This window comes from Mesocricetus auratus, unplaced genomic scaffold, assembly GCF_017639785.1.
Source record: "Mesocricetus auratus isolate SY011 unplaced genomic scaffold, BCM_Maur_2.0 Super-Scaffold_100014, whole genome shotgun sequence".
Classification (NCBI taxonomy): domain Eukaryota; kingdom Metazoa; phylum Chordata; class Mammalia; order Rodentia; family Cricetidae; genus Mesocricetus; species Mesocricetus auratus.
Window position 1 is genome coordinate 13713034 of NW_024429197.1, and position 129127 is coordinate 13842160.

Below are 129127 nucleotides of genomic sequence, written 5' to 3' on the forward strand. Positions count from 1 at the left end.
ATAAAAAGGGGTGAATTGTGGGAACACCAGACCTTGAGCAGAGACCCACTTCCCCTTCTGCCTGGGAGTAGGCAGCTATAAGACAATGTTTAGTAAAAACATGTTTACTAAAAACGATACAATAAGTTCCTGGCCACTTCCCCTTCTGCCTGGGAGTAGGCAGCTGTAAGACAATGTTTAGTAAAAACATGTTTACTAAAAATGATACAATAAGTTCCTGGGAAAGGCCTTCCCACGGAAACCGCCCTGACCTCGACCTTGTCCAGAGACTAACCGCACCTTCAAAAAAAAACACACACATCCACCTCTGGTGTCAGAGCAGAACCAGCCAGGGTAGAGGAGAGAGCAGAAGCTTCTCTGGTGGGAGCCTTTCTTAGGAGGTTTTCTTGAACCTTTTTGGAGCCTGTTTAAAGTTCTCTTTATATCATTGAACGAGTCTCTGTGTTATCAATACCCGACACCCTCCGCACGTTCTCGGACACAGGCCGCGCAGCAGACGTGACAAGCCTGGCTTGGATTATCCCATCTACCTTTTGCTTTTGGGTTTTTACCTATTTCTGTTTCTGTACATCTTTACTTTTTACTCTGTGTCTGGCGTTGTGGCTGGGTGGCTGGCCCTGGTGTTCTCCTCTTGCTCACCTATCTGTCCCAGATTGCTCCTCCTGTTTATTCTCTCTGCCTGCCAGCCCTGCCTATCTTTTCTCCTGCCTAGCTATTGGTTGTTCAGCTCTTTATTGGACCAATCAGGTGTCTTAGACAGGCAAAATAACAGCTTCTCAGAGTTAAACAAATGCAACATTAAAGAGTGCAACACATCTTTGCATCTTTGAACAAATTCTCCACAGCATAAACAAATGTGACACATCTTTAACTAATAATCTACAGCATCCAGGTTTTTACTGTTTTTATTGTATTGTGTGCATGTATGTAGTATGGGATGTCAGAGTCAGAGGACAATCCAAGGGAGTCAGTCTCTCCCTCCACCAGCTGGGGCTCCAGGATTAAACTCAGGTCTCCGGAAATGGTGTTTGGTGTCTTTGGCCACTGAGCCACCCTGCTGGCTCCGGTTTTGTTGCTGCTTTCGTTTGTTTTGCTTTTTGTTTTTTGAGACAGGGTCTCACTGTGTGGTCCTGGCTCACCTGAACTTTTCTATGTAGACCAGTCTGGCTTCAAACTCACAAAGATCCCCCTGCTTCTGCCTCCTGAGTCCTGGGAATGAAGCCTCCTAGTTTTTGTTTTTTGGTTTTTTTTTTTTTTGGTTTTTTTTTTTTTTTTGGTTTTTCGAGACAGGGTTTCTCTGTAGCTTTGGAGGCTGTCCTGGAACTCACTCTGTAGACCAGGCTGGCCTCGAACTCACAGAGATCCGCCTGCCTCTGCCTCCCGAGTGCTGGGATTAAAGGCGTGCTCCTCCAACGCCCGGCTCCTAGTTTTTGTTTTTGATGACACAGTTCATGAAGGCCAGGGTGGCCGTGAATTTGATGTGTAACTGAGGATGACCTTGAAATATTTATATGTATGTATATACTATGCACATATGTATGTATATAGTATGCATGTTTGTATGTGTGTATCTATGTATGTATATCCTCCTCCATCCAGGACCTAAGTGACAAGGAAGGAAAGAACTGACCACCACAGATTGTCTTCTGATCTTCACATGTGCTCTGTGTACAATACATTAAATAATACTTTTAAATGTACTAATTTTTTGATGGGTATTGGTGGTGCACGCCTTTAATCCCAGCACTCGGAGGCAGAGGCAGGCAGATCTCTGTGAGTGTTGCACCCTTCCTCCACGGGGGTCTGTTGACTGCTTGTTACTAGGGGCTTTTACCAAAACACTTCTCATCCCCTCCTCCCAGTAAAGCCTGCATGCAAGTTCCTGTTTACTGTCTAAATGCTAATTCCTGTTTTTGCCCACATTTTGCTGGAGGGCCCTGGGAATGTAGGCTTCTGACTTAGTGTTTTTCCACCATACCTGACTTTGGTATATAAGGCTCCACTCTTGAAATAATAAATGTCATTCTCCTTGTAAGAATGAGCCGCTGTCTTTGTCTTTATTTTCATCCTTAGCCCTTAGCCTGGGATCGTTGTGAAGTATGGTAGCACTGTAGCTGTGAACACACTGGCAGCTTGCTACAGATGGAGGTCCCACCGAGATCCAAAAAGAAGAAAAACTGCCACACTTGAATGCTGGCCAGCAAGTAAGGTAGGAGGGTGTATTTGGATAGGGGTACTGAGTTTAGGGTACTGAGTTAGGCCCCAGATGGTGGGTCAGCCCCCATAGAGGTGTGATTTAAAAAGGTAGGCCCTAGAAGGTGAGTCAGCCCCCATAGAGGGGTGATTTAAAAGGTTAGGCCCCAGTTGGTGGGTCAGCCCCGGTAGAGGGGTGGACCGACAGCCTCCAAAACAATACAGAGAAACCCTGTCTCGTAAAAACCAAAAAAAAAAAAAAAAAAAAACCTATACATAAAGTCAGCCCTTGGTTTTTGGTCTCTGGTGATCTTAATTCCCTTGATTGGAACCAGGTTAGAATGGACCTACAAAGAACTTTACATAAAGACGGGCCAAATGCCATACCAATTGTTATCTTTTCTCTGTGGTGTCTTGTTATGGTGCGTTTATTAGTGATAATACGGTAATGAAGGAACAGGTGGGAAAAACTAGGGCTACCTTCAGAGAGGCTCAAGACCTTTGAGTCTACTAGATTAATTCAAGCTTCCAATGTTTACAAATTTAAAAAATGCTCCCTTGATCCGCATCCCTCTGCCTGTAATCCTGAACATTCCAATTCTCTCCGTCTTCCTTCAGCCCCTCCTGAAATGCAGAAGGGAGGAGTGATGTCTCCAGTTATAGGGACAGTTAATCGTAAAGGCCAGAGTCAGAGAGAATATTACCCTCTCAACTTTAAGGATGTAAAACAGTTGAAGGAGGCGGTTCTGGCATATGGGCCTCATGCCCCTTTCACTCTGGCCATCTTTGAATCCTTTTCAGCCTTAAATTGTATCCCCAGCGATTGGCAACAATTATGTCGTGCTACGTTGTCTGGGGGAGATTATCTGATCTGGAGGGATGCATACCAAGAACTGTGTAACCAGACAGCACAGCAACACCGCTGCCGGTTTTCCTGATAGGAATTTAGAAATGCTTACTGGCACAGGAGCCTAAACTCTAGGCCGGCAAATTCTTTATGATCCAGCTGTTTATGCACAGATCTCAGCAGCTCCTGGCCGTGCATGGAAAGCCTTGCCTCATAAGGCCACAGGAGACCAACTTTCTAAGATCCTACAGGGACTATCTGAATCCTATTCCGAGTTTGTGGACCGGCTCCTACAACTTGCAGGTCGTATATTTGGGGATGCTGATAATGCTATGCCTTTAGTAAGACAATTAGCTTTTGAAAATGCTAATACTGTAAGGAGGCTTTACAGCCTCACAAAACCAGGAGCCTCAATGATTATATTCGCATTCGTAGAGATCTAGATAAATATCACATTATGGGACAAGTCATCGCAGCTGCTATACAAGGAAATAGAAAGATCAGTGAGGGGGCCAGACCTAAGACATGCTTCAGATGCAAACAAACAGGCCACTTTCAGAAAAATCGTCCTGCTAAGGACTCTGTTGCACCCCCTCATTCAGAACCAGGTCTTTGCCCCCTCTGTAAAAGAGGATATCATTGGGCCAGAAATTGTCGATCTAAAACTGTTGTACAGGGCTACCCTCTGCCACCTTCAGGAAACGGGCCAGACCCCTTACTCCCAGGTGTACAGAGTCCTGGATACACCTGTTCCCCACCCTATCCAGGACCTTGTCAGAGGTACCCCACGTAACACAGGACTGGAACTCTGTTCCTCCACCAGAGCAGTTTTGACTCCTCAGATGGGACCCCAAGCTTTGCACACGGGAGTCAAGTGCCCTTTATCACCGGGCTCAATTGGGTTGATTTTAGGAAGGAGTAGTGCTCTACTTAAGGGAGTCAGAGTCATTCCGGTAGTTATTGATAAAGATACAGAAAAAGAGATCAAAATAATGGTAAAAGCTGACAAGGGAGTCATTGTTATACCCCAAGAAGCTAGAATTGCTCAATTAATTTTGTTCCCTAAGTTTACAACTAATAATCCCTTCCTGAAGCATGCAAGAGGAGAAGGAAGATTTGGATCCACAGGACCTATGGCTTGTTGGGTGTCCACTATGGAGTCCAGACCAATGATGACCCTAACTATTGAGGGACAGACCTTTCAGGGACTCGTGGATTCTGGTTCAGACACATCCATCATTTCTCTTAACCATTGGCCCCAGGCTTGGCCGCTACAAGAATCAGATAGCAGCTTACAGGGCATAGGCATAGCAAAGTCACCTAATAAAAGTTCCCATTTATTTACTTGGAAAGATGACGAGGGACACTCTGGTATATTTCAGACCTTCATCTTGCCTCACATCCTGATCAATATCTGGGGCAGAGATAGCCTAAAGTTCATGGGGCCCATACTGACCACATACAACATATGCTTAGGGAGCAAGGTTATTGCCCAGGCAAAGATACTGGAAAAGGTATACAGGGCGATCCCCTGCCTGTGTCTGAAACCCCCAGTGCAGAGATCTCCTGCAGACTGGAGAGGATTGGGACATTTTTAGTGGGTGCCATTGTTCCACAGCTTCAAATACCTCCAATTCCTGTCACTTGGAGACAAGATCTGAGAACGGTTAATAAGAGCATGATGTTCATGGGTGCCACCCAGCCAGGGCTGCCAACCCCTGTGGCCATCCCTAAAGACTGGCACCTGACTGTGATAGATTTAAAGTATTGTTTTTTTAATATTCCTTTACACCCTGCTGATTGTCAGTGTTTTGCTTTCAGTGTTCCATCTTTAAACTTAAGAGAACCTTATAATAGATATCAGTGGGTAGTTTTGCGCCAAGGCATGGCTAACAGCCCTACCATGTGCCAAATGTGTATGGATGATTTACTGTTGGCTGCACCAAAAGAAAAGCTATTACTATCTGCCTTTGGGAATCTTCAGACCACCTTGGAATTGGCTGGTTTACGGGTGACACTGGAGAAGGTACAAACTACTCATGCTCCTATGGGAGTTTTTTGGCAAGAGAGTCCCAATCTTTGGGTTCATTCTCGGGCCTCCCCTTCTAAATCTGTGGTGTCCTACTCCCAGGCTATAGTTGTGCTCCTGTTTGGAGCACGGAGGATTGCCTCCGGAGCCTATGGTGGGGAGCCAGATAGGGTTGTTGCACCTTTGTCGTGTCAACAAATAAAATGGCTACAAAATAATAATTATAACTCGGCCATTTTTCTCTCTGCTACGCAGAGTTATTTTGTTAATCACTACCCATCCAATAATTTGATTTCCTTTTTTAAAATGCATCCTTTAATTTTCCCAAAAATTGTAGTCTCTCAGCCTATTTCTAAGGGGCAAGTGGTTTTCACAGATAGTTCCTCTAAAGGTACAGCTGTAGTCATGTCTTATCTGATCATTAAGACAGCCAGAATTCCTACAACTTCTGCCCAAATGGCCGAAGTTTCAGCCCTGGCCTTAGTTCTACAACTCTTCCCCATGGATATCTCTTCCATCTCTAGAATACAAGAAAGTTTATTACAGGTGAAAGGTCTGCTATGGCAACGCAGCAAACCTATATCTGTGGGACATCTTAGGGCCCACACCCCTTTGCCAGGGCCCCTCATCAAAGGAAATCGCATGGCTGACAGGTATGCTCAAATTGGTAGTTTTACAAGGACTCACTAAAGCACTATCCTTACATGAGCGCTTTTATCTCAGTGCAGGGTCTTTGAGCTTTCATACTGGGATTACCTAAGAACAGTCTGTTCTAATAGTCAAGGATTGCCCTCTTTGTGTAGAATTTCTTCCTGTGCCTCACTTGGGGGTCAATCCTCGAGGACTTTTACCTAATCACATTTGGCAAATAGATGTAACACATGTGCCATCCTTTGGTAAATTACAATTTGTCCATGTTTCTGTAGATACTTTTTCCCACCTGATATTTGCCTCTGCCCACTCTGGTGATGTTAAGAGCCACTGTTTACATGGGGGTCCCAAAACAAATTAAGACCGATAATGGCCCCTCCTATGTCAGCAGAGGTTTCAATCACTTTTGTCTAGATTTTTTTTTTTTTTTTGGTTTTTCGAGACAGGGTTTCTCTGTGGCTTTGGAGGCTGTCATGGAACTCGCTCTGTAGACCAGGCTGGCCTCGAACTCACAGAGATCCACCTGCCTCTGCCTCCCGAGTGCTGGGATTAAAGGCGTGCGCCACCAACGCCTGGCGGGCAACACAGTCTTTAGCCCTAGTTTACCATATGGAAAGGCCACAAGCCCAGTGCCATTTTCTTAAAAAGCAGATCATGCTTTCCTTGTCAACAGAGAACCCCCTCAATGCAGGCCTGATTGAGCCAGCAAGACAAATAAGTTATCAATGACAGGTACGTTCCGGGGGACCTCTATCAACCTAAGACGGAGGGTTTGTGAGGCCTGGACAAATTTCTCATTGACCTGTAAGATAGATGTTAACATCCCAGGCAACTTAAGCTGTGGGAACACCAGACCTTGAGCAGAGACCCACTTCCCCTTCTGCCTGGGAGTAGGCAGCTGTATGACAATGTTTAGTAAAAACATGTTTACTGGGGGCTGGAGAGATGGCTCAGAGATTAAGAGCACTGTCTGTTTGTTCTTCCAGAGGTCCTGAGTTCAATTCCAGCAACCACATGGTGGCTCACAACCATCCCTAATGAGATCTGGTGACATCTTCTGATGTGTAGATGTACATGGAGACAGGATGCTGTATTCATAATAAACAAATAAATCTTTAAAAAAAAAACATGTTTACTAAAAAAACGATACAATGCCCGGGGCAATAAGTTCCTGGAAAAGGCCTTCCCACAGAAACTGCCCTGACCTCGACCTTGTCCAAAGACTAACCGTACCTTCAAACCCACACACATCCACCTCTGGTGTCAGAGCAGAACCAGCCAGGGGAGAGGAGAGAGCAGAAGCTTCTCTGGTGGGAGCCTTTCTTAGGAAGTTTTCTTGAACCTTTTTGGAGCCTGTTTAAAGTTTTCTTTACATCGTTGAATGAGTCTCTGTGTTGTCAATCCCCGACACCCTCCGCACGTTCTCGGACACAGGCCGAGAAGCAGACGTGACATTAAGCCAGATGCTCATTTTTTAATTATATATAAAAGGGGGATTTGTTGCACCCTTCCTCCATGGGGGTCTGTTGACTGCTTGTTACTAGGGGCTTTTAGCAAAACACTTCTCATCCCCTCCTCCCAGTAAGGCCTGCATGCAAGTTCCTGTTTATTGTCTAAATGCTGATTCCTGTTTTGCCCCATGCTTTCCTGGAGGGCCCTGGGAATGTAGGCTTCTGACCTTGGTGTTTTCCCACCATACCTGACTTTAGTATATAAGGCTCTACCCTTGTAAAAATAAATGCCATTCCTCTTGTAAGAGTGAGTTGCTGCCTTTGTCTTTACTTTCATCCTTAGCCCTTAGCCTGGGATCGTTGTGAAGTATGGTAGCACTGTAGCTGCGAACACACCGGCAGCTCGCTACATGTGAGTTCGAGGCCAGCCTGGTCAACAGAGGGAGTTCCAGGTCAGCCTCCAAAACAATACAGAGAAATCCTGACTCGAAAACCCCCCAAAAATATTTCTATAAATGTACTAATTTTTAAAATGATTTAAGTGGGGGATGGAGAGATGGCTCAGTGCCAGCAGGAGGATCAGAGTTTAGACCTCAGTGGCCATATAAAAGCACTGAGGGAACACAATGAGGATTTCTGAAGCTAGCTGGGATTACCTGCATGGACTGCTTTGCCTGGCAAGCCCAACTTAATGGTTTAATCACCAAGCATTAGGCTGGTTGTGTAGCTCTTTGGGAGAACACTTTCTTAGAATGTATGAGACTTAATACTTAATTTTGAAAAATCCCCTCTTTGTAAGACTGTGAAGACCAACAGTCCAGTGCTCAGCTGTACTCAGGCGATTCTAGGGTCTCTCTTGAAATGGTTACAAGCTATTATCTGGGGCTACAGTCAGTTGAAGATGGGTGGGAAGATAAGGATGTGTCTCACGATGGTGGCCCATCAGTCCCCACTCACATGCTGTCAGCAGAGGCCTCAGTTCATCTCTTCAGGGCTTCTGCAGGATTCTCTCAGAGTAACTTATTCAAGACAGAAACGAACAAACAGGAAGCTGTTATATCCTGGTGACCACGTTTCTGAAACCACACATCTCCATTTCTACTTTATTTTAAGAAGCAAGTCACTAGGTTTAGCCCACATTCAAGTCACCAGTCTTCAGTAGATCTCATCTTCCCTTCAGGGGAGCATATCAAACTATTTATGGGCATTAGATATTATCACACCCATCTCTGCTCTTGCCTTGACCCTCCAGATTGGAGGTGGGGGTAGTAGATGGAGTTAACATGTTTTCCTCTGAGCCATTCTTAGAAATTCTTAGAAATCCAACTACTATGGACTATTTCTTCTGTATACTATCGATGTCTCTGAACATTTAAAAGCCTTTTGTTTGCTTGTTTTTTGTTTTTTCAAGACAGGGTTTCTTTGTGTAGCCCTGGCTGTCCAGGAACTCACTTTGTAGACCAGGCTGGCCTCGAACTCTGAGATTCCCCTGCCTCTGCCTCCCATTGCTAGGATTAAAGGTGTGTGCCACCATCTCCAGCTGTTGTCCCAGTCTTAGTCCTAAATTTGGAAGTGAGGAAATCTCCAGATTCCAGTTTCCATCATTCCGAGTCTTCTCCCAGCCACTGGGTCTTCTCAGAGGAGACAGTAGACATCATGGAATGGGGGACAAGCCCACCTGCTGTCACATTCCAAACCACAGGACCCACCCACAAGATAAACTAGATTTAAGTTCATAGCAGTAAATGTCAGTCGGTTGATTACAGTGAGAAGAAACACCTCATCTTCTTTCCAGGCAGATCTCTCCGAGTAACCTGTTCTCACCTCTGTGTCTGCCTCCATCTCTCTCTGGCAGGGTCTCAAATTGATCTGGGTACAAAGGGACTCTGGGAAGGACTGCCTGCAGGTGAGAGTCAGAGATCTCTGGTGGGCTAGAAACACAGTCCTGAGGGGCAAAGGAAGCCACAGGAGAAACAAAAACCTCCGCTGTTCTGAGGAGGCTCCACTTTTTGACAGCTAAGGGCTGAGTAACACCAGGCTGGGAAAGCTGCAGGAGGCAGTCTGCAAAGAAGGCCATAGCAACCAGAACTAAATGTAGCCCCTCCCTCCCCCATGTATCAGCCATGGCTGTCCTGGCACTTGTTCTGTAGACCAGGTTGGCCTGGAATTCACAGAGATCTGCCTGCCTTTGCCTCCTGGGTGCTGGGATTAAAGGTGTGAGTCATCACCTCCCAGTTTGAATGTAACTTTTGACATTCTCTGGCTGGCTGGGCGTTGGTGGTCTACAGAGTGAGTTCCAGGACAGCCTCCAAAGCCACAGAGAAACCTTGTCTCGAAAAACAAAGCAAAACAAAACAAAAAACAAGACAGTCTCTGGCTGGTCCCATTTCTAATTTTATCAGCATACATTCACCAAGCCAATAAGGATGCAACCCCCATTGGGGTGCGACAATACCCTATGAGCAAGGAAGCCGAGAGGGCATCAGACCTCACATCCAAAGACTCCTGCAACTAGGTATTCTGGTTCCTTGCCAGTCTCCCTGGAATACTCTGTTGCTGCCAGTTAGGAAGCCAGGCACCAATGATTACCGGCCAGTACAAGATCTAAGAGAAGTTAACAAAAGGGTACAAGATATCCATCCTACTGTCCCTAACCCTTACAACCTGCTCAGTTCTCCCTCCTGACAGATGATGGTACACGGTTCTGGACTTGAAAGACGCGTTCTTTTGCCTGAGACTACATCCTACAAGCCAGGTGATCTTTGAATGGAGAGACCCAGATTGGGGACAGGCAACTTGGACAGCTGACTTGGACATGTCTGCCTTAGGGATTCAAAAACTCCCCTATTCTCTTTGACGAAGTCCTCCATCGAGATTTGGCTCCATTCAGGTCAGAAAATCCTCAAGTTACCCTGCTTCAATATGTTGATGATTTGCTCCTAGCTGCTGTCACCGAGCAAGAGTGCAGACTGGGGACTGAGAGATTACTGACTGAGCTGGGTGAGTTGGGGTACAGGGCTTCAGTAAAGAAAGCCCAGATTTGTCAGACAGAAGTAACCTATTTGGGCTACACTCTTGAAGGGGAAGCAACGGCTGACCGAAGCTAGGAAAAAGACCATGACACAAATCCCTACTCCTGCAACCCCAAAGCAAGTGAGAGAATTTCTAGGTACTACAGGGTTTTGTAGACTCTGGATTCCAGGTTTTGCCACCCTGGCAGCCCCACTCTACCCCCTCACTAAGTAGACTGGGACTTTCTCATGGACCCTCGACCATCAGAAAGCCTTTGAAGAGATCAAAAGGGCTTTACTCAGTGCACCAGCCCTAGCCCTGCCAGACCTGACAAAGCCGTTCACTCTCTATGTAGATGAAAAAGCAGGAATAGCACGAGGAGTCCTCACTCAGACCTTGGGACCATGGAAGCAACCTGTGGCCTACCTGTCAAAGAAATTAGATCCTGTAGCCAGTGGATGGCCATCTTGCCTAAAAGCCATCGCTGCAGTGGCTTCTCAAAGATGCCAACAAACTAACTTTAGGTCAACAGACTGTAGTGATAGGCCCACACGCCTTGGAAAGCATCATCAGACAACCGCCTGACCACAGGGTGACCAACACCCGCATGGCTCACTATCAGAGCCTTTTGGGGTTTTTTTTGTTTTTTGTTTTTTCTTTCTTTCTTTTTCTTTTTCTTTTCTTTTCTTTTTTTTTTGGTTTTTTCTTTCTTTCTTTTTCTTTTTCTTTTCTTTTCTTTTCTTTTTTTTTTTTTTTTTGGTTTTTATGAGACAGGGTTTCTCTGTATTGTTTTGGAGGCTGTTGGACCAGCCCGGCCTCAAACTCACAGAGATCCGCCTGCCTCTGCCTCCTGAGTGCTGGGATTAAAGGTGTGCGCCACCAACGCCTGGCTCAGAGCCTTTTGTTAACTGAGAGAATGCAGCTTGCTCCCCCGGCTATCCTAAATCCCGCCTCCTTGCTGCCAGAGACAGATGACTCATTACCAGTACACCAATGTATGGACATCCTGGCAGAAGAAACCGGAACCAGGAAAGACCTCACTGATCAACCATGGCCAGGGTGTCCTAATTGGTACATGGACAGTAGCAGCTTCATGGTTGAAGGTAAGCGGAGAGCTGGGGCAGCGGTAGTAGACAGGAAGCAGACCATCTGGGCCAGCAGCTTACCCGAGGGAACATTGGCCCAAAAAGCTGAGCAGATCGCACTCACACAAGCCTTGCAGCTGGCAGAAGAAAAGGCTATCAACATCTACACTGACAGCAGGTATGCTTTCGCCACTGCTCACATACATGGGGCAATTTATAAACAGAGGGGGTTACTCATGTTGGCTGGAAAGGACATTAAAAATAAAGAAGAAATCTTGAGCTCGTTAGAGGCCATACATTTGCCAAAGAAACTGGCCATTATACATTGTCCCAGCCACCAAAAGGGCCAAGACATCATAGCCAAGGGAAATCAAATGGCTGACACGGCTGCCAAGCAGGCAGCTCAAGGAGCTATGATCCTCGCAGCTGAACAAAAAACTAAGGAACCTAAAGACTATTATGACATTAGAGAAACTAGCTTAGGTATACCCCTGAAGATCATAAGCAGATGGAGAAACTAAAAATTGTGCATGGCTACTCCCCCCATGGAGTAGCCGAGACAGAAGAAGGCAAACCCATACTACCCCAAGAGGGGGGACGACACTATGTCCCCACGATTCGGCATCCCTAAGGTAATTGGATCAGACAATGGCCCTGCCTTCGTTGCCCAGGTAAATCAGGGACTGGCCACCCAACTGGAGATTAATTGGAAATTACATTGTGCTTATAGACCCCAGAGCTCAGGACAGATAGAAAGAATAAATAGAACATTAAAAGAGACCTTGACAAAATTAACCTTAGAGACTGGTGGAAATGACTGGACAGCCCTCCTGCCCTTCGCCTTGTTCCGAGTACGGAACACCCCAGGGAAATTTAAACTTACACCATTCAAGCTCCTCCATGGGGGACTGCCCCCCTTGCCAGAAGCAGGAGGGGTACTTGATCCTGATGCCTCTTTCTCCCAACCCCTGTTAGCTCGTTTAAAGGCTCTTGAACTGGTCAGAAAGGACGCCTGGGAACAGCTAAAAGGAGCATATGAACCGGGAACCACAGGTGTACCACATAAGTTCCAAATGGGAGACTCCTTCCTGGTCTGGCGTCATTGATCCGGCAATCTCGAACCCAGATGGAAGGGACCCTACCTGGTGCTCTTGACAAGTCCCACCACCATCAAGGTTGACAGCATCCCAGCTTGGATCCATGCATCCCATGTCAAAGCGGCCCCTCCTGCAACCCAGATGACTTCTGGAAGCTGAAACGGACTGGTGATCCTCTTATGCTGCATTTACGTCACCTGCTCACCACAGATGAATAGAAATCCCCATGCTCCTCAAGCATTAACCTGGCAGGTACTATCACAAACTGGGGATGTAGTCTGGTCCACCTCTAAAGTCGCTCCCCCTGGTACTTGGTGGCCCTCTTTGTTTCCTGAAATCTGTGCCCTGATGGCAGGGTTAGACTTATGGGACATTCCTGGGTTGACTCAGAAGAGGTGCATTTACAAAAACGGTCCCTTCATCAAGGAACAGTTTCACAGGGCCAGCATCTTGCTGATTCCCGGGGATGTAAAGGTAGACCTATGCAGAGAAGACTGCAGCAGACCTCCTTTTATGTTTGCCCTAGAGACGGCAGATCTAGGTGGAGACACACAGATGTAGAGGACTGGGACATTTCTATTGCAAACTATGGGGACATGAAACTACCTACCGGAGATGCCCACTGGCGTCCCACATCCCTATGGGACTTGATTACTATCGCTAGAAAAAATAAGGGCCTAGACTCCCTCAATATCACCTTCACAAATCCAGGGAAGCAGTTTACTGCCTGGCCCAAGGGGCAAACCTGGGGTCTGAGGTTCTATATGTCAGGATGGGATAACGGGTTTCCGTTCCAGATTAGGCTCAAGATTGAGAGCTGTAAAGAGAAGCTTTTTCCTTGAGAGAAGCCTTCTCGCCAGCCTGGTTCTAGAGCTGCATGAGTCCCAAATAAACACACAGGAGCTATATTAATTATGAAGCTGTTGGCCTTGCTTGTTTCTTACTGGCTAGCTCTGACTTAAGTATTTACCCCATAATTGTTAATCTAAGTATTTCTCTTACCGGAGAATAGTTCCGGGCTTCCTACCCCCATGGCGTTACATCTCAACTCTGTTTTTCTCCTTCCCAGAGTCCTCCTGGACTCCTAGTCCCACCTATCTAGATTCCTATTGGCCAGCAGTGCTTTACTGACAAATGCACAGGACTTTCCCCCAACAGAGAGCCCTCCATCGGTTCCCATAGGACCTGATAAGGTACTCCCAGAGCAAAGACCTCCCCAACGGGTGTTACCACTGCCTCCTCCCCCCATAAGTCCTGATTACCCCGTTTCTGAGTCCCAACCCCATGGGACGATAATTCCCACTGCAGAAATCTTCACTCTGCCCCCTACCACTGGTGATAGACTCTTTAACCTGATTCAAAGGGCTTTTCTAGCTTTAAATACTACCAATCCCGATGCTACCTCGTCTTGCTGGCTTTGTCTTGCTGCTGGTCCTCCTTATTATGAGGGAACTGCCATCTCTGGTACCGTTGACAGATCCAAATCAATGTTCCTGGGGCTCCCGAACTAAGCTCACCTTTACTGAAGTCTCAGGCTCAGGATTATGCCAAGGGACAGTACCTCGCTCCCACCAGCACCTCTGAAACAGCTCCTCAACAGTTATGGTAACAGAGACCAACCCTTATCTGTTACCAAGTAACAATAGCTGGTGGGCGTGTATGCCTGGGCTTACCCCCTGTGTCTCTACTGTTGTGTTTAACCAATCAAGAGACTTTTGTGTTATGGTTCAGCTGGTTCCACCCAAAGGAGACAGTCATAGATGCCTATGATTATAACCAAAGGATGGACAAGAGGGAACTGGTATCTCTCACCTTAGCAGTAATGTTGGGTTTGAGCACAGCAGCAGGAATTGGTACCGGGACTATAGCACTCGTTAAGGGACCCCAAGACCTCCAACATGGCCTGAATACTCTGCAGGATATCAAAGCCCTAGAAAGCTCTGTCACTAAGTTAGAAGAATCTCTCACCTCCCTGTCTGAGGTAATTTTGCAGAATAGAAGAGGCTTAGACCTGCTGTTCCTTCAGGAAGGGGGACTATGTGCTGCCCTTAAAGAAGAGTGATGTTTTTACATCGATCACTCTGGAGCTATTCCATGAGCAAGCTCAGAGAAAGATTAGAAAAACGCAAACGAGACCGGGAGGCCACACAAAACTGGTACGAGGGCTGGTTCAGCAGATCGCCATGGATGACGACTTTGCTTTCTGCCCTGATGGGTCCCTTACTGATCTTGCTTCTTCTACTGACTATAGGACCTAGCATAATTAATAGATTAATTGCTTTTATTAGACAAAGAGTTAGTGCTGTGCAGATTCTTATGCTATGCCAACAGCATCAGAGATTAGAACAGGACAATGCAGATTATATAGAGTCAGAAATTTAGTTCTGCAGTTCTATGATTAGAACTGCTTACTAAAAGAAGTGGGGAATGAGAGATCCCAACTCAACATTTTTAGACCCCTAGCAACTAGCCCATCACAGAGTAACTTGTCCTGCCTTCTCCTGAGAAACCGGAGACCTCAAGATAAACTTAAAAGACAACACTCCCTAATCCAGGAACTAGCTCACCACATTCCTGCTCAATGTTTAACTGTACAATGCCCAAAGAATGCTTGCTTGAGATAACTATAACCTTCCTGTTAAGACATAAGCTATTGCCGGGCGGTGGTGGCGCACACCATTAATCCCAGCACTCGGGAGGCAGAGACAGGTGGATCTCTGTGAGTTCGAGGCCAGCGCGCGGTCTACAGAGCGAGTTCCAGGACAGCCTCTAAAACAATACAGAGAAAAACCCTGTCTCGAAAAACCAAAAAAAAAAAAAAAAGACATAAGCTATCATTTAACTTCCTCATCCTTTATGTTTATGATGTTTACCTAACTCCCCCATTCTTTATGGTTTTTCCCTTTAAAAAACCCCCGACTACAGCTACTGGGGGTCAAACTCCTCTGCCCCTGTGAGGGTTATGAGCTCGGCCCCAGTGCACTGGTTCCCCGAATAAACCTCATGTGCTTGCATCAAGAATGGTCTCTCTTGAATTATTGGGGAATCGGCTTATCCCGAGACTTGAGTGAGGGTCTCCCCACTCTGGGGGTCTTTCAATAACAAAAAAAAGTGAACAAAAATGAACAAACAGCTGGGTGTTGGTGGCGCACGCCTTTAATCCCAGCACTTGGGAGGCAGAGGCAGGTGGATCTCTGTGAGTTCGAGAACAGCCTGGTCTACAAAGTGAGTTCCAGGACAGCCTCCAAAGCCACAGAGAAACCCTGTCTCGAAAAACCAAAAAAAAAAAAAAAAAAAAATGAACAACAAACCCCAACTTGATCCCTGTAGAGGGCAAAAAGTCCTTGTGCATGAAGATAAGCACTGGAAAAATCCAGGAAAATTAAACATGCAGGCTTTCTAAAAAGCAAGATGTTTAACTTGTTCCTCCTGTGTGTTACAACAGCCTAAATGACTTCTGTTTTCTTAGGACCAGGCATTATATTTACCTCAGTCATTCCCCCTAGACCTTCAGACTGAACATTAAACAAACTAGTGTCAGACTCTGGAAGCCATGGCCCAGCACTGGTTGCCTACATGGGTTGAACTGAGCTCCATTCTTCCCTCACCCGGATGCTTTTCCTGCTGGCTGTGCAGCCTGCAGAGACCTCCCCAGTTCCCAAGCCCTCGTCCCTGGCTTCATAGTCACCCTCTCCCCGTAGGCATGTGTTCCCTCCACCACTCCCAAACCTCCTTTCCTCTCTTCATAGTCTCTTTCTACCCATATGCTTGATTTTCACCATGGTCAGCATGACGCGGATGACAAGCTGTGTTTCGTGAGACAGGCTCTTGTGTAACCCAGGCTAGCCTTGCTCTCCTGGGCCTCCCTCAGTAAGTAGGAACAGACAGTGAGTATTATTCTTCTGGGCCTCTGCCTCAGTTGCTGCCTCCAGGTTACTGCCTTGCTTGACTGAGTTCCTGTCCTGTACTTCAAAGATGGACTATGATTGGAACTTGTAAGTAAAAAAAACCCTTTTGTCCCTACATTGCTTTTAGGATACCTCCCAAGTAGTAAGATGATTGGCTGGCAATGACTAATATTTATCTCAAACAATTTACTTATTAAGCTTCTAATTTAAGCAGAAATGAATTTACACTAGAAGTTCACAAAATTGCAGGAAGAGGTGGGACACAGGGATAGAAGGCGTCCGGAAACAGTAGCTAAAGTCCTATCTCAGGACTGGCCTGGTGAGGACACCAGCCCTGTTCTCAGCAAATAGGGACAGCCAGCTAGCACCACAGCCCTGGAGGGAGGCAATGGGTGTGGCCACTGGAAGCACTGGCCCTGGAGCTACTGCTGCCACTGTCACTACTGTTGAAAAAAGATTATCTGTTGTTCTTTTGGTTTTTTGTTTGTTTGCTTGTTTTTGTTTTCTTTCTTTCTTTCTTTCTTTTTTTTTTTTTTTTTTTTTGGTTTTTTTCAAGACAGGGTTTCTCTGTGGCTTTCTTTGGAGGCTGTCCTGGAACTCACTTTGTAGACCAGGCTGGCCTCGAACTCACAGAGATCCACCTGCCTCTGCCTCCCAAGTGCTGGGATTAAAGGTGTGTGCCACCAATGCCCGGTTTGTTTTTGTTTTTTCAAGACAGGGTTTCTCTGTATTGTTTTGGAGGCTGTTATGGAACTCACTCAGTAAACCAGGCTGGCCTCGAACTCACAGAGATCCGCCTGCCTCTGCCTCCCAAGTGCTGGGATTAAAGGCGTGGCCACCAACACCTGGCTTGCCTCTGTTGTTCTTGTGCGTTGCTGTTGTACTTCCCTTTTCAACAGGGTACATCCTATTGTCAAAGTATAAACAGTGTCCATTGGAGCTGCAAGGAATTCTGGGAAAGTAAGTCAGGGTAGACATCAAAGCCACACAGAGGGTAGTTTCTACTTCCATCAATTAACCACAAAGGAAGGAATTCTCCATACAATGGTTTTCAGATGACATGCATACGAAAAGCCTGAAAATGTATGACATACATACAGAAAGGATGAACACATCAACCTGTGTCACAGAGACACCTCATTCTCAACATGTCCAAGCTGGTTTTATGATCTTTGTGACTCTGCTATTCCACTAAACAAAACAGATGACAAAAACTGGTCTTCTTCCAGGCTCCTCCCTTTCTTTCTCTCTCTCTCTCTCTCTTTCATTCTTTCTTTTTTGACAGCCCCGGATTAGCTGGTACTATCTTTGTAGACCAGGCTGTCCTGAACTCACAGTGATCCACCTGTCTCTGCCTCCCAGGTTCTGGGATGAAAGGTGTGGGCCACTGTTGTGTGACAAAACTTTTCCTGGGAGTAGAAACATACTCATCTTCTCACCCCAGATAGGGTTCCCATGACAGGCTAAAGTACAGACACCACCAAAGTTCAGCCTGGAGAACCAATGAGTTTTATTGGAATTATGGGTGAGGGGCTACTTACAGGAGCACAAATGACTCAAAGACAGCTGCATCCCCAAGGTCCACCCCAGCATGACTGACAGCTCACAAAGCTGGGAACCTGGAGCACACTGCAAAGCCTGCAGGCAGCTCAGCAGGTTGGAGAGTGTCCTTTCCAGATCCTTAGGTTGCATTAAACCTCTTCCAGGCAGCTCAGATGGCCTGAGAGTCTTCCTTACAACTGGGCTCTGCAGTCTCTCACAGGAAGGGCCCTAGGGAATCTGCCCAGTTCCAGGGCGTTTCTTGTTTTTTGGCTCTTTGCTTAAAGAGCGCCTACAAGATGGAAAGTTTTAATCGCAGACAGTTACACAACAACCATCAGGCTTGACTCTGCCTCCCTCCTTCCCTCCCTCCCTCCCTCCCTCCCTCCCTCCCTCCCTCCCTCCCTCCCTCCCTCCCTCTACTCTCCCTCCCTCCCTCCCTCCCTCCCTCCCTCTCTCTCTCTCTTTCTTTCTTTCCAGGGTTTCTCTGTGTAGCCCTGGCTGTCCTGGAACTCTATGCTGGGCCAAGAGTTTTTGTTTTGTTTTTTTGTTTTTTTCTTTCTCTGTATATCTTTGGAGTCTATCTTCGCTCTGTAGGCCAGGCTGGTCTCAAACTCACAGAAATCTGCCTGCCTCTGCCTCCACCTCCCAAGTGCTGGGATCAAAGGCATGTACTAACACCGCCCAGCTGGGCCAAGAGTTTTTTATTCACTATTGTATTTCAAGAGTCAGCAGCAAACACCTTGCTCATAGTAGGTGTTGTAAAATTCCTGTAAAATTGGCAGGAGATGCTAGAGAGATGGCTGAGTGGAAAGAGCACTGGAGACTCACAGAGGACCTGGGTTTGAGTCCCAGAACTCATGTGGTGTCCCACAACCATCCCAACTCCAGTTCCAGGTGGTCTGGTGCCCTCTACTGGTTTCTACCACCAGCACCAGGCACATAAATGGTAAGGGGCTCCTGTAAGTAACCCCTCATCCATATTCCTGTAAGTAACCTCAATATATACATACAGACAAAACATTCATAAACATAAAAAATTTAAAAAATTGGGATGAATTCTCCTCTGTAAGAATATGAACTAGGGGGCTGGAGAGATGGCTCAGAGGTTAAGAGCACTGGCTGCTCTTCCAGAGGTCCTGAGTTCAATTCCCAGCAACCACATGGTGGCTCACAACCATCTGTAATGAGATCTGGTGCCCTCTTCTGGCATGCAGGCAAAACAGTATACATAATAAATAAATTAATAAAAAAAAAAGAATATGAACTAGTTCAAGTGGTGGTGGCACACACCTTTAAACCCAGCACTCAGGAGGCAGAGACAGGTGAATCTGTGAGATTGACACCATCATGGTCTACAGAGTGAGTTCCCAGACAGCCAGGGCTACACAGGGAAACACTATCTTGAAAAATAAAACAAACTGGCTGGGCGTTGGTGGCGCACGCCTTTAATCCCAGCACTCGGGAGGCAGAGGCAGGCAGATCTCTGTGAGTTCGAGACCAGCCTGGTCTACAAAGTGAGTTCCAGGACAGCCTCCAAAGCTACAGAGAAACCCTGTCTCGAAAAAAAAAAACAAAAAACAAAAAAAACAAAAAAAAGAAAAATAAAACAAACTGGATGGTGGTGGCACATTCCTTTAATCCCAGCACTTGGGAGGCAGAGACGGGTGGATCTCTGTGAGTTAGAATTCCAGGACAGGCTCTAAAGCTACACAGAGAAGTCCTGGCTCATCCCCCCCCAACCCCCAAAAAAAACATAAGGAAAGCAATAAAACAAAACAAGCAAGCTAGGAAGAATAAGTATTGTTAATAGGAGGCGACACACAAGCATTGAGAATTGCGAATTACTGAAGTCGGGAGGATGAGGATAAAAGGTAAACTATCATTTCTTTTTCCTTGGAATACAATGCATCAGCAGCCTTACGTGGTCTCTCTAGAAGCATGCTTACAGACTTGTTCTACTTTATGTGTTCACTTGTTTTTGAAGAAAGGTCCAGGCATATAGCCCAGGCTGGCTTACATTGGCCAGTTGCTGGCCTCACAGCACACCTGGCTGTGTTGGCTGTTTGAATTCACTCACACAAAAATAAAACCTTTGGCCAGATGCAGAGGCACACACCTCGCTTCCCAGCTGCTTGGGTGGTTGAAACAACACAGTGATGATAGCCTGAGCCCAGGAGTTCAGGGTGGCAGTTGTAGGAACTCTGGCATTACGCTAACCCTTAACTAGTGACATGTATTACTGCATATGACTTGCTGGGGTACAGGAGAACACAGTGATGATAGCCTGAGCCCAGTTCAGGGTGGCAGTTGTAGGAACTCTGGCATTACGCTAACCCTTAACTAGTGACATTTATTACTGCATATGATTTGGTGGGGTACAGGAGAACACAGTGAATGTCCTCAGGAATGCCTGCCACTTGTCCAGGGGACCACAGTTGGGGACATATTTGACCCCACAGCCATCTGAATGAGCTGCTTCTCAGCAACCATGACTTCAAATTCACCTGCATTCCATTTGGTGGGGCCCCTCTACTCTGAGATGTGGAATCTGGCGGCCAGGAACTTGAACTTGGCTCCAGATAAGGTCTCAATCACGTGATCCTTATCCGGCAGCTTGGTTGGAACAGCCAGGATGACCTGGCCTAAATTAACCATGGCCACTGTGCCCTGGGGCTTCCCAGAGGCACCCTACAGACCTGTCTAGAGTCTAGATTAGGGATAGCTTCCAGATTAGAGATATGAACAGCTGCTAGAGAATTGTTTCCAACTTCCTTTTGGACAACCACATGGGCAAAGGCTGCTATTTGCAACCATTGCATGCCAGGTCCCCTAGGGTGCAAAGGGACCTTCCTGGTTGGCTTAATTGGCTGCAGAATGTTTGTTTTGTTTTGAGACAGGGTGGAACTCTCTTTGTAAACCAGGATGGCCTTGAATACAGAGAGACCTGCTTGCCTCTGCTTTCCCAGGGCTGCAATAAGCTTTCGGTACTATAATGTCCAGCTTTTCTGGGATAAATCTTCAATGGGGGTGTTAGCAGAACAGTGTGAGCATATTCAGCAATGCTGACTGCTAATGGTTTTCTTTTTCAGGACAGGGTCTCACTATGTGGCTCTGGCAGTCCTGGGGTGGCTTCTGACTCAAGAGATCTGCCTGCCTCTCTGCCTCTGCCTCCTGGAGTGCTGGATTAAAGGTGTGGTAATGATTTTCACACAAGTTTCCTGGCTACCTTTCCTTCCTTTACCTCAAAAGCCAAGGAAATACATCTAAATCACAAAGCAACTCTGGAGTAAACAGGTGTGACATTCAGGGAAGACCAAATGTTTTGTTCTAACTAATCGGTGAGGACACCATAGAAACAAGAGCCTAAAAGGCACAACTAAGACTTGGGAGAGGGCCGGGCGTTGGTGGCACATGCCTTTAATCCCAGCACTCGGGAGGCAGAGGCATGCGGATCACTGTGAGTTCGAGACCAGCCTGGTCTGCCGAGCGAGTTCCAGGACAGCCTCCAAAGCCACAGAGAAACCCTGTCTCGAAAAACCAAAAAAAAAAAAAAAAAAAAAGACTTGGGAGAGGAACCCCTAAAAAGTTAAATGCATGCTTTGAAGTTTTGAGTAACCCCCATTTCATCATGATATACTATTTCACAGTAATTGACAACCAGTATGAGGAAATATAAAATTAATTTAGTTTATAGAATTTATGCTTATGTAGAGTGAAAATTGAGCAATCTACTATTTTACCTGATGTTTGCAGTCTAAATATTAGGGACATGTCAGGAGAAAAGCTTGATATATGATCAATTTTTGTATTTGAAAACACAAATCCTTTTATTTTTATTAGTTTTATACCAAGAATCATGTTCTCAATATCTCGGCCTCTCTGGGCTTGCCTTTTCAAATGGTCTGAAGGGGACCTAAAGGGCTATCCCTGACTAGAATAAGTGCTTAGATAAAGTGGAAAATTTTGTGGAAATTTCTTCCATCTGATGTTGCTAAACTTAAGTACATTAATGTCATATATACTTATACAGTAATTGTGGGCACGCCTAAGTCCCTCCCTCTCTCCTTAAACCAATATCCCCACATCTTAGAAATCCAGCCCTTCTGCCCTCCGGAGGCGCCTTTACCAACGTAAAGTACAATTTTAAAATTTAAGCTCGCGACTAAAAGAATGACCCGCAGTCAACTGCTGGGGAATCTGGGCGCCCCAGTGCCTGCGGAGTGTGCAGCCGGGTGTGGGCACGGACAGAGGGAGTGGGCGAAGCCGCTGGTTGGTGCCTGAAATCTGTGCGTTGCCCCTTTAATTGTGTCCTCAGCCCTCGGGCGTTTCTGTCCAACGCCCACGTCAGCAAATACCTTTTGTTTCTCCCACGTTGGGGCTACTTGTTTTAGGGCGTACAGCCTCGGCTTCGGAAGGGGGTGCTTCCCCAACCGGGAACCGGGAATTACTCCGCAGCGCGCACGAGCGGCCAGAGCCCCGCGGTAAGTGGCTGCGAGGGCGCGGGCGGGCAGAGGGCGGCCGGGGCGTCGGGGCTGCGGGCCCGGCCGAGAGCCTGGCGGAGGGCGGCGAGGCCGCCGGGGTGCGCCCCAGTGATGCAACCGTGGCCCTTGCGCGGGGCAGCGTTGGGGCGGCCGGGCGCCATTTGCAGCCGGGGCGCACAGCGGCGGTTCCGAGGGCCGGCGACGGCCACAAAGGAGGCACGGGCGGCGGCAGCCCCGGGCGCGGCTGCGGGACAATGGCTGCGTCGTCGCCGCCCGCGCCCGCCCCGGCCGGGACCCGGGAAAGGCGGAAAGGCGCCGGAGCCTCCCGGCAGCGGCGGTGGTAGGGAGGCGGCGCCACGGAGTCGGGCGTGTCTGCAGCCGTCGGGCGCCGTGGCGGGGGAAGGGCGCGGGGCGCGGGGCGCTGCAGCCCAGCGTTCTCACTCCACCCTCTCGCTGTGATCACGACGCGACGGTTCCGAGCTTAGAACCGAGGACAGAAGTATGGAGCCCCAGCTGGTTCCCGGGAGAATGTCCCTGGCATCTCCCACCTGGCGACACTGTCTGGTTTGGTCCCTTCGCGCTCTGGCGCGCTTACTCGCCCTTGACCGTGCGGTTAGCAGTATTCCACGTCTTTCTGAGACGTGTTTGGAATGGGATTCACACCTAGCGGGCACCCAAGCGCACACACCGCTAACACCTAGAAGTCTTTATGTTTGCAGGGCTTTAGTAAATGGAGTGGTTTCACTTTCATGAAATAGTTCACTGAATTTCTTATAAGACAGCTACCTGTCCAGGCCGTTTATTCTCCCTTGCAAAGGAAAGACTCTAAGCACGGAATTTCATCCATAGGCAGGGAGTGGGGACAACTTCTCAAGCCCTCCTTTTCTTGCAGCCTCCAAGAACCAAAAACCTTCACTGAATTTATCACTTAAATCTTACTTCCATTTACCTATTTTTCTCAATATATGTTTTTATTTAAATTAGAAACGTGAATGTTTCACATGTCAGTCCCAGCTCCCTCTCCCACCCCTCCTCCCTTGTCCCTCCCCCAGCCCTCCAGCCCCCCCACATCATTCCCCAGAGAGGGTGAGGCACTCCTTGGGGGGGATCTCTAAAGTCTGTCATTTCATCCTGGGCAGGACCTAGGCCCTCCCTCATGTGTCCAGGCTGAGAGAGCATCCCTCTATTTGGAATGGGCTCCCAAAGCTCATTCATAAACCATGGTAAACACTGATCTACTACCCAAGGTACCTTTTTTTTTTTTAAACTAGACTCAGGCTAACCTTGAAATTTTGATCCTATCTCCACCTTGGGTGTATTGGGATGAACTAGTCGAATTTCAGTCTGTATTAAATCTTTTAATGGCATAATTATATTCTTTAATATTAAAAAAGGTTGATATAAAGTTTTTTTTTAATTCTCCCAGATTTTTAAAGAAATGTTTTCTCTTTTTGAAGACAAGGTCCCCATGTAGCCTAGGCTGACCCAAAATCTAAGTAGTTTATGATGACCTTGGACTCCTGTTTCTCCTACAGCCACCGGCCAAGTGCTGGGGTTGCAGGCATGGATCTGTGCTCGAATTGAACCCAAGGCTGCATACATGTTACATAGGCACCCTACTAATGAACCATATGCCCAGCCCTCTCCAAGTCTTAATGGCACCCCCATATCTTACCAAAAAAAGCCAAAGGCTCAGAAGACCTATAAGTCTTCAAGGCCTTATTGGAACTGGGCTCACTTTGTGTGTGTGTGTATGTGTGTGTGTGTGTGTGTGTGTGTTGCTGGGTTGAACCCCGGGCCTTGCATATGCTGTGCAAATATTTTACTGTTGGAATACATTCCCAGACCACTTACTTTTTTTTTTTTTTTGGTTTTTCGAGACAGGGTTTCTCTGTATTGTTTTGGAAGCTGTCCAGGAACTCACTCTGTAGACCAGGCTGGCCTCGAACTCACAGAGATCCGCCTGCCTCTGCCTCCCGAGTGCTGGGATTAAAGGCGTGCGCCACCAATGCCCGGCTTGACCCCTTACTTTTTTTTTTTTCCAGACAGAGTTTCTCTGTAGCCCTGGCTGTCCTGGAACTCCTCACTCTGTAGACCAGGCTGGCCTCGAACTCACAGAGATCCACCTGCTTCTGCCTCCTGAGTGCTGGGATCCTGAGTGCCTGGCAATCCCCAGCCACATTTTTTTAAAGTAAATTTATTTTGAGATGAGGGTTTTCTGAATGGCCTAGGGCTGCCTTGGGCTTGCTTCTCCCTGCCTCAGCCGCCGAGCAGCATTCTAGATGTGCTACACAGCGGCTTGCTCTCTTGGCTTGCTCTCCCAACTTTCTCCATGCTGGTTCCACCTCAGGGCCTATGCATCTGCTGTTCCCTTTGCCTGGAGTACTCTTCTTTCAGATACAAATGACTGTTTTCACTTTGGACATTACTCAAACGAAGTTCATCTTCTAACTGAGGCTTTTTCAGCTATAGTTTGGGTTTTTTTTTGTTTGTTTGTTTGTTTTTGTTGTTGTTTTTAAGCTTTAAATGGGTGTTTTGCCTATAAGTGTGCCTGTGTACCAAGTGCATGCCTAGTGCCAGGCGATGGTGTTGGATCCCCTCAGATAGGAATTACAGATGGCTATAAGCCTCCATGTTGGTGCTGGGGAGCAAACCCAAGTCCTCTGGAGAAACAGTGTTCTTTTTTTTTTAAGATTTATTTGGCCGGGCGGTGGTAGCGCACGCCTTTAATCCCAGCACTCGGGAGGCAGAGGCAGGCAGATCTCTGTGAGTTCGAGGCCAGGCTGGACCGACAGCCTCCAAAACAATACAGAGAAACCCTGTCTCGTAAAAAAAAAAAAAAAGATTTATTTATTTATTTATTATGAATACAACATCCTGCCTCCATGAGTGGATGTCAGAAGAGGCACCAGATCTCATTACAGATGGCTGTGAGCCACCATGTGGTTGCTGGGAATTGAACTCAGGACCTCTGGAAGAGCAGTCAGTGCTCTTAACCTCTGAGCCATCTCTCCAGCCCGAGAAACAGTGTTCTTTTTTTTTTTTTGGTTTTTACGAGACAGGGTTTCTCTGTATTGTTTTGGAGGCTGTCGGTCGAGCCCGGCCTCAAACTCACAGAGATCCGCCTGCCTCGAGTGCTGGGATTAAAGGTGTGCACCCCTATGTCCAGCAATTGTTCTTATATTTAGTCCTAAAGATCTCCTTTCTTAGATCCTGTAGCTCATATGTGCTCCTGAAACCAATTATCTGAGGTTAGATAACACAAAAAGAAGAAATATTGCTGGGTGGTGGTCTTACATTCCTTTAATCCCAGCAGAGGTAGGTGGATCTCTGAGTTTGAGGTCAGCCTGGTCTATAGAGTAAGTTCCAGGACAGCCAGAGCTACAGAGGCAAACCCTGTGTTCAAGGAACAAAACAAGAACAGATATTTATTTTTCACAGTTGTAGATGGAAGTCCAAGATTAGGGTGTTGGTGGTGCCCTGACAGGTAAAGGCTGCTTTCTGCTCCAGGATGGAACCTTGTTGCTATATTCACCAGGGGGCAACTGTGTCCTCATTAGTAAAATGGATAGAAAGGATGAAGAGGAGCCACACCCACTTCTCCAAATCCCTTTATTAGGATGCTAATCCCATCCATGAGGGCACCCTCCCTGGCCTGATAACCCCCTAAAAGCTCCTCTTAATACTCCTCTCCTGAGAATTAACTTTCAGTTTGAATTTTGAAGGAGACAGCCTTTTACAGCACAGCTCTTAAGATGGACTTAATTCTAAATCTTCCCAGAATTACAAGACCTTCATCTTCCAGAGAATATAACCACTGCTCAAAGAACACAATTACCCTCCAAAGCCACAGAGAAACCTTGTCTCGAAAAACCAAAAAAAAAAAAAAAGAACACAATTACCCTTCCAGTTAGCTCAAATTTAGGAGCTAGGGATTTTTGCTAAGACCAACACACTAAGGTCTAGATAAGTGGTTCTCAACCTGGGGTCAAGACCTTCACAGGAGTCGAATATTAGGCATCCTGCATATCAGATATTTAATTATAACTTGCAACCGCAGCAAAACTGCAGTTATGAAGTAGCATCGAAAATAATTTTATGGTGGGGGCACCACAATATGAGGAACTGTACTAAAGGATGGCAGCATTGGAAGGTTGAGACCCACTGTCCTGGGTCAAGCCTGTGAGTAGTATCAAGCTTTACTTGTTACCCAAATCTACATGACTCTTTTTCTCTTCCAAAGACCTTCAAACTTAATGGTTCCTAAAATATGTAATTGTCTTTTCCCGCCACCTTTTAAAAGATCACTGACCTTAATGGGAATTTTGGATTCTGTAATCTTCTTAAGGACTATTACAAACTCAGATATTGTAAAAGTTCCACTTGATTTTTGGATGACTCGCCTGAGATAGTCTAACTGTACTTGCTAATACAACTTGTAAGATCAGTCTACTGAAAAAAGAAAATCTGGAAGGCATTACCCATGCCTGTGGCATAGTCCTGTAAGCAGAAAATAAGCCCTTTGATGCAGGATACTGTTTGCTATTGTAAAGTATGCTAAATGTTATCAAGTTGTGAGGGAGCCAGTTACTGAGCACTTCCTGAGGGGATCCACCCACAACGGATCCTCCTTCCCAGACCCCAGACTAGGCACAGACCACACACCTATCTCTTTTTTCTTTTTTAATGATTTATTTGTACTTTATGTGCATTGGTGTCTTGCCTGCATGTATGTCTGTGTGAGGCTGTCAGATCTTGGAGTTACAGACAGTTGTGAGCTGCGTGTGGGTGGTCTTCATCCACTGAGTGAAGCCATCTCTCCAGTCCCCATTCCATCCTCCACACACCATTTTCATCTTTATTAAGCAGGAAGAAAAGTGGCTGCTTTCTGACTCAGTCAGAAAATGACCTTGCAGGTGTAATTTTATGAGACGAAAAGGAAAGGTCTGAGCCGGGCGTTGGTGGGGCACGCCTTTAATCCCAGCACTCGGGAGGCAGAGGCAGGCAGATCTCTGTGAGTTCGAGACCAGCCTGGTCTACAGAGCGAGTTCCAGGACTGCCTCCAAAGCCTCAGAGAAACCCTGTCTCGAAAAACCAAAAAAAAAAAAAAAAAAAGCAAAGGTCTGTGTTGGAGTGGGCCAGGATGCCATGGTATGTTTTGACTGGGCAAGTTAATTAAGATAGCCAAAAGAGGCTTTTTGCTTGGTTTTGGTTTTGGCTTTTCGAGACAGGGTATATCTCTGAGTAGCCTTGGCTGTCCTGGAACTCTCTCTGTAGTCCAAGCTGGCTTCCAACTCACAGAAATCCGCCTGAGTCCTGTGATTAAAGGCATGCACCATCAAGGACCTTGGTGGCTAGCTTTAGGCATGTAATCTGTGGTTTACCAGGGTAAGGCCTGACAGCACCATGTTTGCCATGCTCATGCCTGCTAGATTCCTTCACTTCCTGTTGCTGTGCTATCCCGGAAAAACTTTCTCATGAAAATGTTGACTATTTACTTTTTTTTTTTTCGAGACAGGGTTTCCCTGTGGCTTTGGAGGCTGTCCTGGAACTCTCTTTGTAGACCAGGATGGCCTCGAACTCACAGAGATCCACCTACCTCTGCCTCCCGAGTGCTGGGATTAAAGGCGTGCGCCACCACCGCCCAGTGACTATTTACTTTATTGAGACATGGTCTTATGTAGCCGAGGTTGGCCTCAAGCTTGCTATGTGGGCAGGGATGGCCTTGAACTCAAAATCCTTCTGCCTTCATTTCCTCAGTACTGTGATTATAGGTGTCCACAACAGACTCCAAACTTTATGTGGTGCTTGGGTCAACTCTGGCTTTGTGTGAGCTAAACAGCAGTTTACCAACCAGTTATATCCTCCTAGTGTAAGGATTCAGGAATTATACTGGCCTGTCCCCGTCACCTGGCAGAATGCACTCAGGCAGTATCCTGGTCAGCCTCCACTCAGGTACAAAGGACCCCTTTAAAAGAAAGACTCCGCCCCTTCCGCTCTCTTTCCTACTGTGTGTGTGTGTGTGTGTGTGTGTGTGTGTGTGTGTCTGTCTGTCTGTCTGTCTTTACTTTATTTACTTATCCCCCTTAATAAAACTTTGAATTTGAGTCACCTCTGTAGGTCTCTGTTTCCCATGTCCGCGTCCATCACCTCCGGTGGCGGTCCTAAGCCATGCCGCATTATTATAACACCTAGCCCTCTTTTATTTCATTTTGGTTTTTGAGGCAGAATGTCATTTTTGGCCAGGGTGACCTGGAACTGTCTGTAAACACAGGTTCGTCACCAATGCAAAATCTTCTGCCCCAGGCTCTTGAGTACTGGGGTTACTGGCTGAGCACCACACTGGAATTAAACTTTAAATGGGTTTTCCTGTTCCTTCCTGCTCAGGCAGTGGTAATTGTCCCCAAAAAATGACATTTCATGTAAAACCTGTGTGGAACACAGACATGGCTTAGAAATCCATTCTCCCTGGGAGCTTGGAATTCACTTTTGCTGGCTACGGCATAGACTGTGATTGTGCCTGTAAGCCTCCCTGGTGAACCGGAAAGTTGTCAGAGTAACCACACCACCAACCACACCACCCAAGTCCTCCTAGCTCCTTAGGACTGGCTGATGAATGAGCTTTTACTATGGCAAGAATCTTTACTCCCTGAGACTCCTCGTTTTCCTGTGCTTGGGAGCGTGTGTCTGTAATTCTAATACTGTGGAGATTGAGGCAGGGGAATCAAAAGTTTGAAGTCCGATGGGTGGTGGCGCATACCTTTAATCCCAGCACTCAGGAGGCAGAGATAGGCACATCTCTGTAAATTCTCGATAAACAAAACAAAACAAAAATTATGTAGTGTTCTAATATCTGCATGTAAGCCTACATGACAGAAGAGGGCATCAAATCTCATTACAGATGGTTGTGAGCCACCATGTAGTTGTTGGGAATTGAACTCAGAACCTCTGGAAGAGCAGCCAGTGCTCTTTATCGATGAGCCATCTCTCCAGCCCCCTAAACTTGTGTGTGTGTGTGTGTGTGTGTGTGTATTTTTTGAGACAGGATTTTTCTATAGCTTTGCAGCCTGTGCTAGAACTCACTCTGTAGACCAGGCTGTCCTCGAACTCACAGAGATCCTCCTGCCTCTGCCTCTCAAGTGCTAGGATTAAAGGAGTGTGCCACCAACGACCAGCTTCCCTAAACTTACGTAGCCAGTTTATTATTTTCTTGAGGCAGGGTCTGGGGCAGACTGTCTTCAGACTCACTAAATAACCAAGGTTAGCCTTGTACCCCTGATCCTCCTGTTACTACATCCCAAGTGCTAGGATTCGGGCATGTTCTACTGTACCCTACAAATGTCAATGTATTCAGAAAGGAATCCAAAACATCAAAGCAATTTTTTTTTTTGAGACAGGGTTTCTCTGTGTAATAGTCCTGGCTGTCCTGGAATTTGTTTGTTTGTTTGTTTTGGTTTTTCAAGGCAGGGTTTCTCTGTATTGTTTTGGAGGCTTTCCTGGAACTCTCTTTGTAGACCAGGATGGCCTTGAACTCACAGAGATCCACCTGCTTCTGCCTCCCGAGTGCTGGGATTAAAGGCGTGTGCCACCAACGCCCGGCCTGGAATTTATCTTATAGATAAGACTGGCCTTCAACTCATGGAGATCTGTCCCTGTCTGTCTCTGCCTCTAAATGCTGGAATTAAAGGAGGCATGGGCCACCATCCCCACTTGCTAAAGATATTTTTTAAAACTAATGATCTATACCAAATTATCTATTTTTGCATGCTGAACACTGATGCCTAATATAAAAATAAATAATTAAGAACCCCACCAGATACTTCTCTTATTACAAAAGTCCACCCCTGTATCTGTCCTTTCTCTCCACAGACACAACTCCTTTTGGGAACTCACTGACTTGGAGTCTTTCCTCCTTGCCTTCCACCAGTCTTCAGGTTCTTAGCATCTGTACGTTTCCAGGTATGAGGAAACCATTGTTTGTTGCTGGAAGTGGGCCTGAGTGGTCTGCCACTGAGTTCTACCCCAGCTACATGTGAAAAGTAATTCACCACCCGGCAGCATCAGGCTTTTCTGTAAACTTTTTTTTTTGGTTTTTACGAGACAGGGTTTCTCTGTATTGTTTTGGAGGCTGTCGGTCCAGTCCGGCCTCGAACTCACAGAGATCCGCCTGCCTCTGCCTCCTGAGTGCTGGGATTAGAGGCGTGCTCCACCACCGCCCGACTTTCTGTAAACTTTTTAATCTCCTTGAGACTTGGTTTAGCTTCATTACACTTCCTGAAGCTCTTTTTCTCCTCAGACTGCACATTTTGTATTTCTCTTTGTCCAGCTTGCTCCTTTTCATTACAGATCTGCGTAAGTGTGATACTAATAACCACATGACACAGTCAGTACTATACTGTCTTGAAATCTCTTCCATAATCCAAAACTCTCTAATTTAGCCTCAGACAGATTTTTAGGACAAGGGCAAAAGTAGTCAAATTCTTTTCCAAAATATCACAAAAATGGTCTCTAGGACACTGACTAATAGAGTCTCCCCTCTCAAACTTCTTGAGCTAACCAAAATAATTTATATCGCTGTCTTTACCACTGTCTTCCATGTTCTTACTAGTCTGTCCCTTTAAGCTCTGCTTAAAGCATTCATCTGCTTTGCTAACCCAAAGTCTCAAAGTCCACATTCCTTGGACAAGTAGCCTAGTCAGGGTGTCACAGCAATACCCCACTCCTGGTACCAATTTCTGCCTTTCACTGTTTCTATTGCTGTGAGGAGACACTCTGACTAAGGCCACTCCTATAAGGGAAAGTATTTAATTGGGGTCTTACAGTTTCAGAGGTTTAGTCCCTTATTATGGTGGTAGGGAGCATGAGAACATTCAGTGTTGGAGCGGTAATTGAGAGCTATATCCTGATTTCACATGCAGACAGAGAGACAGACATACTGGGCCTGATGTAGGCTCTTGAAACCTTAGAACACACCCCTTGTGACACACTTCCTCCAACAAGGCCACACCTAATCTTTCTGATTGTTTTCAAATAGTGCTACTCCCTGGTGGCTAAACATTAAAATATATGGGCCTATGGGGACCATTCTTATTCAAATCACCACACCTCTATATCTCAGAAAAAGAGAAGAACTAGAAATCATGATACTTTCTTATAGTCTAGCACTTGGGAGCTGAGGCGGAAGGATGCTGAGTTTGAGGCCAGCCTGTGTTCTCTAGACCAAAGGTGGAGGGGCGGGGAGAGGAATGGAAAGTGGAGGAAGGTAACAATCTCAATGAGGAGAGAGGCTACTTTCTGGGTATGTGGGCAACTCCAGGGACTTTAGAGTTACAAGGTTCTCAGATGGCTTGACTCTCATTCCAAGTGTCAGAGGTCTTTCTCCTTCCTAGTTAACTGATGCTCGTTGCAGAAGAAATTTGGTCAAGGTGTGAAATAACTTTCATGGTTATTTTGCAATCCATGTGTACTTGGTGTCTGGTTTTTTGCTGTTTCCACCTCAGGCTGTATGAAGAGACTTCCTTAGGATGATCAGTAGTTCTCTGCTTCCCTGCTAGTCAGCTGGGCTGAGAGTCGAAGGCCTGCATGTAGAGTGTAGTCTTCCTTACCAGTCGCCTGGGCCCTGCCGCACTGTCTGAACCCCCAAGTAACACACAAGACACTATATTAATTATAAAGCTGTTGGCCTTTTGCTTGGTCTCTTGCTGGCTAGCTCTGACTTAAGTATTTAACCCATAATTATTAATCTAAGTATTTCTCTTATTGGAGAAAAGGGTCCGGACCTCTTACTCCTCTGGCTGCCTATATGGTGTCTCCCTGTCTCTTTCCCAAAATCCTCCTTAACTCCTAGTCCCACCTATCTTGCTTCCCTATTAGCCAACAGTGCTTTATTCAATAACCAATAAGAGACAGATTTACAGAATGACATCTCCCATCACCTGCAGCCTGTCCTTTCCCTTCCTCGGCACTCCCGGGCAGTAGGAGTAGCTAGCATCCCAGAATCCCTTTCTTCATCATCATGGCTGCAGGGAGCAGCCTCGACTTCAGTATGCAGATGCAGCTAATGAGCCAGGCAGTGACACTCATCTCCATATTTCACCTTTTCATTGGCCCCGATATCATAAATCTATTCAAGCTCTAACTGTGTTCAATGAACCCCCAAATTCTTTTGTTGAGGGTTTGCTTCCTGGGCTCTCAAATGAAACAACATATTAAGAATCCTATGCTAAACAAAACAAAAACCAAACCAACAGGAGCTATTCTGTATATTCCAGACAGATAATATACTACAGGGACATAAGACAGTGTGTGGACCCCCATTATTCCATCTAGCATCAGACATTTCTTTTGGTTTTTCAAGACAGGGTTTCTCTGTGTAACAGCCCTGACTGTCCTGAAACTCAGTCTGTAGACCAGGCTGGCCTCGAACTCACAAAAATCCTCCTGCCTCTGCCTCTGCCTCCGGAATGCTGGGACTAAAGGTGTGTGTCACTACCCCCCAGCCCACTTTACTTTTAATGTTTTAACGATTCTCCTGCTCCCCAATAGCCCCTAGTTAGAGCCTGTTTACTTAACTTGCACATAGTGACCAGTGACAACCCTTACCAGCACAGATACCCACTTTCAACTTTTACAAACTGCCTGCAAAGCAATTTTTACTGAAACTTAAACAAACAAACCAAAATTTCCCTGATGGGAAAATTAACTTAAAAATGTTTATTTTAATTTTTTGTGGATGCAAGTGTTTGCTTGCATGCCTGTATGGCCATGCACCATGTGTGTGCAGTACCTGGGGAGGCCAGGAGACAGCATCAGATTTTCTGGAATTGAGTTATGACAGCTATGACACCCTCTGTGGGCGTGAGGTACTGAACCTCCGTCCTGTGCAAGAGCGTCAAGTGCACTTAACTAACTTTAAACCTTCACTCTGGCCCAATATTAGCTTCTTGTTTGTTTTTTAAAGACAGGGTTTCTCTGTAGCTTTGGAGGCTGTCCTGGAACTCAATCAGTAGACCAGGCTGGCCTTGAATTCACAGAGATCCACCTGTCCCAGAGAGCTGGGATTAAAGACATGCACCACCACTACCCAACCCAATATTAGCTTTTTAAAAGTAGAATTAGGGGCTGGAAAGATGGCTCGGAGATCAAGGGCACTTGCTTCCATTGTTGAGGTCCCAGGTTCAGTTTCCAGCACTTCCAGGGTATCTTACAACTATGTATAAATTCAGGAGATCCAACACCCTATGTGGCCTCAACGGGCACACATGGTGCACAGATAGAAATGCAAGCAAGACGCCCACACATGGGGGGGATAAAGAGGGGGAGGAGAATGGGAATGAGCGTGTTTGTGCAGGGTTGTCTTAAGCCATCTTTCATGTAGTGAGGAGGGACAGACTCAAACCACATTCAAGCCATAGTACACATAAAAACATTTACATTTTAACATGACTAAAATGCAGAAACTGGCCAGGTGGTGGCAGCTCACGCCTTTATTCCCAGCACTTGGGAGGCAGAGGCAGATGGATCTTTGTGAGTTCAAGGCCAACCTGGTCTACTGGGTGAGTTCCAGGACAGCCAGAGCTGTTATACAGAGAAACCCTGTCTCAAAAAAACAAGTCTTGGGCTGGAGAGATGGCTCAGAGGTTAAGAGCACTGACTGTTCTTCCAGAGGTCCTGAGTTCAATTCCCGGCAAACACATGGTGGCTCACAACCATCTGTAATGAGATTCGGTGTCCTCTTCTGACTAGCATGCAGGCAGAACACTGTATTCACAATAATAAATAAAATCTTTAAAAACAAAACAAAAAAACAAACAAGTCTCATAGCCATTGTCTAGTCTGTCAACTCAACACAAACTAGAGTCCCGAGGAAGAGGGACCTCATCTGAGGAATCACTACCATGAAGCTGGACTGAGAGCATGTCTGTGGGGTGTTTTCCTTCTTTTTAATTATTTATTTATTATGCATACAGTTTTTTTATCTGTGTACATGCATGTATCCCAGGAGAAGGCATCAGACCTCATTATAGATGGCTGTGAGCCACCATGTGGTTGCTGGGACTTGAACTCAGGACCTCTGGAAGAACATGCAGTGCTCTTAACCTCTGAGCCATCTCTCCAGCCCGGGATATTTTCTTGATTAATGATTGATGTGGGAGGCACAAGCCTGCTGTGGGCAGTGCCATGCCTGGGCAGATGGTCCTGGGTTGTAACTGGGCAAGCCGTGGGAAGCAGACTAGTGGGAAGTGTTCCTTCATGACCTCTGCTTGAGTTCTTGAGTTCCTGCCGTTTCCCTCAGGAATGCACTGATTGAGACTTGTGAACACTTTCCTTCCCTAACAGAAAGCGATGTTCCTGTTAATAGAAACTGAATGTGATGTTAATGAGCACTGACAGATAGGGCTAGCCTGGACTCTCCGCCTTCTGTCTTCTTTCAACTAAGAACCTTCTGGTCCTGTGTCCTCTCCTGATTTTTCCATAATTTTATTGTTTCATCACTGATAGTAAAGTTCACAGCATTTTTTTCTGGAGGAAACAGTTGTTAATCATGTATTTCTCAACCTGTGAAGTAGAAAATTCTAGTCGTGCCTCTGGTATTTTCTTGTGTTTATCTTTTAGAGACACGGTCTCGCTGTGTAGCCCAAGGTAGCCTGGAGTACTCTCCTGCCAGTTTTTTGTTTGTTTGTTGATGTTTGTTTTGGTCTGGTGTTTTGTTTTCTTCACTTTTTACTTTGAGACAGAGTCTTGCAAGTTTTGAACCCTCTGTGTAACTCAAGCAGACCTTGAGCTTGTGACCCTCCTGCCTCAGCCTTCTGAGTAGCCGGGACTAGAGAACAGCAGCAGCCCCCACTACCGTCTGCGTCTTGGGGCCTGTGTTCCTAAGAAGGAAGAGGTTCATGGGAAGCGAGCCTGATTCGTGTTTTCACCAACTCACCCTAGGCTTGTTTGTTCGTTCCTCTCTGGTAACCACGCGTCGTTCCCCAGCGGAATGGAGATCTCCTCTCACCAGTATCACCTCCTGCAGCAGCTGAACGAGCAGCGCAGGCAAGGCGTGTTTTGTGACTGCAGCATCCTAGTGGAAGGGAAAGTCTTCAAAGCGCATCGGAATGTGTTGTTTGCTAGCAGCGGCTACTTTAAAATGCTGCTTTCTCAGAACTCAAAGGAGACGAGTCAGCCAGCCACAGCCACGTTTCAGGCCTTCTCCCCTGACACCTTCACGGTCATCCTGGACTTTGTCTACTCCGGCAAACTCTCTCTCACTGGACAGAATGTTATAGAGGTGATGTCCGCCGCGAGCTTCCTTCAGATGACTGATGTCATTAGTGTGTGTAAGACTTTCATTAAATCTTCCTTGGACATTAGTGAGAAAGAAAAAGATCGCTACTTCAGCCTCTCAGATAAGGACACCAGCTCAAATGGTGTAGAGCGCCCCTCTTTTTATAGTAGCGGCTGGCAGGAGGAAAGCGCGTCTCCCCGTTCTCACCTGAGCCCAGACCAAGGACCGAGTACAGCAACTGGGAAGTTGTGGAACAAGTACAGTTACCATGCAGCTTCCCAAAGGACCTCCCAGCAACCGTTGGCCAGTGAGCCCAGGAAGGATGACGGTAAAAAGACCAAGCATTTGAGATTGTCACAGCCTTCTGAAGTTGTTCATCCTAAATCTGGAAAAGGAGAGGCACGAACATGCGATTCCTCCAACCACACTTCTCAGCCTGAAGAGCAAGTACAGATTGATGCTGAAGTAGATTCTGCTCCTCCTGCTGGCTACCAGTACGGCCAAGGATCTGATGTCACATCCAGGAGCTTTCCAGGTACCCAAAAGAGCTTAGGTCCCTCCCCAGACCCAAATGCCCTTAATTTTAGGTGCATAGCAGTTGAACCAAGTGATCTTTTTTCTTTTTAGAGATTTATTTTTATTTTTACATTTATTTGTGTGTGTGTGTGTGTGTGTGTGTGTGTGTGTGTGTGTGTGTGTGTGTTTGAGCATGTGTATGTATAGGTGATGTCCACAGAGGCATTTTAGATGCACTGAACCTGGGATTCCAGATTGTTGTGAACCACCTGATATGGGTGCTGCGAACCAAACTCAGGTCCACTGGAAAAGCAGCAGGTGCTAAGAGCACTTGATGTTTTTTTAAGTCATACTTTTTGTTTGTTTGTTTGTTTTTCAAGACAGGGTTTCTCTGTAGCTTTGGAGGCTGTCCTGGAACCCACTCTGTAGTCTAGGCTGGCCTCCAACTCCCAGAGATCTGCCTGCCTCTGCCTCCCGAGTGCTGGGATTAAAGGTGTGGACCACCACTGCCTGGCTAAGTCATACTTTTTACTCAAATTTATTTCATAGGACATGAATTTTAAATGTTTAATTCAAAATATAATACTGAGAACATTTAATGACAGTCATAAGAATAGCATACTCAGTACACACACACATACACACACACACACACAAACACACACAAGAAAAAGAATGCCTGAGGGTATCTTATAGCATGACTTAGCCCTGGATTCTGTCCCCAGCCTCACAGCAAAAAAGCATTAACAAGTATATAAAAAGAAGGCAAGGATATAAAAAATATGAATCAATTAAAAATTAATTGCTTTATTTTTGGCTTGTGTGTGGTTTTACAGTCTGGCTCCGCCTTTTACATTTAAAATCTACTGTGAAGTAAAATGATGAGGGTGGTGGTCTAGTTTACCCGGCCTTTGTGCTCCAGTTACACTTCTGCGCCCAGGGCTACTTGACAGCGTGGTTAATTCAAGTTGTTCCCCTCTTTACCGTCACGGTATCGGGCTCACTGGCTCCTTTGGCTTCCTTAAACTCCTGGAAGCGTTTCTGTGATCTCTGCAGTGCTTTAATCCCACTGTCTCTTGGCAGATGATCTGCCCAGGCTTCGATTCAAGTGCCCATACTGCACACATGTGGTGAAGCGGAAAGCGGACCTCAAACGGCACCTGCGCTGCCACACAGGAGAAAGGCCCTACCCGTGCCAAGCTTGTGGGAAACGGTTTAGCAGGCTAGACCATCTGAGCAGCCATTTCCGAACAGTATGTATATGAGTTTTCATCATTTTGCTTCTTGTAACGTATGTGTATTATCTGCATTTTTACTCTCCCTCCTTCCCTCCCTCCCTCCCTCCCTCCCTCCCTCCCTCCCTCTCTCCCTCCCTCTTTCCCCCTGCTTCTGGTATTAGTTGGGGGGAGGTTGGTTGGATTGAACCCTGCATCACACATGCTAAGCAAGCTCTCTACCACTGAGTTACATCCCCAGCCTTTCATTTGTCTACTTAAATAATCTAAATTGGGGGTGGGGAGGTGATTCAGTTACCACACAAAAGTGATAACTTGACTGAGGATCCCTAGCACCGATATATAGAATAATCCAGGTGTGGTTGTGTGCACCTATAATTCCTGCACTGGAGAAGCAGAGACCCAAGGCTCCTTGGAACTCCCTGATCAGCTGGTCTTGCAAAATCAGTGAGTTCCAATTTGAGTTAAAGACTCTTAAAAAAGGGGGGGGGGGGTGGCTCAGAGACTCTTCCAGCATCCAGAGGTCTTGGGTTTGGTTCCCAACACCCATGTGGCAATAAACAATTCATCTATCACTCCAATTATAGAGGGTCTGACACCCTTTTCCTTTTCTGTACTCCATGGGCTCCGGGTACACATGCCACACATGCATGTGTGCAGGTAAAACCTTCATGTACATAAGTAAATAATTGGTTTTTTGAGATAGGGTTTCTCTGTGTAACAGCCCTGGCTGTCCTGGAACTCGCTCTGTAGACCAGGCTGTCCTTGAACTCACAGAGATCTATATGCCTCTGCCTCCCAACTGCTGGGATTGAAGGCGTGCGCCACCACCACCTGGCTGTGCCACCACTGCCCAGCAACACATCTTTTAAAAAATAAGGTAAAGAGCAGTAGGCGGCATGCTGACTATCAACCTCCACATGTATGCAATACACAAACAGGTACATATATGTATAATACACAACCTCAAATCTAAATTCCTGGGAGAAAATCTCTTCCAGCAACTCCACCATATTTATAACTCTTGGCCAATGGCTCAGCGGGTAAAAACACTTGCTAGCAAATGATCTAAGCTTCATGATGTAAATTTGATTCCCAGAACCTAGAGTGTTTAAGAAAAGCAGCTTGTGAGAGAATGGCTCCATGCAACAGGGTTCAAGCAGAGGGGTTTTTAGTTAGGGAAAGGGATATAAAAAGGAAAAGGGGAGGGGGGAGACTGGTCTGGGGGGGGACAGGAGCAGCAGGAGAAAGGAAAGGGGGAAAGGGGATAGGAGGGGGAGAGGGAGGGAGAGAGAGACAGAGAGAGAGAGAGAAGGGACATAGTGAATGTGCACAGGTGGTGCTCTTAGTGGCAGCAGCTGAGGACATATCCTGTTAGAACCCCAAGAACAGGCCAGTAAAAATGCCTGAATACTACACAGAGGAACTCCACAGTTATCCCTGGTCTTCATGCATGTACCGTGACATACATTCACATACATATACACACACTCACCCCACACACACACAAATAATAATAAGATTTTTAAAAAATTATTATTCCATTATCTATTTTTTAATAGATACATAGATTTATATAAAGTTTTATAAAAATTTGTATTCTGTGGCTCAACAGGTAAGAAACTTCTACCACACCTTTCAAATGACTTCAGTTGCAGGAACTCACATAGTGGAAAGAGAGAACCAATTCCTGAAAGTTGTCCTCTGACCCTTACATGTGCTCTGTGACACACAGGTGCGCACTAAATAATGTATAAATACATTCACTGGTCTCTAAGTCACCAAGGTCCACCTGTCCCTGCCTCCAGGGTTAAAGGTGTACACCATCACACCATGCACATATATATATATATTTATATTCTTTTGAGACCTTGTTGTGGGTGATATTCTTTTGGTGCTAAATCTTTTTATATTTCCATTTTAATTCATATAAATCTCATCTTCTGGGAGACAAAGATTATCCTGGACAAATGTTCTAAGTGTTAGGTCACTGTCTATCCAGATCCTTAGCACCTACTATTGATAATTGAAACCCGCTGCGGCCTCTATTGGGGGCTGAGCCTGACCTGTCTCCACCACATCTCTCTAGTCTGGATCAGCTTCTCCAGCCTCCCTAAGGCACGTGAGAAGGGCAATAGACTCCCAGTTGGGACTCTCAGGAAGGCGCTGTTCAGTGCTCAGTGCCTGGTGGTTTCATAAGGTATAGCGGTGGACTGCGTGTAGCTCATGCCTCTTAAGTCCAGCGCTCATGAGGCTAAGGCAGGACGATCACCATGAGTTTGAGGCCAGCTTGGTCTACAGAGTAAATTCCAGACTGTGCTACAGTGTAAGACCCTGCCTCAAGAAAAAAAAATCTACAGTAGGGCCAGGGAGGTGACTGAGTTGTAAAAGAGCTTGCTGTTGGAGCATAGAACCTGAGTTCAGATCCTAGGACCTCTTAGAGGCAGCTGTAGTGCCACAGCAACCAGGAGAGACCCTGCCTCAAGCTAGACGGAAGGGAAGGCCTGACACTGGAGGTGGTCTTCTGACATCCACACACTGTGACACACAAACGTGCTCACACACAATAAATAATAAAAGGAGGTGGCTCGGTGTTAAGAGCACATACTACTAGCTGAGCATGGTGGCACGTGCTTTGTCCCAACAGAGGCAGGCGGATCTCTGAGTTACAGGCCAAGCTGGTCTACAGAGCAAGTACATAGTACTCTTACTGAGGAAAGGACAGTTCACAACCATCTATAATTCTTTTGGGGGTGGCTGGAGAGATGGCTCAGTGGTTAAGAGCACCGGCTGCTCTTCCAGAGGACACGGGTTCAATTCCCAGTTTCCACATGGCAGCTCACACCTGTCTGTAACTCCAGTTCTAGGGATCTGGTATCCTCACACCAATGCACATAAAATAGAAGTTGAATATAATTCTTTTTTTTAAAGATTTATTTATTTACTATGTATACAGTGTTCTGCCTGCATGTGTCCCTGCAGGCCAGAAGAGGGCACCAGATCTCATTACAGATGGTTACTGGGAATTGAATTCAGGTCCTGTGGAAGAGCAGCCAGTTCTCTTCATTGCTGAGCCATCTCTCCAGCCCCACAACCATCTATAATTCTATCTCAAGGGATCCAACACCCTCTTCTGGCTTCGTGGATACCCACACATGTGTCATACACACCCACAAAAACACACGTGCACATAAATAAAAACAAATCTTTTATTTATATATGCAAATATATATTAAAATATATGCTAAACATGCATTCCAGCTCCCCAAAGAACCAGCCATCAAAACTTCTCCTTTGATTCCCCACATGCCTCCTGTGGCACTCATGCAACCACACAGTCACATATACATCATGTTGACAACAACACCAACAGCCTTTTAAGATGGGCACAGAGGAACGTGCCTGTAGTCAATGTATTTATTTATTATATAGTCTCCCAAAATTTTCTTCTATGCATTTCTTTTACATGTTGTTTTGTCACCCGTGTTCCTTAGTTAATATCTACCTTTCTGTTGCAGTACAATTTTATTTAGCACTCAGTGCAGTTCCGATTTCCCCATAGTCCCCACCAAATACCTTCTATAGCTGTATTTTCTGAGCCAGAGTCAAGTCTAGCTCATTGTTAAATCCCATAAGTATATTTTTAATCTAGCATGATTACCCCCAGGCACGCACACCTTCCTGCCTCATAACACTGGATGGATTTTTGAAGATACTAAGCCATTTATTTTACAAAATATCCTACCTCTGAATTTGCTTGCTTCTACATAGAGATTTAGCTCATTCCTTTATCCACCCTGCATTTCTTGTACTGCAGTTTCATCTATATCCTTAACAGATTCAAATAAAACACTTTTGGCCAGGACATATCAAGGCCAATGTTGTGTATTTCACATGTCACACTAGGAAGCACTTACTAACTGGAGGACTGGTTGTCCATGACGACACATTAATCACTTTGTTGGGATACTGGGATCATACTCCCAACCATCTATAATGAGATGTGGTGCCCTCTTCTGGCGTGCAGGCATATGTGCAGGCAGAACACTGTATGCAACTATATACATAATAAATACAACTTTTTAAAAACTTATTTTAGCTTTTTCTCTCTCCCTCTCCTCCTCTCCCTCTTTAATTTATACACATGGGTGCAGTGTTCATGGAGGCCAGAAAAGGGAGTCAGATTTCCTAGAGTTGGAGTTTTAGGTAGCTGGGAGTTGTCCAATGTGGGTGCTGGGAACTGAACTCAGGTCCTTTGGAAGAATCACTGAGCCAATCTCTTCAATCCTCATATTTGAAAAAACAAATCTGTTAAAAAGCATTTCTTTTAGCCTAGACTACCAAGCGAGTTCCAGGACAGCCTCCAAAGCCACAGAGAAACCCTGTCTCGAAAAACCAAAAAAAAAAAAAAGCATTTCTTTTTTAATTTTTATGTGTGTGAGTGTTTTGTCTGCATATATGTAAGTTCATTGCATACTTATGCCTGATGCCCTCAGAAACCAGAGAAGAGTACTGGGTCTCCTGAAACTGAATGTTTAAGTGGTTGTGAGTCACCATGTGGATGCTGAGAATTGACCCCAGGTCTTCTGAAAGAGCAGCCAGTGTTTTAACTGCTGAGCCATCTCTTCGGCCTCCATCTAACTTTTTTTTCTTCAAGACAGACTTTATTCGTGTAGTCCTAGTTGTCCTGGAACTCACTCTGTAGACCATCCTGGCCTCAAATTCACAGAGATCCGCCTGTCTCTGCCTCCTAAGGGCTGGGATCAAAGGCGTGCACTACCACCGCCTGTCTAACTTGTTGACCAAAGCATCTCATGACCATTAACTCGCTTTGTCCTCACTTTCAGCCCTGTGAGTAACACCCCGATCAATGGTAAAGAAGCAGGCAGGGATAGCAACTGTCTGGCGTTCAAACTGCCTATGATATTGAATTTTAAATCAGCATCCACCCAGGCTAGTCACTCTTGTCTGCTCAGTATTTTGACTGACGGCTTGAAAACTAGTTTATCATGTTAAATTTGTTCCGAGATGTTTGGTTAATAAATAACAAAGCTACTACAGAACCAGGATCAGGACCGGATCCTTCTAACCCCCAGTATGGTCAGCCATTGATCACTGCAAAAAATGTTGATAAACTTATTTTTGGGGTTATATTTTTCTTCCTTAGTTAAAAAAAATCACATGAAGTAAATTTTGGGTTTTTTATATGTTTGTTTGATCTTTAAGTTAAACTATACGGAGTCCTTAGAACAGGACCAGTGAGGTGACTCAACAGTTAGAGGCGCTTGCCCCCCAAAACCCTGGTCTCCTGAGTTCAACCCCCAGATCCCACATCAAGGAGGAAGGAGAGAACTGACTTGGCAGAGTTTGTTCTCTGATTTCCATATGTTCATCCTGGGATGCGTGTGCCCCTCTTATACACTCAACAACAGCAGTTCTTTTGCTGGGCATTGGTGGCGCATGTCTTTAATCCCAGCACTAAGAAGGCAGAAAGGCTGATCTCTGTGAGTTTGAGGCCAGCTAGCCTACAGATTGAGTTCCAGGACCGTGAGCTATTACTCAAGGAAACCTTGTCTCAATAAAAAAAAGAAAAGAAAGAAGGAAGGAGGAAAGAAAGACAGACAGACAGACAGATAATAACAACAAAAGTTTTTTTAAAGTCCTTAGTACATGGCGTATAGTGTTTGCAACTTTTACTGAGGGAAGGAACCCCCTCCTTGCCTTATATTTTTGGGTTACTGGATGTGTGCAATTATTAAGTATTCAGTGGAAATAAGGAAGCCAGGGCTGGAGATGACTCAGTGGTTAGGAACACTAGTTGGTCTTCCAGAGGATCCAGGTTCAATTCCCAGCAACCACAAGATGGCTCACAACCATCTTGTAATGAGATCTGGACCTCTTCTGGCCTGCAGGGATACATTTGGACAGAACTCTGTATACATAATAATTTAAAGAAAAGCATTACAGTCATTATTTAGAGAAAGCTGATATGTGATGTGTCCATGGTGATCTTGGGGTCTTTTCTGATAATTAGATGTTAATTTGAACTTAATCAATAGTTTTGAGCATCTGAAGTGTATGAACTGGTCCCTAAAATAGCAAACTGACCCACTTTTGAAAATGTACTTTAATCACTTCTTAAATCTCTACACAGATCCACCAGGCATGCAAACTAATCTGCAGGAAATGCAAACGTCATGTGACTGACCTCACAGGCCAGGTGGTACAGGAAGGAACCAGGCGCTACAGACTGTGTAACGAGTGCCTTGCTGAAGCTGGCATGGACAACCTCCCTGTTGATCTGGAAGCTGAGCAACACTGCATGTCCCCCACAGACGGAGATAAGGATTCGAGGTGGCATCTGAGTGAGGAAGAGAATAGGTCCTACGTGGAGATTGTAGAGGACGGGTCTGCCGATCTGGTCATAAAGCAGGTTGAAGACAGTGAGGAAGAAGAAGAAAGGGAAGTCAAACCCAACATTAGGTAGCCTGAAGTGGGACTCCTCAGAGCTACCTGCCCGCAGGTTACTTGGACATCCTGTATCTCTCCATGGGCAGAACCCGGGTAATGGGTTTCTCCTGCTGGCTTAGAAGTGACCTGATGTAACTTGCATGCTTTTCGAGTAGGCCATTGTATCCACTCTGAACTTTGTTGCCCTGAAATATGTTGCTGCTCTGGGAAGACCTTGCTTGCATTGGCATGATGGATGATCAGTTATCCTTTCTGTTATTACACAGATGGCATTTTCTTTAAATGTTGGAAAAATCTATTTAGCAAACTTTTTTGAGTAAAATATTTTAAATAAATCTATCACAAAACTTTAAGACAGTCTTTTTTTTTTTTTTTTTTCAAATAGACAGGGTTTCTCTCTATTGTTTTGGAGGCTGGAACTCACTCTGTAGACCAGGCTGGCCTCGAACTCACAGAGATCCACCTGCCTCTGCCTCCCGAGTGCTGGGATTAAAGGCGTGCGCCACCTATGCCCGGCTGACAGTCTTTTCTATTACATTTTTTAAAAAAGATTTATTTATTATGTATATCATGTTCTGCCTGGTGTATGTCTGCATGCCAGTAGAAGGCACCAGATGTCATTACAGATGGTCGTGAGCCACCATGTGGTTGGTGGGAGTTGAACTCAGGACCTCTGGAAGATCAGCTAGTGCTCCTAACCTCTGAGCCATCTCTCCAGCCCCTCTATTACATTTTTATTGATTCATTTTGTTTGAAGGAGGAGGCATGCCAGTGCTAGGACACATGTGGAAGCCAGAAGTAAATTTTAGGAGTTGGCTCTCTTCTACCATGTGGGATGGGATTCAGGTTATCAGGCTTGGTGGCAGGACCCCTTACCTTCCTTCCCCCACCAATAAACCCGCCTACAAAATGTTAACATATTTTAAAAGCATATGTGTTATAATACTGAGTCTCACAGGGAACCAGACAAGACTGAATTTGGGAGTCTGGAATACCCAGTTGCAGGATCCAGCAAATAAAAATTCCAAGTCCAGGGGCTTGGAGAGATGGCTCAGCTGTTAAGAGCACTGGCTCTTTATAGGACACATGTTCGAGTCCCAGCACCTACACGGCAGCTCACAACCATCTGTAGCTCCAGGTGCAGGTAAAACAGAAAATTAAAAGTTAAAAATTTTTACCCTGGGCTACAGATGGACTTATAAGACAGCCATGGCTACACAAAGGAACCCTGTCTCATAATCCCAGCACTCAGGAGGCAGAGACAGGCAGATCTCTGAGTTCAAGGCCAGCCTGGTCCACAGAGCAAGTTCTAGGACAACCAGGGCTACACAGGGAAACCCTGTGTTGAAAAGCAAAAACAAAAAAAACAAACAAACAAACAAACAAAAAACATTACTCTTATGTGGTTGGAAAGATAGCTCAACACAAGAGTATTAGGTGCTCCTTTAGAGGACCTGGATTGCTAACTCCAATTCAGTGGACCCAAGTTTTCAACTGGTGTTCCTGGGCACTGCCTGTATGTGGTACACAGACACATATGTATGCAAAAAACCATGCATATAAAAATAAATCTTACTAAAATGTCTCTCTTGTGAGCTCATATTGTGGGGTTAAGTAGAGAGGGGATGGGGGTGGTTCAGTAGAAAAGTGCTTGCCATGCAGGCATAAGCACCTGAGTCTGGTCCTCAGAACCCATGTGAAAACCCATACATGGCGAGTGCCGTTTGCAACCTGTGTTCATTGGGCACATGGGAGTGATCCAGAAGTGACATTGACCTCTGGCCTCTACACAGACATCATGTATGCACATGTATGCATCTATGTATATGCAAGTGTACACACAGGTTATGGCTCAGTAATAGTACTTGTTCTCTAAGTATGAAGACCTGAGTCTGAATTCCTAGAGCCCATGTGGAAAAGCCAAGCATGTGTGTGGATGAATACAGCGTGCTGAGAGCTTACGGGCTGGTCAGTCACGATAAGACGCTCTGCTTCCAGCCCGTGGAGACCGTGGAGACCGTGGCCCAAGGCAACAAGGCCGAGGAAGACTGGACACCCTGTGCTGGCCCCACTCCTCCACACCACATACCTGTACCGCATGATAAATAACAATAAAACCAGGAAGCAGGTGCTCTAACAGTCATGGGAGTTTATGAAGATCCTTATTAAAAAGAAACTGGGGGCAGGGAGGTGGTTGGTGGGCACACTTTTAATCCCAGCACTTGGGAGGCAGAGGCAGGAGGATCTCTGTGAATTTGGGGCCAGCCTGGTCTAGGACAGCCAGGACTGTTACACAGAGAAACCCTGTCTCAAAAAACTAAATAAAACCAAGACCTCAGCATATGTGTTCTCCTTTCCCTACACCTTTCTTGAGACAGGACCCTATTAGGTTGCCCAGGCTAGTTTCAGACTCATTCTATAGCCAAAGCAAGCCTCGAACTCAAGATCCTGAGTGTTGTGCATATATCATCTATCATACTCATCTCAAAGTATTTTGTTTGAAATTGGATTCAGTCCCAGCAGCTGCTTACACCAGGGGGTCCCCCTTCTGAGACCATGCGAGCTCTTGCATTCCACTGGATGGTGTAAGGCACCTGCTCCTGCTGCTGCTGGAAATGACCAAGTACAAGACTGTTCCCAAAAATGCAGCAAAGTCACTATAGAAAATCAATCATTGCATCTTGTCAAAAGGAAGAGAACAAATCAGTTCTTCATAAAAGTCTTTTTTAAAAATAATTTATTTTTATGTACACTGGTGCTTTGCTTACATCAATGTCTGTATGAGGGCGTTGGATCCCTTGGAACAGGAGTTAGACGGTTGTGGGCTGTCAAGTAGTTGCTGGGAATTGACCCAAGTTCCCCCCAGCCCCCAAGTGTCCCTTCCTTCCTTCCTTCCTTCCTTCCTTCCTTCCTTCCTTCCTTCCTTCCTTCCTTCCTTCCTCCCTTCCTTAAATGTCGATGATCACAAACACTTCTGGCTTCTCTTCATTGTAGACTTGCATTGCCGAATATGTTATTGCTTTGACTTCTGTTCCCTAAAGTTGGCGTTAAAGGAAAAAAGAAAGACACTGGATTTAGAATCTTTAACTCTAGCAGGGACTGGCAGAAAGTCAAACTGTAACTCTGACATAAACTGGTGGTTATCAAGTTAGTGCAGAGGCGTATGCTGCTATGAGAAAACGAGAAGAAGCGAGGACAACGGAAAGAGCCCCGAGACTTGGAGGAGCCAGCGCTAACGCAGGCAAGGCCGGCTGGGCAATAGTCTGGGTTTGTTTGTTTGCTTGTTTTTTGCTTTTTTTGAGACAGTAGATATGGAGCCAATTCTGGAACTCGCTCTGTGGACCAGGCTGGCCTTGAGCTCACAGAGATCTGCCTGTCTCTGCCTCCAAAGTATTAGAATTAAAGGCATGTCTTTTTTTTTTTTTTTAGTTATAAAGTGAGTCAGACCAAACAACACAAGCTTCTCTACCCTAGGCCAGGCCTCCTCTGGTCCCTACCTACTCCTTTACACCCTGACTGCAGCCCCAGCACTCAGCCTATTCTCTTTGAGATTCTTTTCAGTGCAGGTCTGGCTGGAGAGAGACACAGAGAGAATAACAAAGGTCAGAGTTGTCCCAAGATTCTGATACATGATAGTATCCCATACCCTGTTCCAGTTTAGAACAAAAGGACTGATGTCCTCAAGTCCCTTCCAACTCCAGAAAGGATCTGTAATAATAATGAACCAGGTAAGAGGTAAATGTCACAAGCTAGCTCTAAAGGACACAGATGTGAAGATGGCACAGGGGCTGAGTTTCCTCTCTGTCACCACTCATCAGATTCTACTTTCTGCCTGAGGCACTGCCTTGTATGCACATCCACATCTCCAACAGTTGTTTGTAGCTGTCATTTTCTAGTCCTGCCAGGCCCATCACCCTGGAGCCCCAAATTAGCACATAGAGATGCTATATTAATTATGAACTGTTAGTTGATGGCTAGGGCTTCTTATTGGCTAGCTCTCTTAATTATTAACCCATAACTACTAGTCCATATATTTCACATGGTCTTGGCTTACTGGAGAATGCCCGGACCTGTTACTCCTTTGTGGTCTACACGGTGACTGTTTTGGTGGACTCCCTCTGCCTACCTTTTCCTCATCTCCTATTGGCCAGACAGTGTTTTATTCATCAACCAATAATAGAAACATATAATATATATATATATATATATATATATATATATACACACACACACAAGAACATCCCCCATCGGTTGTTTACTGACCAGCAATCTAATGGACAGCTTTTCTCCCCTCAAGTACGAATCCCATTTTTTCCTCAGGCATCTTCCCTTCACTGTTACTCTCAGTCAACAATGCTTCTAGAGAAAGTAAGAGCTATCAATAAGAAGTAACTCATATACCCACAGTCAATCTGTCACGCACTCTGACTGTCCTCATCTGTACCATTCCTGCAGTAATGAATGGCCTGTTCCAGGTCTACCAGAAGGCCAACTCCATACCTACGAACTGATTCCACACCATCACTAAGCAACGCTCCACACCCTCTCCCTCTCCAGTGTGTCCCTCCCTCCTTACTCATCCACTTTGCATATAAATATGGTACAAAACCTCCTAGTTAAAGCTTGGTGAAATAAAGCCCTTCTGTTTTATTGACCAGTCCCCCACACTCCCAGTCACTACTGTGTTACCCATCTGTCTCCTTTTCTGCAGTCATTTCCAAATGAATTTGCTTGTTTGTTTGATTGATTGAGACAAGGTCTCCATGTAGTCCTGGCTGTCCTGAAGCTTGCTATGTAGACCAGGCTGGCCTCAAACTCAGAGATCTGCCTGCTTCTTCCTCCTCTGAGTGCTGGGATTAAAGGTGTGTACCACCATACCTGGCTTTCCAAATGAAAATTTTTTTTAAGAAAAGAGGGCTAGAGATATAGCATAGTAGTAGAGCATTTGTATAGCATGCACAAGGCCCTACATTCAATTCCCAGAGAGACAGAGAGAAAATATCTATCCCAGCATCTTCATTGAGGAGGAAACTCAGCCTTTGGTGGTCCATGCCTGTAATTTCAATCCTCCAGAGGCAGAAAGAGACAAGATCTCTGTGAGTTCCAGTCCAACCAAAGGTACACAGTGAGCTTTTGTTTCAAAAACAAGCAAAAAGTCTAACCAAAGAGAAGACCAGACTTTAAAACCCCTTCCCAATCTATAACAAACTCCATCCTGGACCCAAAGCTAACTCCTAACTGGCCAAACAGATGGGTGAAATCAGTGTCTTAACATACACAGTTGGGTAAGAGACACTTGAGCAAACTTGTCGTCACTTCATACTAATTAAAATTGACATTGAGTTTCACATACGCAGATTTTATGTAAGAAAGGAGGAAATGCTTTCAACAGCTAGACCTCTGAACATACCTGAGGATGCTTGGACAATGAAAATTCTTCTCCCCACCTTGAGAAGGAAAGTAAAAACATGATTATTATTTCTATGATTCTCTATTTTATTCTCTACATTTTAAAGTAAGCCTTATAAATGTGATCCCAAACTGGAGAATCAGAAAGAGATGGAGGAACTGGGAAGGAAACTGCATTGCATAGGTCTAGTGGAGAACAAAGTACATGACCACAAGCTCTAGATTATGATGTTTTAGCTGTTCCTAACAAAATAGGGATCATGCTGAGTGTGATAGTACACATTTAATCTCAGCACTGGGAAGCAAAGGAGGGCAGATCTGAGTTTAAGGGCAGCCAGGGTTATACAGAGAAACCTTGTCTTGAAAAAAACAAAAAATAGTTGCTGGGATCATCTAAACTGAGGCCAGCTGCAATTATAAATACACTTTTTTGTTTGTTTGTTTTTTGGTTTTTTCAAGACAGGATTTCTCTATGGATTTGGAGGCTGTCCTGGAACTAGTTCTTGTAGACCAGGCTGGTCTCGAACTCACAGATTTCACCAACCTCTGCCCTGAGTGCTGGGATTAAAGGTGTGTGCCAGCCCCCCTCACTCCCCCACCTCCCCGGCTAATACACTTTAAAAAAAAAACATAAAAATAATTGAGAACTGGAGAGATGGCTCAGTGGTTAAGAGCACTGGCTGCTCTTCCAGAGGATCCAGGTTCAGTTCTCAGCACTCACACAGCAGCTCTCAAATGCCTGTAACTGTAGTTATAGGAGATCTGGCGCCCTCTTCTGGCCTCTGCAGGCACCTGGCACAGATGTGGTAAACAAACATATGCAGGCAAATACCATTTTTAAAACTGGGAATTGAGCTTTACAATCAGAAAGAACTTTATTTTCACAAGTTCCCAAGTCTCCACAGTTGAGGTGAGCTCACACTCTAGGGGTCTCCCTCAGCTCAACCTCCAAGGTCTAGCCAAGTACAGGTCTCCAGACTCACCATTTGTATCTGTCGTTTTGTGCAATGGAGTTGATGGAGAAAATATTTTAACATCTTTCATGACCCACTACTTAACTAGTTTCAAAACTTACCCAATTGACCGTAACTTGAAATTTTTTTGATCAATATTAAGCACTTTCACTTCCTAAAGATAAAAAAATTAACATTTAACTTAATTATTAACTAGTTAATTAACTAACTTTATTTTAAAATATTTTTGAGATAAGGTCTTCCATTAACTCATGTGAACCTCAAAATATAGGCAGGGATAATCATGCATTCTGGACCCTTCCGCCTTCATCTCTGCAGTGTGGGATCATAAGCATGTGCACTATGATCGATTTTATGGAGGGCTAGAGACTGAACCCAGGGCTTTGGGAATGCTAAGATAGCATTCTTCCAACCAAGCTACAATAATTACTTAGAGACAGAAGGGGTCAGCCAATTAAATCAGCAAATGCTTTATAACTCAATACTTGAACTCAGTTGAGGGGCCAGGGGCCAGGGCCGCTTGGGATAAGGAGCAGACCCTGTCTGAAAACAAACCAAAAATGGGTGGTGGTGGCATCGGTGGTGCTCGCCTTTAATCTCAGCACACAGGAGGCAGAGGCAGGCGGATCTCTGTGAGTTCCAGGTCAGCCTGGTCTACAGAGCAAGTTGCAGGACAGGCTCCAAAGCAATACAGAGAAACCCTGTCTCAAAAAAAGAAATAAATAAATGAATAAATAAATAAAAATTAAAAAGCTAAAAATAAACAAAAGATCTTTTTAAAAAGATCTATACTTGGGAGGCAGAGGCAGGCAGATCTCTGTGAGTTCAAGACCAACCTGGTCTACAAGAGTTAGTTCCAGGACAGCCTCCAAAGCCCCAGAGAAACCCTGTCTCTAAAAAAAAAAATCTATAACTTATACAAATCAACATTACCTCACATATCTATATGGATTAGTTTTTGAATCATAAACCTTATCTTCAATTATTAGTTCAGCTTTACAATATGAACAAAGAGCCTACCTGTTCAGCAAAGAAAGAAAGCCTTGTGCTTACCCGGGGTATGAAATATTCATCAGCACTGAACTTGTAAAGCCACTCATCCAAAAAGTGAAACAGTAGAGACTGCAAGTCATCTCCTACACAGGGTCAAAGATGATGTTTAGTGACTCTGGTCTCTAAAAGTTTGGTTAAAGTACAATGAAGTTCTTCGGCTCATTTAAAGATTCATAATTCAACGTGTTCTTACTGTGACAATATGTTCAGATCATGCAGAACATTATATACCCACATATTAATTTTTCCTTGAGAATAAATCAGTTACCCTGAGTTTCTACTTCTACTGTTTGGAGGGGTTCCACAGTTCCAGTATCTGTCATGTAACCAAACATGGCCATGGCACACTGTTCAAATGCTTCCTCAAGAGTATCCCCCCATGCATGTAACCTAAAAAATAAAAACAAAAGAGTTAAAATTAAGACAAACAATAATAAAAGGGGCCACAGTATATGCAACAATATGATTCACTACAAGAGAGAAAATTCCACACAAAGTCAAAAGAAAATCAGTTTGATAATATAAGACTAAATGTCTAATTTAAAGGCACCCAAATTGGATGCTTTTACACCATCATTTTACATTTAGAACACATCAAAATAAAAAGAGAAAGAAATACACTTGGGCCAGGAACTCGGCTCGATAAGTAAGGGTGCTTGCCACCCAGCCTGACACTGTGACAGAAGGGAAGAACATACTCCCCCAATTTGTCCTCTGACCTCCACACATACACTGTAGCACTTACGTCTTCTCCACACCTGTCTGTCTGTCTGTCTGTCTGTCTGTCTGTCTGTCTGTCTCTCTCTCTCTCACACACACACACACACACACACACCAAAAAATTACATAGGAGCACACCTTTAAGCCCAACACTCAGGAGGCAGAGGAGGGTGGATCTCTGTGAGTTTGAGGCCAGCCTGATCTACATATCTATATAACAAATTCCAGTCCAGTAAGGGCTACATAGTGAAAGCCTATCTCAAAAAAAGTAAAGATAGAGGTGGAGAGTTGGCTCAGAGGTTAAGAGTAGTCATTGCTCTTGCAGAGGACCCGGGTTCTAGTCCCAGTACCCACATGGTGGCTCACAACCATCTCTATCTTCAGTCCCATCTGACCACCTCTTCTGCCCTCCTCGGGATCCAGGAACACATATAGTGCACATATATACATTCAGGTAGTATATCCTTACACATAATAAATATTTTGTTTGTTCTCCTGAGACAGTGTTCCTCAGTGTAGCCCTGGCTGTCCTGGAACTCACTCTGTGGACCAGGCTGGCTTCAAAACTCATAGAGATTTGCCTGTCTCTTTCTCCTAAGTGTTGGGATTAATGGTGTGTGCCACCATGGCCTGGCAATAAAATAAATCTTTAAAAAGTAAATGTAGTTAAGCATTTTTATTTTAAAAAAATTAAGACATGGGGGGTGGAGAGACGGCTCAGTGGTTAAGAGAACTGACTGATCTTCCACAGGACCCCGATCAACTCCAGCTCCTACATGGCAGCTCACAACTGTCTGTAACTCCAGTTCCAGGGGACCCAATGTTAGTATCCAGGCATCTGTACTGGCCTGCCTTTGGGGTTCTGACAGGCTACATCCTCAGCTGCAGCCACTAAGAGCACCACCTGTGCACAGTCACTATGTTCCCTTTTAAAAGAGCCCTGCCCACCTCCCATTCCTCTCTCTCTCTCTCTCTCTCTCTCTCTCTCTCTCTCTCTCTCTCTCTCTCTCTCTCTCTCTGTTCCTCTCTCTTTATCTCTGTTCCTTCCTCTCTCTCTCTCTCTCTGTTCCTCTCTCTCTCTGCTCCTTGGACTGTCTCTGTTCCCCCCTTCTCCTCTGTTGCTCCTGTCTCCAGAGGTCAGTGTCCCCCCTCCCCTCCCTTTTTCCCATTCCCTTTCCCCTAATTAAAAAAAAAACCTTCAGGTAAGCTCTGTCACACTTCAGGTAAACTCTGTCACACTTCAGGTAAGCTCTGTCACACTTCAGGTAAGCTCTGTCACATGGCATCTTTTTCTCTTGTCCCACTTTTTTTTTTTAAATTACAACACTCAACACCCATGGCAAAACACCAATGCACATAAAATAAAAATAAGTACAAAAAATTAAAGACAGAGTTTCCAGGAATAACTCTTGCTGTACTCACTGAACATCAGCCGTATGATCCAAATCTGAGGGAGAAAGAAAAAAATGTGTAAGCCACTGACCTTGACTCTTAAAACATACAAAAATACTCTAGGGTGTTGACAGGCCGCAAGCAGAAACAGCGGTTAAAGAAGACCTCTAGTTCATTGCTACTCATTAAGAACATCATCCCAGCGGGATATTAGGCTCACACCTGTAATCCTAGTACTTCAGTGGCTAAGGTAGGTAGATCACAATTCTCAGTCCTGCCCTGGACAATCTGGGTATACAGTAACACTCCATCTTAAAAAAAAAAAAAAAAAGGCAAGGGGGATGGCTCAGTGGCTAAAGACACTTACTGTACTGGACCACCTAGTGGAAGGAGAAAACTGATTCCTGAAAATTGTCCTTTGACCTCCATACTTATACTGTGACACATAAATACATGCATCCTTCTCTCTCCTTTCTGGAGAAATGGCTTAGTAGGTAAAAGCACATGATGGACAAGGCTGTGACAAGAGTTCTGATGTCCAGAGCCCATGAAAGTCGGAAAAGGCAACACAAGCCTCTATTATCCTAGCATGTTTACAGGAAACAAGACTCTACATCAGTGGTTCACAGGGCTGCCTAAGACCATCAGAAAACACACATATTTACATTATGATTCATAACAGTAGCAAAATTACAGTTATGAAGTAGCAATAATTTTATGGTTAGGGTCACCACAACATGAGGAATATACTAAAGGGTCACAGCATTAGGAAGATTGAGAACTACTGATGTAGATAATCCTGGACCAGCTAGCTTGGCTTACCAGTGGCCAAGAAATCCTGTCTCAAAGAAGGCAGAAAAGTAAGAACTGACCTCAAGGTGGTCCTAACTTCTATGCACATGTGCACTCTCACCGTGAACATGCATACATACACTGACATATCACATACATATAGTAAAGTTAAAGCAAACAAAAAAGACGGTATAGGAGCGATAGTTCATCAAATATGAGCGCTTGCTGGTCTGGCAGAGGACATGGATTTGCAGCATCAAATGGGGGTTCACAATCACTTGTAACTCCAGTTCCAGGGATCTGGTGCCTTACTTGGTACTAAGTATGTGTGTGGTGTACATATATACATCCCTCAAAACACTCATACACATGAAAAATAAACATGTTCAAAGAATTCTTGAAAGTAGGAAAACATGAGGTAGACTTTTTGCTATGTAGTTACTCAATAAAGTTAACTCTTTCCTGGTATTATTTTATAAACAAACAACCTACCCATTTGGTTTATATTTAAATGAATGATAGATTCTGGAAAGTACCAAGGCAGAGTCTTCCAGTTGTATTGTTTCATTTTGCTTTAGTTTTAGACACAGGGTCTCCCAATGCAATCCGGGCTGGTCTGATCCTCCTGCCTCAGCCTCCACCTGGAGTGCTGGGATTGCAAGCATGCACCACCACCTTCTTCTGGGTATCTTAAAATGTCTAAGTTGGGTGCAGCAATGGGTTCCTGCAGTCCCAGCTGCTCGAGTTGGAAGCTGGAAGATTACTTGAACCCAGTTCAAGGCTACCCTGGTGACACAGCAAGACCTCCCGTGTGTTCTGTGTCTTATATGCTGGCTTTGGCATCAGTTACTTTTCCTGACTAGCTAGTCTAACCTGAATGGGAAGGCCAATTCCACAAGATGTACAATGAATGTTCCCTGCTGTTCCCACAGTGAAGACTGGACCACAACAGCGCTTCTGCATGCTCTGCTGTGACTGACGTCTCCTCCTATTCAGTATGTTCTTCGCTTATCCCATGGTTTTCAATTCGTTCTACGTGTTTTACTTTGAGATGGGGTCTAACTTTGTAATCCTGGAATTCACTACACAGACCAGGCTGGCAGTCCCTTGCCGGTGTCCCAAGTGCTGTGATTAAGGATGTATGCCACTTCCACCAGCAATTCTTCCCACTAGCAGGCATTCTTGGAGGTCGTTTAATATAACCCCTTGACTCGTAAACAGAAGGGGCTAGGATGTGGCTCAGTGGTAGAGTACTTGCCTAACATGTGCAATGTTCTACATTTAATATTGAACATGAACAGAAGATGAAGCAGAGAAGGAAAGGATGAAGAGAGAGGCCTGAAATCCATAGAGAACATATGACTAATGAGAGACCACAATGTTATTTGCAAGTAGTACTGATACTACAGTTGAGGTTTCTGGAGGCTTAGGCAGGAAGGTCAGCTTGAGGCCAGTCTAGTACATGTATCGAGCTCAAGTATGAAGGTACACAGAACATGTTTCAAAAGATCACAGACCCCAATGAAATTAATTTTAAAAGGATGGGGGGTTAGGAACAGAGGTCAGTAGAGGGGTAGAGAATTACCCCAAATTCAATATCTGCTACAACAAAATAAATAAGCATTAACACAGATCTTTAAAATATTGTTGGGAACTGCAGAACTCTCAGTACATAACAGCATTTGACCAGATTCTAGCATGGCCTCTAGCAGCATAAGGCCGCATCCCAAGATAAAGAAGTCTTAGTTACAATGCTTGCCCGAGAAAAGCCTAATGAAGGTTGGAGAATTCCCTCCTTGTTCTAGCCCTCGCTTTTTAGAAGGCCCCTAATCTCCCTATCTTACAGTAAGTACCAAAGAAGCCTTAAAATTGTGAATATGTGCCGGGCGTTGGTGGCGCACGCCTTTAATCCCAGCACTCGGGAGGCAGAGACAGGCGGATCACTGTGAGTTCGAGACCAGCCTGGTTCTACTGAGTGAGTTCCAGGACAGGCTCCAAAACAATACAGAGAAACCCTGTCTCGAAAAACCAAAAAAAAAAAAAAAAAAAAAAAAGAAAATTGTGAATATGTATCCTTTCCAGCTCCAATCTTTCTCAAGGACCTGGTTCTTTGAAATGTTATCATTCCCACAGCCAGGCCTCTTGTCTCAAGTCTGTGGGAGGCTAGAACTCAAACTTCCAAAACTGCCAGGGAACAGACAAAACTGGCCTTGGCCTTGCTGCCTCTACAGCAATGGTAATGACTAATCTTTTGTTCTTTGTTACTTCTCTGACTTTAGGAGCCCTTGCTCTGCCCTCCTCATTCTCCTTGAAAATTTACAATCTCTGTGTGAACTGGAATGAATCTCAGCTTTCACCATCAGTAGTTAATTTACTCCAATTTGTGTCTGCCTGTGGTACCTTTGATGGGGTGAAGAAGCTCCCATCAACTGTAAAAGACAGCGTGAGTCTACTCATAAGAGCCTCTAACACAGAAAATTGCATTCTGTGTTACACTAGAAAATGGATTCAAGGATAAGAGGCTAGAAAGGAACTGAGAGAACATTCTAAGACGACAGGACCGTTCATCTCAAAACTAGGGCTGCTCACACAGGTGTATCTGTTTAGCAGCTATAATAATCCAGGCTAGTCACAGTACTTGGGAGGCAGAGGCAGGCAGATCTGTGAGTTTGAGGCCAGCCTGGTCTACAAAGCGAGTTCCAGGACAGCCAGAGCTGTTACACGTAGAAACCCTGCCTCAGAAAAAAACCAAAGAAAACAAAAAACCCGGGCCAGGTGTGGTGACTCCAGTCTGTGACTCCAGCACCAGGGGAGCAGACACAGGAAGAATCGTTCTAAGTTTGGTCCACATAGTGGGATCCAGGCCAGTGAAAAATGACTATTGTCAAAATTTAGAGTGTATTTTTTATTTCAAATATTTTTTAACATGAAATATATTAAGTACACAATAAAATCCAACCTTGGGCTGTGGAGACAAACACACATCTCTCGATTACTCCCCCAGTGCTCTAACGTGGTCACCTAGTCCACTACTGGGAAAAACTCCAGGACAACCCAGAAAACGAAATACAACTGGAGCGCTAGTATAATTTAGAAAAATGAGGGTCGGGCAAGCGCTGTACCACTGAGCTATATCCCCGAGAAGAAAATAAACGTGATTTAGGCACACGTAGACCTTTAGGGGAATTTAAGGGTTTCATTCTCGAGTAAAGTGATCTTTTTCTTCACCGGCCCCCTATATTCGGAACAAAACGACCTAAAATGCGGGCACACTGAGATTATACCAGGAGCACCTGTGGGGCAAAGAAATGGGTGAGACAGGAAGCTGCAGGTAAACCGCCGAGGTTGCCGGTATTCAAGAGATGTGAGCCACCTACTCACATTCATACTTTCGATTGACTGGAGGATACTTGTCCTTGATCGCCTTCTGTTCCTCTGTCAAATTGTAATCTCTAACATCTTCCTCTTCTTGAGCCATGATTGCAGATTTCGGGACTCTACTTCCGCCCTTCGGCGGCTAGACTTCGGCCCTGCGCCATAACTTCCGCCCTACACCCCACCCCCTGGAGGACGGTCTAAAACGACCAGGACTCCACTCTCGGAAGGATATTATCGCTGGCTACTTCCAGCCTAGGTCCTGCCTCTTCCATAGCATGTTTTAAATACAAGTGGTAATATGTGCCCTGTTATCTGCACTTATCACTACTAGTTCTTTCTGAAAACTAAGGGAATAAGTTAAAAGGCACCTTGAGCTAGGCACCTGTTAAGTCTAAACGGTGATGCATTTTCTTCTCGGAGTTGCTAACCAGACCCGGAAACACTTCAAATTTCTTTCGGTACCCTGATCCCTTAGCATAACGGCCCTCTGAGAAAATGGCTGCGCGTGAGCGTGTGAAGGCTAAACCCGTCACGTGACCCGGACGGGACTCATGCCAGCAGGCGGTGCGCGCGCGCAATCGGTGGAAGCGAGCTCCGGGCTGCGGTGGGGGGAAGGGGCGGAGCGCGCGCCTCGGGCCCGCGAAAAGCGGCTGTGCGCGTCTTCATTGGCCGCGGCCGCGGATGCTCCGCCCACCCCGCCGGCCAGCGCTTTCCCATTGGCCAATGTTGGCGCGAAGGCACGCGAGCCGGCCCCCCACGCACGGGCCGCAGGAAACAATAGAGGCCGCGCGCGCCGAGCAAGCGCCCGTAGCCTCCCCGCCCCTCCTGCAACGCACGACCCCGGGATCCCCCAACCCCTCCCGGCTCGCCTGCCGCCATGGCTGACAAGGAAGGTAAGTGTGCCGAGGCGGGCTCGGGAAGGAGGCGCCGGGTGGCGGGGCTGTGTCGTGGCTTGTTACGCGGCCTAATACGGAGAGCAGGCCCGACTCTGGCGAGCCCAATCCCGACAACTCCGGCTTGAGAAGGGAGCTCCCCGCGGGGCGGGATAACGGCGCGCTGGCTCCTCGGCGGCGGCGGATCCGGGCCGACGCCAGCGCCCGGGCCCGGTTGAGTGCGACGCTCCCCGTCGGTCCCTCTGCCTGCGGGGACTCGGGACGCCGCTCCCCACCTCCAGGCCCGATGCGCAGGCCTCCTTTTGGGTTCTGTGGACTTGGCGCGCCAGTGTGCTTCGAAGCTGGGCAGCATCGCCCCAGAGGAGTAACGGAGTGTCTGGCTGGGGTGGCCCGAGCACTTCCGGCCCTCCGCGGCCGAGAGTAGCTTTGGTGCCTGCGACCTAGGAGATTAAGACGAATCTCCATTTCAGTAGCAGAACCGGGTCGCTGCGCTGGCGGCTACAAGAGGTTTATTCGTGTTCCGTTTCTGTTCGCTAACTTGCTTTTTAAAAACATTTCAGCTGCCTTTGACGACGCGGTGGAAGAACGTGTGATCAATGAAGAGTACAAAATATGGAAGAAGAATACCCCTTTTCTTTATGATTTGGTGATGACCCATGCCCTGGAGTGGCCCAGTTTAACTGCCCAGTGGCTTCCAGATGTAACCAGGTGACACCAGTCTCTCTCTTGGATATTACTTGGTAGTTCATGTCTTGAATTGGTTTTCCGTGTTTTTTTTTCCTCCAGTCAGTCAGACGCAGCAATATGATCAGAGTCTATGAGTAATGTTTATTTTCCTCGACTAATAAGTTAAAAAACAAAATAATTTTGTAATTTATCTTGCAATAGAAAGCGTGTAAATGTGAAAACTTGACAGATTTAGAAGAAAGACATTGTCTGGTTGGTAGATGTCTGAGGCTTTAGATAAGTCGTGAACTAACACCTGAAGAGGGCTGGGGGTGTGTAATGTTTAGTGTATGCTGGCTGGGACTTTGACCCTTAGGCCTTAGAGTGAAATTGCATACGCAGAATGTTCTAACCAGGGGAAACATCTGTCAACTTGAAATACCAGGACTAGCTTGCAGAAGGAAGCGGTGGGTGGCAATACAAAGATAAAGGTGAGTTAGGTTATTGTTGATGTAAACTTGGCAAAACTCAGTATTCTTTTGAAACTCAGTAAGGTATGTACAGAATCTGTTATGAGAGTCGTTAGGTTCAACAAGTCTCAGAAATTTGGAGTAAAGAGTTGTTTTGCTTGAAGTGCTAGGAATTGAACCTTGTCCACGGAATGCAGGCCTCTGAGCTACATCTGTTTTGTGTGTGTTTCACTAAAATAAAGAAGAAGGCTGCTGCCTCTGCAACACTCTGGAGGAAAATGGAGACCTTTATTTGGAAGGGTGCTGTGCAAATCCTTGGCAGAATCTAGAAGTTTGGAGTTGCAACTTTTGAAAACGTAATCGGGTTCAAAACTAGTTGGGCACTCAAGCTTAGTGGAGTCGCTTCTATCTGTCCTCAGTAGTTAAACCATTTGTGTGGCAGTACACAACTGTAAGCCCAGCACTTAGGAGGTAGAGTAGGAAAATCGGGAGTTCTGAGTCTATAGATGTGAGAATTTTCTTTCCTTGTTGACTTTATCCAATGGGGTTGTCTTAGAACTACACTCCAGAAGCTCTGCTTTACAGTGCTTTAATCCTTCCAGAACACTAGAATGGTATTCTGTCCCTTCTTTGAAACTTAATATTCCTTGTTTCTTACAGTATAAAATTCAGACTGCCTTGAACTGGCATTCAAGAAATTAGGCAGTGATTTTTATCATCTTTCTAGGTTTTCCGTTTCCAAAACTAGAGTTGGGCTTTAGTCTCAGTTCTGTTGCTTAGTACCTGTGTGATCTCAGCCACATTGTCTAATTTTCCTAAATAACAAATATTTTTCAATTCAAATTGGAATACTTCTTTATAGCATTGTGGTGTTTAAATCTAGCTCAGCCCAGTATTAATTTTTTGTTTTACTGAATTAAACATAGGACCTCGTGCATACTAGTTTAACACTCTACCCCTGAACTATAGCCTCTTAGCCATTCAATTCCAATTATTTTGTGTCTTTCATGTGACACATACTGCCTAGTATTTATGTACATGACTAATTACTCTTACTTTAGAAAAATTGATTTTACTTATATGGGTGGTGTTTTAGTTTGCTTTCTATTGCTGAGATAAAACACATAATCAGAAGCAGCTTGGGGGGGTGTTATTTCAGCTTATAGTTTATAGTCTGTCATGGATCCCTGGAAGCTAGACTGAAGCAGAGGCCATGGAGGAACAATGCTTCCTGGCTTGTTCGGTTTGCTTTCTTAACATAGCTCAGACCCACCTGCCTGCCCGGGGATGGTGCTGGCCGTGGTGGGTTAGGCCCTACGTAAGTCAGTAAATCAAGAAAATAACCCCACAGAGTTGCTACAGGCCAGTCTGATGGAGGTAATCAGTTGACTTTTTTTTTTTTTTTTTTTTTTTTTTTTTGCCAAATGACTCAAGTGTGTGTCAGGTTCATAGAAAGACTAACCAACACAGCGTTTTTATTTCCTGTATGTATGAGTACCTGGTGTCTGGGGAGACCAGAAGAGGGTGTCAGATCCCCTGGAGCTCCATTTCCAGACAGTTGTGAGCCATCATGTGGGTGCTGGAAACGGAACCCAGGTCCTCTGCAAGAGCATCGAGTGCTCTTAGCCCCAAGCCATTGCTCCATCACCTGCCCTTGGTTCTTTAAGGAGTTGTATCTGTTTTTTTATTTATTTTAAATGTATGTGTTTGCATGTTTTGTCTGTGCATGTGTGTGCAGTATGCTCGGGTTTACCGAAGCCAGAAGATAGCATTGGATCCCCTGGGTCTGGATTACAGACAGTTGTGTGCCTCTATGTGGGCATTGAACCAGGGTTCTCTGGAAGAGCAGCCTGTGTTCTTAACTGCTGAGCTATCTCCAGCCCTAGGGAATCGTGTGTGATCTCAGTATTTTCTGGTAGGAGCATATGTAGCTCAGTGGTAGGGTGTTTACCTGCATGTATAAAGCATTAGTTTGTGCAGATGGTACAGTAAATAAAAAAGCGATTGTGAGGACCACATTTCAAACCCCAGCACTGGTGTACAATGCCAGGTAGGCATGGCGGCACACCTGTAATTCCAGGACGTAAAGACAGGATCTCTGAAATAAACTAGCTATACTAGCAGAAGCGGTGAGTTCTGGGTTCAAGGTAGGTTTGTCTGAAGGAAAGGGATCAAGAAACCCATTGTTAAGTTCTGGCCTCTGTGTACAAGCACACATGCATATGTACATACTAGAAGGAAAGAAAGAAAGCCAACTCTAGGTTCTGAGGGGGTCCCAGCAGGTATCATGGCAGGGAAGTGAACCCAGCAGAGAGAGAGATAAGAGTAAAAACTCTGTGCAGATTGATTTGCCAATCTGGATCAGACTTCAAGGAGTTTATTGCCAGGCAGTTCATTATCATCATATTTAAAACAATACAGTCAGGGGGAAAGGTTCTAGGCAACAGTCACTCCAGTTACATGTGCACAATAAGGCATAAAGTATAACTTCATAGAAATTCTTTTACAAAGTGCATGTGAACATGAAGGTAGATTCTTTTGGATTTTTTTTTCGAGATGGGGTTTCCCTGTGACTTTGGAGGTTGTCCTGGAACTAGCTCTTGTAAACCAGGCTAGCCTTGAACTCAAAGAGATCTGCCTGCCTCAGCCTCCCCAGTGCTGGGGCTAAAGGCGTGCGCCTCCACCGCCTGGCTACAAAGGTAATTCTTATAGCTAAACAAAAAGACCTAGAATCTAGTGTGGTCTCTGACTGGTAGTATAAAGGTCAGCGGGCCACAAAATACTGGTGACCCTAAGCATGGGTCTAGGGAGGGAAGAGTTTGCAATAATCATTCTGGGGAATTAGGGTGAGGTGTGTCCCCACAGATAGCAAAAGGCTCATTAGGTCATTAACCTCCACTCTCAGCTTTCTGGATGCAGGTGTTGGATTTGTATCTCCTCCATTGAGGAGACACCCTTGTGAGATTAACATTCCTGGTTCTCATAGTGGCTTCTCTGTGCTCCCAAAAAGGTTCTAGGGAGAACTACAAAACAAGGATCATCTCTACTTCCAAAATGATTGAAGCAGTGTATTCAGTAACTAGCTCTGTAGACCAGGCTGTCTTTGAACTTACAGAGATCTGCCTGCCTCTGCCTTCCAAATGCTGGGATCAAAGGTGGGTGCCACTACCACCTAGCTAATATTGTTTTTCTTTTGGGGAATATAAGAACTCTTGCACGTGACCAGGCACAAACTCTGCTGTTGGGTTTTATGCCCTAGTTTCTCATCTCTTTTTGTCTCTTTCATCTTTTAACCAAGTTCTTGATAAACAATGATATATATCAACCAATTGTTTTCTTCTCATCCATTGTAAAGTGTATTATTGTTAACTTTTTTATTTCAATAAACTGGGAGAAAAGTAAATTTCACTATAGTGTTTTAATTCTTTGGCCATGTTAAATAAAAATTAAATACTGGGTTTGTGCTCTGTCTGGCCTTAATAGAGGGCCATTAAAAGTAGGAAATAGAGCCGGGCGGTGGTGGCTCACGCCTTTAAACCCAGCACTCAGGGGGCAGAGGCAGGGGGATCTCTGTGAGTTGGAGGCCGGGCTGGACCGACAGCCTCCAAAACAATACAGAGAAACCCTGTCTCCTTAAAAAAAAAAAATAGGAAATAGAGGCTAGCAAGTTGACTTGGTGCATGAAAGTGCCGATTGACAGTTTAAGTCTGGTCACCTGGGTCCATATGATGGAAAGAGAGAACAGATCCACAAAAGTTGTAATTTGTTTTATTTCTATTGGGCGGAGGAGGTGTGCATTCCTAAGTGTGTGAGTGGGTGAGTGTTCAGGGTCTCCTGGAGCTAGAATTTCAGGTGGTTGTGGATCACTTGGCATGGGAGCTGGGAACTGAACTCAAGTCCTCTGTAAGAGCAGCAAGCACTATTAATTACTGAACCATCTTTCTGGTCCTACTTTTTCAAAAGAAAACAGGATCTTGGGTAATGACTCAGTGAAGTGCTTGGAACATGCAGTCAGTCCACAAGACAAGCAAACAAAAAAAAACGAGGATGGTATAAGCTTGAAGTCTCAGTGATGGGGATATGGGAAATAGGATGATCCCTCAGACTCAACAGACAGCCACGCTTACTTAGTTGGTGAGCTCCAGGCCAATAAAACAGGTCTTATATTAATGGAGGTGAATAGCCTCTTTTGTTTTTGCTTTTTCGGGACAGGGTTTCTCTGTGTAATAGCCATGGCTGTGCTGGAACTCATGTAGAACCTCCTGCTTCCTGAGTTCTGGGACTTAAAAACCTGCGCCACCACAACCAGCCATGAATAGCATCTTTTTTTTTTTCTTCTTCTTCTTCTTCTTCTTTTTTTTTTTTTTTTTTTTTTTTTTTTTTTTTGGTTTTTCGAGACAGGGTTTCTCTGTATTGTTTTGGAGGCTGTCCTGGAACTAGCTCTTGTAGACCAGGCTGGCCTCGAACTCACAGAGATCCGCCTGCCTCTGCCTCCCCAAGTGCTGGGATTAAAGGCGTGCGCCACCAACGCCCGACCCATGAATAGCATCTTAAGAGTGAGTGACACTTAATATCCTCCACTGTCCATATAAAGTAGGAACTAATTCTCATTATCTCATTTGAATTTGCTTGGGGTTTTTTGTTACGTGTACATTGCTTGACTTTATGATTTCTTGGGTTACAAACATGATTTTTCCATTTTGGTTACGCTGCCCCCCCCCCCCCAAGGTTTCTCTATGTTGCTTTGGAGCCTGTCCTGACCAGGCTGGCCTTCAACTCACAGAGATTCACCTGTCTGCCTTAACACCCGGCATGTTACCATCTTGAATAGTGACAATTTCTTGTTATTACAGGCCTGAAGGAAAAGATTTCAGCATTCACCGGCTTGTCCTGGGAACACATACATCAGATGAACAAAACCACCTGGTGATAGCCAGTGTCCAGCTTCCTAACGATGATGCTCAGTTTGATGCATCACACTATGACAGTGAAAAAGGAGGTAGGACTGACTCTTCAGAATAGGATAGAAGAAGTAATGGTGTATAACTTTCATGTCTGAATTGTCATTAAGGAGGTACATAATTTGGTTGGGCACAACTTGTGTGCCTGGTGCCCATATAGGCCAGAAAAGGGTGTTCCTCTGCAAATGGAGTTATAAGCATTTGTGAGCCACTAGGAATAGAACCTGAGTACTCTGCAAGGTGCTCCTGACTACTAAGGCATCTCTCCAGCCCCACATCCTAAATGTTTACAAGCATGGGTGGCAGGAGGATCACAAGTTACAGGCCAGTTTGGGGCTAGTTAGTGATTTCCCTGGTTGAAAATAGAAGCGATAGTCTGCACAGTCCCTAAAGCATACAGTGTATCTGTGCTACTGCAGTTTCATTGGGGATACAGAGGTAGAAAGTCTTAATAAAAACTTAGAGGGGTAACCAGTAGCAGGGGTGGGGTGGGGGTGAGAAACACTAAATTATCCTTGTTTGTTTGCTTGTTTTGATTTTGGGGACAGGGTTTCTCTATGTAATCCTAACTGTCCTGGAACTTGAACTGTAGACCACCAGGCTGTTTTCACCTCAGAGATCCTCCTGCCTCTGCCTCCCAAGTGCTGAGATTAAAGGCTGTACCACCACTGCCCAACCGCTAAATTGTTCTTAAAGGTTTAAGACATAAGAAATGACGTGGTACCCATTATATTCATAAAAGATTTTAACAACCTAATTTTTATGAGATACCCTAAGAGTTTAACTGCTCATGAATACTTTTTTTCAGGATCGCATTTATTTGGTCAATTCCCTTTATGGCCTTCATACCAAAACATCAAAAAAAAGTAGGGTCAGTAGGAAAGTTTCCTTGAATAAAACCCTGTCTCAGACAAAACAACAAAAAATAGATAGTGGGCTTCCTTTATTAACATTTATGCTCCTTATAATCAGTGCTTAATATTTCTCGAGATTAGCAGAAAGAACCCTTCATTATGTGTAAGTTTATTTGGGATACCCCTGCTGGCCAGGATTACAATTGTGTTATTTAGCTCCTGGTCATTTGATCTTCAGTGGTACAGAGTGCAAAATAGGTTATTGGGGTAATAGTCAACTACAATTTTGTGTAATTTGACCAAGTAAATAGTTTTTGGAGAGTTAGTCTCTGGATACCTGCATATGGCTTGGTTGGAGAAGGAAAACGCTGGCTTTTTTATTATTATTAACAAGCTTGCTTCACATGTCAATCCCAGCCTCACTCTCCCCACCTCCCCCAGCCCCCCACCCAATTCCCACTCTGTTCCCCAAGGAGACTGAGGCCCTCCATGGGGGATCTCCGGAGTCTGTCATTTCATTCAGGGCAGGGCCTAGGCCCTCCCCGGCAAACACTGGCTTTAAGAGTGAGGATGGGTGGAGATCTGATTTGCCACTATCTTAGCTCAGTTTTTGGTTTCCAAAACAGGGTTTCTCTGTGTAGCCATGACTGTCCTAGAACTTGCTTTGAAGGCTGGTCTCAAATTCACAGAGATCTGCCTGCTTCTGCCTCCCAGGTGCTGTGATTAAAGGTGTACACCACCAAACCCAGCCTAGCTATGTGCTTTTAGGATTAATCGTCTAACCTGAGTCCAGTTCCTATCTGTTAAATGAAATGACTTGTCTTTTTTTTATGATTTCCTGGGTAATTGAACCCAGTGTTGTATGTTTAAGGCTAAATGTTCTTTCTACCACTGAGCTACATCCTCAGATCTAAATGAGATAAATGATGTTTGCATTGTATTTGGGGGCTGGAGTTATAATTCCATTGGTAGAATGCTTGCTTTAGCATGTCCGAAGCCCTGGATTCAGTTATTCATACAACAAAATAAATGGGGTTTTGTTATAGGCATGAACAATTCTGATTACTATTATTTCATGTATGTATTAATATATTATGTTATATAGAAGACATGCTTTCCCCTGGGGCTGGAGAGATGGCTCAGCGGTTAAGAGCACTGACTTCTTCCAGAGGTCTTGAGTTAAGTTCCCATCAATCACATGGTGGCTCACAACCACCTTGAGTGCTTGAATGAGATCTGGTACCCTGCTCTGGCATGCAGGCAGAAGACTGTATACACAATAAATAAATAAAATATTAAAAAAAAAATCCCCTGAAAAGTAGTGCTAATACTTTGCTTTCTTGAAGGAGTTCACACGTTAAATCCCACATTCAGTAAATGATGTGAGTGGCATGGTTGCACGCACTTGTGATATGACATAGCCTTCCAGGCTGAGATAGAATGGTCAGATTCAAGACCAATCTGGGCACACCATAACTGACTCCTGGTCAAAAACAAAAACAAACAAACCAGTGAACCAGCTGGAGAGTGAAGTCATTGGAATCCATGGTAGGAGAAAACTCCCAAAAGTTGTTCTCACCTCTGCATGTGCCGTAGCATGTACACACCCACCTACAAAAGAGGTTAGGGAGATAGCTCAATTGGTAGAATAGTTAGTTGCCTTGCATGCACAAGGCCCTGGTTTATAAACCACATATGGTGATATATAAACACTTGTTTTTGAATAAGCTTTCATGTAACCCATAACCCAGGCTGGCTTGAACTTGTAACCATCCCTGCCTTCTGCTATTGTTAAGAAAAAGTGTACAGTTATGAATTGCTATCTTTTCCTCTGATGCCCTCCCAACTTTTTTGTCCTTTGAAATGCCTTATTCCAAGATTTCGAAATATCTGTTGTTTATTTCTAGTACTTTAACTGATACATTTTGGTCTTTCTGTTTATTTTGCTGCTGGTCGAGTATGTGACTAGAATTGAGTCCTAGCCAGGTGTTGATGGTGCACCCAGCACTCGGAGGCAGAGGCAGGTGGATCTCTGTGAGTTTGAAGTCAGCCTGGTCTACAGAGCGAGTTCCAGGACAGCCTCCAAAGCAATACAGAGAAACCCTGTCTCAAAAAACAAAACAAAAAAAGAAAAGAATTGACTTCTATTCCCTGAATGTTTCTCTTGCTTTGGGGAGTTGGGACAGTATGCTGTCTACGACTGAGCTGCTTCCTCTCACTACAGCTTGGTTTTGTGTGTGGCGTAGGTGTGTGCCATAGTGACAGATGGGGAAGGAGTATCACAGGTTCAAGGCCACTGTGGTCTGCATATTGAGATTCTGACTGAACTGTCTCACAATGGCTTCTCTTCCCCAGAAATAGTAACAAAAAAACAGTAATTTGAGTAACAGCTATGGATTTTTGAATTTGGTTATCACACTATTCCAGGGTTACACACCTTTTCCCCTTTACCTATAAGTGGATAGGCCGGGTAAATGTTGGAGAGTAGTGATTTTAGTTTATCTCATCAATGATGGGTACAGTTATGTCTAAATGTATGAGTTTCTTGGGTATTGACTTGTATCTCAGTGATAGAACACTTGTCTAGCATCTGCAAGACTCTGGGCGCCAGAATTTGTTTGTTTTGAGAGATTACTAATCAAGTAAATTACTTCTTACCTTAAAAAATGAAATGAGGGCCAAGTGGTGGTGCACACCTTTAACTCCAACCCTCGGGAGGCAAAGGCTGGTGGATTGCTTGAGTTCAAGGCCAGCTGATTATAGAGCTAGTTCCAGGACAGCCAGAGCTACACAAAGAAACACACACACTCAAAAAATATGAAATGAATTATAAAAATTTGGTTATTGGGACTGGAGAGATGGCTCAGTGGTTAAGAGCGCTAGCTGCTGTTCCAAAGGACCCAGGTTTGATTCCCAGCACCCACATGGTGGCTCACAACTGTCTGTAACTCAAGTTCCAAGGGATCTGACACCTTCACTCACACCAATGCACATATAAAATAAATTTAAGGTTTTTTGCTTTGTTTATTTTGTTATTAGGTTTATTATGTATATAAGTGTTCTTTCTGCATGCACACCTTTATGCCAGAAGAGGGCACCAGATCCATTATATAGGTGGTTGTAAGCCATTGTGTGGTTGCTGGGAATTAAACTCGTGACCTGGAAGAGCAGCCAGTGCTTTTAACTGCTGAGTTATTTTTAGATCAAAGGAGATTTGAAAACTGCCAAGAACAAGCTTTTAGCAAGGAATGGTGATCATCAAACTTGTAATCTTGGCACTTGGTCAGGAGAGTTGCCTCGGCTAGGCTATAGAATGAGATTCTGTGGAGGAGTGGGGGGAGGGAGAGGTGAGCCTCTACATAGTGAATTGAAGGCCTGTCTGAGATGTATGGTCACAACCTGCCTGAAGAACAAACAAAAAGAATGACTCACAAGGTGTGCACCATCACACCAGGCTTGGAATTCGTACCATCTTAATTAATTTCAGTTGGCAATGTAGTACTTACTGCTAATCTAGCTGTAGTTACAGATGTAAAAAAGCACTTTAGTTCTCTAAAGGGGTCTATTTTATACCACTTGGTTCATTAAGTACTTTTTGCTTATATATACAGAATTTGGAGGTTTTGGCTCTGTCAGTGGGAAAATTGAAATAGAAATCAAGATCAACCATGAAGGAGAAGTAAACAGGGCTCGATACATGCCCCAGAACCCTTGCATCATTGCAACAAAGACTCCATCCAGTGATGTGCTTGTTTTTGACTATACAAAGCATCCTTCTAAACCAGGTACCTCTACCTTTTAATCAGATACAGATTCTATTTACTAAGAAATATTTTTATAATTTAACATCTTATGATTTGTATTGATATGTGTGGGTATTTGATTCTTGAGCGAAAATGCTTTTTGTTGTTGTTGTTTTGGTTTTGTTTTTCGAGACAGGGTTTTGGAGGGTGTCCTGGAACAATGCTTTTATGTAGAGGAAAATCATGATTTTGCAACTTCAGCATTATATAGTTGGTCGTACTGGGTCTATATTTTATATAATAGGCATTTATGACATTTTGCTTAATAAGCACAGAGAGACAATAGACTGGATATTCTAGATGTGTCTGTTACTTTGCAGACCCTTCTGGAGAGTGCAACCCAGATTTGCGTCTCCGTGGACATCAGAAGGAAGGTTATGGTCTTTCTTGGAATCCAAACCTCAGTGGGCACTTACTTAGTGCTTCAGATGACCATGTGCGTATCCTCGCAGTTTTGATCCTAATCTGGGATGGTTGCCAATTGATTTCTTTTTGGGGGGAGATGTGGGAAAGTGAGAATCTTTATATAATGGTTAATTTTACATTTAAGACCATCTGCCTCTGGGACATCAGTGCAGTTCCAAAAGAAGGGAAAGTGGTGGATGCAAAGACCATCTTCACAGGGCATACAGCAGTAGTAGAGGACGTCTCCTGGCATCTGCTCCACGAGTCTCTGTTTGGGTCTGTTGCTGACGATCAGAAACTTATGATGTGAGTGGACCCCGTTGTTTATTTTTTAATACATACATTTTCAGAGTTTTGTATTAGTCACCATTTCAAGCTTCCTTTCCTATTCTCTCTTTAAATGAAGTTGGGATACTCGTTCAAACAATACTTCCAAGCCAAGCCACTCGGTCGATGCTCACACTGCTGAAGTGAACTGCCTGTCTTTCAATCCTTATAGCGAGTTCATTCTTGCCACAGGGTCAGCTGACAAGGTCAGTTTGCTTTGTTTGGGTTTGTTGTTGCTGTTGAATTGTTCAAGTCTTATATTTTATGGGTAAAGGAACTTCATCTACATGTATGTCTTGAGTGTGGTGTGCATGCCTGGTGCCTGTTGAGACCAGAAGAGGGTGTTGGATTCCCTGGAATTGGAGTTAGAAATGTTTGTGAGACATCAAGCGGGTCTGAGCTGATCCTCTGGACTCTTAATTACTGAGCCATCTTCAGCATCTGTTAAGTGTGTAGAGATATTTTAGTTAATGTTTTAAAGGTATTCTGTCTTAAATTTTTTTAAAGAGTTTTACCAGGCTGCCAAGCCTGAAGATCTGAATTCAATCCCCACGACCTAAACGACTAAAGGAGATTACCAACTCCTCTCCTACAAGTTGACCTCTGATCTCTGCACAGTTGTCATGGTACATGTGTGTGTGTGTATATATATATACACACACAGACTTAATTATTTGTTTGGCAGGGATGGGGGTACATATACCATGATGTGTGTGGGGGCTTAAAAGACGACTTGCCAGAGTTTATTTACTCCTTCCACTTTGGATTCTGGGATCGAACTCATGTTTGGCAGCAAGTGCCTTTATCCACTGAACCATCTTGCTGGCCCTAGGCTTTCCTTAATAAATTGATCTTGATTTCTTTTTCATTTGTACATAGACTGTTGCCTTGTGGGATCTGAGAAACCTGAAACTCAAGTTGCATTCCTTTGAGTCACATAAGGATGAAATATTCCAAGTAAGAGAAACCTAGGTTGCCTGCCCTCTTCCCTTCCCTCCCTTCTTTTCCTCTTTACAGAAAATTCTGTATGCACATATAATCCCAGCACTTGGGAAGCTGCAGTAGAAAGATGGCCATTAAAGAGGTCCTCTCACAGATCAGAGGTAACCAGGAAATAAAGCCTAACCCTCTGACGCAGAAGTAATTGCTGTTAAAACATACTGCTGTAAGACATTTTGAAGACTCCTTTGCAGTTTTTTTTCTCTCAAGCTTAAGTTTATAGTGATGCCAGACATGTCCATGCATGCCTCTAATCCCAGCATAAGGGTATCTGAAGCAAGACAGGCACAACTTTTGAGTTCACCCTGAGGTGACCACCCTAGTCTAGTAGGAGACCACCCTACAGTCATAAAAGCTACTAGTAATCTCAGCATCCAAAGGGAAGAGGGAGAATCACAATTTAACAGTCATCTTCATCTAAATAACCTAAGTGATGACCTGTTTTGTCATTGCCCTAGCTCCTTTCTCTTGGTTGTAGTGGTGGTCTTGCTTGAAGAATTATCTGAATTCTTCCCTAGCCATTAGTCAGTAATGCCATAAACTAACGTTTTCTTTCTCTCTTTATTTCATTTTTCTTCTTCAAGACAGGGTTTCTCTGTTTAACAGTCCTAGTTGTCCTGCAACTCACTCTGTAGTTCAGGGTGACCTTGAACTCACAGTGAGCCGCCTGCGTCTACTTTCCAAGTGCTGGGATTAAAGACGTGTGCCACCAGCATTTTCTTAATAGCCACATAATTTGTGTGGTTATGTTTTACCTAACATCATTTTAAGGAATGTTTGGGGGATAAAAGTATAGAAGTAGCTGGAGCCGGGCGTTGATGGCCCACGCCTTTAATCCCAGCACTCGGGAGACAGAGGCAGGCGGATCTCTGTGAGTTTGAGGCCAGGCTAGACCGACAGCCTCCGAAACAGAGAAACCCTGTCTCGTAAAACCAAAAAAAAAGAGAGAAGTAGCTGGAACTTGAACTCCACAGAGTGGTTTCTTGTGCCTATGGTTTTAGTGTGGGAGGTGGAGCTTAAGCAGGTGGATCACAGTTTGAAGTCAGCTTGACCCATATGCTCTGAAGCCCTGTTGAGAGACAAGGTGGGTGGGGTATCAAGTGACAACAAAAGCTAGCATCCTGTCTCTAGTAAAGAGCTGGGTCTTTTGTTGATTTGGGTGGTTGATTTTTCGAGACAGGTTTTCTTTGTGTAACAGTTCTGGCTGCCTTGGAACTCACTTTGTGGACCGGGCTCGCCTTGAACTTAAAAATATCTGTCAGTTTAGCCAGGCACTGGTGGCGCACACCTTTAATCCCAGCACTCGGGAGGCAGAGGCAGGCAGATCTCTGTGAGTTCGAGACCAGCCTGGTCTACAGAGCTAGTTTTCCAGGACAGCCTCCAAAACAATACAGAGAAACCCTGTCTTGAAACCCCCCCCCAAAAAAAACTGTCAATTTTAACAGTATTCACTGCCTTTTATTTACAAAGTTTTGTAGGATATAATTTGAGATATTTTCCCCTTCTATTTTTCTCATTTGTTGCGTTTTTCTTCACTCTTGGATATAGGTTCAGTGGTCACCTCACAATGAGACTATTTTGGCTTCTAGTGGTACTGATCGTAGACTGAATGTCTGGGATTTAAGGTGAGTTTTGTGTTGATTACCCTATTGGTGAAGTTACTGGTTTGTTTGCTTGCTTGTTTGGGTTTTTGTTTTTGTTTTTATGAGACAGTTTTTCTCCATGTAGCCCTGACTGTCCTAGAAATGGCTCTGTAGGTTAGACTAATCTCAAACTTCACTTCTCTGCCTCCAAGCCTGGCAAAATTAGTGTCTTTACATTTTTCAAAGATAGGTGCTCAGCTGTCTTAGAGTTTCTTTTTCTGTGAAGAAACAATTATGACCATAGCAACTCTTAAGATTTATTTATTATGTATACAGTGTTCTGCATGTATCCCTTGCAGGTCAGAAGAGGGCACCAGATCTCATTACAGATGGTTGTAAGCCACCATATGGTTGCTGGGAATTGAACTCAGGACCTCTGGAAGAGCAGCCAGTGCTCTTAACCTCTGAGCCATCTCTGCAACCCAACCATAGCAACTCTTTTAATTGGGGCTGCGGGAGTGGAAACAGAGTTCTACATTTTGTGTAGGCAACAGGAAGTTAACTGAGAAACTGGGCATGTCTTAAGGATATATGAGACCTCAAGGCCACACCTCCTAATAGTGCCTGTGAGCTTATGGGGGCCTGATTGTATTCAAACTACCACACAGGGTGATGTTTTCTGACTTAAAATTCTTTTTTGTTAAGTAAAATTGGAGAAGAACAGTCCCCAGAAGATGCAGAAGATGGCCCACCAGAGTTGCTGGTATGTTACAAACCTTCAGGCACTTTGGGATCTTTTTGTTGTTGTTGTTGTTGTTGTTGTCTTGTTTTGTTTTTTTGGTGGCAGGGGCTTTTGAGGCAAGGTTTTCTCTGTGACTTTGGAGCCTGTCCTGGAACTAGCTCTTGTAGACTAGACTGGTCTCAAACTCACAGAGATCCCCCTGCCTCTGCCTCCTGAGTGCTGGGATCAAAGGTGTGTGCCACCACTGCCCAGCTTGTCTTCTGTGTTTGTTTGAGCTGTGATTTAATGTTGTCTATGTTTCAATATCTTTGTTTTCATCCCTCTTCAGTTTATTCATGGTGGTCACACTGCCAAGATATCTGATTTCTCCTGGAATCCCAATGAGCCTTGGGTGATTTGCTCTGTATCAGAAGACAATATCATGCAAGTGTGGCAGATGGTAAGTGTGCAGCCATTTATTTAGGGGACATTAGATACATGAGGCCATCATTACACACACACACACTTTGGGTACAACTGCCATCTCTGCCCTGCTTTCCTCAGCTGTGTTTTTATGTGTAATTTTCTCTGGTAGTTTGTTTTGTGTTTTTTGGGTTTTTTTGTTTGTTTGTTTGTTTTTTGTTCTTTTTGAACAGTTTCTCTGGGTAGTCTTGGCTCTCTTGGAACTCTGTAGACCAGGATGGCCTCAAACTCAGAGATCTGCCTGCTGAGTGCTGGGATTAAAGGCAATGCGCCACCACTGTCTGGCTGACTTCTTTTCCTTCATCTGATTGTGCCACTGCTTGTTTTTAGTTTAGCTAATAAAAACTGTTGTGATGCTGCAGCACTAGTGTGCCTTTACTTACCTCTTAGATTTCAAAGATACTACCTGTAATCCAGCACTCATGAAGCTAAGGCAGGAAGGATGTTGCGAAAATAAGACCCTGTCTATATAACCCAGAAAAAAAAGAGACAGGAAAATAGTATTAGAAATAGAGACAATTACTGGAAAACTCACTTCTCAGAATGGAAATGGGTCCCGGTCATTTACACAGTGTAGTTTCCATCTAGTCCACATCCCAGAGCTTTTGGGATTTCTCTTGCACAGCTCTTGTTTTGTTCCATATAAGACAAGGATGGGATTCTAGTCATTCTGCTAACAGGCTGCTTTTGTGTGTTAATCTTGATGTCTTTCTCAATACATTTTGCTGCCCCAAATCCCACTTTTGAGGGCTGTGTTGTCAGAAATTGTAACTTGGCTGAAGATGCAACAGTTTATTAGTGCCCTTGTATGTTTATTTTGAAGTTGTCATAGCGTAGACACGATTTCTTTTACAAGATTAAAAATACAAGGTTTAGGTGGGTCATGGTGGCAGATGCCTTGAAACTCAGAAGACAGGTAGGCAGATCTGAGTTTGAGGCCAGCCGGATCCACAGGGTGAGTTCCAGGACAGCCTAGACTACGCAGAGAAACCTCATCTGGAAAAACAAAATAAAAGATTTAATAGGAATAACATGGTTGTTCCAACTCATACCTCTGAAAGCATAAGAGCCAAGAAAGTCTGGCCTTGCTTGTCTCTGGAGAGCATTCTCATGTAGCTTGCTCCTGGGTTGTGACTCCTTGAACTGTTTAAGTATTATATGTGTTCTGATGGTTATATGCTGAGGGTGTGGTGAAATACAAAAGAACAAGGTTGTAACTGGTAAAAGAAAAAATAGTGAACATCAAACCATAAAGCGTTGTTTTTAAGATAGTGTTGAGGCTGTGGAGACTTCAGGGATTTTTTTCTTGTACTGTTGCCTTCATTTATCTGTATGCGTGTGCACTCTGTGCATGAAGTGCCTCTGGAGGGCAGAAGAATGCATCAGATCCCTGGAAACTGGAGACTGATGGTAGTAAATACCATGTGGGTGTTAAGAACTGAACCTGGGGCCTTTCACTGCTGAGTTGTCTCTCTAGTCTCCGGTTAAGGGTTGTGTTGCTGCTGTATTTGTTTAAGAAAGGATCTCACTGTGTGGAATCTCTACTTCATAGCAGTCTACCTGCCTAGTTTTAGTTAGAGGGCAGCCAGGACTACCCAGAGAAACCTTGCCCTTGGTTGTGGGGATGGGTGGAAAAAGGAAAGGTTGCAGAGGGTGAACCAGATCCCCTCCAGGGTCACTGCCTCTATTGTGGGTTATGTCCATATAATAAGAGGTAGTGCATCTTGGACCTTGTCCTTTTTTGGCATAGAACTGCTAACAAACCATTGGAATTTCCAGCTCAGTTGCCATTGATTATGTGGCCCCTTTGGGCCACACTGGAGTCTGTTAACTACGGTTTTAGTTGAAGCTCCTAGATAGTCTCATAACTGAGCTAGTCAGCATAAGTGCTAAAATTTGACCACTTGGAACTCTCAACCTCCCCAGTGGGGAAGGAGGATTAAGCTCTTGGCTTGCCCTGTAATCTTAGCACAACCAAAAATTGGTAGTTTGAGCGTCCAGATTCTGGTTACTAGGAGAGAAGTAATGTGAATTCTATGCTCACTCCTGTGTTTCTCTCTTCCATTTTGTGTGTGTGTGTGTGTGTACACTCAAGGCAAGAGACTGCATACACGCAATACATAAACATCAAAATCTCTGTTCTGTGTAATCAGCAAATTTTTAAATCAGGCGAAGGTGTTACAAAACCTCCAAATTTCGTAGCAGTGTTGCATAAGAGTGATAAGATAAGCTTATAGATTTGGGGTTACAGCGATCCTCTGAGATGATGCCTGTTAAGTCTGGTGTTAATGAGAATTGATGTGACTAGGTTCTAGGTTACCCAGTTGGTATTCAGAGGGGGGAGAAATATCACACATTTGCTGTTGGATTTAATGTATTTCATCAACTAGTGTGGGGGATTGTGTTAATGTGAAAGTAGTTTTCTAAAACATAGCTTGGATGGTTTTATTTAAACTTACTATTACTGTTCAGGGTTTTGTTTTGTTTTTTTACGAGACAGGGTTTCTCTGTATTGTTTTGGAGGCTGTTGGTCCAGCCCGGCCGAGTTTTTTTTTTTTTTTTTTTTTTTAATACTCCAGTTATATATCACAAGAAATTTTGAAACACTTTTATCATTGCTAAAAATTCTGTACTTATAAGTATCACTGTTTGTATCTCGTAGAAACCCCTGGCTTATATTTTAGGTATTTCCAATGATTGTAATATCTGGTTAGAAGGTTCAGGAATGATGATCCTCCATACCTGGTGAAAATGCCCTGTACTGGGAGCTGTGGCCTGCTCCTTTTCTCTGAAACACACATGTCCCCGCTTAGAGTTCATGTTGTTTGTGCATTATCTATTGCTATTTTAGTTCAGCTGTAGCATGGAGTGCCTAGAACTGTATGGCCCTGTTTGAAATGTTATTCAGGGATGTTATTACCAGGCACTTTTGCATAATATATTATGGAAACTTCAAAAAAAATAACTGTCTTCATACTAAATACCCTTTCTTCTCACTTTGGCAGGCAGAGAACATTTATAATGATGAAGACCCTGAAGGAAGTGTGGATCCAGAAGGACAAGGATCCTAGACAAGTCTGCACTTGTGATTTAGACTCCCCTTGTTTTCTTCTGAGCTGGATTTAACACTGGTTTGAGACACAGACTTTGTTCAGCTATATGACTACAATAGGTGCCACCAACAGTACTATTATCCCAAACCATGGGTGTTTTCTAAATCTTAACTGGGGGACTTAATTCAACAAAGCCACAGACTTATATTTCAATTTTCTTCAGGAATTTTCTAGTAACAAACCCAGCCAGGTCTAAAGTAGCTTCAGAAATGGGGCATATTATGTGTTATTTTTCTTCTTAAGCTATATCCCCAAGTTTTTCAGATTCTCAAGTAAGAGGACAGAATGGATAAGGAATTAGAGCCAAGTGAAGTAGGTGTCTGAGCCATGAGTATAAATATTGCAAGAGTCATTTTTATTCAGGAATTAGGGGAGATTCAAGTCATAGATTTTAAGGTCCTCTCATCTGGCTTTCCAGGATGCACATTTTCCTATGTAAACCAGACTCTTGGTTTCTTTAGTTAAGACCACGCGTTCCTCCTTCCCCTCATATTTTTGCTCATTAGTATATTTCTTGAGCTGTTTCCATATTATTCTTTTCCTTTCTGTGAAATGGTTTTGTTGTGCAGTTTTTTGTTTTGTTTTATGAACTTGGGACCACCAAGTTGTAAGATGTATGTTTTTAACTGACAGTAATACCACTGGTGACTGTCAAGTTGAGAAAGAGTGTATTGCTAGTTTGTATTTGTTTTTAAAATTAAATTAATCCTTGATAAGAGTTGCTTTTTTAGGAGTTAGTCCTTGACCACTATAGTTTGATGCCATCTCCAGTTTGGTTGACCTGTCTCACCATCAGGCCTGTTACTCTCCATGACTAACTGTGTAAGTGCTTATAGGAATAAATTGCTTTTCTATGAAGCCCTGTGCTGCTGAGTTTTATTTAATATCTATCAAACACCAGTCTCTGGCCTCCCAGAGTTTTTCAGATGACAATTGTTTTCCATGGTCTTGACCATCAAGATTAAAATAAACATAATAGACCCAGAACCATAAAAAGAGGAGAACTTTACTCCCGCCAGAGAAAGTGAAGGCATTACCAAACAGTACACAAGCTAGTCTTGGTAAAATTACATAGTTTTGAAGTCTTCCCTAGAGAGTTACACAAGTTTCCAAGATGTCAAAGGCAGTGTGATAGAGAACTTAAGGCAGAGTGTAGCCGGGCGTTGGTGGTGCACGCCTTTAATCCCAGCACTCGGGAGGCAGAGGCAGGCGGATCACTGTGAGTTCCAGACCAGCCTGGTCTACCGAGCGAGTTCCAGGACAGCCTCCAAAGCCACAGAGAAACCCTGTCTCGAAAAACCAAAAAAAAAAAAGGCAGAGTGTAAATTTGAAGGAGGTTGAACTGTTACAGACGTTACAGAAAGCTTGTTTGTCCAGTGTTTCTCACTGGGACCCCTATTTTGCTTTTTCTCCCCACCCCCAAAGGCAGGGTTTCTCTGGCTTTGGAAGCTGTCCTGGAACCAGCTCTCGTAGACCAGGCCAGTCTCGAACTCACAGAGATCCACCTGCCTCTGCTTCCCAAGTGCTGGGACTAAAGGTATATGCGCCACCACCAACACCTAGCACCCCTGCTTTTTTTTTTAAGAGTAGTAATTAAGAGTCTGAGCGCCTTTATCACATTTGATAACCCGATAAAATGACTGACTTTGCTTGAACTGACTAGATAACTCTCCAAAACCATTTGATTGTCTGGAAAGTCTAAATAATGAAGTGTTGGATCCAAATCCAAAGTGATTCTTGTTCTCATTGTTTTAGTGTAGTAAAAATTATCAAGCCGGGTATAATATACTTAATCCCAGTACTTGGAGGCAAAGGCAGGTGGACTTCAGTGAGTTTCAGGTCCTCTAAGACATCAGATCATTACATGGTGATACCCTGGGTGTAGGGGGGGGGAGGGTGTTTGGGTCACTCTTGGTGACTACACCTGTAGTCCCAGTAGATGGGGGGTTAGAGGCAAGATCAGGAATTCAAGGTCATCCTGACCTACATCAATTAGAAACCACCTAGACTACTTGAGACCTTGTCTCAAAAAAATAAAAATAACAAGCCTTTAATCTCAGCACTGTGATTTCAGGGCCATGTATGTGAGGCCCTGTGTCAAAAAAAAAAAATAGAAGTGACTATGTTGCCACTTTTAAGAGTAAATTATGTATGTGCAGGTGTTAAGGAAAAACAGCTTTGTGAAAGGGGTTATTTAAAATCTAATACTGATAGTACAAAGGAATTCAAGTTGTGACTCCACATAGCAAAGATTGGCTGCCTTTTGACCCCAACTGTTTTCCCTTAAATAATCTTGGTTTGGGTCAGCACAAAGCAATAAATAATCTTCACATATTGCAACATGTGGTGATACATCATTTACCCAGTGTTCAATGAAGGCTGAGAGACGTATTTCCCATTCCACAGTGCACTGAAATCAGTACCAGCAGCCCACAAAGAACCCAGATAAAATTGGCTGGTTTCTGTTTCCAGCCAACCAGTGTGTAATTTTCACAGGGTGAATTGCTTGGCCATCTGCTGGCACTCTTTGCTGTTCAAGGAAAAGTCCATCTAGTAGTGCTTTGTTATAAATACTTTGGTTCTGGGTCACAGATCCGGCCATACATTGCTAAACAGTCCCTGTAAGATTGAAAGAAATAGTTAAGTTTGCACTTTCTTTTTTTTTTTTGTTTGTTTGTTTGTTTTGTTTTTGCTTTTTTTGCTTTTTGAGACCGGGTTTCTCTGTATTGTTTTAGAGGCTGTCCTGGAACTAGCTCTTGTAGACCAGGCTGGCCTCAAACTCAGAGAGATCCGCCTGCCTCTGCCTCCCAAGTGCTGGGACTAAAGGCGTGTGCCACCAACTTCTGACTTAAGTTTGCACTTCCTACAATCCAAAATCATACACCAGAAAATTATATAACAATGAGCTTCCACCACGCGTTGGTGGCGCACGCCTTTAGTCCCAGCACCGGAGAGGCAGAGGCAGGCGGATCTCTCTGAGTTTGAGGCCAGCTTGGTCTACAAGAGCTAGTTCCAGGACAGCCTCTAAAACAATACAGAGAAACCCTGTCTCAAAACAAACAAAAAACAATGAGCTTCCAAGATTTTCTTAGGGTAGGCTGGGGAAAGATTTCTACAGTGAGGCTTATTTTTTGTTTTTGCCATGTAGCCTTGCCTGGCCTGAAGTTGATTATGTCGACCAGGTTGGCCATTAACTCAGAGATCCACCTGCCTCCTGAGTGTTGAGGTTAAAGTCGTATTCCACCATTCTTAGCTAAAATGTGACAACAGAATAGATAGTAACCTGTGTGACAGTGGGATGAGGGAGTAAAACAGACATGTGGCAGACTGCTACAGGCTTAGCACTCAGGAGACTGAGGCAGGACCGCACGTTCAAGACCAGTACGTTGTGATAGCTTAACCAAAAATGTCTTTATCCAGCTTAATTTCATACAGGTATTATAGTGCCTAGTATTCCTTGGTTTTTAGATTTTTTTTTGTTGGGGTGTGTGTAAGTGGGGGGAGCCCATGGAGGCCAGAAAGGGACATTGGATCCCTTAGAACTAGCGTTTTGAGCTGTCATATGGGTGTGGGGAACTTAGCTGCAGTCCTGCATGACCAGCAAGTGCTGGTAACCACTGAGCCATCTCTCCAGTCCTCAGTTTTGTTTCTGTGTGTACCGGGTCTGTCTTTGGAGGCTAGAGGCTCTGTATTCCCTAGAGCTGGAGTCACAGGAGTTGGAAACTGGTTAATGAAAATGATGGAAACTGAACTATGGTTCCTTTACAAAAGCAACAAATGGGGCTGGAAAAATGACTGGGCAGTTAAGAGCATTGGCTGTTCTTCCAGAAGACCTGGGTTTAATTCCCAGCACCCACATGGAGCTCATGACTGTCTAACCCTGAGTTCTGACACCCACACACACACATACACACAGGCAAAATACCACTGCAGATGAAATAAAAATGATAACAAAAGCAACAAGTTCTTTTTGTTCTTTTTCTTGGGGGGAGGCGGCTTTTCAAGACAGGGTTTTATTGTGTAGCCTTGGCTGTCCTGGAACTTGCTCTGTAGACCAGACTGGTCTGGAACGCTGAGATCTGCCTGATTAAAGGCAGACTGAAGAGATTCAAGGTGAAGCCAGGCATTGGCACATGTGCCTGTGCCTGAGGAGGCCAGAAAAGGGTGTCAGATGCCCCAGAACTAGAATTGCGGGTGGTTGTGAGCCTCCCTGTGGGATTTGGGGATCAAATCTGGGTCCGCTGCAAGAACAAGTGCTCTAAAGTGCTGAGTCATCTCTAACTTCAATCTTCTGGAAGTCCATTAGTCAGGCTATCCTGGAACTTTTTTTTTTTTTTTTTTTTTTGGTTTTTCGAGACAGGGTTTCTCTGTATTGTTTTGGAGGCTATCGGTCCAGCCCAGCCTTGAACTCACAGAGATCTGCCTGTCTCTGCCTCCCGAGTGCTGGGATTAAAGGCGTGTGCCACCATCGCCCGGCTATCCTGGAACTCTTAATGGCCAAGGATGGCCTTAAACTTATGCTCTTGCCCCCATCACCAGTTTATGAAGTGCTGGGACTTGAACCCAGGGATTTGTTCGTGCTACACATGCACTCTACTAACTGAGCCTCATCCTTTGTTTAGATTCATCGTTATCCTTTTCCGATCCATACAAAGATGGTCATCAGATCATTGTCCTCAATTGCAGGGTTATAACTCGCAAACATACAGAAAGAATGAGTTGAGGTAATTGTCAGTTTCTATCCAAATTCAACTAGGGAAGAACATAAAAAGTATAGACATCTGTATTGTATACAACTATGACAAACTTGCATTTGTTTTTGTTTTCCTGCCTGGTTATAGAACTTGCTGTCACATGTATGCTGGACAAGTACTTCACTACTGACTTATATCCATTAGAGAGTGTGTGTTTTGTTTTCAATACTTGGGATTAAACTAGGGCCCCATAGAAGCCAAGCAAACAACCTACCACTCAGCTACATTCTCCCAGCCCCTTTGAGGCAGGTTCCAAGTTTAACCAGGCAGACTTGAATGTGTGATATTCCTGCTTCAACTTTCTGAGTAGGTAGACGTGAGTGGTTTGGTTGAAGATATATACTAGGCCCTAAAGCTTCCCAACTACTGAATGAGTCCACAGTAGGGATTCATAGGGGCAGGAGAAAGATGGGTTAGCAGTTAAGAGCACACACTGATATTCCAGATGACTCAGAGTCTGGTTCCCAACACCCACACGGGCCAGTTTGTAACTGCCTTTAACTTCTGCATTCCATGGTCTCTGTACCCATACAAATTCATTATGACATAAAAATGAATGCACAAGATTGTTGATTATTTTAAATATTGACTAAGTAGTTTGGGCTCTGGGAATATCCTCAATGTTTTCTTTGTTTTTTGAGACAGGGTTTCTCTGTAGGCTTGGAAGCTGTCCTGGAACTCACTCTGTAGACCAGACTGGCCTCAAATGCATAGAGATCCACCTGCCTCTGCCTTCCAGTGTTGGGATGAAAGGCCTGTGCCACCACTGCCCAGCCCTCAATGTTTTGTTTTTTTTATAGGTAATTTATTCATGTTGGCCTCTTTTTGTCAGTCTTAGTTTGACAACAGGGTTGTCTTTTGTGCTGTACCAAGGAAACTGAGTGCTAGGGCTGGGGGAAGGGTCTATCTAGAGCCTGTATTTTGTGTGCTTTATATCTTTTTTTTTAAAGATTTATTTGTTTAATATGAACACAACATCTTGCCTCCATGTATGTCTGCATGCCAGAAGAGGACACCTGATCTCATTACAGATGGTTGTGAGCCACCATGTGGTTGCTGGGATTGAACTCAGGACCTCTGGAAGGGCAGTCAGTGCTCCTAACCTCTGAGCCATCTCTCCAGCCCTATATCTTTTTATGTATGAACGAATGTTATGCCTGCCTGGATGCCGGTGCCTGGTGCTTACAAAGGCCAGAAGAGGGCATCAGATCCTCTAGAACTGGAGTTGTAGACTATTGTGAGTTGCCATGTGAGTTCTGGAAGTCAAACCTGTGTCCTCATCGGTGCTCTTAACTGCTGAACCATCTCTGGTCACTAGATAATGGGTCTATCATATGAAAGTTCTTGCCAGGTGGTGGTGGTAGCGACACCTTTAACCAGAGCACTTGGGAGGCAGAGGCAGGTGGATCTCAGAAAGTTCAAGGCCAGCCTGGTCTACAGAGTGAGTTCCAAGGACAGTCAGAGCTGTCACACAGAGAAACCCTGTCTAGAAACAAAACAAAGATCATGGTAGATGGTAGTGCATACCCTTAACCCAAATACTTGTAAAACAGAGGAAAGTGGACCTCTGTGAGTTCAAGGTCAACCAGAGCTACATATGGTGGGACCCTGTCTCAAAAAATTACTGGTGAGATTCAGCAAAATCCTAAATGTAATTTTGAGTCCCATTAAAAATTAAAGTTTTCAGCCGGTCGTTGGTGGCCCACGCCTCTAATCCCAGCACTCAGGAGGCAGAGGCAGGCAGATCTATGTGAGTTCGAAGCCAGCCTGGTCTACAGAGTGATTTCCAGGACAGCCTCCAAAACAATACAGAGAAACCCTGTCTTGAAAAACCAAAAAAAAAAAAAAAAAATTAAAGTTTTCTTGTGCCTTTAATCCCAGCACTTGGGAGGCAAAGGCAGGCAGATCTCTTTGAGTTCAAGGCCAGCCTGCTCTCTACAAAGAGAGTTTCAGGACAGCTAAGGCTGTTACACAAGAAACCATGTGTGGAAAAACTTTTTTTTAATTTCCGAATCAATTCTGCTTGACTTTAGGTATATTTGAGACATGCACCATCCTTAAATTATTTGTTATTTGATAAATTTAGAGGCAATACTTGGGAGGCTAAGACCAGGAGTTCTGCCATGAATTCAAAGCCAGCTTCAGCTATATAGTGGGTTACATTAAAAATAATAATAGAAGGGCTTAAATAACCAGGTATAGAGGCACATGCCTGTAACAATGCAGATAGAGGTAAGAGGACCCCAAGCAAGGGTACAGGCTCCCCAGAATAAGGCATTAGTACTGTTAGGAATGCAGTGACGACCAGCAAACACCATTGTCATCTACCCACAAAGATCACCTTGGGACTGGGCCTCAGCTCCATCAGCCTGTTCCAGACTCTTGGGTAGCGTAGCCCTTGAAAAAGAGAAAGCCGTTTTCTAACTGTTCATGGGTGGACACAATTTGAAAGTCATTTCCCCCAAATGACTTTGTTTTCTTTCGTTAAATAAAATATTCCCTGAGCCCTCCCACCATCCTCAGTCAATCGTAGATGAGTCTTGGGAAGCAGAGAAAACTGACTTATATGTTGAAAGCTCTTCCGCAAGGCTGGTCCTCAGCCGCTCCATCTCCTTGTTCTTCTGCTGCTGGACTTGGACTCCACTTCGTAACTGCCTCTGTCTCTCCTCCATCTCCTCCAGCTGCTCCTGCACAGAGTGGCCACGCATTTGTGAGGGACACAATAAGCACCTGACATCTGCTACACACAGCACTTGCGCGGGGTTTGATTGGTTGCTTTGATCCCCCCCTCCCCACAGGTTTTCTCGGTGTAGCCCTGACTGCTGTCCTGGAACTCGCTCTGTAGAGCAGGCTGGCCTCGAACTCACAGAGATCCACCTGCCTCTGCCTCCTGAGTGCTGGGATTACAGGTGTGTGCCACTAGGCCCAGCTTGTATCATTGAATATTATAGCGGTATTGAGATTGATACTACCTTCATAGGATACGTTAAGAAACAAGATCCGAAGCGTCGGAGCAGGAGTTTTGGGCAAAGGGTGGGATATTGAGGCTCGCAGGACTCTGAGGCTGGTGGATTACAGCCCAAGAACTCCCCAGGGCCAGTGGCAGAAAATGAAACACCACACAGGTGACTGTCATTCCGCACAGTTCAGGATCCCTAGGCATGGAGTTCCAAGACAGCCAGGGGTACACATAAGAGACCCTGTTCCTGGGCGGTGGTAGTGCTCGCCTTTAATTCCAGCACTCAGAAGGCAGAGGCAGGCAGGTCGCTGAGTTTGAGGCCAGCCTGGTCTACAGAGTGAGTTCTCGTACAGAGTCCAAAGCTACAGAAAAACCCTGTCTTGAAAAACAAACAAAAAACCCTATAGCATTTCCTCTTCCCCTAGACTAACTCTCCTAACAATTCCTTTCCATGCCACCCCTCCTTTATTTTCCCCTCCTTTATTCCCCCTTAATAAAGAAATAAAGTTTTTAGCCTTGATTTCTTCCTTTCAAAAAAAGAAAAAGAAAGAAAGAAGTTCTGAGGCTCATGCTTTTAATCCCAACACACAAAACAGCCAAGGCTACATAGAAAATCCCTGTCCTCAAAAAGCCAAAAAAAGAAAAGTTCTGAGAGGTAGTATCTTGGCAAAGTGACACAGCTTTGAAAATGCTGGACAGTAGTGTCAGATACCTTTAATTCCAGAACCCCAGAGGCTTAGGCAGGTGGGTCTCTTGAATTCTAGGCCAGCCTATCTCGAAAAACTTAAAAAGAAAAAACTATGCCGGAGTTTTATTATTTTTTGCTTTTTTTCTGAGACAGGGTTTCTCTATGTAGCCCTGGCTATCCTGGAACTCACTCTGTAGACCAGGCTGGCCTTGCCGCAGAGATCCGCCTGCCTCTGCCTCCTAAGCGCTGGGATTAGAGGCGTGTACTGGCACCGCCTGGCAACTTGAAACTTTATTAGCAATCACTATTACTTAAATGTTGACAACAATGAAAGTGGAGCTTGAGAGATGGCTCGGCTGTAAAGAACACGCGTTACTCCCACAAAGGACGTTTGTTAGGGTTCCCAGCATCACACAGTGGTTCACAACCATTGGTAACTAGGTTCTAGGCTCCAGGCTCCAGGTCTGGGCGATCTGATGCTCTTCTCTCACCTCCATGGGGACCAAGCACACATGTGCATATACATACATGCAGGCAAGAACAAAATGGGTAAATCTTTCTGAAAAAGGGCATTCAGGGGTTTAGTGTCTGACATTAACTTAGTGCTATATCAGTTGCTGATATTCCTCATAATTCATAACTCTCTTTTAGAAACATTAAGATATTTTTAACTTTATATGGGTTGGGAGGTGTTAAAGACTTATCTGTTCTTCATTTATTGAGGTGCTTTTGTAACTAAAACCAAAGTCAAACCTGAATAAAGGGGCTAGAGTTGTAGTTGAGTGGTAGAACCCTTGCCTCATATGCCTATACCCTGACAGCCCTCGGCACTGAAAGGAGAAATGTTTGAAGAGCTAGGCTCGTGGTGCCTGTGAGTACTCTCAAAGTGAATGCTAGAGGACCTCTGAAGTTCAATAAACCATCCCATCCTTGGCTACATGATGAATCTGAGGCTAGCCTGGACTACATAAGACTGTCTTTAAAAAATGAGTATGGGATAATGATGGCTTGCATGTGTGCTGCTGAGAGTACCTACCAATTGAGTATTCTACTACCCTGAGCCCTCAGACAATAAAGGAGCGTGTCCAGCACATCTGGCTTAGACCCTGGAAGGACCAGGGCGGGGAAGCTGGGATGCAGCTCACTGGGTTGAGTGCCTTTTGTTCGCAAAGCCCTGGCTCTGACCCCACCCCCACCCAGCACTGCATAAATCGTGGCGGCCGTACATGCATTTTGGAGGTGAGGCAGAATCACAAGTCCCAGGCCAGCCTGGTCTGTCTGTGACCGTGTCTCAACAAGGTTGGGACACTGGGGACACGGTGTTGCTATGGGGAGGAAAGACCGTAAAGGGCAGTTGAGAAATACTAAGCATCTGCTGTGGGTACAGCTATTACTAGCAGGCTTTCTGACCTGAGTCAGCTTTGATATAGCACTGAGGCACATCTGTCTGTGATGCTGGACACGTGCTGACGCTCACCTTTAACCGACATTATCAGATCTTTTTTTAGTGCCCAGTCCTGCCTGGGGGACCACCTAAGAATGTGGCATCTGAAGGGAGACTTCGACACCTGCCCCAGTTTTATTAAGGAAAAGCACAGGCTGGGGTGGGGGGATGCTGCATGGTACATAAAGACAGCATGGGACCCCAGCCCGTTACCCAGACCCAAGGTCACTCTTGATCCAATGCGTTAGGAGGCCAGCCTGGAGCCCACCCACTCTATCTCAAAACCATTTTTAAAATAGCTGGGTATGGTGGCACACACCTTTAACCCCAGAAGAGCTCTGTGAGTTCAATACCAGCTTGCTCCACATAGTGTGAATTCCAGGACAGATAAAACTATGCAGAGAACCAAGCCGGGCGTTGGTGGCGCACGCCTTTAATCCCAGCACTCGGGAGGCAGAGGCAGGCGGATCTCTGTGAGTTCGAGACCAGACTGGTCTACAAGAGCTAGTTCCAGGACAGAGAAACCCTGTCTCGAAAAACCAAAAAAAAAACTATGCAGAGAACCTGTCTCAAAAAAAAAAAGGCAAAAGAAAAAAATATATATATATGGAAATTGCTTAGTCAGTAAAGCGCTGGCCACACAGTATGAGCACCTCAGTTAGTCCCCAGAAGCATGGGGAAAACACTGGTGACGCGTTTACAATCCCAGTGCCGGGAGACAGAGACAAGCAGGTGTTGGAGGCTCTCTCCAGTCTAGCTACCCAGAGACTCCACCACCCCAGGCCAGCACCTTTATGGAGAAGCAGGGGCAGGTGGGTGGAGTCACCTGATCCACATAGTGAATTCCTGGTCAGCCAAGGCTAAGTAGACTGTTATTAAAGGAAGGGTAAAGGTAGTGTGACTGGGGAAATAGCTCAGTGTTTGGTTTAGCTTTGGTTTTTCCGAGGCAGGGTTACTCTGTGTAGTCCTGGTCATCCTGGAACTCATTCTGTAGACCAGACCAGCCTCAAACTCAGAAATCTGCATGTTTCTGCCTCCTGAGTGCTGTGATTAAAGGTATTTGCCGGAGACCCTATCTCAAAAATAAATAAAAACCAAATATTTAGGAAATAGAGAATAAAGCCTACCTAAACATGTAGTTGAGACAGTGTCTCTCTGTCCAGTCACTCTGTGAGTGTCTCCCTCTACAGTGGTTCCTTTGGCCATAGTCTATTTCTGTTCCTTATTACTCTAATTCTGACTTCACAAGAAGACTTGGGTCAAAGGGAAATGTTAACGCTGAGCATGATGACTCACCCCTGTAATTTCAGCATATGAGATACTAAGGCAGGAGGAGCAAAACAAACCAATAACTCACTCTCTAATGTCTTTTTCTCCAAGTACTTTCTCTTAACCCTCATGCTTAATATCTAGGGTCACTATGTAGACCAGGCACCTGCTTCTGCCTTCCAAGTGCTGGAATTAAAGATGTGAGCCACCATACTGGGCTTGGTTAACATCTATGTTAATTTTTTTTTAATGTACACTAATGTTTTGTCTGCATGTATGTCTGTGTGAGGGTGTCAGATCTTGGAGTTACAGACAGTTGTGAGCTGCCATGTAGGTGCTGGGAATTGAACCCAGGTCCTCTGGAAGAGCAGTCAGTGCTCTTAACCACTGAGCCATCTCTCCAGCCCATCAATATACTTTAATAAACTCCAAAGTCAGCTCCGCAGTGGTGGCGCACACCTTTAATCCCAGCACCTGGAAGGCAGAGGCAGGAGGATCTCTGTGAGTTTGAGGCCAGCCTGGTCTACAGAGTGAGTTCCAGGACAGCCTCCAAAGCAATACAGAGAACCAGAACAAACAAACAAGCAGACAAAAAATTACTGTATAGCTATGAGCCTGGCAACACTGTAAGAGCTTTACAAATAATAACTCACTTGATGCAACCTGTGAACTGACCATCAATCCTATTTTTGAAAAATATAATGTGTACTCTGGACTGGAGAGATGGCTCCGAGGTTAAGAGCACTGGTTGCTCTTACAGAGATCCTGAATTCTGTTCCCAGCAACCACATAGTGGCTCACAACCATCTATAATAAGATCTGGTGCCCTCTGCTGGCAGACAGGCACACATGCAGGCAGGCATACATGTAAGCAGAACATCGTATACATAAAAAAATAAGCAGTCAGATCACTGTGAGTTCAAGGCCAGCCTGGTCTACAGAGCAAGTTCCAGGACAGGCAAAGCTGCACAGAGAAACCCTATCTCAAAAAACCAAAATAATAATAATAATAACAATAACAATAATTTTTTTTGGTTTTTCAAGACAGGGTTTCCCTGTGGCTTTGGAGGCTGTCCTGGAACTCGCTCTTGTAGACCAGGCTGGTCTCAAACTCACAGAGATCCGCCTGCCTCTGCCTCCTGAGTGCTGGGATTAAAGGCATGCGCCACCACCCATCACCCAGCAATAATAATATTTTTAAAAATAAAAAATAAATAAAATTTAAAAATAATGCATATTCGTGTAACCCTCAATGTGTGTACATGTGCATGCAGTGTCTAGGCTGTCAGAAAAGGATGTGGATCCCTCAGAGCAGGGTTACGGCCGGTGTAAACTGCCCTGTGCAGATACTGGGAATGACCTCTGGAAGAGCAGCAAGCTTCTCAGCCACCGGCCTTTCTCCAGCCCCAGAAATTCCACTTTACTGCCTCTTGGCCGTTGGATCCTGTTTTACCTGAGGGAGTGGAGCCAGGATTAGCAGTTGGCTCTAAGCTCACCCCTCATTATGGCTACTTTCCTTAGACACAGGCTCTTCCCTGTGAAACCCCAGAAGGCCAGACTAAAGTACCCTTCCTGGCACTCCACACTGCCGTGTGTCAAACAGACGTTTACAAAAGCAAAAACAGGAATGAGGGAGGGGCTGGCATAAGTCAGGGAAGAAAAGGGAGAGGATGATTGTGATCAAAATGTATGATATACAAACAAGAAATCAGCAAAGAAGTTTTGGGGTTTTTTGTTTTTGTTTTGTTTGTTTTGTTTTGGTTTGGTTTTTTTGAGACATGGGTTTCTCTATGTAGCCCTGGCTGTTCTCAAACTCAGAAATCCACCTGCCTCTGTCTACCAAGTGCTGGTATTAAAGGTGTGCACCACCATTGCCTGGCTGTCAAAAATTTTTTAAGATTTATTTATTTATTATGTATATAGTGTTATGCCTATATGTATGCCTGCAGGGCATAAGAGGGCACCAGATCTCATTATAGATGGTTGTGAGCTACTGTGTGGTTGTTGGGAATTGAAATCAGGTCCTCTGGAAGAGCAGTCAGTGCTCTCAATCTATGACCCATCTCTCCAGACCCATCTTTTAAATAGAGTATTTGGAGTAGACAGGGAAGGGGGTCTGCGACTTCAATGAAAACTTGGGTGAAGAAGATGACTCAGCAGCTGAGTACTTGGTGTGGAAGCATGAGGCATGAGTTCAAATCCCCAGAGCTCTTACAACAAGCTCAAATGTGACCACACACATCTGTAGGCCTAACACTGGGTGGGAGTGGCGCTGGCTACTAATCGCTTGGTTTTTTTGTTCAGTAAGGAATCTCTCGAAGGAACAAGGTGGAGAGTGACAGAGGGGGTCACCCTGGCCTCTCAGCATGTACAGGCGAGCATACCTACACACAGGCATACACACCAAAAAAGGAAATCACTGATGGAAAATTATTTACATCTACCACTCCACCCTGTCTGTCTCTTCGTTCCTTACGACTCAGCCACGCTGACTTCACTTCCCATGCTCTCCGATGAGCTGTCCCCTCTGCCTGGAATACTTGTACTTAATCATTCGGTGAACTCATCCAAGGCCTAACTGCAACGCTGCGTGGAGAGAGTGGACGTGCTTACATCACTTGGTGACATCCCCAGGCCATCACTCTGGAACTGCAGAACACTAAACAGATGGCTTCTCTGCCTCCCCTCTCAGTGTGCAAACATGTCATACCTCCCGGAGGTGTAAGAAGTAATGAGAACTCTAAGTACGTAATAGCCATTGATAATCTTCTGCCATCCCTTGCTCCCCCAGGCAGGAGTGAGCATACCTGCTTCATGTATACAGAGTCGTTCCTACTGCTGTCCCACTGCTTAGCACATCGAGGTGTGTTCACTTCAAACTTCATATTACACTGAGTCTAAGACTTTCGTATTTGACCATCTCAAATCAAGCATTTTTGGTGGTGGGGGGGACCCTCGGCTAGAACCCACTATATAGACCAGGCTGGCTTCGAATTCAGAGATCACCTGCCTTTGCATGTTGGCATTAAAGGCGCATGTCACCATCTCAGGCCTCATTTTTCTCCTTCTGTGTGTGCAGTACCAGAGGTCAAGCCCAGGGCGTGTGCATGCCAAGCAAGCGCTCTACCACTGAGCTACATCCCCAACTTAGGAAGCCTCTTTAGCATGATGTTTACATTTTATGAAAATGTTCATTTTGTCTGGCATCTCTCCCAGGCTGCAAACTGGGAGAGCAGCAGCACCTCATGCCCGATTATTTCCTGTCTCTCTTGCCAGCATCTTAGCCTGATTCATACTAGACGCTTAGAAACTGTGAATGGACAGATGATGGAGGTGGATATGTCGGCAAACCGACTCTAAGAGTGCAGGCCCAGCCTGAGAAATTCCAGAGCACCCTTGAAACGTAACCAGAATGAAATAGGAGAGTCTGTCAAACACTGTTTAGGAGCCCTTTGAGAAAAAAAGAATTTGGAGCTAGGCATGGTGGTCTAGCCCTTGAAACCTTAGCAGTGGAGTTTGAGACAGGAGAACGGAGTCTGAGGCCAGCATGTACTCTACAGCATGTACTCCAAAACAGCATATCGAGGGCCAGAGAGATGGCTCTTGCAGAGGACCTGACTTCAATTCCTGGAACCCACATCAGGTAGCTCTCAACCACCTATAAGTCCAGCTCCCAGGGGATCCCATGCCTCTAGCTTCTGAGGGCCCCTGCATTCATGTGCATATAACCAAACAATACATATAATTAAAAATAAAATTTTAGCTGGGCATAGTGGCTCGCCTTTAATTCCAGAACTGGAGAGGCAGAGGCAGACAGATCTCTGTGAGTTCAAGGTCAGCCTGGTCTACAGAGTGAGTTCCGGGACGGCCACAGTTATACATAAACCCTGTCTTGAAATACCAAAAAACAAATAAGTAAAAATAAAATCTTTTGAAAAATCATAAATATTGCAGTAAAATACTCAGTAAACTGAATGCAGCCATTTTCAAGATTTCTCTTGAGGGAAAGATATGCAATTTTAAGTGTATCCAAGAAAATATAGGTTTTAAAAGGCAAAAGTAGCAAGTTAGACACGATGGTGCATGTCTATACTCCCAGAATTTGGGAGGCTGAGGCAGGAGGATGACAAGCTAAAGGACTGCGCACTGGAGGGAGACAGGAATGTCAGGAACTTCAGGTCACATTTACTTTGAGGCCAGTCTGGGCTACTTGAGACCGTGTCTGAGAATAAAACAAAAGCCTGCTGTGAAAGGTCCCGTGGAATCTTCCTCAGCGTGCCTAGCAACACTTAACTGAGCATTTGCCTCATGTGGCCCCTAGGCTGCTCAGCAGGGAATAAAAGGAGATAAGTAAAGATAGCCCCAACCTTCTGCACGCCCAGTCTGCAGTGGCAGACGTAATTGTTTATCCACTCAGTATTTATATCCTACTCTTCTAAAATGGGGTTAGAACTGGCTCACACTTAATCAGAAATAACTCGGGATACAACGGATATGGTGACATGTACAAAAAAGGAAAATGCAGAGACTCCATCCCAAACCCTGGGCAGCTCTAAGGTGGAGGGTGGCCAGGTGGTACCTGAGGGTGAGCATGCCCGGTAGAGGGGGTGACCTCATTGCACTCAGCCTCTCTAGCTCTCCCTACAGCCAAGCGGATTCACTGTTCAGTTAGAATTAGAAAAGGCTTCCGTGAAAGGGACACTGAAGTACTTAGGGCTGGGCAGGCACAGGTTCAAACTACCTTACTGAACCCCAGTTTCTTTGTCTATAAAAACCTAAGAATCCAAGCCAGGTTTGAGAGCCCACTGTACCCTGGTAGCACAGGCTTGCAATCCTAGCTACATGAGAGGCTGAAGCAGGGAGATCTCACATTCAAGGCCTGCCTGAGCTACTGAGTGAGTTCAAGACTAACCTAGTCAAATTAGGCCCTGTCTTAAGTAAAAAGAGGACTGTGGTCTCTTTCCCGCTGTTCCTCTAGGGCAGACAGGACTTTTCCTGTCTCCCTCCTCTCTTCTGTCTTCTCTCTGTGTCTCTTTACCTCTTTTCTTACCTCCCCCTCAATAAAACTTTCAATATGAAAAAAAAAAGAGTACTGTGGGAGGCTGGAGAGATGGCTCAGAGGTTAAGAGCACTGACTGCTCTTCCAGAGGCCCTGAGTTCAATTCCCAGCAACCACATGGTGGCTCACAACCATCTGTAATGAGATCTGACACCCTCTTCTGGCATGCAGGAATACATGTAGAGTACCATGTACATAAAATAAATAAATCTTAAAAATGTATTAAAAAAAGAGGATTGTAGGTAAAGCTCCATGGTAGAAAGCTTGCCTAGCATTGGGTGAAGCCCTGCCCCCTCCCCAGAGCTATATAAACCAAGAGTAAAATTAACTGTCAGCCTGGTATGGCGGCTAGAGAGATAGCTCAAGGGGATAAGAGGGCTTGCTGTTCTTGCAGTGGGCCTGAGTTCAGTTCCCAGCACCCTCATGGTAGCTCACAATCATCTGTAACCACAGATTCAGGGGAATCCATCGCCCTCTCCTGGCCTCTTCGGGTACTACATGCACATAGCTGTCCTGGAACTCACTCTATAGACCAGGCAGCCTTGAACTCACAGAGATCCTCCTGCCTCAACCTCCTGAATGGTGGGATTAAAGACATGCGCCACCACTGCTCGACATTAATAAGATTTTTTAAAAGGGGGTGGGGAGAGGATATTAGTGATAGAGTACTTGCCTAACAAGCGTGAGACCCAAACACAGGAAGAGCTGTGTAAACCAAGAATACAAACACTGGTCAAATCCTAACACTGGCCTTAACTAAATGAAATTAATGCAGGACCCGGGGGAAGAACAAGTTAGTGGGCCCAAGAACAGGTTCTTTTTTCACAGTGAATGGTAACTCCAGTCCCAAAGACATTAGGTCTATCTGGGCATGGTGGTCACACCTTTAATCCCAACACTCAGGAGGCTGAGGCAGGTGGGTCTCTGTGAGGTCAGCCTGGTCTACAGGGTGAGTTCCAAGACAAGCCAGGGTTACACAGAGAAAATTTGTCTTGGAAGGAAAAAAAAAGTCATCAGACTTCCATTCACCTAAAAGATGTCACTTCTGCTGACTGTGGTGGCACACACCTATAATCCCAGCACTCCGAGGCTGGGGCAGGAAGAGTATCAAGTTCCTCAAGGTGTCCAGGCCAGCCTGGACTACATGGTCAAACTCTGCCTCTCACAGAGCCCACAGGCCTACCCTGTACTGTTGAACCTCTTCGTCGCGTTTGTGCCTCACGAGCGTGATCTGGTCCTCCAGGTTCCTGTTCTGAAGGTGGAGCTGCCGGGCCTCTGCTTGCAGGGGTCTCAGAGCCTCCTTCATCTTTTGGATCTCCGCTTGAGTGTCCTGCAGAGCTTTGGTCCCTGCCTCTTTCCTCTCCAGGAGCCGCAGCAGCTGAGGTTCATACTCCGCTTCAAGGCCCTGGCGGCTCTCGGCCATGAGGTTTTCAAACTGCGTCGACAGCCTCCGACTCTCCTGCAGGAAGTGCCCGTCGCTCTGGGTTGGGGATGCTTCGAGCTGTTGCTGCAACTGCTCCTTCTGTTTCTGGTAGGCATCTCGGAGCTGGGTCAGTTCTCCCGAGAGCTGGGCTGCCTGGGTGCTCAGCGCCTCCCTGCAATCGGCAAACTGAGCCACGTCCTGCTGGCGGCACTCCAGCTGGTATTGGTAGGCCACGCATTCCTTGGTCACCTTGAACAGTTTCTGCTTCACCATCCGGATCTCTTCCCTGAGGCCATCCCGCTCCAGCTCCGCCTGTGCATGCTGCTTATAGGCAGCCAGGATGTCCTGGTGGACTTGCTGTACCTCCTGCAGGGCTGGTTCCCGGAGCAGCACAAGCTCGTGGATAAGCTGGTCCCTCTCCTCTTCCAGCTGGGATACAGCTTGTACACACTGCTGGAATCGGCCTTCCAGCAGCTCCAGGTCCTCGCCACTGAGGTCCTCCTCTGTGCTGGGATTCGGTGGAGCTGGAAGGCCTTCCTCCAGGACCACCATCTCTCTCTCACAAGCAGTCTGCTCTGGGCTTAGGCTCTTAGCAGGCTCCACAGGCTTCTCTGAACATTGTACCTCTGTCTTCACAGGATCCTCCACAAGCCGGGTCTCCTCTGGACTTGCAGGCTCTTCCAGGTGCAGAGCCTCCTCTGGCTGCCTAGATTCTTCGATAAATAGCATCTCCTCCGGCTTCTCAAACTCTTCCACGTAGAGACTCTCTTCAAAGTCCCCCGAGTCCCCCAGATAGAGAATGTCATCAAGGTTCACAGTCCCCTCCAAAGATAAAGTGGCCTCTGGGTTAACAGTCATGGTCTCCTTCGGGGATTGGGGGTCCTGAAGAGAACTGGTCTCTGTACCTGCTTCCCTGCAAGAGAGGTGATGGACAGTGAAAGCCCAGCTGTGCCCCTTGATGTGGTAACAGGGCCTCCACCCCAGGGCTAGCTGCAGTAGGTCCTCAGTCTGTTACCCACTCCCTTCCCATCCGCCTCCTCTTGCACACACAGCTGATGACATCACTGGCTAGTTTCTGCCCAGCCACTTCAAGAGCAGGAAATTCACTCAGATACAGCTCAGTGTTCCACGGTTCTACACAGCGCATCCAAGGAACAACACAGAAAGACTGTCTTAGAAAAACAAGGAGAGACAAACTTGATAGTGCATGCTGCAAACCCAGCACCCAGGAGGTGGAGGGAGGGGGTCAGGAATTTAAGGCCAGCCTCAGCCACTTGGTGACTTTGAGGTCAACCCGGTTTCATGAGAATCTGTGCCCCCACACACAAGGGGGTCAGGGAGTGGCTCAGCAGATAAAGGCACTTGCCACCAAGTCTGATAAACTGAGTTAGATCCTTGGTGTCCAAATGGAGAGAACCAATTTCTACCCAGGAGTGCACGCACACGCACCCTTGCACACACATACATGCGCATGCACTTGAGGACACACTCATACACATACACACACAGACATTATAGGCATTTTGGACGGATCGGGTGGGACAGGTATTCTGGCACTAGAGAGTCACAGAATACTGAGTGTTACACAGCTCAGATGGAAAGGTATCTTGGAGCTCGGCAGCCAAGGACTACCACAGGTTGTAGTAAGCTTAGCAGCTTACAGTCCTGCCTCAGGAAAGGCTTCCCCAGTGTATCCGCTCTGCTCTGGCAGGAGCCGGTCTTCCAGCTGGGGATGTTTGCCCAGTGTAGCAGTTTTGCTCCTGCAGAAGGTTTCCCAGGTGACGTTGCTACAGTTCAGCTCTGCTCCCAGGAGAGTGGAGAGCTGAGTGTAACAACTCTGCTCTGCCAGGGGAAATTTCCCCAGCAAAAGTGTTACAGCCCTGCTTGCTCTGCTCTGTCCAGGGTCGTCTCTGTTCCATTGCAAAAGAAGATCTTCACCGGAAGCTCATCCAAGGGGTTTATTGGGAAGCAAGAATCCAGGAGAGTGGTTACCCTCTGCCAGAGAGACAGAGGACAGCCGAGTAGCACGAACAGCCACAAGCTGAACAGACACAGGGTTTATATAGGGCTTCCAGGGTAGGGATTGGTCAGATTTTAATACTGAGCTCAGATTGGCTAGAGCTCCTGCTCCAGGATTGCTTAGTTTTCTGCACAGGGTTAGGGTCAGATTTGGCTCTGGTTTCAGGGCCAAAGTTTGTTTCTTTCACTGGTCCTTTTTAGCCTTTTGGCTCTAGTTTTAGGGCCAGGGTGCATTTCTTTCACTGGCTCTGATTCCAGGAACAAAGTGTGTTTCTTTGGCACTGCTTTCAGGGTCAGGGTACATTTCTTTGGTTCTGGTTGCAGAGCCAAAGTGTGTTTCTTTGGCTATGCTCGGCTGGTCCCTTTTCCCTACATACATACTCACACACACATTCACACACACACCTCTCTCACCCTCACACACTCACACACATACACACACCCCAAATAAATAAGTAAATAATTAAAGGGGATGCTGAATGCATGGTTCAGCAGTGAAAAGTGACGCTGCTCTTGCACAGGACCCAAAGTTTGGTTCCCAGCATCCTTATGGTGGTTCACAGGCACCTGTAACTTCAGTTCAAAGAAATATGACATCCTTTCTGGCCTCATGTGCCCCTCCCCACATATATACCAAGAACAGGGGGCTGGAGAGATGGCTCAGAGGTTAAGAGCACTGCCTGCTCTTCCAGAGGTCCTGAGTTCAATTCCAAGCACCCACATGGTGACTCACAGACATCTATAATGAGATCTGGTGCCCTCTTCAGGGCATGCAGGGAGAACAGAACAGAAATCAGTGGGAGAATCAGAGTCTGCTCCTCACCGGGGAGGCAGGGGTCCCAGAAGCTCCACATATACACACACGGGCAAAGCAATATATACATAAGATAAAAACATGTATGCCAAAAATTTAAAAAAAACATTTTGGAGACAGGGTTTCTCTCTGCAGCTTTGTAGACCAAGCTGACCTCAAACTCATAGAGATCCACCTGCCTCTGCCCCGAGTGCTGGGATTAAAGGCATGCCCCACCACTACCTGGCCCAAAAATAAATTTTAAAAATTGAATCTAAAACCAAATAAATAAAAACAAAACCCACTGCCGCTGAGCAGTGGTAGCACACATCTTTAATCCCAGTACGCAGGAGATAGAGGCAGTTGGATCTCTGAGTTTGAGGCCAGTCTGGTCTACAGAGGGAGTTCCAGGACAGCTAGGGCTACACAGAGAAATCCTGTCTCGAAAAACAAAAACAAAAACTAACAAGCAAAAGGAAGGCCTCCAATCCCCTGGAACTGGAGTTATGAGTGGCTGTGAGCCACCACATGGGAGCTGTGAACCCAATCCAGGTCCTCTGGAAGAACAACAAGTGCCCTTAACAGCTGAGCCTTCTCTCCAGTCCCAAGCCTGGAAGTCTTAACAATCCTCCTGCCTCAGCCTCCCAAGGGCTGAGACTACAGACATGCGTCACCATGCTCAGAGTTATAAAGAGGTGGCCCTACCTCACCATTTTTAGCCTCATCTCACATCACCCCTGCAACGCCCCCAGCACCTGACAACCCAGAACATGTGGTAACTTTTTACACCTCCTACTCAAGGCCCACAATATCTGAAGGATCTAGCTGAAGAATGCAACTTCCTAAATACCAATCTGCCTAAAAACACTAACTAGAGCTACCAGAGAGGGCAGAATTCCTGGCACCAGGAAGGAGCACCTGCTGGGGCAGGCAGGCCCACCTGTCCTGCTCTGCCAGAGTTCCCGCCTTCCCAGCTGATGGCCTTTGCATCGTGCTCCTCCTGGGAATGACTTAACCGCGTTCAAGACACTGTTCTAAGCACTTGCATGGATGCTCACTTGTAAACTGTTGGCTGTTACGCCCAGTGCAGAGACTAGCAAGCCAGAGTGCAAAGCCTGGAAAGCAACCTGAGGTACCACAGAAGAGCACAGAGCCAAGCCCTCTGTCCAAGGCGAGGCATAGGCCTAAAAGAAGGTTTGGAACATCCCAATCAGAATGTCTGTCTTCCTCCCTCCCTTCCTCCCTTCCTCCCTCCCTCCTGCCCTCCTGCCCTCCCTCCCTCCTTCCCTCCCTCCCTTCCTGTCTGTCTGTCTGTCTTTCTCCGAGGCAGGGTTTCTCTGTGTGGCCTTTGTTGTCCTGGAACTCGCTCTGTAGACCAGGCTGACCTCAAACTCACAGAGATCCACCTGCCTCTGCCTCTGGAGCACTGGGATTAAATGCACATTCCACCACCACTGGCTCAGAACATCTTTCTAGGGTCCAGGTGGTGATGGGGTTGTAGTGCTAAGGGGGGTGTAGGGCTGGGGATGGGGTCAGGAGGTGAGGCTGAGAGGGGCAACACTTGTCTAGCATATAGAGAAGTACTAGGTTCATTTCCCAGCCCAGGAAAAAAAAATTGGTTTAGTTAGCAAATGTCTAATCACTGTCCAACTCTATCCACTCTGTACCATATCTAAAACAAGACCCACTGTGTCCTCATGACATTCTGAAAGTAGCCCATCTTCAGGAACAGTGGCTTTGCCTTACGGAAGCACACATGTCCGTTGAATGAGAGTGGACATCCTGAGGACAAGACTAGTTGTCTGTGCCCTAGTGTGTGGCCCTTGGAAGGCAAGCAAAAACCAACTGAAGTCGAGGGGAAATTTGTCCAAGGTCAAGTGGCAGGTCTAAGGTATAGAACCAGGCCTCCTGATTTCCAGGCTGGGCTGCCACGCCACCCTGGTGCCAGATGTGGTCCTCAGCTAGCTGCTTCTCTACTGAGCTGGCAAAGAAGCAGATTACAGGAGGCCAAGCAGAGAGGGAGTGTTCAGCAGCAGCCCCTGACCTCAGCGCCACCGCCACTCTGTCCTGTCCCCAGAGGACTTGGCCAACTCCTTAACACTGTCCATCAGACTGTGACTGGATGTGTGTGTGTGACATCATGCGAACAAGAGCTTGTGCCTGACTTCAAGCTCGTTAGTATGTGTGTGGACAATTCAGGCAAAACGTATGTGTTAAGATCCAGTGTAACTTTACCTTCACACGTGACAACAGAGGGCACCAGGAAGTATTCCCACAATTTGAGACACTGGGAAGTCCCTGGGCCACAGTATGACTTGGGGCAGAACGACTCCATAATCACCAGTGGTAAGGCCCAAGGTGGACGGCTGCCGGGTTAGGAGAACAGTCTCTCTATAGGCCTCCACCCAAGTCACACCAGGAGGAACAAGCTGGCTGAAGACTCTTCAAGCTGGCAGGTGCCCAACCCTGCACCGAGTGGCTCAGATACAGTGAATTCTCAAATGGTTTCTCCCTTGCCCCAAGAACAAGTGAATGTGAAATAAAGGAAAATAAAAATAAAACTTATACTATCCTTGGTCAGTTGAGCCAAGTAAATTTTGACAGGTTGCTAGCCTGAAAAGAACTAATGCTCACGCAGCCCGTGGAAGGAGACTCACAAAATACCACAGACCACCGGAGGTGTCAGGTCCCGACGCCAAGGCCTCCCGGCTCCCTTCCCCGGGTGGCTCCGCCCCATGCCACACCCGGGCGGGACCACCACCCACAGTGAGGAGGAGGGGGCCGCGGGTTGGGGATGGGAGCCCACCTAGCACCCCCTCTCCTCCTGGATGGCGATACGGGCCCTGGAGGATCCTACCTCGCAGCCCGGGCGCCGTCCCCGCCGGGCAGGGGTTCCGGACTGGCCATGACTGCCCGACCCCGGGCTCGCCCGGAGCGTTATTAATAGCCGGCCCTGCCGGCGGCTGTGCCGGTGCCCGCGTCCGCCGCACTGTCAGCTGCAGCCGACACCAGATCCCGGCGACCCGGGCCGGACGCGCCCACTTGGCCCGGACCATCTCCCGCGGGAGGAGGGCGCGGGCCGCAGGGGGGGCGGGGAGAGGGTGGGAGGGGATGGGGGGTTGGGGTGGGGTGGGATGAGGGGCGGCCCAGAGGCGCTTCCGGAACCTTCTCTCCACCTTTCATTCTGGCCGGGGTTGCTTGGCGAGGAGAGGAGGGGGCTGTGCAGGAGGCGGGGGGTGGGGGAAGGTTTAGTTGTGGGCCACCCTGCAGGACCCAACGCCCTGCGATCCCCACCCGCGCAAGGCCTTGGAGAGAGGCCACCCTCCCGGTGTCCCGCAGCTGTCGTGAAGGGGTGGGGCAGGGCGCCTGCTGGAGAAGGGGGGGGGGGATTGCTCGTCACACCCCAAGCGTCTGATGACAGCTGGGGGACATGGCTGGAGTTAGAGAAGGGCTGAGAAAGAACTGCAAAAAGGCTTAAGGCCATAAAGTTAAGTCTGTGTTTAATTCAGGTCACACAAACTGAGAGGTTTCCTGGGGGTCTTCCTAGAGCTCCACTTGTGGCTCCGACTCAGTCGCTTCTGTCGTGTTTCAGGGCATATGTCTACGCCTAAGTCCTTGGCCCACCAGTGCCCGGGGCAGACTTCCACGCTGAAGGCACTCTCCCCCTCCCCCCCAGTAAGAGCTGCTGGGCCCCAGGCATTCTTCCTCTGATTATTTTTTCCCCACTTAGTCTGGGAGGAGGGCTTTGATTCAACTGCAGAAGAATGCTGTGCACCCAGCAGGTCCAGGCCATGAGGAAGGAGGCTGGACACCGGTTTAATCAGATCCTTGAGCAGCGGATGGGGATGGAGAAGGAGAAATGATGCGGATGTGTTGACCCGGTGGCTTGTGCATTCTGTTCCACGTGCCCACAGCTGGGAACATCTGGTAAAGGTTCTGGGTGTGGAGCAGGAGGTAGATCTAGGCTTGTAGACCCCATGTGGCTCTGTTCCTGTCCTGCGTGGTCTTGCAGCTGTGTGACTTGATAGCAGGCTGAGTGTGTACGATTGTGCCAGCTGTGAGTGTTCTTAGGGAAAATGGACACCAGGCTGCATCGACTGGGGAGCAGGTGGGAAACCATGTGTGAGTGTGTGTGAGCCTGACTGGGCTGGCATGTGCCAGTGTGGCAGCTGAGGGGTAGGGGTAGGTGTGTGACTGCAGCTGTGTGCTGGGGTGCCTCCTGTGGCCATGTTTTTCATGGTTTTGTAGTGTGCCAAGGGGAGGATGCTTAACCACCCAGAGCAACCCAATATACCCATGTAAGGTATATGGGAGAATAGTGTTTTGGAGGCTGCTGGTCATTTTCTGACTTACCCCTGAAATATTCCAGGGGAGGATGTTGGCGGGGCCTCCCGCTGCTTGCGGGCAGCTGTTGCCAGTCAGAGAGAAGGAAGGGAGCAAGGGCAAGGCCTGCCTGCCAGCCGGCTGTTTATCGAAGGTGCTAAGCAACAGGCTGCAAGGGCAGAATTCACGGGGGCTGCCTCTTCCCCTCCAGCAGCCTTGCCCAGAAGCTGTCACGGTGTCCCCAAGGCCGCATCCTTAACTCCTGGCAGCCCCCTCTAAGCTCCTTAGGGTGAGAAACTGAATCCCTACGAAGTCCCAGAAGCTCCTTCAAGCTTGGACCTTTGTCCTTGCTGCTGTGTCCCTCTACAGTGCCCTCTTCAGCTCCTGCTCTCTCAGAACTCAGTATGTCATCTCCTCAGAGAGACATCCTTCCGTCATGCTATCCACGCACCCACGACTTTCTGAAGCTACACCTGCAGGGGGATCCCACACTTCTGGCCTCCTCAGGAAGGTGTACACACATGGATATACAGACACAGAATTAAATAAAATAAATCTAAAAAAAACCCAGCCGGGCATTGGTGGCACACGCCTTTAATCCCAGCACTAGGGAGGCAGAGGCAGGAGGATCTCTGTGAGTTCGAGACCAGCCCACAGACTCTAAAACAATACAGAGAAACCCTGTCTCCAAAAACAAAAACAAAAAAACCAATAGTGTTTTTGTTTGTTTGTTTGATCTGGTTGGAGGGGTTGCATTTCAAGACAGGGTTTCACTTCACAGCCTTGGCTGTTCTGGAACTAGTTCTGTATACCAGGCTGGCCTCAAACTCCCAGAGATTCACCTGACTCTGCCTCTGAAGTGCTGGAATTAAAGACATGTGCCACCACTGCCCTGCTAATAGTGTTTGGTTGTAATTCCTTTCTTTCCTGCTTCCTCCACTAAAATGGAAGCCCCATGAGGACAGGGACAGTGTCACTTATTCAATGCTGCATCCTTGCATGTCACAGAAAGCTTTGTTGGATGGTTTCAGTAGGTGAGAACACTGCTGAGCAAGCCTGGCAACTGAATTTAGTCCCAGAACTTACCCATGTAGAGGTGGGAGAAGAGAACAAATTACACACAGTTGTCCTCTGACCTCTACACACGGCCTGTGACGCAGTGCGGCCATGCCCACACACACCTGTCGTGTACACACACACACACACACACACACAAATACACAAATAAGAAATGACATAAAAAGCCGGGCGTTGGTGGCGCACGCCTTTAATCCCAGCACTCCGGAGGCAGAGGTAGGCGGATCTCTGTGAGTTCGAGGCCAGCCTGGTCTCCAGAGCGAGTTCCAAGACAGCCTCCAAAACAATACAGAGAAACCTTGTCTCGAAAAACCAAAAAAAAAAAAGAAAAGAAAAGAAATGACATAAAATGCTTGTTGGATGGAGTACTGAAAAGAAGGCTGGATGTTGGTGTCTAGACAAATTCAGGCAACATATTATACTGGCTTCATGCCAGGATCATGCTACCCACAATTAAACAGCTCCAGTGGACCCTGGGAGAGACACATACAGACTGCATCCGCCCAGGTGGCGCTTGGTGAACAAGGTCATGGGACTCAGCCTTGGCACACATTGACGTTTGCTCTGTGCTGAGTTTGTATCAGAGCAAATGGCTTTATTGGCCCAGGTCTGCAGGAAGCTTATTATGTAGAAGATGCCAGAACTTTCTCCTGGGAATGCAAGTTTGTGTGGAGAGTAATGCCGACCACTAGGCTAAGCAATGTATCAATAGGTACAGACACCCAGGGGCCCTGCGGTGGGAGAGGTGGGACTGGGTGTCTGGGCCTGGAAGGATAAGAAAAGGATTTTCTGAGGCAGACACAGAAGGTGCTTTTAAAAACAAGTGTTATCAGGGACTAGAGAGATGGCTCAGTGGTTAAGAGCACTGGCTGCTCTTCCAGAGGACCCAGGTTCAATTCTCAACAACCACATGGCAACTCTGTAGCTCCAACATCAGACACATCTACATGCAAGACACTAGTGTACATGGAATTTAAAAAATCAATTCATTAATTAATTAATTATTTTTAAAAAGTGTGTCCATGCGGGCAGTGGTGGCTTTAATAAGAGCTAGTTCCAGGACCACCTCCAAAGCCACAGAGAAACCCTGTCTTGAAAAACCAAAACCAAAGCAAACAAACAAACAAAAAAACTGTGTCCACAAAGCTGAACCCAAGAAGAGGAGAGCAGCCAGGGCTGGTCATTCCCTGCCTAACCACAGTCTCTGTTTCTCCCCCGCCCTGCTTGCCCAGGGGCTGGTTCATGCCACAGTCTCACAGATCCCTGGCCGTCTGCCTTCAGCTGAGTTTGCCCGGAGAAGACATGGCAGAATAAGAAGGAGGGGAATGTGACCAGGATAGTCCCCACACTCCTCCCAGCTATTCTGAGGACTGGGCCCTGGGGCCTGGGACATGCCAGGTGGCACTCCACCACGGAGATATAGCCAGACCTCTACCAAAGGCTACAGCTCCTGTGTGTGTGTGTATGTGTGTGTGTGTGTGTGTGTGTGTGTGTGAGAGAGAGAGAGAGAGAGAGAGAGAGAGAGAGAGAGAGAGAGAGAGAGAGAGAGAGAGAGAGAGAGACCAAGCCCTCAGCTGTCAGCAGGTTTCCTGCTGAGACTGTCTCTGCTTCCTCCTCTGGCTCAGGGCAGTGTCCGTGGAGGGGCTGCAGATCCTGGGATACTCCCCTGTCCCTGTACAGGCCTCTGTGAAGAGCTCTTTCATGAGCCCTGTCCTAGCCAAGGCCTTGAGAGTGACTGTTTACTGATAAAACCTCCAAGGCAAGAACTGGATCCAAGGAAGCAGAGCCCTGGCCACGGAGGTTAAGGGAGGTCACCAAACACCAAAATGAGAAGAGTGTGACTGAGACTGGTATTTAGCTGAGTGACAGTGACACAGACTCAGTGCCCAAACCTTGAGTTCAACACTCGGGAAAAGCAGAAAAACAGGAGGAAGATGGAATTGGGATGTAGCTAAATAGAGCGGTTTCCTAGAAGAAGAAACTAACAGAACCAGAGAAAGAAAGACAGAAGAGAAAAGAGAGGCTGGAGAGATGGCTCAGCAGCTAGGAGCACCTACTGCTTTTGTAGAGGGCAGAGTTCAGTTCTCAGCGTAAGTCAGATGTCCCACAGCCACCTGTCACTCCAGCTCCAGTTGTGACACTCCCTTTCGACCTCCCTGGGCACCCACATGTGGCATCCTTTTTTTTTTTTTTTCCTAGACAGGGTTTCCCTGTAACTTTGAAGCCTGTCCTGGAACTTTCTCTGTAGACCAGGCTGGCCTTGAACTCACAGAGATCCGCCTGCCTCTGCCTTCCGAGTGGCATGCTTCCACACAGACATACATACTATGGTGGTTTGAAGGAGCATGGCTCCCACAGACTCTCATCTTTGAAATCTGGGTCCCAGTGGGTGGAACTGTTTGGGAAGGATTAGAAGGCGTGGCCTTGTTGGGGGAGGTGTGTCAGTGGGGGAGGGTTTCGATGTTACATCATGCACCATTCCCAGTTCTTTCTCTCTGCTTTGTGGTTGTTATCTCAACACAAAAGCTCCCAGTTACTGCTCCAGAGCCACTGGCCTGCCTGCTGCCATGCTCACAGCCAGGATGGCTGAAACTGTAAACAAGTCCCTAAATTAAATGTTGTTTTTTATAAGTGGCTGTAGTAGTTTGAATGTAATTGGTCCCCATAATCTCATAGGGAGTGACACTCTTAGGGGATGTGGCTTTGTTGGAGTGGGTATGTCCTTGTTGGAGGAAGTGTGTCACTGTGGGGTGGGCTTTGAGGTCTGCTGTGCTCAAGCCGCATTCAGTGTAGATTCATTTCACTTGCTGTTGCCTGTGGATCAAGATGTAGAACTTAGCTCCTTCTCCAGCACCATGTCTTCCTGACTGCCATTTCCCACTATGATAGTAATGGACTAAACCTCTGAACTGTAAGTCACCCAATTAAATGTTTTCACTTGGGTCAGGTGGTGGTGGCGCACACCCTTAATCCCAGCACTCTGGAGGCAGAGGCAGGCAGATCTCTGTGAGTTTGAGACTGGCCTGGTCTACATGAGCTAGTTCCAGGACAGCTTCAAAGCCACAGAGAAATCCTGTCTTGAAAAGAAATGTTTTTGAGGGCTGGAGAGATGGCTCAGAGGTTAAGAACACTGGCTGTTCTTCCAGAATCCTGAGTTCAATTCCCAGCAACCACATGGTGGCTCACAACCATATGTAATGAGATCTGGTGCCCTCTTCTGGTGTGCAGGGATACATGCAGGCAGAACACTATACATAACAAATAAATAAATCTTAAAAAATGTTTTCGCTTATAAGAGTTGCTGTGGTCTGGAGCTGGAGAGATAGTTTGGTGATTAAGAACACTGGCTGGAGCCTGGCGTTGGTGGCACACGCCTTTAATCCCAGCACTCGGGAGGCAGAGGCAGGCGGATCTCTGTGAGTTCGAGGCCAGCCTGGTCTACAGAGCGAGTTCCAGGACAGCCTCCAAAGCCACAGAGAAACCTTGTCTCGAAAAACCAAAAAAAAAAAAAAAAAAAAAAAAAAAAAGAACACTGGCTGGCCAGGCGGTGGTGGCACACGCCTTTAATCCCAGCACTCGGGAGGCAGAGGCAGGTGGATCTCTGTGAGTTCGAGGCCAGGCTGGACCAACAGCCTCCAAAACAATACAGAGAAACCCTGTCTCGTAAAACCAAAAAAAAAAAAAAAAAAAAAAAAAAAAAGAGTTGCTGTGGTCATGGTGTCTCTTCACAGAAACAGAAACCCTAAGACAGTTGCCTTGGTCATGGCGTTTTGTCGCAGCAATAGAAAAGTAACTAATGGGGCTGGAGAGATGGCTCAGTAGGTAAAGGCACTAGCTACTCTTGCAAAGGTTCTGAGTTCAATTCTCAGTAACCACATGGTGGCTCACAGCCATTTATAATGGGATCTGATGCCCTCTTCTGGCATAAAAGTGCACATGCAGACAGAGACAGAGCACTCGTACATAAAATAATTTTTTTTTTTTTTGGCTTTTCGAGACAGGGATTCTCTGTGGCTTTGGAGGCTGTCCTGGAACTCACTTGGTAGTCCAGGCTGGTCTCGAACTTACAGAGCTCCACCTGCCTCTGCCTCCCGAGTGCTGGGATTAAAGGCCTGTGCCACCAACGCCCGGCAAAATAAAATTTTTTAAAAGATTTATTTATCACATACACAGTGTTCTGCCTACATGCCAGAGGAGGACACCAGATTGAACTGTAGATGGTTGTGAGCCCCCATGTAGTTGCTGGGAATTGAACTCAGGACCCCTGGAAAAGTAGTCAGTGCTCTTAACCTCTGAGCCATCTCTCCAGCCCATAAAATAAATTTTTAAAAAGACCCATACACACATCCATATATGAGTAAGAAGGCTCATATCATATCACATGAGCCTTCTCACTCAGTCTTGGATGTGTAGATAGGTCCCTGAGCAATGTGAGCAGGGGCCTGAAGGTGGGAGGAATGGTGTGTGAGTGTCAGAGCGGTGAGCTAGGAGCTGAGGAACACTGGAGCACCCAGGGAAGACACACCACAGTAGTCCCCCGACATACTGCAGAGCCTTCCTAAGTCGTTATGGGAGCAGTGGTCCCCGGCCTGGTTCCCCGAGAGTAGACTGCGTCATCAGCACCCCATTCACAGGACTGTTGTGAGCAGAGGGGAGGCTTGGCACAGGAGCTGGCCGGGGAAAGTTACTCTGAAAATCACTTGACACAAGTGTAAGCCATTCAGCTTGGTTTCCTTGTGCTGACAGGGTCCTGAAACTGTCCAGGGTGGGAGGAAAGTGATTCTGAGATGCCCTGCAGGACTGTCCAGTTACCTCGTCTAGAACCAGCAGTTGAGTCCAGGTTTTGGAATTGAGGGGCTGAATGGAGCCTGATGCCCACCTCTGTGCACTCCCTGGGGACCCTGGGAGAGTTACTCCATCTCACAGCTGCTCTCAGATCACAAGCGTGTTGTGAGAACCCTGGGAGAGTTACTCCATCTCACAGCTGCTCTCAGATCACAAGCGTATTGTGAGAACCCTGGGAGAGTTACTCCATCTCTCAGCTGCTCTCAGATCACAAGCGTATTGTGAGAACCCTGGGAGAGTTACTCCATCTCTCAGCTGCTCTCAGATCACAAGCGTATTGTGAGAACCCTGGGAAAGTTACCCCATCTCACAGCTGCTCTCAGATCACAAGCGTATTGTGAGAACCCTGGGAAAGTTACCCCATCTCACAGCTGCTCTCAGATCACAAGCGTATTGTGAGAACCCTGGGAAAGTTACCCCATCTCACAGCTGCTCTCAGATCACAAGCGTATTGTGAGAACCCTGGGAAAGTTACTCCATCTCACAGCTGCTCTCAGATCACAAGCGTATTGTGAGGACCCTGGGAAAGTTACTCCATCTCACAGCTGCTCTCAGATCACAAGCGTATTGTGAGGACCCTGGGAAAGTTACTCCATCTCACAGCTGCTCTCAGATCACAAGCGTATTGTGAGGACCCTGGGAAAGTTACTCCATCTCACAGCTGCTCTCAGATCACAAGCGTATTGTGAGAATGAACGCACGAAGTGTTTCACCAAGGGCCCAGGAATTTTAGCTATCATTATCTACTTAAAAACTTCTCAAGAGCCGGGCGGTGGTGGTGCACGCCTAAATTTAATCCCAGCACTAGGGAGACAGAGGCAGGTGGATCTCTGTGAGTTCGTGACTAGCCTGGTCTACAAGACAGTTCCAGGACAGCCTCCAAAGCCCAAAGCCACAGAGAAACCCTGCCTCAAAAAACAAAAAAAAAACTTTTAAAGATAAAAAAAAAAAGTTTGATAGATTGGTTGATTGTGTGTGTGTGTGTGTGTGTGTGTGTGTGTGTGTGTGTGTAGATGTGTGCACATGAGTGCAGGAACCTGCAGGGGCCAGAACTTTGGGTCCCTCTGGATCTGGAGTTACAGGAAGTTGTTGAAGTTGTTGAGCTGGCTGGGAACTGAACTTGGGTCTTCTGGAAGAGTAGTACCTGCTGAGCCACTCCTCCAGCCCCTGCTGAAACTTTTTTGTTTGGGTTTCTGTTTGGTTTTTCCAGACAGGGTCTCTCTGTGCAGCCTTGGCTTCCCCAGAGCTTGCTCTATGGAGCAGGATGGTCTTAAACCCAGAGACATCCACCTGCCTCTTCCTCCTGAATGATAGGATTAAAGGTGTCCGCCACAACTGCCCGGCTTTACAATGTTTTTTTGTTTGGTTGGCTTTTTTTTTTTTTTTTTTTTTTTTTTGAGATAGGGTTTCACTGTGTAGCTTTGGAGCCTGTCTTGGGCTTTACAATGTTTTTAGTGTTGTTAAGTACTTCATGCTGGCCTTGACCTTGAAGTCCCCCTCTTCAATCTTCTGAGTGCTGATATTACAGACACAAAGAACAGAAGAACAGTACTTGTATTTATTCATAGTTGTAACCCTAACCTGCAGCTTTTCAATAAAGTAGTGGTTGGACCTGGAGGAAAAGTCTGTGCCTTTGCCTAAGAGATAGAGTGCTTACCTTGCATGCATGGGGTCCCGAGTTCAATCCCCAGCAATGTAAAACATACAGAAAAACAAGTAAATGTAGCTGGATGGTGGTGACACACGCCTTTAGTCCCAACACGTGGGAGGCAGAGGCAGGTGGATTTCTATGAGTTCAAGGTCAGCCTGGTCTACTGAGCAAGTTCCAGGACAGCCTCCAAAGCTACAAAGAAACCCTGTCTCGAAAAACCAAAATTAGATAAATAAATAACAAGTAAATGTGTTGAGGAATAAACAGTGCTGCATGCCAGACAACAAGTCAAGCATTTTACCTGCATCGTTGCAATGAATCCTCAGAATCCTCCTGTCCCGTGGAGCCTGTAATAAGGTCCCATTGTTGATGAGAAAGCAGGCTTGGAGAGCATTGTAGCCAGAGTCACACTTGCAGAATTGGGAGCACCCAACACTTCCCCACTTCTACTTAGGTCTCATTATCCCGGATCTCCCAAGAACTGCGGTGTGATCACCAGTCCTACTCCCCAGCAAGCTTACTCCCCAGGAGCCCAAGCATGGCCACAGACAGATTTCTGTACAGACTACAGACAGATTACTTAATTCCCCTGGATGTCAGGTTTTGCTTCTATGTTAGGTACGTATGTTAAATGAGAGAACTGGAAAATGCTGACCACTTTGCATACCATACGAAAGACACTTTGTAAGTGTTACTCCCTTCATTACCGTCTTTTTCCTCCTGCTCCTGCTGCTGTGTGGCATCATTCTGCACAGATGCTGAGTGCCTAACATGGCACCAGATGGGTGGGTGAGCCACCACCTTCCACAGGTTAAACTCTCCTGCACTGTCTAGCGCAGTCTACAGGGGGCGTCACACAGACACCACCTTTCCCACCCCAACTCCAGGCACTGCGGGACATGTGTTTTCTATCAATACCGCATGGGGGCGCCCCGGACCTGCGTTTTCAGAACCGACTGTGCAAACAGTCAAGAGGGCGGAGCCCAAGGTGAGCCAAGTCATCAAAGCAGTAATTAGTAATAAATAGGGCGGGGATAGAATATCTATCACTCAGTAGGCAGAGTGCTTGTCTAGCACTTAAGAACCCTAGGTTTAATCCTCAGAGATGCATAAACCTAGTGTGCACTCAGTTGAGGCAAGAAGATCTAAAGTTCAAAGTCATCCTCAACTACACAGCTGAGTCAGAGACCAGCTTGGGTTACTTCAAACTTTGTGTTACACACACACACACACACACACACACACACACACACACACACACACACACACACACACACACACAAATGATTAGAAACTGAACAGGGCTGGGCATGCAGCTCTTGTCTCAGAGCTAACTTTCGTACACATGAGACCCTGTGTTCAATGCCCAACACCTCAATAAATGTGGAGATAAATAAATAACAAACAACAACAACATAATAAGCATAATAACAAACATAATAAGATACGGGTTGTGTGCTCAAGGGGAAGAACCAGACATGAGACTCAGAAGACCGCAGGTTAAACCCAGCCCCCTCACCCTCATGTCTCTCCGCACTCTGGGGACTGTTTCCTTAGCTTTAAAATGGAAAGCAGGATACTATCTCTTACCTGGGCCCTGAGTGGGAAGCTACAGTGGAATTCCTTTCCCATGTGAGGGTCACCTGGACCTTCTCAAAGTCTCTGGGAGCTTGTTTTTTTTTTTTTTTTTTTTTTTTTTTGGTTTTTCGAGACAGGTTTTCTCTGTATTGTTTTGGAGGCTGTCCTGGAACTAGCTCTTGTAGACCAGGCTAGTCTCAAACTCACAGAGATCCGCCTGCCTCTGCCTCCCGAGTGCTGGGATTAAAGGTGTCCGCCACCAACGCCCGGCCCAAGCTACTTATTCCTAATATAACCACAGGGAGACCCCGTGTCCCTTCAGACTCTTGGGTTCCTTTAGATATTGTGCCTCTGTCTCCAGGCAAATTTGATCTGTGAACTTCTCCAATCCTCTCCTATCACCACACTCCATACCAAAGCTCTCACCCCTGCTAGTGTCCACCTACCTTGTCTAGATTATTATTACTATTATTATTATTATTATTGGTTTTTCAAGACAGGGTTTCTCTGTATTGCTTTGGAGCCTGTCCTAGAACTCAATCTGTAGACCAGACCGGCTTCAAAATCAAACTCACAGAGATCTGCCTGCCTCTGCCTCTGCCTCCCAAGTGCTGGGATTAAAGGATGCAACATCAAAGCTGAGTGTTTTTTCTGTTGTTGTTTGTTTGTTTTGTTTTTGCGTGGGGGGGCGGGGTTTGAGACAGGCTTTCTTTGTGTAGCTTTGGAGCTTGTCCTGGAACTTGCTCTGTAGACCAGGCTGACCTTGAACTCACAGAGATACACCTGCCTCTGCCTCCCAAGTGTTGGAATTAAAGACATGCAGTAAATTTTTTTTTGAGACAATTTCTCACTATGTAACCTTGGCTGTCCTGGAACTCACTTCTGTAGATCAGGCTGACCTCAAACTCAGAGATCCTCCTGTCTCTGCCTCCCAAGTGTCTGGAAGGCAGGCCTGAGGCACCTAAATGTATACATGTGGCGGTCAGAGGACAGCTTGTGAGAGTTGGTTTTTTCCTACCATGTTGGGCTGGGGATCAAACTGAGATCATCAGGCTTGGCGGAAGTATCTTTATTTAATAACCCGATGTGTTTTTTGTGTGTATGAGTGTTTTGTCTGCATGAGTGTGTATATCTGTGTACCTGTATGTCTGTATGTACCTAGAGTATGTAAGAATGTACACCTCATGTATGTAGTGCCCTCAGAATGTGTTGGATCCCTTGGGACTGGAGTTATAGGTGGTTATGAGCCACCATGTGGGTGCTAGGAATCAAACTCCAGGTCTCTGGAACAGCAGCCAGTGCTCTTTTTTTTTTTTTAAAGTTTAATTTATTACATATACAGTGTTCTGCCTACATGCCAGAAGAGGACACCAGATTGAATTGTAGATGGTTGTGAGCCACCATGTGGTTGCTGGGAATTGAACTCAGGACCCCTGGAAGAGCAATAAGTGCTCTTAACCTCTGAGCCATCTCTCCAGCCCGACAGCCAGTGCTCTTAACCAGTGAGCCATCTGTCCAGCTCCACCATATGGATTTTTAAAGACAGATTCTGGAGCTCATTATGTAGTCAAGGATGACCTTGAACTCCTGATCCCCTGCTTCCACCTCTTGAGGGCTGGGATTACAAACCCTGCTCTGCCATGACAGATGCCAGATTCCTTGCTGAGTTTAAACCCCCTCTGACTACACAGATGGGGCCTTGACAGCAGGTATGGCTTCTATTAATGGCTTCAAGGACCCTTCAGAGGCTATTGCAGGGCCTGAAGGGGTGAATGCATGTCCCATGAGTGAGCATCACGCCCGCTAGGGCTGGGTGTGTGCTTTGGAAGCTCGGGTGTTGGGAATGTGGGCCATGAGTACCCTGGCTCGGCCTGTGAGGTAGCCCTGCAGTCACCACTTCCTACCCTCTGGAACTCTATTCCAGTCTTCAGAAATTTTCATTTGTTTAATTGTCACTTATGTACAAGTGTGTGTGCATGCCTGTGGAGGCTGGAAGAGGAAGCTGGATCTCCTGAAGTTGCAGCTACAGGCCATTGTGAGCCACCTGATTGATATGGGGTTGGGACATGGAACTCGGGTCCCTGAGAATGAACTTGGGTCCCTGAGGACTTGTGTTTCTTTTCCCAGCCAGGTAACCCTGAGGGGGTGAATTTACCCAATAGCTTGTGTATCCCTGGGGAAGTGCCATGTGCCCCACGTAGTTCGGGGGCCTTCGGACTTCTAGAGTGCCTCCCTATAGCACCAGAGCTCTAGGATCTGACTGCCTCTCACATCAGAAGTGACGCCCTGGGGGTACAGCATCCCTCTGCAGCTCACTAGTCCTGGGATCCAGGGGACAAGTCGGCTTTCCCTGAGCAAGCCAGGGTATCCAGGCCTGGGTGCTGTTCAGTGTAATGCACTTGCCTACTGAATTTGAGGTACTGGGTTCCATCTCTAGCACTAGGGATAAAGGCAGGAAGGTCAAGGACTCTAGGGGCAGACCAGGCTAGATCTTCTCCATCAGTCTGGTGACTTCCGAGGATATGGTTGGCGTTGGGTCTCTGGACCCCTTTCCGTCTCTACCACCTGCCCACCTCTCAGACACCCCTCCAACCGCAGGGATTGAACTGGGCTGTCACAGCTTTGAGAGCCGAGGGAACCTCACAGTAACCCCAGAGGCTAAAGGACCACTTGGAGGTGGTGTGTGGAAGTACAAGGTCCAGTGGGGTGACCAGGCCCTTCTCCGTATGTCCCTGCTACTCCGAGGCTCCCCTGCCAAGCCAGCCAGTATCAAGCCCCCGGGCTTGGCCCTGCCACACTCTACCTGGGCCTACCTCTCCAATCCCGGCAGGTGGATTTGTGTTTCTCATTCATGTATAGAGGGGGCAATGGTACGGGCAGGGCGGGGCGGGAACGACCCTGGGAGGGACTGAGAAGAGCGCCTTACCGGGTCACATGACTGGGAGGTAACTAGCCGGGCTGCCCACTGTGCGGGCACACCTCACCCAGCTTTGGAAAAGGAATAGGAGAAGATTCTGCAGGGAAGGTTCCTGGCAGGGAGCGCAGATGGTGCTGGCTCCCTAGACAGGGCCTGCCAGAGGGTGGGAGTGCCTGCCGGGGAGGTTGGGAAGAGAGGAGCAGACACAGCCCTGCAGGCAAGACATGGGTCTGGGTTCCACTTCCTGTCCTAGTATAGCTATCTCTCCCCAGGAGGCACTGGGTTCAAGTACCCTTCATACCCTGAGCCCTCTCCAAGTCTCACCTTCCCTGTCTGAGCAGCGAATGGACCAGGCAAAGTGAGCCGTGAGGAACGTTGTTCCTTTAAGCCTCTCCCAGTGGAAGGTGTGGCCTAGGCTGCAGGTGAGCAGTGTTGCCACATCAGCAGGGCTAACTCTGCCCTGTCCCCTCCTTCAGGAGGGAGGCCCCAGAGGCCCCAGAGGATGGTGGGAAATAGGTGGGGAGAAAGCCAGTCAAGTTGATAGTTGGCAGCAACTCCTGTGGAGGAGATGGCCTCGGGGGTGGGTGAGGAAGCCGTGTGTCCCTGATCCAACGAGTCACTGTATGTCTGTCTTAAGGGTGGCTGTGAATGTCCCAGAATGTACAGAACTACATGTGTGCAAAATACAGGTGTGCCTTGATGGTCTGACTGAAGCATATAAATTTGTGTGTCAGAACATGTGTGAGCCAGGCCATCCCCACCTGTGACCCCAGCACTGGGGACCCAGACAGGAGAACTGCAGAAGTCTGAGACCACACAGTGGATCAGGCTACATGGAAGGAAGAGACAGTCTCTAAAAGCAAACGAACAGTGTGAATATCTCCATATACCCCTTCATGTGGTGTATGGACCTCCCTGCACGCGCTTTGACTCCCAGCACCCGGTAGAGGCAGGAGGGTCAGGAGTTCAAGGTCATCCTCACACACGTAAGAGTTCAAGTCAGCCTGGGAAATGTGAGACTGTGTTTCAGAACTACAACAAAAGCCGGGCGTTGGTGGCACACGCCTTTAATCCCAGCACTCGGGAGGCAGAGGTAGGTGGATCTCTGTGCCAGCCTGGTCTCCAGAGTGAGTTCCAAGACAGCCTCCAAAAAAATACAGAGAAACCCTGTCTCGAAAAAAAAAAAAAAAGAACTACAACAAAAAGGAGCAAGAGTATGTCCGTGTGTGAGTGGACAAGTACATGTGTGTGCGTATGTGTGTGTGCTCTCTCCTGTCTCTGTGGATAGAGCACTGGGAATACGTGAAAGTATGTGCCTTAGTGTGGACCGAGCTGTAGGTAAAAATATGTGCTGGTGAGCATGGTGGCACACGCCTTTACTCCCAGGACTTGGAAGGCACAGGCTGGCAGATAGCTCTCTGTGAGTTTGAGGCCAGCCTGGTTGATATATAGTGAGTTCCAAGACAGTCAGGGCTCCACAGTGAAACCTGTCTCTAAACAAACAAACAAATGTGTGTATGTAGATTGTGTGAATGGATGAGTTTATGAGTGTGCCTGCGTGTATGTAGCTCCTGAGTATGTAAATGTATGTGATGTAGCTCCTGAGTATGTAAATGTACGTGATGTGGCTTTTTGTGACCAACTGGACCAGTGTGTGTGTGCATTAGGTATGGTAGACACTCTGCCACTGAACTGTATCCCCAGCTCAAGGATCTTACTCTGGTCTCTAACTCATGGCAATCCTGCCTCAGGAGAGTGCTGGAATTACACGTGGGAGCCACTATTCCCAGCTATTCATTCATTCTACTCCTTTAAACTGAAAAAAAAAAGTTGTAATTATGTGTGTGTGCATACGTGGGTGCATGCACATGAGTGGTGAGTGTAGATGCCCATGGTGACCAGAGGTGTCAGATCCCCCCTGAGCTGGAATTAGAGGCAGTTGTGAGCTGCCTGACATGGTGCGGGGGATCAAACTCGAGCCTACGGAAGAGCAGTAAGTGCTGTGCCCACAAGGCCATCTTTCCAGCCGCCTGGGTTATTATTATTATTATTATTATTATTATTTTTAGTTTTTCGAGACAGGGTTTCTCTTGTGGCTTTGGAGGCTGTCCTGGAACTCGCTCTGTAGACCAGGCTAGCCTTGAACTCACAGAGATCCACCTGCCTCTGCCTCCGGGGTGCTGGGATTAAAGGCGTACACCACCCATGCCCAGCATTATTATTATTATTATTATTTTATTATTATTATTACATTTTGTGTGTTGTGTGTGCACACGGTACCCTCTGTAGGTCAGAGGATCGTTTGAGGGGGTCAGTTTGCTCCTGGGAATTGAACTCACGTCGTCAGGCTTGCAGGCAGGTGCTTTTTGTTTTTCCCAGCCGAGCCATCTCTCCAGCAGCACATGTCAGCCTTGTTTAGAGATGATTTTGGATGAGTTGGGAGTTGAGACAGAGTTTTGTGGTGTAGCCCTTACTGGCCTCAAAGTTTCAATTCTCTTGCCCCAGTCTCCCAAGTCCACCACCAGGCCCAGAGGCCTTTGGGGGGAGGGGAGGGGGACAGTGAGAATAATACTGGAGACTGAACCCTGGGCCTCTGGAATACTGTGTGTGCTCTACGAGTGAGCCACAGCCTAGGCCGCCAGCCCTGCTGTTGCTGAGACAGTTAAGGCAGCCTGCCTGGGTTACAAGGGAAGTGACTAACCTAGGATTTGAACCCAGTCCTCTGTCTCTGGAGCTCCTACTATAGGAATCTCATTCCCTGGTAGCTCATAGTCCTGTAGACAAAGGAGGAACTCGTGATGAGATATGGCAGAAATGGGGTGGGCACCACAGTCAGCGGGCAGCTGTCCCCAGAGCTGAAGTGACACAGTCTCATGTGATCCACAAGAGTCCCACAGGACCTCTTGTTCTAACCACTGTCTAGCTCCCTGCTCCTGTTCCTATCCCTTAAACGGAGGGAAAAACATGACTAAGTGAGCGTGGCCTTGAGCACCCGTCCTGCCGACGGCTCACAAGTGTCTGAAACTCAGTGGGTCCACAGACCTCTGCCTCCTCCTGGTTTCCAGGTCAAAGCAGAGCTCCTTTGGAACAGAGACAGAAACAGGGACAGAAGGGCAGTGGGGTGTGTGGGAATGTGAGGGGAGAGCTCTTAGGAAGGTTAGAACCTGCTCTGCCCACCCATTGCCCCGTCCCTTCCTGTAGCAGCCTCTGGGATGGCAGACATTTCTCCCTTATTGTTCCCCCTCCCTTCACTCGCGCTCTCTCTCTCTCTCTCTCCCTCCCTCCCTTCATTCTTTTTTTTTTCTGAGACAGAGTCATATCACACAGCCTGGACTGACCTCCAGCTACAGCTCCCCCTGTCTCAGCCTCTGAGAGTGGGGTTACAGACAGCGCCTCCACCAAGGCTCCAAGGCAGACACGCAGAAGAGGCAGTGTTGGTCCTTGTCTTTGGAGCTAAAGCCCAAGGCTCTACCATCTCTTTTTTCTTTTGGTTCTGGTTGATGGGTTAAGATGTAGAGGGAGTGGGGGTGGGGGGCTGGAGAGGTGGCTCAGAGGTTAAGAGCACTGACTGTTCTTCCAGAGGTCCTGAGTTCAGTTCCCAGCAACCACATGGTGGCTCACAGCCATCTGTAATAAGATGTAGAGGGACCAAAGAGGCAGGCTGAAGCACCGGGCAAAGGGGACCAGGCAGACTGTGACACAGGTGCTTCAGGAGATACATTTGTTTGACGGCCAGGTGGTGAAGGAAGGCAGACGGTGATAGCGGTACCCTCTCCTCTGGGCCTTGCCAGGTGGGGAAGGAAGGCAGATGGCGATGGTGGTACCCTCTCCTCTGGGCCTCCTGGAGCATTCATGGGTGGTCAGGAAGCCTTTGAGGTCTAGTCTTCCTCCCAGCTCCGGCGTCTGACACCCTAGCACTGCGGTCACAGTAACTCCAATGCCCTTGGTGTTTGCTCTGTCCTTCCTCTGGGTCCCTCCTGCCTTGGGTCCTTCTGGCCCTTGGCCCCTGCTTCCTTAAAGTACTGACAGCATCCCTCTCCCTAGAGGAAGATTTTTCTTGATCCAGCAAATCAGATTCTTTAAGCACAACTGCAGGCTACTTCATGGGCATCAGCTAACTGAGAAAGGGCCAGAGCCTCAGGCCTACCTTTAGTCCAGTGAATTCAGAATGTGACCAACACTCCCTTGCAGCCAGGCCCTGATTCCAGTCACTTCCATGGAAGTGGAGGCTCTGTTACTTTTCTTATTGCTATGCCAAAATACATAGCAAAGGCAATCTACGGTTGTGCTGCTGCACATCTTTAATCGTAGCACTCGGGAGGCAGAGGCAGAGGGATGTCTGTGAGTTTGAAGCCAGCCTGGTCTACAAAGTGAGTTCCAGGACAGCCAGGGCTACCAAAAGCCAAACTAACCAACTAAAGAAACAAAAAGCAACCTATGGAAGGAAGCTTTTGGCTTAGTTGAGGATACAGGCATCGTGGGAAGTCGTGGCCTCAGGAAGGTGAGGCAGCTGCTGATCTGTCTGCAGCCAGGGGCAGGGAGACAAGAGCGTTGACACTCAGCCCCCTTGTGCTTCCTTTTTATCCAGTCCAGGACCCCAGCCAACAGGATGGGGCTGCCTACATCCAGGGTGGGTCTTCCCTGCTCTAAACACTTCTAGAAACACTCAAATAGACACACCCAAAGGTGTCTCTATGGTGACTGAATCCCATTCTGTTCGTTCACAACGAATTTTTTCTCTTTGCCTTTAAGGGTCTAGTTCAAGGCCAGGGGGTGGTGGCGCTCACCGTTAATCCCAGTGCTAGGGGGGCAGAGGCAGGCTGAACTCTCTGAGTTCGAGGCCAGCCTGGTCTACAGAGTGAGTTCCAGGACAGCCAGTGCTACACAGAGAAACCTTGTCTGGAGAGGAAGGAAAAAAAAGGCTGCCAGGGTAGAGCTTCAGACAGGGAGTGGGCTCAGTTAGCAGCCCAAAGGCTAAAGGCCACAGCCCTGCAGTGTGACCTGTGTTTGGACCCCTGGAGGCTTCCCATCACTTGAACCTGATACCCTCTACATCTGGTTTGGGCTTCTTACATGAACCTGCTTTTTCAAGTCCTGAGATCCCGGGGCACTTGGAGCTCTGCTGCCTCTCACCACCCCTGACGCCACGTCCAGACATACAACCTCTGCCTGCAGGTTACTCCCCACCTGGGTCTTCTCCCTTGCTCCCTGCCTTCCTGAGTATCTTATTTCCAGCTCCATGGGTGGCCTCCGCTGACCCCGGCCTGGCCTGAAGGGTGGGGTAGGGGTTGAGGGTGCTCACAGTGCAGCTCTTGTTCAGGGGACCTGGGTGGAGCCCGCCCATCCTGCTCTGGGCTCCAGCCCCTGGCTCCAGTCTTGGCAGGTGGAGGGAGCTGCCTCTCTGCAGTAGCAGCACCCTAGGGTGAGCTCTCCATGGTGCCTGGATGTCATGGATCTGCCAGACAACCTCATGTGGGCTTGCCTCCCAAGCATTCATCCATCCCTTTGCTGCTGGCTCCTCCATGTCACGGCCTGTGCCCTGAGGTGAGGTAAAATGGCTGGAACAGCATGGGGAAGACGGTTGGATTTCTCCGCTGACCCCAGGGCTGCTCTTCAAAATGCCTTCTATGTGACCTGGAGGCTAATGGCAACAAGGCTTGGTCAGGGATCTAGGGAACTGGTGAGGGATGGGGCTGGAGGGGGTGGGTCTCTGGTAGTTGGTCAGGCTTAGGGAAGGGATAAAAGCTGAGAGAGGGAGGAGATAAGGACACAGAGAGATCTTAAAGTAAGAAATAAGGTAGACCAAACTAGGAGACATGCTTCCTGTTCAAGCTAGGATTCCAAAGGGTACCCCCCTGTCTACTCATCCTGACCCTGAAGAACTTGAATGGGCACCTTGGCCCTCCAAACAACTGGGGATGAGGGGTGGGCACTAGAAATCAGTATTGCTGGGATAGGATGTGACAGGCCACACCAAACAGGCCCGAGCAGAGCATCCAAATGGGAGGCTTTAGGGGCCAGGACCATGGCTGGGTTAGCCCTGGAGACAGAGAAGAAGGCCTGGGAATCCAGGGACGATGTGAGGTCTTGCCCAGTGTCTCTTGCTTTCCTCCCATCAGTGAGAGCCTACAGTTTAGAGGCAGCTCCCAGAAAAGCATTTGGAGTCTTGGGAACAAAGGAACCCCATGGCTATTCCCCTTAACACTCAGGTTACCTACCCTTAATAAGCATTCAGGACCAGGAGGGGAGAAGGGAATGGGTCCACACTACAGATTCCTAGGACAAGAATTAATATGTTAAAGCAAAGCTTACCTTTTGTCAAGTCTCTCCTCTCAAGGCTTTCTTGGGATTCCTCCTCCCTGAGGACTAAGCCCCACACCTCTTATTGTTGATTTCCCTTTGCTGGAATCTACACCCAACCCAGGGCTCTGATTCTCTGTCCTCTTAGGGAGTCCCAAGCCTCCCTCACAGTCTTGTCACCAGAACTGGAACCATCCTTGAGCTGAGATGTGCAGGTGCCACCCTGATTCACCTATGGAGCATCTGGTGTGACCCTGGCTCAAGCCCCTCTGCCCATGCTTAGGCTTATTGCCTGCAACTACTGCTATTTGCATTAACTTGCATTGGGTAAATTTAATATTTAAATGTTCATGCCTAGGCTGAAGAGGCCTGGCTCTAAAGAATGCTGTTTGCATATTCCCCTTTTACTGCACACACACACACACACACACACACCCCTTCCCTTTCTAGCTCCCCAAGGTCACCACATTAGGAGCCTGACTTGGAGAAAACCTGGACTGGGAACTGCAGAGAAGAGACAATAATGCAAAAAGTGACAGAGTAAGGCTGGGAATATGGCTCATTTGGTATCATGTTTGCCCAGCATGTACAAAGCCCTGGGCTCAATTCCCAGCAGCACATAAAACTAGACATAAAAATGGCCCATGCCTGCAATACCAGCAGTTGGGAGGTAGAGGAGGGAGAATCAGAAGTTTGTGGGTATCCTTGGCTGCATATTGAGTTCATAAAAGCACTTGTCACTAGGCCTGAAGACCTGAGTTTGATCCCTTGGACCCATTCGGTAGAAGGAAGGAACCAGCTTCAAGTAAGTTGTTGAGCGACTTCCACACAGGTGTTCCTCGGAGAAGGCCAAGCTCTGGAACGTGCAGTAGAAGAGGGGAAATGCCTAGAAGGTCAGGAGTGCTCTTCCTGTCAGCCCTGAGGTGACCTGTGAAGATGGTTCGCTCTACTCTTGACCCAGAAAAACCATACAAAATCTTGCAAATCACATCTTCCTGTTCACTTTAAGAACACCTGTGATATGGCCCAGGCTATCAAAGTTATGCATATCCAAAAAGCCACCAAGTGTCTGAAGGATGGAACTTGAAAGAAACCATGGGTACCATTCTGGCAGTAGGTATAATGGCAGAGTCAGTAGGGACACCCTGGAGAAACAGTGGGGCTGGATGCAGGGCTGGTTCCCAAAAAGAGTGCTTGGACTAGAAAGATGATGGACTAGAGAGATGGCTCATGTAAGAGCACTGACTGCTCTTCCAGAGGACCCAGGTTCAATTCCCAGCACCCATATGACAGCTTATGTCTGTCACTCCAGTTCCAGGGGATCTGACATCACCAATGCACATAAAATAAATAAGTTAAATAATTTTTTAAATTGTTTTAGCTGAGTGTTGGTGGCGCACGCCTTTAATCCCAGCACTCAGGAGGCAGAGGCAGGCAGATCTCTGAGTTCGAGGCCAGCCTGGTCTACAGAGAGAGTTCCAGGACAGCCTCCAAAACAATACAGAGAAACCCTCTCTTGAAAAACCAAAAAAAAAAAAAAAAAAAAACAAAAAACAAAAAGAAAAACAAAAACTTATGGCACGGAAATAAATTCTACATAAAGTAACCCCCCCTCCAAAAAAAGACTATCAGAAGGAAGTGACACTCAGTGCCTCTGACACTCAGCTTGTGGCACAGAGCATATACACTCCTCCACTACCTTTTCACCTTTTCTGCACCCATGACAGGCATCACTAATGGATCATGGACTCTCCACCCTCTCAGCCTAGGACCTCTTCACTCAAGGCAGCAGTTGGCATATGAGGCTTAATCTACTTGCCATCCTTGATTAGCTCAGGCAGCTGAAGCAGGAGGCATACCATAGTTCCAGGCAGGAGTAGACTACACAGCTCCAGGTCAGCCCAGGCTACAGAATGAGACCTAGTCTCCCTAAATCCCTGGGGGGGGGGGGGAACAGAATAAAAAAGAGAAAGTAAAAAAGGAGGAAATTATGACTCAGGAAAGTCTGAAGGTCACGTAGCAACGGTACATTTGTCTTGGCCACTTTGCATATAATGAAATCAATCCAAATTAATGCTATGGCTGGGTGAAGTCTAGGGAACTACAAAGATTTGCAGGGATTGATGTGTACCTGTGGGATTGCTTTGCTGGGAGAAGGGAAGTGACTTGGCCAGTGTCTCGCAGGATGTTGTGTGATAACACAGCTGGGGCCCCTGGAGAAGGCTGTGGAACAGCCTGGAGAGAAATCAGAGGCCTTGGCATGATGCCCTTCTCTCCCCAGGACCTGGAAACCTCTTTCCACTCAGGACAATGAGAACACTTTGTCCCTGTGCCCCCTCAGAGGACTGGATGATGGGACACCTCTGCCAAAGCTCTTCTCAGCATGGGGGAGCGGAGAGAGAACAAAAAATAGTGTTGAGGAATCAACTGAGTGTGTGGAGGGAAGGGGGAGGACTGACCTCCTTCAGGGCTTTAGGAAGGAAGCATTTGGCCAGGGCCCCGGCTTCCCTGCCACCCAGAGTAAATCCCTGCAGTATCAGGGTGGAAGCCAGGGCCTTTGCACGCTACCGGTAACTACAGTCCTGTCATGGTTCCATCACCCACTAGCATGTCTGGAGCCCCACTGTGTCTGAGTCCCCAATACCACTCCCTCATGTATATCCACTTGGGAGAGTACACACCCACAGGTTAGCTCTCCAAAAAAACCTGCTGTGCTCTTGAGCAAGCCACTTTGTCTGAGTAACCTCACCTGCACAACAGAGACAACCGGGCCCCACTTCCCAGGCTTTTCTGAACGTTTGTGGCAATCACAGCAGCAAAGGACCCAGCCTGAGAGGGCGAGGCAGCCTGGCGAAGGCTGTTGCTACCCTGCCAGAAGCATCTCCCAGCCTGTCCCACACAGTTGGCAACAGTCTAGGACATAGGAGAGTTTGTGGGGGAGGTGGCCTCTTCCTTCCTGCCCCTTCCAGCTGGGTATCAAGATCTGAGACCAGATGTGCCACCAAGTGACTCAGCTCTTTCCTGCCTGGAAACTCCTCCCTCACCAGGCTGGGCCAGGGAGGGTGAGACAGCAGACTGGGGTGAGACTGGCTGGTCCTGGGTAACCTCAGGAGGGCCATGGGCTGGGGGCAGTGGAAAGGGAGGGGGCGTGAGGACAGCCCGGCTAGGCCGGCAGGTGTGTAGAGGAGGGGAGGTGCTTAACAGAGAAAGTGAAGACGCCCCTCCCACTCCACCTGTGCAAAGCAAAAGTGTTCAAGCTCACCCACTCCCAGCCTCCTCAATCCATGCAGTCTTTTCCAAACCATCTGTCCTGCTCTCCAGGGCCCACATATTCTCAGGGCGCTTCCTTCCTTCAGGCCCCTTTCCCAGCCAACAGTTTCTACTTCCTCAGCGCCCACTGCACAGGCTCTGGGGAACTCTGCTAAGGAAGGTTGTTTCCTAACGTCCAGATCTCCCATCCAACCCCAGGGTCCCTCAGGGTCCTCTGATCTGGTCCCTTTTTTCTTGGTCTCAGATGTCACCCTGCTTGTTTCCCTAACAACTCCAATTTCCTCTTTTTTTGTTTTTTGTTTGATAAATGGTTTCACTCTGTAGACCAGGCTGGCCTGGAATTCCCAGAGATCCTCCTGCCTCTGCCTCCTGAGTGCTAGGATTAAAGACTGCCCCACTACTGCCTGGCTCCCACTTTCCCTCTTAAAGGTATATGTCCTCTCTTTCAGTGTTTTCCTGCCTACCATATGCCAATGGGATTTGGTATATGGTACCATATGGAACTGGGTTCAACTTTCCTCGGTTTTGTTTTTGAGACAGGGTTCCATGTAGCCAAGGCTGGTTTTGAACATACTGTACAGCCAAGACTAGTCTTGAATTCCTGACTTCTACATCCCAAATACTGACTTTAAAGATGGGCACCCCCACACCTGGCTAAAGAACCTCCTAAAAGAGTTGGTTTTTGATGCCAGGTGATGGTGGTGCACACCTTTAATCCCAGCACTCGGGAGGCAGAGGCAGGCGGATCTCTGTGAGTTTGAGACCAGCATGGTCTACAGAGCGAGTTCTAGGACAGCCTCCAAAGCCACAGAGAAACCCTGTCTGGAAAAGTTGGCTTTTGTTATTTGTTTATTTATTTTTGTTTGGTTTTGAGAGGTTTCTCTGGCTGTCCTGGAACTCATTCTGAAGATCAGATTGGCCTCCAATTCAAAGATCTGAGTTTGCCTCTGCCTCTGCCTTCCCAGTTTTTGGGACTAAAGGTATGCACCACCACCGCCCTGCAATTTTTTTTTTGAGCTGTGGTCTCATGTATCCCAGGATGATTTAGTGATTTAGGACTATGTAGTCAAGGATGACCTTGAACTTGTAACCCCCTTGCTTCCTCCTGTTGAGTGCTACCTTCACAAGCACATGATTGGTTTCTTTGGTGCTAGAGTTGGACCCAGGGTCTTTTGGTTTTTCGAGCAGGGTTTCTCTGAGGCAGGATTTCTCTATGGCTTTGAAGGCTGTTCTGCCTGGACCTAGCTCTTGTAGGCCAGGCTGGCCTCGAACTCACAGAGATCCACCTGCCTCTGCCTCCTGAGTGCTGGGACTAAAGGCATGCACCACTACTGCCTGGAGAACCAGGGTCTTGTGTTGCCTCTGCTTTTTCTAGTGGTATAAGCTTGGCGAGTTAGTTTATTCTCTGAGGCTCAGTTTCCTTCTCTGTTGAATGGGTTGATGCTTTTGAACTCCAGGGGACCAGGTACCCCAGAGCTACAGCATTAGGTACTTGAGCTTGGACGCACAGTAGGCCATTCATTATTGGTAGCTGCAATAATAGTCCTTCTTTTTCCTGTCCAGTTTTTCTCGGTCCCTGCCCCCAACTCCAGCCTCTGGGGAATGTTCAGCTGCATGTGTCTCAGGGCCACATCAGATTCCAAATGCCCAGAAGCACACAGCTTCTCTTAATGTGGCAGCTCTGCTAGTGGTCCACCATCAGCCTCAGTCAGCCCTCAGGGATGCTATACACTCACTCAACAAGCATTCAGCGAAGACTTACGACGATGTGCTGGGAAGACAGGTGTGGAAAATCATTATCTCTGCCCTTAAGGAACTCAATCTGATGACAGAGGCAGGCAGGCAGACGAACAGTATAATAAGATAATTGGTCCATTAAAAATTTATATGGAGGATTGGACCAGGTATGATTATGCATGCCAGTAATTCCAGCACTCGGGAGGAAGAAGCAGGCAGATCTCTGTGAGTTTGAGGCCAGCCTGGTCTATATAGAATGAGTTCCAGGACAGCCAGAGTTATACAAAGAAACTCTGTCTTGAAAAACAAACAAACAAGCCGGGCGTTAGTGGTGCACGCCTTTAATCCCAGCACTCTGGAGGCAGAGGCAGGCGGATCTCTGTGAGTTCGAGACCAGCCTGGACTACCAAGCGAGTTCTAGGACAGCCTCCAAAGCCACAGAGAAACCCTGTCTCGAAAAACCAAAACAAGCCGGGCGTTGGTGGCTCACGCCTTTAATCCCAGCACTCTGGAGGCAGAGGCAGGCGGATCTCTGTGAGTTCGAGACCAGCCTGGACTACCAAGCAAGTTCCAGGACAGCCTCCAAAGCCACAGAGAAACCCTGTCTCGAAAAACCAAAAAAAAAAAAAAAAAAAAAAAAAAAAAAGAAAAACCAAAACAAACAGTCCCAGCACTTGGGAGGCAGAGGAAGGTGGATCTCTATGTTCGAGGCAGCCTGGTCTACAGAGTAAGTTCCAGGTCAGACAGGGCTACACAGAGAAACCCTGTCTCAAAGGAAAATGAAATTCTATAGAGGACATTGTGCCTTAGGAGGAGTGTGTAAAACTGGCTGAGTCAATCCAGGAAGCCTTTTCAGGGAAGGCAGTAGGTGGCCTGGCACCTGCGGGCAGAATAGGAGTTTGAAAGGTGGACAAGTCAGGGCAAGGCTGAGACAACACCCCCAGGCATCAGTGTGAGGTCTGAGAGAGCAGGGATTAGGAGCTCCGTTTCATTCCCTGAGAGCTGCTGTGGGACAGCTGGAGGAGGGTGGAGGGGACAGAAGCAGAGGCAGCAGAGACTGGGGGGAGATTTTACTCTTTTGTTTCAGTGGATGGAACACAGGCCATCCTGCATCCTGGTTAAGAACTCTATAAGTTGCATCTCTAGCTTCCCCCAGTATAAAATGAGGGCACCAAACTGTGCTCTTGCTCTGCCATGCCTGGGCTGTGCAACCTTGGGAAAGTCACTCAACCGCACTGAGATTCCTCCCCTCATTTGTCAAATGGAGATAATAATAGGCACCCATGGGAGGGGCCGGGCTGCCGGGCTGAATGATCTAATGGAAGGGAAAGTGCTGGATGAAGATGAGCTGTTGTTATTGCAGAAAGTCCATCAGGGCAGGCTGCGTCCAGCCACAGCCTCACCTCAAAGATGGCTTCCCTGAGTCTCCTCCAAGTCTGGCCCACATCCTCCCTGGCTGGGGGCTGGGATGCAGGATGAAAGGAAGGATGAACACACACCTGACTGTGGATGCTGGCTCACTGGCCATGTGACCTTCAGCCAGTGTCCTTCGCCTCTGAAGCTCATGCCCCAACTGCAAAACACAGCTGAAAACTCAACCTACAGGACTTTGGGGAGGGTCCTGTCATAACTGGTGTGTGACCAGTAACTAGGGACCATTCCCTGATTCCCGTGTCCAGGCACCACCTTTAGGCCCTGGAAACAAACTGAGGGAACTGGGAAATAGTGATTAATGACACTTTGGTGGAGAGGGTCTACTCAACAGGGATGTGACAGAGCCAAAGATAGTGACTTTCCTAGCAGGGTTAGCAAGCTTTCTCTGGGACCTGGGGACAGTTCCTTAAGAGAATGCTCTGGCATGCTCTGTGACTTTCTGAAGGAGCCAGCTAGTAGGGACCCCAGGATACCCTACCCTCTTATTCTCTCTCCTGCCATACAAGGGGACAGGAAATAGATGGCTGTCACCCTCAACAACCATGCTCCGAGTCCTCACACTGTGCCAGGTCTATAGTGGCACTGCAGATACAGAGACAAAAGGTATCAGACTTTGAACTTCAGGCCTGTTGTCCTACCTGGGAGAACAATAGAAAACACATATCTGGGGATGGAGAGATGGCTCAGTGGTTAAGGGCACTGACTCTCTTACAGAAGAGGCAGGTTCAATTCCCAGCACCCACATGGCAGCTCAACTGTCTGTAATTCCAGTTCCAGGGGATCCAACACTCAAAGCAAAACATCAATGTACATAGGATAAAAATAAATAAAAGAAAACATGTTTGCTAATTATGACTGCACATTTCTTGACCAAGAACCTGGAGGAAAGGGACTTCTCCTCTCTCCAGGCCTTTATTTAACTGTCTATGAAATGGGAACAATACCTCTGACCTCCACAGGAAAGCAGTCCCACAGTGCAGGACCCTGCCTGAAGTCAGAAGGCTCAGCAGACTTCATAGGGCTTAGGGGTGCAGCTCGGTTTGTAGGGCGTTTGTCAAGCACTCATAGAGCTCTGGCTTCCTTCCTCAACACTGCATCAACTGACTGCTCTTCCAGGGGACCTGGGTTCAATTCCCAGCACCCACATGGCAACACACAGCCATCTGTAATTTCAGTTCCAGGGGACTTGAAATCCTTGGCAAAACACCAATGCACATAAGATAAGAATAGATAAATTAAAAACAAAAACAAAAAAGCAGTAGACATGTGATCCTAAAGGATGAAAAATACTTTACCAATCAAATAACAAAGGTAGCCGGGCGTTGGTGGCACACGCCTTTAATCCCAGCACTCTGGAGGCACAGGCAGGCGGATCTCTGTGAGTTCAAGGCCAGCCTGGTCTATGGAGTGAGATCCAGGGCAGGCTCCAAAGCTTCATAGAGAAACTCTGTCTCAACAAACCAAAACCAAAGAACAAAAAAACAAAGTGGATTTTGGGGCCATAGTGAGAAGAGCTCTATGCCCCTAGGAGCCTGGGGATCCTAGAAACAAGAAGGGGTGAGGCAGCAGAGGGGCAAGCTCCAGTTTGACTAGAGACCCCCTTGGGCTGGGTCGAGCATGGATTGAGGAAAAGAGGAGTTAGGACAGGGGTAACTGATGTGATGGTCCTGGGGGTCGGAGCCGTGCATGTCATCATTGAGTCATCTGGATGCTCACCTACATATCAGTGAGTGATTCAAAGATTCCATTCCCAGGGATGTGTCACTGCTTAATAGGAATGGACAGGAAGGGACAATAGCTTTGGCCAGAAGAACCTTCCCAAGGGATTAGATCAGGCTCCATGCCTCAGAGGGATCCAGCAGTCAGGGGGCTGCAGGGAGCTTTCTTTCCAGCACAGATTCTGTCCCCACCCCCGCCCCGCCCCTGCGGCCGGGCCTCGCCTCTGTGGATTTGGGCCTCTGTGGTTGTCTTCAGGCTGAGGCAGCAGAAACAGCATTTTGAAGTGAGCCAGGCAGGGCTAAATCCAAACTCTGATTCTACAACTAACTAGCCGTTTGACCTCGGTCAATTTTCTCATCCTCTCTGAGTCAGTTTTGTGGAAAATGTTCAGATTAGCAGAGTCTTTCCATGTGTGTATGGAAAGTATACAGGAGAAGGCTAGACATAAAGAAAGTAAACAAATATAACGAGTAAATTGATAGTGACCAGGCTGCAATGGAGAGTGCTTACCCTCTTTATTTCTGCAGTGTGTGTGTGTGTGTGTGTGTGTGTGTGTGTGTGTGTGTGTTACAGGCTTGTGTATTTGGGTATGGTGTGCATGCCTATGTATGTGGAGGCCAGAGGTCAATACTGATGTTCCCTTCAATTGCTCTCCACCAAGTTTTTTGTTTGTTTGTTTGTTTTTTGGTTTTTCAAGACAGGGTTTCTCTGTGGCTTTGGAGGCTGTCCTGGAACTCTCTCTGTAGACCAGGCTGGCCTCAGACTCATCCATCAAGTTTTTGAGACAGGCTTCTCTCACTGAACCTAGAGTTCATTACTGGATAAACAGGTCACAGACTGGATGAACTAGCTGGCACTGGCTAGGGTTCCAGGGCACCACCACCTGTCTCCTATCCCATAACACTAGGATTGCAGGAACACAGCTAAGCCCTGGCTTTTGTTTGTTTGTTTGTTTGGTTTGGTTTTTCAAGACAGGGTTTCTCTGTGGCTTTGGAGGCTGTCCTGGAACTAGCTCTTGTAGACCAGGCTGGTCTCCAACTCACAGAGATCTGCCTGCCTCTGACTCCCAGTGCTGGGATTT

The 129127-nt window shown here is 46.5% G+C and overlaps 4 protein-coding genes and 1 pseudogene across 13 annotated transcripts; 2 read left to right on the forward strand and 3 right to left on the reverse strand.

Annotated features, from left to right (window-relative positions):
• Positions 1-20570: 20570 nt before the first annotated feature.
• LOC121144176 lies at positions 20571-20688 on the reverse strand (annotated as a pseudogene).
• Positions 20689-21969: 1281 nt separating this feature from the next.
• Zbtb8a (zinc finger and BTB domain containing 8A) lies at positions 21970-44144 on the forward strand. Of its 6 annotated transcripts, none has more exons than XM_013120147.3 (5): positions 21970-22296; positions 30166-30255; positions 35278-36104; positions 37169-37338; positions 43475-44144. In XM_013120147.3, exons 3-5 carry the CDS (start codon positions 35282-35284, stop codon positions 43805-43807), a joined length of 1326 nt encoding a protein of 441 aa, XP_012975601.1. In that variant the 5' UTR covers positions 21970-22296; positions 30166-30255; positions 35278-35281; the 3' UTR covers positions 43808-44144. The 6 variants fall into 6 exon arrangements, with proteins under 6 accessions (XP_012975601.1, XP_021088404.1, XP_012975600.1 ...); XM_013120146.3 differs by having other exon boundaries at positions 21971-22296; positions 35233-36104; XM_040756560.1 differs by lacking the exon at positions 21970-22296 and adding an exon at positions 22723-22795.
• Positions 44145-46511: 2367 nt separating this feature from the next.
• On the reverse strand, positions 46512-58016 carry Zbtb8os (zinc finger and BTB domain containing 8 opposite strand). 4 transcript variants are annotated; one of them, XR_001197038.3, is made up of 8 exons: positions 57513-58012; positions 53370-53394; positions 51496-51617; positions 51228-51310; positions 50276-50328; positions 49202-49238; positions 48055-48150; positions 46512-46826 (listed from the first exon to the last, which is right to left on the reverse strand). XR_001197038.3 is itself a non-coding variant. In XM_040756561.1 (7 exons), exons 1-6 carry the CDS (start codon positions 57607-57609, stop codon positions 48062-48064), a joined length of 453 nt encoding a protein of 150 aa, XP_040612495.1. In that variant the 5' UTR covers positions 57610-58016; the 3' UTR covers positions 46512-46826; positions 48055-48061. The 4 variants fall into 4 exon arrangements, 3 of the variants coding, with proteins under 3 accessions (XP_040612495.1, XP_005079540.1, XP_040612496.1); XM_040756561.1 differs by lacking the exon at positions 50276-50328 and having other exon boundaries at positions 57513-58016; XM_005079483.4 differs by lacking the exon at positions 48055-48150 and having other exon boundaries at positions 57513-58008.
• Positions 58017-58244: 228 nt separating this feature from the next.
• Positions 58245-77645, forward strand: Rbbp4 (RB binding protein 4, chromatin remodeling factor). Its single transcript, XM_040756565.1, has 12 exons — positions 58245-58402; positions 58963-59110; positions 64392-64537; positions 68965-69138; positions 69477-69592; positions 69707-69867; positions 69968-70094; positions 70768-70845; positions 72436-72512; positions 73176-73233; positions 73541-73651; positions 76680-77645. Exons 1-12 carry the CDS (start codon positions 58387-58389, stop codon positions 76743-76745), a joined length of 1278 nt encoding a protein of 425 aa, XP_040612499.1. The 5' UTR covers positions 58245-58386; the 3' UTR covers positions 76746-77645.
• Positions 77646-77777: 132 nt separating this feature from the next.
• Positions 77778-100266, reverse strand: Sync (syncoilin, intermediate filament protein). Of its 2 annotated transcripts, XM_040756564.1 has the most exons (5): positions 100053-100266; positions 94144-95296; positions 84104-84228; positions 83883-83938; positions 77778-79406 (listed from the first exon to the last, which is right to left on the reverse strand). In XM_040756564.1, the coding sequence occupies exons 1-5, from the start codon at positions 100100-100102 to the stop codon at positions 79396-79398; spliced, it is 1395 nt and encodes a 464-aa protein (XP_040612498.1). In that variant the 5' UTR covers positions 100103-100266; the 3' UTR covers positions 77778-79395. The 2 variants fall into 2 exon arrangements, with proteins under 2 accessions (XP_040612498.1, XP_040612497.1); XM_040756563.1 differs by lacking the exon at positions 77778-79406 and having other exon boundaries at positions 83526-83938.
• Positions 100267-129127: the final 28861 nt, after the last annotated feature.

Coding starts and splice junctions, on each gene's coding strand:
- Sync (XM_040756563.1), bottom strand. CDS start 100,102: ATGGCCAGTCCGGAACCCCTGCCCGGCGGGGACGGCGCCCGGGCTGCG. Junction 95,297..100,052: donor GACGGCGCCCGGGCTGCGAG/GTAGGATCCTCC, acceptor CCTCTCTTGCAG/GGAAGCAGGTACAGAGACCA. Junction 83,939..84,103: donor GAAGAGCTTTCAACATATAA/GTCAGTTTTCTC, acceptor CTCTTTTTCAAG/GGCTACGCTACCCAAGAGTC.
- Zbtb8os (XM_005079483.4), bottom strand. CDS start 57,609: ATGGCTCAAGAAGAGGAAGATGTTAGAGATTACAATTTGACAGAGGAA. Junction 51,618..53,369: donor GATCATACGGCTGATGTTCA/GTGAGTACAGCA, acceptor TTTATTTTTTAG/GTTACATGCATGGGGGGATA. Junction 46,827..49,201: donor CATTGTCCAAGCATCCTCAG/GTATGTTCAGAG, acceptor CGCCAACTTTAG/GGAACAGAAGTCAAAGCAAT.
- Rbbp4 (XM_040756565.1), top strand. Junction 69,593..69,706: donor TTAGTGCTTCAGATGACCAT/GTGCGTATCCTC, acceptor TTTACATTTAAG/ACCATCTGCCTCTGGGACAT. Junction 73,652..76,679: donor TCATGCAAGTGTGGCAGATG/GTAAGTGTGCAG, acceptor TCACTTTGGCAG/GCAGAGAACATTTATAATGA.
- Zbtb8a (XM_013120147.3), top strand. CDS start 35,282: ATGGAGATCTCCTCTCACCAGTATCACCTCCTGCAGCAGCTGAACGAG. Junction 36,105..37,168: donor CACATCCAGGAGCTTTCCAG/GTACCCAAAAGA, acceptor GTCTCTTGGCAG/ATGATCTGCCCAGGCTTCGA. Junction 37,339..43,474: donor TGAGCAGCCATTTCCGAACA/GTATGTATATGA, acceptor ATCTCTACACAG/ATCCACCAGGCATGCAAACT.